Genomic DNA, 144179 nt, shown 5'->3' with positions numbered 1-144179 from the left:
TCAGATCTTCTGCCCATTTTTTAAATCAGGGTGTTTATTTTTTGATACTGAGTTGTTTTGAACTCATTTATTTTTTCTAAAAGTCTTTTAGTGGATTCCTTAGGATTTTCTATATATAAGATCATATCATTAATGAATAGAGATAGTCTTACTTCTTCCTTTCCAGTCTAGATACCACTTATTTCTTTTCCTGACCTAATTGTCCTGGCTAAAACCTCCAAGCAATGTTGAATAGGAATGGTGAGAGTTGACATTTATGTCTTATGATCTTATGGGGAAACTTTCAGCCCTTCATTATTAAGTATAATGTTAGCTATGGGTTTTTCATAGATACCTTTTATCAGGTTGAGGAGGTTTTCTTTTATCTTTGGTTCGTCGAGTGTTTTCATCATGAAGGAATGTTTGGTTTTGTCAAATGCTTTTACTTTTTTTATTGAGATGATCGTGTGGGGTTTTCCCCTTTATTCTACTAACGTGGTGTGTTACGTCGATTGATTTTCATATGTTGAACCAATCTTGCATTTGGGGGATAAATCCCACTTGGTCACGCTGTATCATCCTTTTTTATATGCTGCTGGCTTTGATTTGCTACTATTTTGTTGAGGATTTTGCATCTATTATTTGTAAAGGGTATTGGTCTGTAGTTTTCTTTTTGGAGATGTATTTATCAGGTTTTGGTATCAGGGTGATACTGGCCTCACAGAAGGAGTTAGGAAGTGTTCTCTCCTCTTCTAAGTTTAGAAGAGTTTGTGAAGTATCAGTGTTAATTCTTCTTTAAACATTTCATAGAATTCACCAGTGAAGCTTTCTTGTCCTGGGTTTTTCCTTGTAGAAATTAATTGATTATTAACTCAATGTCTTTATATAGATCTATTCAGATTTTTACATTTCTTTTTGGTCATTTGTGAAACTCTGCATTTTCTTATGTCTCTTTAGACTCTTTTATTCTAGAACAGTGCTCCCGCCTTTTCCCCCCATACATTGATTTTGAAAGATACCAAGTTAATTGTCTTGTAGACTGTTCTGTATTTGTCTGATTGTTTCAAATGGTGTTGTGATGAACAGTATTATTTTACATGTTCTTGTTTCCCTTGGATTTCTTATAACCTGGAAGTTACATCCAGTGGCTTGAGTAGTGTCAGGTTAAACATTTTTCTTGTCAACATTTGATGTTTCAAAAAAATTACATTTTGGCAATCTGATGGATGAAAATGGTATCTCACTGTTAATTACTAGGAAGAGTGGACATATTTTCAGATTTATTGGCCATTTGGGTTTACTATTCTGTGAACTTTTGGTTTTCATTCTTTGCGCATTTTGCTACTGTGTTGATCATCTTTGTCTTGTTGATTTGTAGGCATTTATTATATATTCTAGATGAAGACTACGTCCATATTTTTCATTTAGGTCTTTCATTCACGTGAAATTTATTTTCCGAATGATGTATGTTAGGTAGGTATATTATTTATTTAAACTGATAACCTATTGTACAGATGCAGTGTTTTGAATAGTCAGGGTTTTCAGTGAGTTGAGATGCTACTTTTACTGAATTCCCTTAGATACATGAATCAGTTTCTAGACTTTTCACTATGCTCTACTGATTTATTTTTGTCTAGTCTTATGCAAACACATTTTAATTACTCAGAGGTATCACATGCTTTGTTATCTACAAATATCTTCCTTATTTCTCTATAAAATTATCTTGGGTATTCTTACATATTCATTTTATTTTTGAATTTTATAATCAGCTTGTCAAATTTTATGAAGTATCTTGTAGGATTTAGATTGTCATTATGTTGATCTTATAAGATTCCTTTTGTGAGACTTTATATCCTCAACATCCTGTCTTTCATCTATATTTATACTTATATTTATCTATATTTATGTTGTTATGTTTATGATGTTCAATAAATTTTTATAGTTTTCTTCATAAAAATTTTGACCATTTTGGGGGTCAGATTTATTCCTATGTATTTCAGAGGTTGGGTTTTTTTTTTTCTATTACACTTCCCAGCTGGTTAGTGCTAGTGTATAGTGTATAGAAAGCTATTAATTTTGGCCTGTAAATCATATTCCCAATTGCTTTTAAAAGTGCTATGAGGTCTAAATAGTTTGTCACTTCATTTTTAAGCCTAACTTCTTTTTATGTCTTATTGCATTGGCTAGGATACCTAATACCATATGGAATAGTAGTTGTTAATGATCATCCTTTTCTTTTTCATTTTAATGAAAATGCTTCTAAATTTCCACCATTAAAGCATGCTTGCTGTAGGTTTCTAGTAGATAAGTTTTATCAAGGTTAGGAGTTTCTAATTTTAAAGATTTGTTAAATCATGGCTGTATGGTGTGCTGAGTGTAGTGCCACACTTGAGACCAGGTACCATCTTCATTAGGAAAGAATGCATAAGCATCATGGACTCATGGCCTGCAGAGCATTGGCTTGGGTTGAATTGAACTTTGGGCAGATGTACTCTGCAAATTGAAGCCAGACATCTGTGGAACCTCCTAGAAGTGAAAAAATTCCCAGACGGAGGGCTCTGTATATACCATAAAAGCTCAGTCTCATCACGTAACAGGATCTTGCTTGGGGTAAGAGTGGCACAAGAGGCCGGTCTGGAGGTCCAGTCCCATCAGATGAGATTTCTGCTGAAGACCCTGTTGCTTGCCTGCCTTAGGTTATCAAGCCAAATGGGAACAGAAGAGAGAGAACTGTGGTTTGTTACACCTCCATCAAACTGTAGAACCCTTGAGTCAGGAAATTACCTCATTTTTTTCACTGCCTCAGGAGAGAAAGGCCACTGCTTTGAAGATTATCTTCTTGTCATAGTGGCAATCACCACTTAGGGGTGACTGGCTTCGCGCTTTCCATGACATTCTGTTTGTACTGCCACATGACAGCTTCAGCTCCTGTTATCTGAAGGAAAAGACCTCTTTCTTCTTACACTAGCTTGGAAAAACTGGTGGCTGAAGCCAACTGCCTAACATGTGCTTTCCTCAAAAGAGCCTCTCTGCCTCACACTTTTGGGAAATACCCGGAAAGCATAATGGAATGAAGTATTCTTCAGTCAGGTCATGGCCAAGTGGAAGGAGCTAGGTGTCCACAGACCTGGACTTTAATATTAGCTCTTTTCCTCATTCATTATGTGAACTAGGACAAATCACTTAATTTCTCTGTGCCTCAGTTTCCTATCTGCCAAGTGAGGATGAAAATAGTATCTACCGCAAAAGTCATTGTGATGATTAAAAGAGGTGATATGTATAAAATGCTTAGCAAAGAATCTAACAATATTCAAGGTTCACGAAAATTATCTGTTAGAAAGAATTACTGAATGGAATTGTTGTGAAAAGCCTGAGAGTGAAAGGGAAGAGACACTGTCTTTTATGCTATATCTGTTTCTCTCCAGTGACTTGTAAGCAGACACTAAATTATTTGAACCTAACTAAAGAGAAACAAGATTCTCCAGAGAGGCCTTCAGTAGCACCCTGCTGCTAAAGCAGTCATCTCTTCTTGTAGGAAAGAGTGGGCACATGGAACTGGGCATTTATTGCAAAAGCAGTGGCTTCTTACACATGAAAAGAAGCTCTAGACTCCTCAACACTGCTCAAGATTAGCTGGACTCAGAGACTGACTTGACTTAACCCCTGAATAACTCCAGGATGTTCCTTGTCTTTCAGGGATTTTGTTGGCAAGGGGAAGAGCACAATTCCAGGATTGCTCTAGACCACAGACCCCTCCCACGCACCCTGAACTATGCTAATCTGTTTACTGCTCTGTACGTCAGAGTGCCTTGGTTGTTTAAAGGGGAAACCAGATGGTGTGCCTAATTTGGGCTCTGACATGCTCCTACTTTGGCTAAACCATTTCCCTACTCTGTTGAACAATTTCTTATTTGAAGAAAGAGAATGACACTGTGAGTCATACCTCTTTCATCAGGACTTTGTGAGGAAGAAAATCACCCAATTTAAAAACAACAACAGCAATAATAACAATAGTAGTAGTAATGTTACCATTTAATGAGTACATAGCCTCTGTGAAGGAGAACACTGCTAAGTACTGGGCATGCTTTCTCTCATTCAGTCTTCATAAGAACACTATGAGGTAGCTACTATTAACTTATCTATTTGACATTTAAGAAAACTGAGGCCCAATATACCCTGAGAAAACCATAATTCAAAAAGAGTCATGTACCACAATGTTCATTGCAACTCTATTTACAATAGCCAGGACATGGAAGCAACCTAAGTGTCCATCATCGGATGAATGGATAAAGAAGATGTAGCACATATATACAATGGAATATTACTCAGCCATAAAAAGAAACGAAATTGAGTTATTTGTAGTGAGGTGGATGGACCTAGAGTCTGTCATACAGAGTGAAGTAAGTCAGAAAGAGAAAAACAAATGCCGTATGCTAACACATATATATGGAATCTAAGAAAAAAAAACCTACTCGGACATGATGTATCATTTTAATAAGCTGCTACGTTCCATTTGCTTTAGGATTTTTATATTTTTATTTATAAGTGAGATTAGTTTATAGTTTTCTTTTTCTTTCTTGTCTGTCTGTTCAAGCTGTGAGAGCAGCTCATCTTTTCTATACTATGGAACCATTTATATAAATGGGAGTTGTCTGATTTAAAGGTTTGGGAGGATAAAACTGCTTATCTTTTCAACTTGTTCTATGATTTTTGTCTATGATTTTTTTTCTACTTCTTGGATAAACTTTAGTAATTTGTCTTTTCCTAGAAATTTTCCCATTGAAATATATTAGTTTAGAACAAACAAATAGATACAAAGAGCAGAGCAGCTGTTACCAGAGGGGGAGGTTTTGGGGGGAGGATGAAATGGGTAAAGGGGATCAACTGTATGGTGACAGATGGAAACTGAATTTTTGGTGGTGAGCACACTGTAGGGTATACAAAGTTAAAATATAGTGCTGTAACATGAAACATATAATGTTATAAACCAATGGTACCTCACTAAAAAAAACTTGTTAATAAGATTTTACGTAGTATTCTCTTATTTTTACTATTACCTTGGTTACATATTATTTTAATATTAAAATATTTTGTTTTCTATTTCACCATTTTCTGATTTTATCTTTATCAATCCCTTCCTTCTACTCTCCATGAATTTATTTTACTGTGCTTTTTATAACTTCTGGATTTGAGAGCTTAATTAATCATTTTCCATTTGCTTTTATTTTCTAGTAAGTGAATTTAAGGCCATATGTTTTTCTCTGAATATTGCCTTGACTGCATCCAACGGACTTTGATAGGTACTGCTCTCATCATCATTCAGTTCTAAAGCATTTGTAATATCATTTTAAATTCCTCTTTTATTTAAAAGTTGTTTAGAAGTGTGTTTGTGTTTTTAATTTGCAGACGTATGTTGTGTTGGGTCTGTGTGCTGGGAGTGAGGGGTCTGTGTGCTGGGAGTGAGGGAGTTGGTTATCTTTTTTTTTTTTTGCTGTACGCGGGCCCCTCACTGTTGCGGCCTCTCCCGTTGCGGAGCACAGGCTCCGGACGCCGAGACTCAGCGGCCATGGCTCACGGGCCCAGCCGCTCTGCGGCACGTGGAATCCTCCCAGACCAGGGCACGAACCCGTGTCCCCTGCATTGGCAGGCGGACTCTCAACCACTGTGCCACCAGGGAAGCCCAATTGCTGATTTCTAATTGTTTTTGAGTCCTGCATGGCTGGATTTTTTTTTTTTTACATCTTTATTGGAGTATAATTGCTTTACAATCGTGTGTTAGTTTCTGCTTTATAACAAAGTGAATCAGTTATACATATACATATGTTCCCATATCCCTTCCCTCTTGTGTCTCCCTCCCTCCCACCCCTCTAGGTGGTCACAAAGCACCGAGCTGATCTCCCTGTGCTATGCGGCTGCTTCCCACTAGCTATCTATTTTACGTTTGGTAGTGTATATATGTCCATGCCACTCTCTCACTTTGTCACAGCTTACCCTTCCCCCTCCCCATATCCTCAAGTCCATTCTCTAGTAGGTCTGTGTCTTTATTCCTGTCTTACCCCTAGGTTCTTCATGACATTTTTTTTCTTAGATTCCATATATATGTGTTAGCATACGGTATTTGTCTTTCTCTTTCTGACTTACTTCACTCTGTATGACAGACTCTAGGTCCATCCACCTCACTATAAATAACTCAATTTCATTTCTTTTTATGGCTGAGTAATACTCCATTGTATATATGTGCCACATCTTCTTTATCCATTCATCCGATGATGGACACTTAGGTTGTTTCCATCTCCAGGCTATTGTAAATAGAGCTTCAGTGAGCATTTTGGTACATGACTCTTTTTGAATTACGTTTTTCTCAGGGTATATGCCCAGTAGTGGGATTGCTGGGTCGTATGGTAGTTCTATTTGTAGTTTTTTAAGGAACCTCCATACTGTTCTCCATAGTGGCTGTACGAATTCACATTCCCACCAGCAGTGCAAGAGTGTTCCCTTTTCTCCACACCCTCTCCAGCATTTATTGTTTCTAGGTTTTTTGATGATGGCCATTCTGACTGGTGTGAGATGATATCTCATTGTAGTTTTGATTTGCATTTCTCTAATGATTAATGATGTTGAGCATTATTTCATGTGTTTGTTGGCAGTCTGTATATCTTCTTTGGAGAAATGTCTATTTAGGTCTTCTGCCCATTTTTGGATTGGGTTGTGTGTTTTTTTGTTATTGAGCTGCATGAGCTGCTTGTAAATTTTGGAGATTAATCCTTTGTCAGTTGCTTCATTTGCAAATATTTTCTCCCATTCTGAGGGCTGTCTTTTCATCTTGTTTATGGTTTCCTTTGCTGTGCAAAAGCTTTGAAGTTTCATTAGGTCCCATTTGTTTATTTTTGTTTTTATTTCCATTTCTCTAGGAGGTGGGTCAAAAAGGTTCTTGCTGTGATTTACGTCATAGAGTGTTCTGCCTATGTTTTCCTCTAAGAGTTTGATAGTTTTTGGCCTTACATTTAGGTCTTTAATCCATTTTGAATGGCTGGATTTTGAACCTGTATTCTCAATCAATACAAACTGTAATTGTCCATCCCAGTGTGTGTCTCTGCCTTGTCTCCCAATCTGGAGGCGGTGTGATGTTGACTTTTACATATTCAGCACCACCTAAGAGTGAGCATTTGAGGATATGAGAAATGAGACTGAATGTCAGTTCTGAAAAGTTAGTTGATCCACTGAGAGAGGGACAGCTCCTTTCCTAAAGAGCCTCTTCTACAGGGTAGAGAGAAGATATTTACATTATAAGCCCTCTTTGCCAGGCAGTACACACCTATCATGTTGCCTCATCTAATTCTAGTGGTTTGTAGCTACCCTGAAGAGCCTTGGTTAGTTGGTTATGGGCACATCCCATAGCTCATGGGGCATTGAGGAAGTAGAATCTTCCAAGTCCTGTTCAGGAGAAAAAAAACTATCTATCTGTCCTTGGAGGCTAGGGCTTCTGGTTAATTTTTATTCTACTCAACACCACTATTTTCTTGCTCTTCAAACCCCCTGTATCCATAGCAAAGGAGGTGATTTTATATTACCTTGTAACCTATGATGTTTCTTTGCTATATTTATAACTCTTTCATAGATGTCTTGTCTCCCGACTTATAGTTTCAGCTTCTTAAGAGCAGGGGCTGCATCTTACCTAGCTCCATAAGTAGTTCCTCAAGTACTTTGTAAAGAGCTAAGCAAAACAAATACATCAGTACATTCATGCTGAAAGAATAAATGGGATGAATGGGTAATGACCAGATAGTCTTAGCAAAATAAAACAAAACCAAAACGGAATACATCTTCCTTCTGCTTAACAACCTGATGGGTGTTTCATCTCCCTTTGTACCTTCTCTGTAAGACCACAGTCTCGTTGCCTTGTGACAAAGTTTGTATCTCAGATGTCAGGACGGGGGCATCCTTCAGACTGCTTTTATGGTCTCTTCCTCTTCCCACTGCTACTGCCAATCCCCCACTGCCGCCTGATGTGTACATCCTAAGAATGGTGAGTTTTAATTCGTTTTCCGATGAATAGGGCCGTTTCTTCCCAACTGCACCCTCCAGCACAGTGTTCTGTTTTCACACCCACATCCATTGTTTTTAATGTCCTTGCTTCCAGACAACCCTTAATCGGACTCTTCCGTAGACCGAATCTGACTTTCTTTTTCTTTCTCTCCTCTGTATCATTAATGACAATGAAGGATAAAGAGAGACCTGACATTGCATTGTGCTAACCTGTTTGCCAGATATGCAGTGCACTAGATTAGCTCTTTCTTTTTTTATGATCGATTTTCTACCCATTCAAGCCATTACAAAATGCTTTTGCATTATATGGGCACAAGGTAACCCTGAAACAAAAGAACAGCCTGGCTGGGATTCCAGGGGAGTTGCACCAACCCAGAGCTGTCTTGAAACTCTTATCTTTAAACTGCTGAATTTGATCATCTGTATGGACTGCGTGTGCTTCCAGTGAGGTTCCCATAAGTACTCTGTGACTTCAAAATGGCTGTGGCCATGTGTCCAGGTTGGGACGTGTCTCAAATGGAGACATCTTGCCTCTCTGAGACTGGTCTATGTTTGCTGCAGAAAAATCTTTGCAATTCTTTCCCTGCAGGGAAATCTTTGCAATTCAGGTTGAACTGGGGGCAGGGGTGAGGAGGGAAGGCTTTTTTTTATTTTTAAGCACAAGAATGTTTTAATCTCCTGTTAAGGCTTTTGTGTACTTGTAGTCTTTACTATACCTCTTGGATGTCTCTTTCAAATGAATCATAGATCTTGGACCCCGCAAGGACTTTGAGACTATCTGCTGTAACTCCCTTCCTTCAGCTAGGGGTGCTACTGTGATCCCATTTTACAGGTGAGGCAGCTGAGGCCCACGGAAAATGCCATTCTGTAGTCCCAGACCTCATACTTGACCCAGCCACTGTTTGCACTTCGTCTACTTTGTGATATCCTGTCTTGGTCACTACTTTGATCTAATGATGCTCTCCCGAGAGTCTGAACATGTTGCTACATGCTGGGCACCTAGTGGGGGGAATCCTCACTCTTAGCTCCCATAATTGAGGGCAGATCTTACGCACTTCTGTTTGCCTGTAGAGAATTGGTGTATTTTTAATGGAGTGATACTTTCCCCGAGCCTCCGGAGCTGCATGTGATTCTTTCACGTGCGACCTGCCATTTTCCCCAACCCTTTGATGTCTGTATTAAAATATTCTTTCTGATGATACTTCATAAGGCACATGTAGACATCAGGTGGTTCTCATAATTAATGAGTGATTGCGTATCAGACTCTAGAATCCATGTAAGTAACCCAACCTAATCGGACAGCCTGTTGCACACATATACTATGTAGTTGGATGTTAAAAAGTGTCTGGGGGCATTCCCACATATGTCATTGAGGAAACCAGTTTACTGAGGCCATATTGGTCTTTGGAAACTGATAGAACTGGATTCTAAGCCTCGCTTCGCTATGAAATAGTGACTACTTAACCAGCTGCGTGGCATTGGACACTTACTCTAAGTTTTCCGTGCCTTGATTTCCTTATCTAATGGGATAATAATAGGTTTGTTGAAAGGATTAATTCACATGAAGAATTTAGCCCACACAATGCCTACCACATTGGAAAGATTTAATATATTGTTATCATCATCATCACCATCTCTAACTGCATTTCAGGGTTTTTGTGAGATTATTAAATAAAATTATATAAACTATATAGCAGAGTTTCTTGTCCCTAGTAGTTTCTCAAAAATAGCACCTCTTATGGTTATGGTTATGAGAGTGCTGGGAATATACCATGGAGCTGTCACATTTCTGGAGCATGGCTTATCTGGCCACATAGGGGGTTTATCTTGAGCAAATGGTACTGTTCAGATTTTCTACTGCAAATCCACATGTCCCCACCAGAGAGTAGAGTGAAACACCATGGAATCCTTTAGAAGTAGATCCTCTTTCTGAGTTTTCTCATTAACCCTTTGTCAGTTTTCTAAAAGCAGCACTAAAATGTACTCTCAGAAAATAATTTCTTTTGAGGATAGAATTGTGACAAACAATACTACCAACGTGGCTAACTAACAGATACACGATTTTGCAAGGCAGAATTTGGAGATGTGTTCTGATTACTTGGTCTCAACCTTCCTTTGATTGTAACATCCGCCCGTACACCCTACCTCTTACATAAACACCCAGCCAAACTTATGTATTGGACATTGCAAAGGGTTAGGAGTCAGAAAGATCTTGATTCTCCTCCAGGCTCCAGCATTTGCTAGCTCTGTGACCTTGGCCAAGTCTCTGAATGTCAGTTTCCTTACCTATAAAACTGGTGTAGAAGTAGTTTTCCAACCTCTTGTTCAAAAGCCTTCGTGCTAGATAAGTTTCATAATTCAGTATTTTCTCTTTATTTTAAAACTACTGCCTGGTGTACAACACCCTTAGTGGGATTTGGAACAGAACCCAGGAATCAATCACATTAATATTTCTGCAATGAAACATATGAATATTTACAGGGAGTGCCTCACAGATTTTGTCACTGTATAAGTTTTGTCGGGACACTTATAAAAAACTGGCTTTCAAAGCTTTCAGGAATTTGGAATTCTTGATCATGGACTGAAGAATTGTACCTGACCTCATGAGATTATTCCAAGAGTTACGTGAAACACATTATTTGTATCAGGGGTCCTGCTGCTGACCCTAAATTGAGATTCAGACACATGTGGGTGTGTGAAGACCACCAGATGTCTATTTGCTTGAGACGATTTGAGGAAAGGACAAGGCTCTGTGAGGAGGACTCTGGGAAACCTAAGGCTGTGGTGGTGGAGGAGCACAGGAACAGAGCTGGGAAGTCTGAGCCGGGGTGGTGGGAGCTCTGGAGAAGGGGGTGTTGCTACAGGAAGAAGCTGAAGGCCCTTTTCTCCCATGGGCCTCACTGAGATACAGGGTAGAAGCAACGTGGCTTCAGTGTCCAGGTGACAAAGTGTGGCAGGGAAAAGAAAGGGGGCGTTTCTACCTTTCTGGGTAGACCCATAGATGGCTTCAGCCAAAGCTTCCGGAAGGGAGGGTGGCATCATTCATGGGCTTTTGCTCATCTGCAGCTGTGAGTGCCCAGGAACCCACACCCCACCCCAGCAGGGGCCTCCGTGTTCCCACAGCCAGAGGCTCCCTCCAGCTGCTGGCGAGGGGTGGAGGGGCCGCCCCTGACTGTCTCTCATTAAAAATGTGAGCTCTGCTATTTACAATAGCCCAGAGATGGAAACAACCTAAGTGCCCATCATTGGATGAATGGATAAAGAAAATGTGGCACATATATACAATGGAGTATTACTCAGTCATAAAAAGAAACGAAATTGAGCTATTTGTAATGAGGTAGATGGACCTAGAGTCTGTCATACAGAGTGAAGTAAGTCAGAAAGAGAGAGACAAATACCGTATGCTAACACATATATATGGAATTTAAGAAAAAAAAATGTCATGAAGAACCTAGGCGTAAGACAGGAATAAAGACACAGACCTACTAGAGAACGGACTTGAGGATATGGGGAGGGGGAAGGGTAAGCTGTGACAGGGCGAGAGAGAGGCATGGACATATATACACTACCAAACGTAAGGTAGATAGCTAGTGGGAAGCAGCCGCATAGCACAGGGAGATCAGCTCGGTGCTTTGTGACCACCTAGAGGGGTGGGATAGGGAGAGTGGGAGAGAGGGAGACGCAAGAGGGAAGAGATATGGGAACATATGTATATGTATAACTGATTCACTTTGTTATAAAGCAGAAACTAACACACCATTGTAAAGCAATTATACTCCAATAAAGATGTAAAAAATGTGAGCTCCGTAAGAAGAGGGACGCTTCTGTCAGCGGTCCCCGCTGGATTCCCAGCAGCTGGGCCAGTGCCTGGTGCACAGTATGTACCTAAGAAACATTTGTTCAATTAATTTGCTGGCAGTTGACATTTGTGAGAAGAGAGGGAGTAGAAGAATAGCAGAAAAGAACTGTTCTTGAGGATTCTCAGAAATAACTGGGGAAACAGTAAGGGGGACTGAGCAAGTGGGGGACACGAGTCAGTGCGATGCGAGTTATTAAAGTGTATGTGATCTCATGTGTGATCAAGGTCAGGTATGGTTTGGGGAAACTTGAGACCTAACAGTTAATAAAGGTTCAAAATGTTTTCTGGAGTGTTCTGGGTGTTAGACAGCTAAGCTTCATCTAGACACCAAGGGGCTCTTGGGAAGTTTCTAATTATTAAGAAGACCTTCGGGGTGGGATGAGGATGGAGGTGCAGGGGCTGATTCTGGCAGGTTCTTCCTGAGATTTAGCTGCTCCATTTGCCTGTGGGATGTTAGTTTGGAGGAAGGGAAAGCCAATAGTAATTGGTTGGGGAAAAAAAGAAAAGATTCTCTGTTGTTCCCCACTGTGCCAAGAGGAAGCAAGTTTTACTTGAGTTATTACTATTACGGTAAATTCATTTGTACCCGTGTACATGGGGAAATGCAGGTTACATAGGTCAAATATACAGCATTTCTCATGACATACAGTAGACATTCAATAATGATTTTTTTAACTTTTTATTTTATATTGGAGTATAGTTGGTTAACAGTGTTGTGACAGTCTCAGGTGTATAGCAAAGTGATTCAGTTATACATGTAACTATTCTTTTTCAAATTCTTGTACGCACTGCTGTATTTAAAATGGATAACCAACAAGGACCTACTGTACAGCACAGGGAACTCTGCTCAATATTCTGTAACAGCCTGAATGGGAAAAGAATCTGAATAATGATTTTTAAATGGATGCTTTTCCCCTCTAATCCCCCTCCTCCATCTCTGATTCCTGAGTATGAGGTTCTTGAGGGCAGGAATACAGATATAGTTCTATCTATATGTAGTGCTTCCTGACACATAATAGATGGTACTAAAAAAAAGATTGCTCATTGAATGAATGAGACACGTTGATGATTAGGACATGGATATAGAAATTAATGCCACAGAAATAATTAAAAGAAATGATCTTTTCCCAAACTGGTTACATCCTGTCTGACATGAACACTAGTAATTTACTTAGCAAAACAGTTCTTTGGTAGGAAATGCAAAAGATAACTTCCACCCTAGGTCTGGAATGATCACAAAACTAAATTGGATGGGCTCAAATGAATGAGGTCTTCCTGTTTGTTTTTCTTGTCGTGGCTTTTGACATTTCTTTCCCATAAATCCGAATACGGCACGGAAGGTATAACCAGTCTTTTCCTTCTTATGATTTCGTATATCATAGCTGCTGGCTCACTGAGTTGGCTCGCATTTCCTGAGTAGTCCCTTACCTCATTCTGGCTGATGGTTATTTTTATGAGGCCTTCATGACTTGCTGCTTGCTTAAATTAGTTTATTCATTTGTCTGAAAGCTGACTTTTCAAAAGGCGCCACTCTTGTAAACTTGAATCATTATTCATTCCATAACCTCTCTCACTCATTACCGGGCTAGTTTTTGGTCTCTTCTCTTTCCCCTGATTTATTAGCACGAACCCTTTCTGTTCTCTTTAACCTCTGTTTTAAGTGGTACCTTCCCTCCTTCCTTTGCCACTCTCAATACCATCTAACATCTGAACTGATGAGTTATATTGTTGTTTATGTCCTTCCTTCTTCCTGTGTTTTTGTCACAGCCAATTCTTGGCCTCTTTGATCAACTGTTGCACATAAAACTTCACCTCCGATTTTTTCATTCTGGAACGTGCAATGCCATGCTCTTGACAGTGAGCAAGGGAGGGCTTCTCCACCCGAGCAGTACCCACCACTGCCCCATGCTTTCCCCACTGCACGCACCAACTCTTTTCCTTATACAGCATGTCTTTCGCTTGCTTCATCAATACTGCACACCTCTAGATACCTGGCAGAGTGCTAAGCACTCGATAGATAGCAGTGAACATGGCCTTGCCATCAAGCATTGATCTTATTTATTTCATTTCTGGACAGTCATCTCTTTTGCCCATGACACGAATAAAAGGCAATTTCAAAATCCTTTTTATCTTTTTGAGTGCAGATGTACCCATCCTGATTAATCTCGTGTTTAAAATTAATCTGCATATCTTGAGATATAACATTCACCAACCCCACAGTGTGCTGGAGAGGACTGGCTGGTCCATTCAGAAGTGTCCATGAAATATTCACAGGTGGCCACTGATACTGCACAATGTTTGTCCAGTATTTCTTGCATACACATTTCTGTTCCTTCCTGGATTATCTGTCTTTGTGAGCGTCCAGAGGGCAGGGACTAGGCCTGTTTGACTTGACTTTTGGGAAAACTAGCTCAGAGCCCCATCACTCCATTGCATATAAAATAATGTGTTCAAGAGGTTACTGATTCACTGGATTCAATTAATTTTCTCTTCCTCTGGGCTATTGAAGAAAAGTAGTGACTGTTAAATGAAATGAAATGAATTGAAATAAAACTAATCACAGGTTGTAAATAGTTTAGCTCCAACTGTGAGGCAGCTTTTAAACACGGGCTGCTTATCCTCTGTGTCTTCTGTCCTTAGGGATTTTCATACTCCATTCTCAGCTCAAGCTATGCATCAGATATCGTCATCTCCTCTAGGATGCTTCCTTGGGACCTGCCTCCCTTTCTGTGATGTGGATGGATGGCACCCAGTCATTTTCTAGTTGAGCAGAGTAACTGATAAGCTCTAGCTTATGGAATGGAGCTTGTGAATGGTTCGCACCCAGGGGAGTTTCAGAACACCTAGCCCAGTAGCCGAGTCCTTGAGCCTCTAAACCTTTCTGTAGTTTATTTGCCTTTCTGATTCAGAAACTTCGAAACTATCCTGTCACTATTCCAGGGGAATGTGTGAGGTTTTATTTTGTTTTGTATTTTTGTTTGTTTTTGTTTTTGGCTGTGCTGTGTGCCCTGCGGGATCTTAGTTCCCCAACCAGGGATTGAACCCAGGCCCTCGGCAGTGAAAGCGCAGAGTCCTAACCACTGGACTGCCAGGGAATTCCTTTGTTTTGTTTCTGTGCCTTCCTTTTTTGTGTGGTTTGGCACAGTAGATGTTTTGAAAAACTATTACCCCTTTCCCTAGGAGCCTTGCTTAGAGGAAAATGTATTTGATTATTATTTTTGTTTTTCAGTACAAGCAGATTTTCCCAAAGTTGCAGAAAACATCCAACTTATCTTCAAGTACTGAATTATTTTTAAATGTCATTTTTTAAACAAGAGAACTTGAGTGTTTAAAAATGAAGATGTTATTTAAAAGTAAAGTGGTGTATTGTAGCCAATCAAAATCCCCAGACCAGAAAGTGGCTTTCCAATTTAGCCAGTCTGTTTTAATCCAGGTTATCTCAAGCCTCTGCTAAAATAGCCACGAGATTGCTCCCCAACCGCACTATCACCCCCAGCCTTCTATATCGGGACGCTTAAAGATGCACAGCAGTGAAGACAGATGTTCTTGAGGCAGGGACTGGCCTAGACTCCTAATATGGTCAGGTTGAATTTAACCAGAAAGCTGAGGGTCATCAGCCCTGAGAGGCATTTTAAATTTCTCTCTGACCCAAAGCCCTGTTTTTGTCTTAAGTTTCTTGGAGTTGATGAAAAGTCTTGCTTACGTGTGTGAATGCAGAAGTCTGTCTTTGAAATCGTGGAGTTCTGATGTCTGAGAACCCTGGCCCGCATCGGAACCAAACTTGGCTGTGGGACGGTCTCTTCAGCAGGCTCTTCTTCTTCACCAAAAACGTGCCTTTCTCATCCACCCCCCGCAAACCTACACTGGCTTCTACATTTTCACCTGTGCACTTCATTCCTAAATGCAGATATCTAAAAGAAGCAATACATGGAATGGCTAAGACTGTACTGAGAAGAAGTCAATCGGATTTCCTTTTTCACAGACCCAGGAAGGAAATGGGCAGCAACCTTAGTTCACTGGGCTTCTGGGTGGCTGGGAGAAGTCCCTGAGAGGAAGAATGGAACACAGGAAGGGAAAAAACATACTAAGACTAGTTTATAATTTTGTTTAGGACAGACCTGTCATGTCCATGGATCATGTCTTAAACTCTAGAGAGATGACTCAGATGTCAACATGTGTGTGTGTGTTGTGTGTGTGGGACAGGCTTTTTAAAAAAGTGGAATATAGTAAAAAAAAATAAATAAATTTATTATTTGAGGCTGCTGTTATGGGGAGTCTAGATCATTTAGAGTTTACTAAAAATCTAAGGAATTTGAGGGCTGTGTGGCATAACTAGAACACGATAACTTTCACCATCACCCACCTCCACCAGGCAAATCCAAATAGAGCCTGGGGGGAAGGGTGATAAATCCTCAGCTCCCCACCCCCAATGTAGCTTTGATAAATGTCTGATAATTTCAACTAGAGTAGAGGGAGAGTGATGCTCTGTCTCTCTACCTCCCTCTCGAGAACAGAATGAGGGGGCAGTTTGCTTTTTAAATTACAAAAAGCCGGGTTAAGAGTCTTTCTCGCCTTACATGGGTGGTGAAAATTAAAAAGGGTCAAAGACGATCCCAAGATTAGTGAGAAAGTACACCCTCCTCCCGTTTCCAAAGACGCCCCACGTCTTTCAAAAGAGAACCAGCAAATTACCATGGAAATCTGCCCCAAGCAGCAGTGCTCAAGGAAGAGTCAGAGCCTTTGTTAGCAGGGGTTTGTGTGGGCCGGCACCATAGTGAACACAGTTAAGCCTCACTAATTCCCTGAATGGGGGAAAAGCCAATCTCGACTTGTAAGAAGCTTGAATTTGAAAATATGTTTAGAGAAATGCCATGTTATTATTTCCACAAACGTGCAGTCCAACTGCTGGCTGGGGTCTGTGCTCTGAGCTTCCAAGACTCTTAAGGCCTTGAACAAACAGATAAGGACTGTAATTAGCATACTGGTCATTTGAATGCAAAGTGCAGTCAAAGTGGTGCTTAAAACCTGCGTGTTAGCATACTCCCATAGCAGGCTGTCACTTTCCTATGTTTATAGTATTAATTTGCCTAGCAACCTGCCCCCTTTCCTTTTTGGCAGTAAACTTGAGCCTGGCATGTCAGAATTCGTTAAATTTTCCATATTAGCCGCCGGAATGAATAAGGAGGGGAGGTGGTGAACCACTTGTAAAAAATCAACATGAACATATTTTAAACTTCACTTTTTAACTGACCTTTAAAGTTCATCAGTTAATTCATATTTATTATTTACTGGGTAGGGAATGTATTCGCTTGCTTGAGTCAAAGGGGCGGAGGGGCAAGCTGTTTCGGAGGTCCCTTCCCCAACAAGTGACCTGGTCAAGTGAACACCGGAGAGCATTGAACGTAACCAGTTCCTGGATTATAACAAAATAAGGATTGGTTATGAGGATCGACAGGTGCATACCTAGATGGGACAACGGCACAGGGAGATCTGCATCTATCAACCACGTCTGTGACGGCCAGCCAATCCTGCGTGCACGTATTAACTTTTTTTTTCAATTCTAACTTTATTTTTATTTGTTTATTTTTTGGCCATGTTACGGCATGTGGGATCTTAGTTCCCCAACCACGGATCGAACCCGTGCCCCCTGCAGTGGAAGCATGGAGTCCTAACCGCTGGACCACCAGGGAATTCCCTTAACTTTGTTTTTAAAGTCACACTTGAGACCGCTTGATTTGAAGTGTGACTGAGCTGTATTTGGGAAGGGGGAAAGAGGAGACAAACACTTTGTTATAAAGCAGAAACTAACACGCCATTGTAAGGCAATTATACTCCAATAAAGATGTAAAAAAATAAAAAAAAACAAAGATGAATACAGCTGCAGTTTGATCCGAATATTCAGAGTCTTCATCACTTTGCTCTGCACGTGGAAGAAAAGGGCTGTGTTTTTTTTTTCCAAGTCGAACAAACCATCTGGCAGTTGGGGTGGGGATTGCAGGAAAAAGCTGGGTAAAGCCTGAGGGAGAATCAAACTTAAATGCCTGCCTGCCCTTTGGGAAAATTCCCCAATTCTACTTCCTGGCCCTGAGAGAGATGGCGAGAGGTTACCCACTAACCTAAGGAGGAAAGATAATCCTTAAGTAATGAAATCCTGAATGTAGTGCTTCCCAAACTTTACTGCACATTAGAATCACAGGAGATTAGAGTGTAAGATTTTTAAAAACCCTAATGCCCAGATTCATGCCAAACAATTGAATCAGAATCTCTGGGCGGGGGTAGGCACCAGCATTTTGTGAAGATCACCAGATGATTCCAAGTACAGCAAATTGGGACCCACTACCCTAAAGCTTTCCCACCTTACATGCATTTAATCTATATTTAATCTTCCCAGTTACCCTAAGAAGGAGGTGCTATTAGATCCCCATTTCACAGATGAGAAAATTGAGGTTCAGAAAGGCTCAATAAGTTGCCAGGATCTCAAAGCTGTTAAATAGTGAATCTGGAATTTGAATATCAGCAGATTAATTTCAGAGTCTGCATGTTGAACTTCTATGCAATACTATTTCTCCGGGCTTTTGTCCCCTGGGTCCAGTACCATTCCAACGAATCTGATATATGACAATCCCATGTCCACTCAGTGAGAATTTATTAGGCACCTACTACGTAAATCTCAGTTTTAGGTGTAGTGTGTGACTCTAGGTAGATTCAAGGAAATGTGGCTAACTCCTGGTAATTCACGGGGCCTTCCAGATAGCCATAGGTTGGTTATCGCGTTATTTACGTTAAAGCTTAATCAGCCAAAGGCTACCAGAGACAAGACTGTAGTTGGACAAAGTCAAATGTATTGACCTGATGCATTGAGGAAGTGCATTGCAGAGGAACCATAGGGTGCCACTCTTGAGAAGAGGGAGGAGGGAACATCTTTTGTAGTGTTTGGGTTCCCACTGAAGGATGCTGAGGAGGGTCTAAGGAAGCAGGGATGACTTCTGGATTGGTTGCAGCTTCGGACGCAGGATCAGGAGAAGGAGGGTTGAGTAGGAATTGGGTACTGTCATGAGGCAAGGGTGGCTTAGTAATTGGTATTCCCAGTAATACATGAGAATAGCAAAGCAGGTCTGGGCCATCGCTGGCAAGAAAGTATCAATAGTAGTAGTCACTCAAAGAAGACGGAGGTCATTATGGCATTTTACAACTGCTGTGTAACCTTGGGAGAAAGTGTTTTCTGTTAACTTTGCAGCTGACTTTATTTGTCTGTCCTCCCAGCCTGATTAATGGCAGGACTCTTTTTTCTTAGTCCAAGCTGATTCAACTTTTGACTCTCAGATTTTGGGCTTTTTCAGAGGGGATGGGCCTGAGGGGGAAAAGAAAGTTGACACTCAGATCTACAATGAATAGTTTTGCTACTTTTCAGCTGAGTTGGTAAATTATCTAATGGGAGAGTGCGTGTAAAACTGGTGAATATTGAAAAAGGCTTTTATTTCAGTTATTACTATATCAATGTCAATGTCCAGGGTTTTGACAATGTACTATGGCCGTGTCAAATAAAATAATACAATGTATCAAAATATTGGGGAAAACTCATTGAAGGATACCTGGGAACTCTCTGTACTATTTCTGCAACTTCTTGTGAGCCTTAAACTCTTTCAAAATTGAAAACAGTTCTAGAAGATGTGTAGCAGAACAGGTTTGTGTTGATCATCTTAATAAGACCTCTTTAAAAGTAGTGTGACTTTATCTATTCTCTTCCCCCCAAATAATCCAAAATTGGTTATATCAATGTTCTCTTGTATGTCGCTGAATTTGAAGATGGTACCCAAGAGTGATGTCCGTCAACATCCATGTCTACCAGTTACAGATCCCTGTGGGGTCATAAATATCAGAACCGTTTGTGCATCAACAGAGATGCCATTTGAGTAGGGTCTGGAAATACGTGTTAAATATCACCAGGTAGGGAAAGGAGAGAGAAAGCTATGCTAGGCAAAGGGAAGAGCAGGAGGAAAGGCATAGAGAAGTGTGAAAGTGAAGGCATATCAGGGAAACAGATATTGGTTTGATGGAGCTGACGCTTGGGGTATAAAGGAGGACTGGTGGGAGAAGAACCTGGAAAGATGGGTTGGAGCTGGAATGTAACAGTCTGGATGTGATTCTCTTCTCTCTGAAATCGAGGACTTTGGATTTTCCTTGTAGTATTGTACTTACTACACCTGTCTTGTATCACAGTTACTTGGGTCTGTATTTTTTCTCCCCAGCTAGATCCCAAGTTCCTTGAGGAGATGGTCCAGATTTGGTTCGTCTGTGTAGCATCTGTAGCACCTAGCTGTGTGCTTTGTCCTTAGTAGGTGCTAATAAAATTGTCCTAGGAATGTATAACGTGTCACAAAGGTGCAGTTGATATTCCCTCTCGAGAACATTCAGAGCCCCAAGATAATGTAGAGTGAGGTGTTGACCTCCAGGGAAATGAAAGCATCAGGAAGAAAAGCACACAACCCATCCTCTTCAAGCTCCCTTTGTATCTGGCTTTGGTGACTGGGTACGGCCATGCTTTGCCATCTTTGACATATGCCCTCGATTGGCCCTCAACCATGCCATGATGGTGTCCTTTGAAGAGATGTAATGTACCTTGCCCTAATCTATTTAGCATTCCACTCTCACTTCCCTCTGTTCAGCTTTGCTGGACGCTTGTAGGGATGCCTCACCCCTCCACCACCTGTTCCTTGGGTCTCTGAATTATAGTGAATACAATGGGGTTTAGGTGGGAACCTGCAGATGCTAGGTGAGGAGCTCCTCAAGAAGATTTTCTCCAGGATTTGGCTGACATACCTGACCTGAGGGGATCTCCACCACGCCTGCTGGTGGTTTTTTTTCCCTTTGCCTCCTAAGAGAAATGTTCTATTGCTCACCACTTCAGATGGTTGGATGTGGGGATGGGGTCACTTCTGTTCCTGACAACCTCATTATGTGGTTATCAGGAGCAGACACTGCCCAGGTTGTCACGACAACCAGCAATGATTCAAAGCTTCCCTGAAAGGTCTGTATCTCTGGCAAATAATCAGCCTTTAGCTCTCAGCAGATGCTGAACTGAGCAGCCAATCACAGGTGAGCTGAGAAAGCATGACATCATAGTCCAGCCGGTCCAAAAAAAAAAAAATTAAGATTTGGTTTTCTATTTCTCTCCTTGGTTCTTTGTCCCCTAGATTTTGTCCTCTACTTTCTCATTCTCTCTCTTTTCCCCTAGTAAAATGGAGACAGCAATGAAACCAACTTTCCAAATTCACTCTGCAGTTTGACTTAGGTTCGGGCAGTGCCTGATCGGAGTGTGTGGGGAAGGAACGTATAATGTGATCCACTTAGGAGCAAAACAGAGCATCAGCTCAATTAAATAATATGGTTTGATATGTAGGACCATGGAAGTGGGGCTAATTAAAACCAAGTCAGAGGAGAGGAACTTCCTAATTCTCATATTAATTCATCCACAGCCACTTGCATTTAATTGTCTTCTGCTTTTCTTTCGCTAACTCCCTCGTGGAGGGGAGGAGGGCAGAGGCTGTGGGCTTCTGAAAGCTGGTAGATTCTATAGGGCAGGTCTCTAACGGGCGCTAATTATAGTGAGGGAAGGTGAGGAGTGCCCACCACCACCACCCAGTCCCGAGGTTCCACTATACAGGGAGTATATGTAAATGGGGATTCGTCCAGTCTATTAAGGAGGTGTGTAGCTCTGAAATCTGTTTAAACCGCTCATATTCCATTAGCCATTTGCATTCATACAAGAGTCCAGGGAGACAGGCAGGACAGGTTTCTCAAAGGAGAAATTTAAAGCTGAGGGAAATTCGAATCTTGCCCAAGGTTTCCTAGCCAGAGGCTAGACTACAGTCTGGGTCTCCTGATTCCCTGGCCAGAACTCTGAAGACCCACGAGGACGGTGTTTCCCTAGCCATGGGCTTCCCTCTTTCCCTAGCCTCTGGTTTTAAGGGATGTGGGATGAGACCTTTGCCCTGCAGGATGCCCACCACGTTGCCTCCTTCAGGACAGCTGGAGCCCCTAATGACTGGAGTAGAAGGTGGAAGGGATGGGAAGGAGCCCAGTAGGGCCTGACTACAGTGATGACAATAGGTTAGAGTGAGCAGGCCCAGATGAAAGAGGAGTGGGCACCGCGCGCCCAACCAATGCCTTGTGCGCTAGCTGGCAAGGCAGGTTCTTTTGTATTCAGAGCGGGAGGGAGGATTTTTTTTAAGTTCAGCTGTTGCAGCAAAAGCTGTGAAGACTGAGAGCCACAGAGACCCAGAGTCGACTACTGGGAATCATTTCTGGCTTTGGGACTCGAGGCAGGGGTGGAGAGGGAGCCAGAACATCCAGGCTGCTTTTGCCTGGTGGGTTCCCTTTAGCAGGGATTTGGCTGGAACAGTTTGAAGATATTCGTTTTAGTTTACATCTGTTGCTACAAGCCCCATCTCACTTCTCATGCGACTGAAAGGGCTGACTGGATCGGTGGGAGCCAAAGGAGAAATACAACTGAAGTTGCCATGTAGGGTGGTAGAAGGAACAGAACTGACAGTTGGGAAACCTGATTTCTAGGACCATCTCTCTGAGGCATTGAACAGGCTACTTCCAACCCCAGACCTCCATTCACTCATCTATGAAATGCAGGTCATCATAATTGCCACAGTACACTGTCGTGGTTATTGTGCGGATCAAACGGGGAGAAACAAAACTGGTGTGTAACCTAAGGAGCAGGATACACGTGCCAAGAGGTTATTATGGGGCTTCCCTGGTGGCGCAGTGGTTGAGAGTCCGCCTGCCGATGCAGGGGACGCGGGTTCGTGCCCCGGTCCGGGAAGATCCCACGTGCCGCGGAGCGGCTGGGCCCGTGAGCCATGGCCGCTGAGCCTGCATGTCCGGAGCCTGTGCTCCGCAACGGGAGAGGCCACAACAGTGAGAGGCCCGCGTACCGCAAAAGACAAACAAACACACAAAAAGAGGTTATTATGGTAGTGTTGTTGTATCCTTAAATCAGTGAGCTTGGGGAAGGGAGTTGATGAACACAGATGAAATCTTTAAGACATTTCAGTTTCCCCGCAAGGTCCCATGCAGTTATCCTATATTCCTGGAGAACAAACCCCAGCAGCAGTGAAGGCTGCTGTATGGTATCAAGAATGAAATAGGTTATCACCTTTTCACAGGAAGACTGAAGTCTTTGTGTTGATTCCCGCTCCTAGGTCCTCTTTCTATGATACCACTATGCTTTAACTTGTCAAGCACCTAATAGGATTTTGGCCCTGTGCTAGTTTCTATAATCACCAGGGAGAGAAGAAATACACGCATGAAATGTTTAAATAACCATGTGCGGTGATTGCATAAATAGCTCTGAAGTATAGCTGAGGTATATGGGAGGATTAGAGTGAAATCAAATACCTTTTAATTACAATTTAAATCAATAGCCTAGAAGACTCAAGTTAGATCATTAGCCAGGAAAATCCAGTTATATTTTCTATTTCTTTTTTTTAAGTGTTCTTATTGTTTAAAATAACCCAGAGAAGCGCATTTTACAAATCAGAGATGTAACACTAAGTAAATGACATTCATTTATATCAGTGATTTTTAGATTACGTTTACCACGATGTAAAAATAAAAATCAGTGTGATGGGTTGCGCTTTTTTTAACCCCGAAGTTAATTTAAAAGATATCTGGGGCTTCCCCGGTGGCGCAGTGGTTGAGAGTCCGCCTGCCGATGCAGGGGACACAGGTTCGTGCCCTGATCCGGGAAGATCCCACATGCCGCGGAGCGGCTGGGCCCGTGAGCCATGGCCGCTGAGCCTGCGCGTCCGGAGCCTGTGCTCCGCAACGGGAGAGGCCACAACAGTGAGAGGCCCGCGTACCGCAAAAAAAAAAAGAAAAAAAAAAGATATCTGTAAAATCATTGGAAGCAGAACCATCCTGATTTAAACCTATTAATCAAGGATTTGAGGAGGAGGGTGATGGGAGTTTTTGCATTAGAAGACAGTAACCACACCAAAAAAAAAAAGCCTTTTTAAAATGCCTGATTAAAAAATAAATCAAGCTGGTATACTCAGATTTTTTTTAAAGCAAATATGTATTTTAACAAAATCAGTAATACCACACATCATATTAGAAAGAGCATGGGTTTTATACTCAGATCTAGACACAAATCCCAGCTCTGCAAAATTCATGTAATACTCATGTATACATAAATATATTTTTTAATTAAGGAAAATAAAAAGTAAAATGCAAAGTGATTCTTTAAAAAGTCTTAAGAGTACGTGGTTTACTTAGTCTTTGCCTCCCTCTTTCTTGCTTTGTCGTAGACTTGAAGGGTCATTATTATTCATTTCCCAATTCCCAATATCATCAGAATTTAACATGAATTAGTCCAAAGAGGAATCCCAATCTCCAACTTCCCCAGATGTTGTCTCTGGTGAATCTAGAGGCCTGTTGTGTGACTTTTCCTAAGAGGACCCTGGCAGATGTATTTGTTCACTCTTGGTCTTGAAACTTATTTTGTTGACATTACAGCAAAATGATTGTTGGATATTATGCAGTGTTGAGAAAATTGGATAGAAGTGCACTGGGGAGGGTCATGACCCATCTTGACCATTTAACTATGTGAGGACACATTTATCTTTATAAAAAGAAGTTTGAAAGTGAAGAAGAAAAATCACCAATAATTCTACTTCTTTAACCCAACTATTATAATTTTATGTTCATCTCTAATTTTTTTTTGTGTGTGTAGGCATATTTTACATCATTATAATTCGAATGTACTTATTATTTTGCATTTTTGGTCATTTTTGATGACAGCTTACTGTCTCCTTGCTGGGGTTTATGCTAATTTACATAATCTAGCCAAATCCTAGGGCGGTTGGATTTTGGAGTAGCAAGAGACGACAGTTTTGTGGGGTTTTTGCCATACGCGGGCCTCTCACTGTCGTGGCCTCTCCCGTTGCGGAGCACAGGCTCCGGACGCGCAGGCTCAGCGGCCATGGCTCACGGGCCCAGCCGCTCCGCGCCATGTGGGATCTTCCGGACCGGGGCACGAACCCGTGTCCCTTGCATCGGCAGGCGGACTCTCAATCAGTGCGCCACCAGGGAAGCCCAAGAGACGACATTTGAGGTTAGATTTTAGAAGGCTTTCAACATGGGCAAAAATTTGAACTTTTTCTTAAAGACAAGATATGCCATGGGAGGTTTTAGGGAAAGGATGGACAGAAACAGCCACATCTTAACAATTGTTAATATAACTATATATATGTGTGTGTGTGTATACACACATATATATTGTATTTGAAGTAGATTAATCATTCTCTTTTTGTATAATGCTGTTTTTATTTTTATTTTTTTGGCTGCGTTGGGTCTTTGTTGCTGTGCGTGGGCTTTCTCTGGTTGCGGTGAGCAGAGGCTACTCTTTGTTGCGGTGCGCGGGCTTCTCATTGCGGTGGCTTGTTGCGGAGCACCGGCTCTAGGTACGCGGGCTTCTGTAGTTGTGGCACGTGGGCTCAGTAGTTGTGGCTCGCGGGCTCCAGAGCGCAGGCTCAGTAGTTGTGGCTCACAGGCTTAGTTGCTCTGCAGCATGTGGGATCTTCCCGGACCAGGGCTCGAACCAGTGTCCCCTGCATTGGCAGGTGGATTCTTAATCACTGCGCCACCAGGGAAGCCCCTATAATGCTGTTTTAAAAGTGTGTGTTTCATGTGCAGAAAGGTAATTTTCCTATCTAGATTGCCATCTCTTTGAACCCCATTGCCATACCTGCCTCTCAGTTTACTGTGGTTTCTGGAGACTCCATCGGTGTAAACTGCTTGCCTGACAGGTGGTGTCCCAAATCCAAACCATTTGCCCCCAGTAAAAAGTGCTTGTGTAGCTGGACAGATTTCCTCCCCTGAAAATGTATCTGAAATCCCAGTCTTCCTGCGGGGGCAGTTGAGGAAGATATACTCAATAACCGCCCTCCCCTCCCACTGTCAGGTGCGCCTCTTTCTCGAGGGCCACACCTCTGTCTAGACAACCCTGACAGTGTAGAAGTTTCCATCTCCTTTTCCTTTCCCTCTCCCTGTTCCCTCCCCTTCATTTTTTTTTTCCTTCCCGGCGCTTCCTGCCTGGAAACAAAAGATTGGTCCCCAGTAGCCCACTCAGGGTGATTTTAGTTTTCTGCTCCGGCTCTGATTGGCCTCCGCGCGGTGCAGAGCCCGGGTGACGTCATAGCGGAGCAGGGCGAGGGAGCTGTTGCCGAGCAGGGCTCGACCGCGGGCGTGCAGCTGTGGGCGGCGGACCGTCTGGGGTCTCGCGCGGGGGGCTGCAGCTTTCCCCGGCCCGGAGCGAGTGTGCGGGGCCGGGAGGAGAGCCGGGAGGGTGGGGAGCGGGCCGAGCCCGGGGCTGCGGCTGCGGCCGCGGGGCTGTGGCGCCCCAGCCCCGCCAGCCAGCCCGAGCGCTCGGAGGGAGAGGCAAGGTCTGGACGGGGTGGCTGGACCAGTGGCAGGTAAATCCCGCGATGGGTGGCACCCGGCTCGCTCTGGGGAAGGGGGTGGCGGCTGGGCTCTGCTTTTAGCCGGCCGGGCCGATTTTCTGCCTGCCTGGACCCCCCTCCCGCTGTCGTGGCGCCCCGGCCTCGAGTCCCCTACGTGGCTCCCCCAGAGCCCTGACACCCGGCGCACCGCGTACACGATCTCGGCTTGCGAACGCGGACAAGTGGGTGTGTCGGGGCCATTCCCGGAGGACCAGGGCCCCTTCGGTGGGTCAAGCCCTAGACTTGCTTACTGGGGCCTGGGCCGCTTGAGGCTAAATCCGCCCCCGGAGCTACGTCAGGCTGTAAGTCTTATACCATCTTCCCGCCTCCCTCCCCCAGCCACTGTAGCAGCGACGGCAGCCCCCTACCCTCCCAAGGCGAGGGGGTGTGGCCGCGGCCCCGGCAAGTCCGGGGGAGGGGGAACAGCCCAACCGGAGCAAACAGAAAAAGTGACGATTTTCTTACACGGGCGCCTTTCCCCCCTTTCTTTTATTTTTCTATATTCCCCCTCCCCCTTTTTGGTGGGGTAGGGCAACCAGAGGAGGACTCTTTTCTTCTCCTGTGAGGACTAGAATGATGCAATAATGTCCCTAGAAAACCCGGGGTCCCTCAGTTGGCCTTTGTCTTTGGGGAGCAGGGTCATCAGGTCCACTGCCCCCCTTCCCTGTCCCCGTCAGCTTGCAGGGGGCCTTGCCCTCAGTTTGTGAACTGGCTCTGGCAAGGTTCCTGCCACACTTTCGGAGGGACTGGACCTTTTCGATTCTTGCTCTGGCAGGATTCCTGCCACACTTTCGGAGGGATTGGACCTTTTTGATTTCTCGCTCTGGCAGGTTCTCCTTCCCTCGGTGGTTGTGGAGGGGTGGAGTGTGGGAGCGGTGGGAGGGCGGTGCCTGCAGGGAAGGAGCCAGAGGCTCCACTTGTTCTTTTGGTCCCACCTTCCAGAATCCAGTGCCAGACTCTGGACTTGAGGGTTCTGGGCTGTGGTCTGTAGAAGCGAAGGAGAGAAGGGTGAGTGGCTTGGCTTTGGGAAGCATGAAGGGGGCGGTTGCAGTGCTATTTTTAAAAAATGGTTTTCAGCAGGGAAGCCTTTAGCCATGTTAGTCTCGCTCCCCTCATGGTTTTGCAGACTCAAATCCAGGCCAACTGTATGGCTGTCTGAGGTGTTGGAACAGAAGGAAGTCCATTCCTGTCGGTGACAACACTGTGGCCCTGTTCTGGAATGACCGAGGTGTAAAGGTCAGTGTGGTTTTCACTGGGCCATCTGCAAAATTATAATTGGGCAGGTCTGTCATTTGGTTCTTGAGGCCTTTAATCAGGGACACCTTTGGGCAAAGGGGCTTAATATGGTAATGGGCGATTAACAGGCCAGGGCTTGGAGAGAGCCATGTAAGCCTCCGTTTCTGGATACAAATATCATAGCCTCCTCCCCCCGCGAAAGAGGCAAAATAGCCAGAGACTGGGGGGGGGGAAGCCAACAGCTGCGAATCTCGAGGCCAGGGGGACCTCGTAGGAGAGACCTCACAGAAAAAGGGGGTTTGCCTGTGACAGAGGTACAGGCATGGGGCCACAACACCCTAAGGACATTCCAAGTAGCTGACCATTCCCACAGGTTGCTCTGAGGTCTTTTGGGGGAAGGGAGCAGACAGACGTGACAAGAGACGGAAATGAGGAATAACTTCGGGGATTGGGAGGTGCTGCCCTCATCAGAGACTCTGTTATTATGAGGTCAGAGACTAAGCTACTGTGAAGTCAAAGTGGATAGCCAAGGCCAAAGAAAAAAAAATCAGATCTAGAAATCAGATAGAGTAGGTAGGTAAGGTCAGGGGAGTAGATAGGAGCAAAGCCAAAGAGAGAGAGAAGAAAAAAGCCATCATCTTACCAGGAGCCCAAAGGCCCTGATTTCCCTGGTGAACTGGGGGCAGTTTGGGTGGCTGGGGCACCTGTGGCTCAGTCCAGACTTAGGGGGACAATTGCTCCGTAGTTGGGGAATCAATAGCATTCCCACTGGTGAAACCCAACCTTCAGGAGCCAGTAGCTTTGGTCGAGGGAAGAAGAAGAAACTCCATGAGCAGCAGCCTCTACAAATGGGTCTTCCTCCTGGGTAAGGAGAAGGGAGTGGGGGGCCAGGGCCCCAGAACGGACTGGAGGAGCTTCGAATCTGACCGAGACAGGTAGGTTGACTGCTTTTACCTGGGGTGGTCCAGGGCCAGGTCTGGGGCCCCTGCTTCAGGCATGGGGGTATCTCTGCCTGTGCTCAAAAAGAAAGCCCTCCTTCCCAGGGGCCCCGGGACCCTGTGCAGACCGGGGACGGCGAAAACCACTGCCCTAGAAGGTAAGTGAAGCTGCTGAGGCATCTAGGATGCAGCTTAAGCTTCAGCTGCCCCGTTGTCCCCCAACCTCGCCACCGGCCAGAGGCTAGGCAGTTCCCTCTGCAGGGCCTTGGGGTGAACTCGGCTGCCAGCTCAGTATTACGCGGCTTCTCCGACAGGGGGCGGGAAAGGGCAGGCCGCGGTGCGCCCAGGGCCAGAGACCTCCATTTCAGGTGTGAAACCTGGGCCTCGGATCAAGTGACAGCCATACATTTCAAATCTGATTTAGGGGTACCAGATGAACCCTCGGGTCTGGCAGTCTGCTTCCATTTCCTCCCAGAATGTGTCGCTTCCTCCCGCGCTCCGCGAAGGCGGAGCATTCTGGAAGGCGTTTGCATTTACATCCCTGGTGATTACTGGAGTCACTAATACAGCCTAACCCAGAGTTTAATTGGAAACGTTAAACAATGCGATGGATCCGTGTCTGATTTGCACAGTCGGTCAATTATCTGCAGGTTGGGGCAATCTGCGCTGCACCCAGGGGGATGCGAGGAGGGGCAAGATGGCGTGGTCACAGCTGGGTCTGCGGGCGCGAAGCAAAATGAGGGGAAGCGGAGCTTGAAGACTGGAAAGAGATGAACAGTCTCCTGGTGGGGAATGGAAATCACGGAAAGGCTTGGGCGCCTGATCACTGAGATGGAATAGGACGATGTTGGAGCCCACACAGTGGAGATGGAGGCCAGGGTTTTGCCCTGAGGTGGGAGGGTCCTGGATTTGGAGAAGAAAGATTTTTTAGGGACTAGAGGACCAGGAGCTGGGGTGGAACCAACCTTGGGAGTCCAGAAGCCAGTGTTCTGGTCTGAGTGTTTCTGCCCCTCTCTGGGCCTCAATTTCCTTGTCTTTCAAATGATGGGTTTGGACTAGGTGGTTTCTAAGATGGTGGTGACATTTTAGGAAGTGGGTCCATTTATTCTTGGTAATGAAAAACAGATTCACTAAAGGAGAGCCCCCCCCCCAATTTACCCCTTTTAAATCATACTTTTTGGCGTGCCTCTTATTTGGAGGAAAACTGTACAAAACAAACCCACAACCACTACACACATTTCATCTCTTTCAGCAGGGTGGCCTTACTTTTATTTCATGGGAATGGGAACAGGGAGGAAAAGAGATGCGCAACTGGAGAATCTGCCCCTGTAACCAAGGCCCTGAAAAGCGCCATGGGGCTCTTACACAGATCTTACACCCTGGAGGGGGGCGGACATGCGTTAGTGGCCCTGACTCCCTAACTCAGCCTCAAAACAGAAGGGCTTGGGGTGAGGGTGAAGGAAAGGCCCGGCTTAGGGTCTGTATCCTTTTCCTTCTGTCTTCCTCAACCCCCTCCCTCTCTGAGCCAAGGGGAAGTTTTGGAATTCTGTACTTTCTAGAGACACTACCCCTAACAATCAGCACAATCGCGCCCTCTAGTGACCTCAACGGGGACACCTTTGGCAGAGCTCCGGATACATCCCGTGGCCCAGCTCCAAGGTCAGAGCTTAACCCCCTGTGCAGCTGCTCCTTCCTGTGGAGAAGGGCTCCAGTCCTTCCAACTTTGAAACTCAGGTGGCTGCAACTTCCTGTAGGCCCATCTGGGGCTGGGAGTTGAGAGAGGGAGCCATTTCACCCCCAGTGCCCAGTTTCCTTCTTTGGGCCTGAAAAAGGTTCTGGAACATTCCCAGCTTTCTTCAGTGCTGGGACAGGTAGTCTCTGTGGTGGAGAGAATGGTTGTCCACAGATCCCCTCCCCTACCAAAGAGGTGGCAGCCGTAGTCCCCAGATAGATGCTGGCAGGAAGCCGGAATGTAGCAAGGCTGGGGTGCTGGTAGGCACACGAGGGGTGCACTGATCTCTACCCCAGCCTCCAGTAGGAGGCTAAGCCACAGGTGCATACACGGGCAGTATAAACACAGAGAAGGTACAGACACACGACGTGGCGTAGACATATGACACACAATATAGATTAGATACAGGCTCCCCAAGCACGGGATAGATGGAATACACGTGTAACACACTGCAGACCCACGGCACACATACGCAATACGGTACTGCCATGATGCACACGCACAACACCAATATAGACACGGCTGCACACGCACGACACGGTGCAGGCACGCAAATACACAGACACGCCCGCGCTCCCACCACAGCATACCCCCAGACGGGTGACAGGAGTGCGGCCGCCAGGTGGAGCTCCGTGTCCTGCCCGTTGCTTCTGCATTGGCTCCAGCTGTGCAGCTGGTGGGTTCAAAGCGGGCTGCTGTGGAAGCAATAAGCAGCTGAGGGGAAGTGGAGGTACGTCAAGGAAAGCTCTTGACCTTGCACAGAAACCTGGAGCTGCTTGGTTAGTACTGGCTGGTGCACTAGCACCCCACTCCCCCAGGTCCTCTGGTGCTGCTCCCCACCTGGGGATGCGCGGGGGCCTTCCTGCGGCCCTTCTTCTTGGGCCCTCTCCAAGTCCCGCCCCTCTCTGGAGCTACGGCAGCCCTCCCTCCCTCACCACCCCCCCCACGCCCTTGCAGGATGAGCTCATGCCTTGGGGGCGGGGGTGGCACACCACTCAGCGGTGCAATGGGTAGCATTTGGAAAGGCTGCTTGGAGTGTGCATGTGGGACGCTCGCAGGGGATGCCAGGGCCCTGGGGGGCCAGACGTGCTCTGGAGGCTTGCCAGCAGCAACTTGGCAGACCCGGAGGATGGCATGGTCTTTTTCTTCTAGAAAGGGGAATTGGGAAGAACGGGGCTTTTCCTGGCTCCCTGAGGCTTCAGTTTTACTCTCTCCAGCTTTAGCTACCCATCCATCCATCCACGTCTTTGGATTAGGACGCTCTGTGTTCTGGAATCCCCTAATAGAGCATGTGCGAGCCTGGATCTGACTCTATTGGAAGTTAGCCCATAGGTGCTGCTCTTCTTTGAGGACAAAGTCTATGGAGGAAAGAGGGGGCAAGGAAGGAAGGATTGCAAGGCTTGGGGTCCTATCAAGGGAATCTCAGTCTCCTCCTTGAGAGGCTCAAGTGATTGTGGGGAAAGGCAGGAAAGGGAAGGGTTAAAGGGACCCTGTCTGGGCTTCCCTGGTGGCGCAGCGGTTGAGAGTCCGCCTGCCGATGCAGGGGACACAGGTTCATGCCCCGGTCCAGGAAGATCCCACATGCCGCGGAGCAACTGGTCCCGTGAGCCATGGCCGCTGAGCCTGCGCATCCGGAGCCTGTGGTCCACAACGGGAGAGGCCACAACAGTGAGAGGCCCGCGAACCGCAAAAAAAAAAGGGGGGGACCCTGTCTCCTTTGTGGTTGGACATGGAAACCTCTCTGGGGAAGATAGGGGAAATTGTAAACCCCTAAAAACCCCAGTATGTATTCACCCCGAAAATCTGGGGAAGACTACGGAAGACATCCCTGTGGCAGATATTCGCGGAAGGTAGAGGAAAGTTCCAATTAGGATCAGAGGCTGAGGCCCTCAGCAGCTGTGAGATGAAAGCAAATTAGGGGACCTCAGAGTGCTCCCCCAAGCCTGCCCACCAACCCAGTGAAGGAGGTTGTTGAGAAGGGAAATGGAAATGGCGGTGGAGACTTGGGGGTGAGGGTTTGCCACCATCTCGCAGTTTCCTCCTGTCCACCGGACTGTACCACCTCCTGTAAATATGCAGGTATTTCACGTCTGTCATTTGATTGAGTGCTCTCAGCACTTGTCCAGGGTGACTAGGGCAGGTCTTTTCCACTCACCAGCAAGCAGATGCAGAGTGGTGAAGTGCTAGCAGTTTTCAGCTTGAAACTCCCAGCTCAGTGCCCTTTCCGGACTCTCATGTACCGAGGCTTTTTTTTACACTTCTTGACTCTGATTATCTACCTTCTTAAGGGATTTTCTGTAGTGTGTGTTTGTGTGTGTATGTGTGAGAGTGTGTGTGTGTGTGTGTGTGATATTTGGGGGGTTGCATGGAGTAGTAGCAGGTGGGGAAGGAGGTTCCCGCCCCCCCACAATGCTTCTCTCGGCAGGTTTCCCCCAAGAAAGAGCAGCTGAGTCCTTGCATCTTGAGGCAGCTGGTGTGCCCAGCACTGAGCCCGTCGGAGCTGAAGGCAGCCCGGCCCCTTCTCATGGGCAGCACCCACCTGTGCTGAGGTCCTGCAGCGGTGGCTGTGTGAGGTGAGTAATGGATTCCAGGGCAGGGAGTTAGGGCTCTCCAAATCCAGGTAAATGCCACCTTTCCACCAGAGCTCCCTATGTCAAAGGCCCTGCCTGGGCCTCACCAGCCAGGCCTCGGGGCACAGCCCATACTTTCTGGGGGACTGTGCAGCGGCGCTCGGTCTCTTGGTTCCCCCATCTCTAATATGGGATTGACAACCTTGACCTACATCCTGGAGTGAGCAGGAGAAACAACCTACCAGTCATTGCCAAGTCCTCTGCAAATGTCAAGCTCCATCTAAGAGCTTTCGTGTAACACAGACATGCTTCCCGTCAAGCTGTCATTTCCTTTCCTCTTGCTTTCCTGATATTGAAGTGGCATTTCAGCCACATGCCCCAAATTCACCAATTGGTTCCTGTAATTTCTACTGCCCCATAACCTTAACTTTACCTTCCTATTCAAAGTGTACCCCCATCCCATCCATCCCAGCTTCTGGGCCTGGCAGGCTTAACTTAAACCTTCCAGAACATTCCCTCTGTCTTACCACCCAACCAGGGAGCATTTCCTCCCCCAGCTCTCCAACGACGCCCGAGTCTGTAGCATGTAGCATAGCCCTTGTTTCTCTGCTGCCTTAACTAATTCTTGCATGATTTCTGGAGTCTTCATCTTGGCAGGTAAACTGGACTGTGTAAGGTCTTCAGGAGTAGGGACCAGATTTCACAGGTCTCTAGTCTCTCTCAAGTGTCTGGCAGTTCCCTAACAGCTTTCCCATTTGGGCCTCTCTCTCTTCCTGTCCATTCCTTTCGGGTTTCTTGGCCTGCCTCTCTGATCATCTACCTGTCTCTTTTCCTCTCGGGCAGCCATGATAGCTTCCTCTGTTGTCGTCTCTGTCTGGCCTTCTGTGGCTATATGCTGCTGTCCAGCTATCTGTATCTTACCGTCCCTCTGTCTCCCTGTCTGGTCTTCTGTCTTTTTGTCAGTTGCTGAGACATCTCTCATATTGCCCAAGTCAAAACCAAACAACCAAAATTTAAAGAAAGACCCAACAAGAAAAACAAAGAGACCTAAACAAAAAACAAACAAGGAATATACAATGCAGTTTCCTTTCACACTGAGCCTGTCCTGGGCCTACAGGACAAAGGAAAACTGCGGCTCAGTGGCAGGTGCTTCTGTGATGCCATCTCATGGAGGGGAAGCTCCAGAGTTTTGGCCGTGAAATTGAAGGTATGAAATTACAGCCTTGCCGATATTGATGCATTCAGCTTTCCAGAGATGCTCTGGCAGGGGATCCTCTATAGAGCTTGAGCAACAGAAGGTAACTAGAACTGGCTAAAATAAGCAAGCCCCTGGGTCTCTCCTGGGTGTTCCATGACAGCCACAATAATAACTTGTATTTATTGTCTACTGTTGCCAGCACTGTGCTAGGCATTTTACTTGCATGAGACCGTTTGATCCTACAGTAACTCTGCAAGGTAGAAATTTTTTTCTGATCGTTGCTGTTTTTGTTTCTGATTATAAAAGTGATACTAGTTCGAGGTAGGTATTTTTATCATCCCTGTTTTACCCATGAGGAGATGGAGGTTGAGAGGGGCTAAGGTGCTTGCGTGTAACTGGACACATGTAGTGACTTTGGGAGGAAAGACACTTCTGGAGGGTTTCTCAGCATCCCAGATAATTTTGGTACCCTCCGGCGCTCACACACACACTCTCTCACAAGCACATACTCATACCCTTGTACGTTCACACGATCATATTTACCTCCTTGACTCACACTCACTGTTCACACTGGACACATTCATAGTGATGATCACTCTTACCCCCTCGCCCTCACACACCATCATATTTCTGAACACACTATATACAGGTACATTCATACTGACACACACTGATACACAGTCACGTCTCTATATTCACAGTTCCGTACTGACACACGCCCACACTTATCATACACCCACCCTCACGTTCTCACACACTCTTTACGTTCCTTCTTATGTTCTCACACTCTCCCAGTCATACCTACACACTCACTTCCACTCAGATGATGCAGTCACCCTTAACGCTCCCTCAAATTCCTACACAATTACACACACTCCGTACACAGACATAGGTTGACTTTCCCCTGCCTGTTTCTCACATGGTCATACACACGCTCAATTTCATACACTCCAACACATTTGCACTGACACCACTATTTCCTCCTCACAGTTACATGTTTACACAGCTCGTAAGTCACGAACACACACGTGTGCCTACATGTTCATATGTTCACATTTATACTTGCTCACACCATAAACACAATCTCACCCATTTAAACTCTTCTATCTTTGTACAGTCCGAATTACACCCTTCCACTCATATATTCAGCACTGATACCGTCACTCTAACCGTGTCCCATTCACACGTAATCACACTTACCCATGGCAACACTCATTTCGACACAGATTCACAATAGTACTAGTAATGACCCATGCTGTCACGTACACACCCATGTAATACTTTCCCAAACTCTTACACATACCCCCGCACTGATACTATCACATTCACACACTTTCTCACTTCACACACACACGCACACACACATTGTAACACACGCAATTACAGGCAGTAGTTCGTAGTCACAGCTGTCACTTTTTTTCCCCCCTATTTGCCACTAGTTCTCTTCTCACCTCTGGCTAAAAGGAAGAGTGTTGCTCTCAGCCAGGTGCCAATGGGACTGGATCTTTCTAGCAGAAAGGAGTGAGATTTATGTCTAGGATTAAAAGTAGCTGCTCAAACCCTCAGGTCAAGTTTTACATCCTTTCACCATAGTTTCCTTTTGCAGAAATCACCTCTAATAGGCAGAACCTTAGCCACTCCTTTCCAGAGAGGTTAGGGTTTCAACGGTTTGTTTATCTTTTGGAAGTTTACGGGTTAACTTGCCACCTCATTTCTCTCCCAAGGGCAGGGGGAGGTGAAGCATGCCTTTCTTTATGCACTCATAATGGTTTCCTATGTGAAAGTGTGTCTTTGGTTTAATGTTTATGATCTGGAATTGCCTGCTGATTAGACACGTGGAAAGGGCAGTCCTACTTCCAGCAGGTACCTCTCATCCAGCCAGGTCTGCCCTTCCCCTGTTAACCCTGGACCATGGTATTCAAGAAAGAAAGAGAAAGAAAAGGCCAATGAGCTAGCTGGATGATAAAACATATTCCTATTGTGAGTGTGCACGAGCACATATAGACCCCACTGGAATTTCAACAGCTGTTACTAACAAGTTAACAGAGGAGATCTCTCAGTAGGCGTGGGTAAAGACAAGCTGAAGAAACTTCCTTGCACTCCAGACAGACTGTAGATTTCCCTGCAGAGGGTGAAAAAAAAAAACCCAGGAGTGAACCAATAGATCAGGAGCCTGGTGCCAGGGCCATGTGCCACCCTAGGCCACAAGAGCACCTTGTAGGAGTCTCCGTAGTCCATGGCTGCCCCTGCTGGAGTCTCCCTGGAGTAAAAACACTTCAAAATATAACCAAGCCGCCATTGGACATGGGTTCCAGCACACCATGGGGAAGAGCCTATACTCTGGGATACCACTTCTCCAGCCCACCCCATGTACACCCATCATTAGATCGAGAACTTCTTTGATAGCTGAGACCACACCACCTTACTTAGCTTGGATGCTCAGTGCCTAACACAACGCCGGGCCCAGGGCAGCTACTTGAGAAACTCGATTAAGAAACTAAACGGGGTGGGTGGGCAGCAACATGTGGTCAGGACAGATCCAGTGCCTCTCTCCCTCAATTCCAGGATTCCAATGGCATTACCAGCTCACATTGAGGACCTTCTGTGGGCCACACACAGTACAAGGCCCAGAGGGAAATTCAAATGGGCGAGAGGCACAAACTCTGCCCCTGAGGTAATTTCATTTGAATGGGAAAGATGAATCACCATGAAACCATAGTACAAGGCAGCAGTCTTGAAGTTTGGGGTCAGCGGAATCCTCATCATGTCATTCCGTGGTCTTCAGGCTCCAAAAGGCCTTGAGGGCCCATGAGTGGTTGGAAACAGCAGTCAGGATTTAGGGAGGACACTTCCCAAAGCCAACTGCCTCATAGACATCTTGCTTAGCACAGGAAAGATGGCTCATCTTTCTAGAAGATTGTGTAACAAAGTGCTTTGTCACTGGGCATCAGGCAGAGGAATAAAAGTGAGCTTTTAGACCTTAATGGAAATATTGTACTTAATTAAGATTTAGCCACCACTTCCACCAGGAGACAGCTTTAGGGAAATAGCTCGGCAAATTTACATTTGATCATTTCTGCCGATAAGCTGAGACTCACCGAAAGCAATTTATAAAACTGACAGTACTGGCTGAATTTTAGGAGGGACAAAATGCACCTCCCTGAATTCACTTGAATACAATGAGGAGCGCTAAGTAAGGAGACCCACCCCTTGCGTGTATATGGTATTTTATACTTCTCAAAATATTTAATAACCCCTTCATCCGTTATGATAGAAGCATTAGGAGCATCAACTCTGGAATCAGCTGGACCAGCATTTGAATCCCAATCTGGCCACTTCCTAGCCATGTAACCTTGTTTGAGTCAATTACTTATCCTCAAGTCTCAGTTTCCTCATCTGTAAAATGGGCACGACGCTAATACCTCATTGAGTTGTTATGGGGATGAATTGAGATACTGTATGAAAGCGTTTAGCACTATGTCTGGACTATAGTCAGTGCTCAACAAAAATGGTAGATCTTATTATTATCCTTACCGCAGCCCTTGGAAGGAGGTGCTCTCAAAGGGGCAGAACCCTGAGGTAACGGAGAAACAGTATGGCTCCTTGCTGCCAAAGACCCGATTTTCACAGGACTGGTTGCGTGCTTTCCTTTAAGTCTTTATTTCTGCTTAACCAGGGGCTAGGGGTCAGTGCTCATTTCCACTTAAGAAGATGAGTGAAAAATAAAGTGAACCCATGCGGGTTTCCTCATTTCCTGTGTCATTTTCAGACATGCTTATTTGACCACTGTAGCAATGTTTCATGTTCATGTCAATGTTCCCTCTAGTCCTACAGCTTTTCCCTTGAAATCCTGAGGCCCTCGGTAATGTCCCCTTCATATGCTGGCACAGAAACCTGGGAGAGGAGGAATGGAAAAGACTTCTGATGCTGGTGGAGCCAGAGGTCTGGTCTCTAACCACAGGCACTCCTCTGCCCTTGATTCTCATGCTGAAATCTCTGTGTCCTGGGCAGGGGGTCTGCTCATTTCCAGGCTTTGGTCCCAGACAGCAGAGTGGAGGCACGGTTCACTCACTTCAGAGCCCTAAGAGCATTTGTGTCCATGCAAAAGCTGTGAGTAACTGAGAACTCAGCATATCACATAAAACTGTAATGTGATTGAGGAAGCATAAATAAGAGCATGGGCTTTGGAGTCACACAGACATGGGATTGTATAGTTTTGTTTTTCTTTTCCATTATGGTTTATTACAGGATATTGAATATAGTCCCCTGTGCTATACAATAGGACCTTGTTGTTTATCCATTCTGTATATAATAGTTTGCATCTGCTAATCCCAACCTCTCAGTCCTCACTCCCGCCCCCTCCCCCGGCAACTACAAGTCTGTTCTCTAGGTCTGTGAGTCTGTTTCCGTTTGGTGGATAGGTTCATTTCTGTCATATTTTATTAGTAGATTCTACATATAAGAGGTATCATATGGTATTTGTCTTTGAGATTGTCTAGTCTTACTCTGTGACCTTGGCGAGTGAACTGATGTCTCTGAATGTCAGTTTCACCTGTAAACTGGAAATAATAATACAAGTGGTTTTGCAAGTTACGTGAACTTGTACATGAGTAACTTTGAGCAGAGTGCCTGGAACATAATCAAATCTCAATGAATGGTGGTGATTTTTTTTTTATGGCCTGTGAAGTCTGTGGCAGTAATTGTAAACACATTCTGTGGGGTGAAAAGTCTTAAATTACTTCAAAGCATTTCCCACATGTGGATCATTTGATCCTCACAACCTCTTGGTGAGGTAGTCACCTTTTGCCTGTGAGGAAATAGATTCAGAGCGACCAAGGGATGTACTCAAGGTCATGAAGCTCATTAGCGGTGCTGGGCTGAGAAGGTACTAGTCTAGGCTGAATATTTGCATCCTTGTTTGGCAAAGTCTTTGGGGCGACACTTGGCAAATATGAGCTGTTTGAACTGAGCATGATCCTTCCTGTGGAAAGATGTCTAAATGCTACTAGCTACAGTTTAGCTGCTCGCCAGACCACACGGTGTTTCTCTCTGTGTCTTGTGTGATGCCCAACATGTTGCAAAAGTGCAATAAATGTGACATCATAAGAGTACCCTTTGCAACAAGGCTGAGTGATATATGGTCACGGTGGTACCGTTTACCACCAAAAGGAAAATCTTTCTTGAGGCCTGCCGTGTGGTTTTGTTCATGCTGCTCAAGGAGTACCAAATGTCCAGAGCCTGGAGACTCTTGAAACATTCTGAAACACATCAGCAGACCTCTGGTGCCACTTGGCCATTTCTCTTCTGACCTGAAAATGGCAAGGCGTCAATTTTAGTGAACTCTAGGGAAAGGATGGGAGGACAAAAAGATAAGAACATTTTTGACCTCTCTGTGACATTTGCCTCGTAGCCATATTCATCTTGAAATACATGTCTCTTGGCTTCCATGATGTCATAGAGCCAGTTCCTCTACTTGCAGCATATCTCTCGAGGATCCCTGGGTCCTCTTCCAGCCCCAAAATGTTGGTGTTCCCCCGAGGTCTTTCCTCCTCTCTCATTCTATACTCTTCCTGGGCAATTGCACCTACTCGCATGTTGATGGTCTCCAAATTAATATTTTCAGCCCACGTGTCCTGCTCTCCACTGAACCGTTCCATAATGCCAAATACACGTGTTAGAACTGCTGCTACGTTTATATTTGTCTTAATTTTGCTTTCTCTATCGAGAGGAATAGATATAGCTAGGGAGAGATTTTTTTCCCACCACATGTGAATTGATGTTTTCCTTCAGCTTTTTATTATTTGCTATGTAATAAAGACAGGGTGCTTAGATATTTGTTTTGCTTCCTACTAGATATTCCTAGTTTAATTTTTACCGAGATCTCCATTGTGTCACTGTGTTTGTTCTCTCTTCTTTGTATATGGACTTATACAGAAGTTACATATTCGAGGACCATTTGCAGATACTTAGTCTTTGTAGAATGTTTATGTTTGTTGGTAGAGTCTTTAGAAAAATTTAGAAAAATTTTCTATAAAACTGATAAGGGCCGTCCTATTGGCCCAAACCAGAATAACGTGTTATTATTCTCTTGGGAATATGATTATTACTGGTGGTCCACTGGCTGCTCATTTAAGGGGCCTCCCTCATAATCATATTTGTTATCAGCATACCAACTTCATTAGCTTTTTTTTTAACATCTTTTTTGGGGTATAATTGCTTTACGATGGTGTGTTAGTTTCTGCTTTATAACAAAGTGAATCAGTTATACATATACATATGTTCCCATATGTCTTCCCTCTTGCGTCTCCCTCCCTCCCCCCCTCCCTATCCCACCCCTCCAGGCTGTCACAAAGCACCGAGCCAATATCCCTGTGCCATGCGGCTGCTTCCCACTAGCTATCTACCTTACGTTTGGTAGTGTGTATATGTCCATGCCTCTCTCTCGTTTTGTCACAGCTCACCCTTCCCCCTCCCCATATCCTCAAGTCCATTCTCTAGTAGGTCTGTGTCTTTATTCCTGTCTTACCCCTAGGTTCTTCATCACATTTTTTCTTAAATTCCATATATATATGTTAGCATACGGTATTTGTCTTTTTCTTTCTGACTTACTTCACTCTGTATGACAGACTCTAGGTCTATCCACCTCATTACAAATAGCTCAATTTCGTTTCTTTTTATGGCTGAGTAATACTCCATTGTATATATGTGCCACATCTTCTTTATCCATTCATCCGATGACGGGCACTTAGGTTGTTTCCATCTCCAGGCTATTGTAAATAGAGCTGCAGTGAACATTTTGGTACATGACTCTTTTTGAATTTTGGTTTTCTCAGGGTATATGCCCAGTAGTGGGATTGCTGGGTCATATGGTAGTTCTATTTGTAGTTTTTTAAGGAACCTCTATACTGTTCTCCATAGTGGCTGAACCAATTCACATTCCCACCAGCAGTGCAAGAGTGTTCCCTTTTCTCCACACCCTCTCCAGCATTTACTGTTTCTAGATTTTTTGCTGATGGCCATTCTGACTGGCGTGAGATGATATCTCATCTCCCGCATAATCATATTTGTTATCAGCATACCAACTTCATTAGCTTTTTTTTATTAATCACCATTCTAAGCTAGTTGTTTACTCTCGTTTCCAAAAAGACCAGAAACTGAGGCACGGTTCTGTCTGGAATCCTGAACAAAAACTAAAGGCTACACTAGGGATGTAACGAACAGCATGGTGACTGTAGTTAATAATACTGTGTTGTATACTTGAAATTTGCTAAGAGAGTGGATCTTAAGTGTTTTCGACATATCAGAAAGCAAAACAAAGCAAAACAGTGATGGATGTATTAATTAACGTGATTGTATTTCACGTTCCACAATTGTATGTTAATTGGTATATGTATACTATTTCACATTGTATACATATACCAAACCATTAATCACACTGTATACCTTAAATATGTACATTTTATATTTGTCAGTTATCCTTCAGTAAAGCTGGAAAAACCCCTAAAGGATAAAAAAAAAATCAGTCCTCCCACATTCCTCTGGGCCTCTTGGGATAGAAATATATTTCTACCCAGATTTCCATGTGGGGTGCTGAGACCCGTTAATCATACCAGGTCTAGCATCCCTGCCATATTTGGCCAATGTCCAAAATAGAGACCCCTCTTGAAACCTCTCTTTTCCTGTCTTTCTATTCCCATACTGCCTGTGCTTCCTCTCCCGTGGCTCGTTTTCTGAGAGTTGTCTCTTTTCAAAATTATTCCCATGTTTCTACCTGGAACATCCCACTCCATGGGAAAAAAATTCCCCAAGTCTTCTTCAACCTGCTGTATCTGCTACACTGTCACCCGAATAATAGTTCTGAAATGCAAAGCTAATCATGCCATTCCACTGGTTGAGATCTCTTTATCTAGACAGGAAGAGTCCAAACCCCAAAGAAAGGCATACGAGATCCTTCTTAATTTGATCTCCACTGGTCTTATTTTTCGCATCCCTCTTCTTTGCTCCGTCACACCAAGTTACCTGTAGGTTCTCTAATACACTACATTGTCTCTGCTCTCCTCTCGGCCTTAGCACGTGTTGTTCCTTGTGCCTGAAACGTGACCTCCCCGCGGTTTGGTTATTTGTTCTTCCTAATTCAGCTCCAGTGTACTTCCTCTGTGAAGCATCCTTCTTCAGGCTGCTGGGAGCCCCTCTCTTGCCCTTCAGTAGCAACCCGTTGTCATCTTTGGCCTGAGTTGTCACGGCCAACACCCATTATACTTTGTCTCCTTGAGGGTGGGGACTGTAACTTGTTCATCTCTTGCCCTAGACCCTGGTGAGTTCCTCCTTACCCTTCAATACCTTGCTCAAGTGTAATGCCCTCTGATGCCTCCGGGGAGTATTAGCTTCCCTTCCTACCCTGGCCTTCCAAAGCATCCCCTGCCTTCCTGGGCACATACTAGACACCGTGTAAATGCTGAATGAAAGAGTGAATTTATTTATGAAGATTCAGTGATTATCTGAAGATCACAGAACAATCCAGGAGTGGGGCTAGAATTAGCCATTCTTCTTTGGTTGGAGACAATTCTTTGGGGTTTATAAAAAGACCTAACCAGAAATCAACTCCAAAAATTAAAATTGCAGAGCAAGATGCAACTTAGTTCTTAAATGTAGCATGAAAGGAAGTAGTTTCTTTTTCCAAGTGTTATGTTCTTAATACACTTCCCCAAAAGAAGTCTGTTCTGCCCATATATGACTTCAGTTCTGGAAAATGCTTTGTGTCACCCTTACTGATCCCTTCCATAGTTCACCAGAAGCCAGTGTTCTGGCCTTTGAAAGTCTCATACGTGTTACTTTCTTCCAGAGGTTTAAGATCTGTTCTTTTTCTTACATAGCACCAGCATCACTTAGTTCAGCAGAAACAGAGGCCTAAGGCTAAGAAACGTAATCTAGCATGCTTGGAGTATTTGTTTGCTGGGATATACTGTTGAATAATGTATTACACCAACCTAGTGCTTTCCTACTCATCCTTCAATGCCCTGCTGAAGTACTATATCTCTGATCTCTTTGAGAACCTCAGTTACCTTTCTGCTGTGTCCTTCCAAAGCATTCTGTGCCCACCTGGGTGCATCCGTTGTATTCCCTATTGCAGGTATGCCTGTCTACCATCCTCATTTAACTGTGAGCTCTTTGAAGACAGGGACTGGTCTTCATTCACCTCTCTTTGTATACCCCCTGTACCTGACACAGTACCTGGTACATACGAATGTTGGTGGCATGGAGATGAAAGGCAGGACAGTGACGTTCTTTGGAACATCCACATCAAACACTTTCCTTATATGGGGAGGAATGATTATTGGCACTGATTTCTCATCCGATAGGATAGCAGTCAGTGAAGGAGAGTCTTCCCTTCTTCTTCAGTCCCTCGTTTTGTAGCACCCTTCAATTTGTAATACACGTGCCCTGGTTCTGTAGTTATATTTTTATCTGTGTATTTAATATACATTTTATATACAGTATGCAGCCAGAGATGAAACCCACTGCTCAAGTCTATAATGTCCCTCAGAGCTGGGCGTTTATTTATCTCTTTACTCGCAGCGCCTTACCGTTAAAGGGGAGTAGGTCTCTGCTTTGGTCTTAGGATTCTTTGAAATGAAAGTCAGCCAACAAGCCACAAGAAGAAGGCATGTAACTGGTTTCTTTTCCTATAAAAAGCAATGTTAGGCTGACCTAAGATCTTCTCTTTTCCTCTCTTTATACAGCTGTGCATGAAGACCCTCATATAGACCCTCATTATAGACCCTCATAGTTAAGCTGGCCAGAAGAGTGTAGGGCATGTCTAGGAGACCTGCAGAAGGCCACCAAACCTGCTGGTGGTTGGCTGCCATGATTGTGAGTGCAGGGAATGTGTTGGGCTCAATCTTTTTTTTTTTTTTTTTTTTTGCCACACTGCACGGCTCGTAGGATCTTAGTTCCCTGACCAGGGATTGAACCCCGGGCCCTCTGCAGTGAGAGCACAGAGTCTTAACCACTGGACCACCAGGGAATTACCCTAGGCTCAATCTTAAAGGAGAACGAACACTCTGAGATGACCATTGCTTGATACAGAATTATAATGGAGTTATATATATTTATTATAAACACCCAACTTTCCTTCCCTTTTTCTTCCCCCAAATGTTTGTCAAGATGTGTTCTAGGCCACAGTCCCACCTCCACAGGAGTCATTGGGAACTCAGGCCTGCTGACTCGCGTTCCTTGCAACAAACCCTACTTCTGCTTTATCTGCAATTTTCCTACCGGGCTATCATGTCCTTCCTTTGAAGTGGGGGCTGGACCCTGTGCTCTCAGCCTGGAGGCTTCTCCAGGCTCCAGAAAGACTTAGGTACCTGGCAGCCTTCTCTTTGTGTGTGTGGGTGAGCACTGGGGCAGCATAGCTGATCGAGTGCTGGAGGAGGGATCTGCTGCATGTCATGAGCCACGTCTTATAGAAGTGGACAGTAGCAGCTGAGTAACGGGCAGCAAGGAGAATGACTCACTGGGTGGATCTGACAGCTTGTAAGTGAAGAACTTACCTGGTACAGGAAAGCCATAGGGAAGCCAGCATGCTCGACTGTGAGGTCATCCTTCGGGCTTCTGGTTTCTAGAGGCATTTCATTGGGTGGATTACGATCTTTTCTTAGACCCATGGACAGTCTTTTTTTAAGACAAAAATAATCCTCTTTGGCGGCAGTAAGAGGTGGGGGTAGGAGATGGGGAATTCCTGCAGCTAAGGCTATGGCCAGCTGGATGTTTATCCCCTACCATTTGTGAAGTGGGATAGATGGACATTGGGCCTGGTCACGTCCCGTTCTTCCTTCAGCATTTGAGGGAAGCCCTTTGTTTTTAATAGATAGTATTTCCTCATCCTTAACCATAGCCCCCAGATAAGATGCTGAGACACATGCTCAGCTCTTTTGTAAACTTAGGTTAAGGGGCAAAAGCTTGAAGAAGAGCTGCTGCATTTTGCACCAGCTCAAATTCTTTGACCTCCAGTTCTGGCAGGATGTCTTTTATTTGCGGGGAGCGGGTAGCATATGAGCTTTGCTACAATGATCTAAATTCCTAGTTTAGAAATATGTAATGCTAAGATCTCAGTTGACCCCATGTAACTCTTCTCTTCAAATATTCAATGGGCACCTTCCCCATAGAAGGCCGATTTGGGTGTAGAACATTGAGAATAGAGCAAGTTCCTAGGACGATAAGCCATAAGGCGCATGTTTGAAAACGATGTCCAGACATCTCTCTGGTATACAAAAAGCCCTAGCAACTTTGGGAATTGAATTTTTAGGCTTGAGTTTGAGGGAATTTGTGGCTCTTTTGCCGGAGTGGATCAGGGAAGGGTATAATTATCACCCATGCATAGTAACAGCGAGCAGCTAGAACCCCAGAGACTCGAGATGTTGGTTTACCATATCCTGTTCACTTGGGCTGCTAGTCTGCAACTAATTTTTTCCATCTGACTGCTTCCAAGGATACTACATTCTCTTTTGAGAACTAGGAAATGTTCTATTACTAGGTTTTGCTTCCCTTTTCTTTTTTCCACACGTTTATTTGAGGCATCTTTTATTTTCTTTAACGCTTACAAAAATTTCTACCTCTGTTCTTTATGCATCTTATTTTCTCTTCTTAGAAGCATCAGTGTTGGAAATGAAAAGCTGAAACCTGTGATAATGCATCAGTTTGCAAATACAAACACAGGTCAGGTGATTATTAGCATTTTCCTGGCATTGGCTCACGCAGCATACACAATACATTTAGAAGCTTAAGAAGTCATTCGAATAGGAACTATTTGCCCCCTATAATATATGCAGTGTATGAGGTCTGGATGCTGGGGTATACCTATCGATTACCTTATTTGCAAGCTATTATTGAAATTTGCAACTACAATATGCTGGCTTATTGGATTTCATTACTGTGAAGTTCCTGCTACAAACAGTGGAAGCCACTCATAACAGAGAACAGGACTACAGCGGAACCGACCTCATTTGCTCGCGTGTGTGAGAGAGAGCATGAACGTATTCTGTGTGACCATGCCTTGTATGTGTGTCAGTAGTGAGCTATCTCTTGCAGGATCTAAGATTGAAATGAGGCGGCTGTAAAAAGAGCTAGTGCCTCCCTTACTTGTCCGGCTGCTTTTGCAAATCTGCCTAACAAGTAGCTCAGCAACTCCTGATCAAATGATCTTTGAAATGGCTTCCCTCCATCACACGCTGTAATGGTATCTCCCAGGCCAGGCTTTCTGAAACAGCACACCCCTGTCTCTGATAGCAGAGTTCCCTTGGTGAGTGCCCCAGAACAGACAAGCCCCAAAACAAGGCCATCTAAGAATTGGTCCTACCGGCCAACGAATCCTCTTGGAGTTCTGTCAGTAAATCTCCTAGCCTTGGGTCTTTGGATGAGACAAGCAGTTGAAATCGGTAAGTACCAGCCTGAAGTGGGTTGAAATGAAAAAGCTAGAACTGTCATATGAATATTCGGGGAGGATGAAAGTGCACATATGAAGAGAGAGAATGTGTGTGTGTTTGTGGGTTTACTTGAATCCATATTGTAATGGTGTCATGGGAGGGGAATTGAGGAGAGTTCGAGATTCTGGTCTCAGTTCTTTCAATTATTTTGTGACCCTGGGGAAGTCGCTTAACCTCTATGCCTTGTTAATTCCTCACATGGAAGATGGGGATGGTGCTCCCTTCTTCACATGTTGGTGTCCGGCTCAGATAAGAGCAAGAGCTCAAATAAGCTCCTGGACATTATGAAGTCATATAGTAAAAAATGAGGTGTCGGTAATCCGAGGGTAGCTGGCGTCTACGTGATGCCCAATTGCTTGGCAGTTAGACTAGTGCCAAAATTTCCAAACGCCTTCTTAGCTCAGACCTGCTTGGAGTAGGCATATAGGCTTATTCAACACCATGAAAAACTTACTCAGAGCTTCAACAAAGGCATAGAACTTACAGAGTTCCATTTCATTCCCTCACATGTGTATTTAATGCCTCCTGGGAACAAGGCACTGTACTAGGCAGTTTGAAAGCATTATAGTTATGACTGAGGGGTTCTTACCCTCAAGGAGCTTATGATCTAGTGAGGGGAATGACATGTTTCATGACTGTGTGCAATTTGAGACAAGATGGTGGCAATGCTAAGTTGGGCCCATCTGGCTGACTATTGTTAGGGGTCGGGCTCTCCTCCACCTTGTCTGGGAATGGGAGTGTGGGTTTAGGGCTGCTGAGGGACCCAGACCTGGCTCATTCTCCTCCCTATAAAATGAGCCCTTTCTCTCTTCTTTGGCATCTTAGCATATTATGGGAAATAATGTCTGAAAAGTTGCTAGAAATCTTCAGATACAAGTTGCTGTAAAAACGTAAAGCAAGGTATAAACATTCTTTCAAATGATAATACATTGTCCCCTTTGTAGAAGGCTAGATGATTTGTTTCTTTTTTTCTTTTTCTTTTTTTGGCAATTGAAAACAGTTCACTACATCTTCTTACACTGTCAGTCATAAGTGTCTGGCTGGTTGGTTCAGTTGCTAAGAATGTGTCCAAGATAAAGTGGGTTTAGTATCAGCATAGGATAGTTAGCAAAGCATCATTTGTTTCCCCATCACAGTTTATCCCAGGAAGCTCAGCTAGCCATCTTGAAAATGTCTGCTTCTGTTTACAAGGAAGCCCAAGAAAGAGCCAGCAAGTCACTCTTGGATCCTTTTTCCCACCACCAAAGTATAATTCAGTGTATACGTCATTCTTATAGTAAAAGCAGTAACCTCATCGTGAAATACGAAGAACAGTCCAGTGTTGATATCATTGTCTAAGGAGACATTGGCTGACTTTAAATCTATGTTTACTTAATAGCTCCAAGTCTGGAAGCTGTCATTTAAAGTTCACTCTTTCTTGATCTATAGAGCTAATTCTTGTTAAAAAGATTTACCCAATTCTAGAAATTTGAAACGCTCTCATGTTCTGTTAATGTCTAAACATAGTGAGAGTTCTTTGACCTGTTTACTACATTTTTGAGATCCTAAAATCAGTCTTATTTCATGTGTGCTCTTGTCAGTTTAGCTGTCATCTCATCAGCTCTAGGTGTCTTGCAGCCAACCCTGTTCTTTATGTAGGTATCTCAGAAACATTAGGAAGTTCACCCTGGAAATTTCCCCTGGGCTATATCTCATTCCTGTGTTAGATCCTCTAGTTTGATATGACAGGGAGATAAGCGATATTGATGTGCTCACCAATTTATAGTAATGGCGTTGTGTGGTTGGTGGTCTGGGAGCTTTACCTCTGGGTTTATTAGGTCATGGCTGTGCATCTGCCGGCCTGGGCTTTTGTTTTTGAAAGGAGACCATTATTAGTTTGTCTCTCATTGGGAAAATATGCAAATAAACAGTTATTTAGATTTTTGAAAGCAGACAGAATAATACAGACATATGGGCTGTCTCTGATGGTACCAGATCTGACGAAAATATTTAGTGCAGTTGCTAATGGCTTAATAGATGATCTTTGCAAGTTGTAGGGCCAGTATTTCTGGAGTCTCACCCTTCACACACCTGGGTAGAGCATCTGTGGCAAATGGGCACAATTGGCATTTTTGACTGTATCCAGTTCAACACATATGCCATGATATGAATTTTGGCCACATTAGCTAGAGTATACTTGAGCACCTGTCTTTCCCCTTGACTCCTGGAACATGCAGGCTGGCGGCTTTCTTTTGTAACCTACTGAACATTCTCTGAGGGTTTAGTTTGTCACCACATTAAGAGAATACATTTTGGAAGAATGAGAGAATAATGACAATTATTTATATAATGCCTAATCATTTCATCTAAAGTTGCCATGCACCTTGATAAAAGTTTTCCTCTGAAGTACTTTGCAGCAAATCTCTGTGTCAAAAGGCAACTCAGTGAAGGTGTGTGTGTGTGTGTGTATGCACCTGTGTGTGCGTGCCTGCCCTTGCGCTTGGGGGGTGAAAGTGGGGAGTAGAGAAGAGAGCGAGAGAAAAGGGAGATAAGGAGGGGAGGAAATAGAGAATTAATCTTTCTTAGTACTCTGAAAGAGGGGTGTTCTGGCTTCTTGGTTATCATGAGACAAGAGGCTCATTTCTTACCGCTGATGAATTTCAATTGTAATTACAGAGCATCGGTAAGCCATATTCAGTCCCAAGGGCTGGACAAAAAGTACACTGTCCACAAAAGCCATTTGAATTCTCTCTGAAAAACCTAGTAGCCAAGTCTGAAAGCAATTTGTGAACAGATACAAACTGTTGCTGGTTGTCCATTCAGATTCCTCCTCAGTGCTAAGAGCCACATTCTAAAAGTGCAATGAAATGGCCTGTGGCTGGATCCAGCGTGACCTGCACTTGCAAGTTTCTGCTGTGTTGCAGAAGCGAACGACAACAGTTAAACTTTAAAGATCAACAGTTTTTCGATTGGGTTCCTGGAGAATAATGGCACTTTTGTACAATTCTTGAAATAGAGCCTACAGCCGCCCCAAACAAAATAGTCTCTTTCATGATCTTGGAAATAATGACCTCATAGGCAGATTGAACCAGCAGTCCATTAATAGTATCCTTTGTAGAAAGCTGTCTCAGGGGAGGGACGTGGCTTAGTAAATCGGCATTGTTTACAAACATAACAGAATAGAATCCCCCTTTTTCTCCTACGTTTGTGGAATAGTCGGAGACACCTCCCACTTGGGAAGCAAATACATTAACAGCAAGGCTTCCTTACAGGGCCCTACCCTTTCTCCATCGGTCACCGAAAAGTGTGCTTTGAGGCACTTGCTTTGAAGGTGAGTTAGAGATAACAAGAGTCTCCAGCCCTATTCCTTTGTCACCAGCTCAGAATTATCTGGAATCGTGAGAAGAAGATGAAGATTGGTTTTGCCTTGTAAAGAGTCATGAAGAACTGACGTAATAGCAGGATAATCTGAGCAAAAGCAAATCTGAAATGTCTAGGTAAACGGCGTGATTATTTGCTTCATGTTCCTATTGTGGAAGTAGATAAAGATTCTTCAATTTCATTAACATCTCTGTAAAAGAGGTTTATTCCAGCCCCTCTTATAATCCCCTGATAAGTTGAATGGAATTAAACCAATTCCAGTTTGCTGGGCAGTAGAAAGGTGGGCCATCTAAGCTGGGTCCCTTGCAGAATGCCTGTGATACGGACCGCAGCAAGTGTGTGGTATTCAAATTCTGGGCAGGGATTTCTAGTCTACTATAGGAGAGTATAGTGTGAATTTTATATCCCAAGTAGCCCTTGTTTCCCGACCTGAAAAGAAACAGGGCATCTACCTTTTGAGTCTCCACCCAGAGAGAATATTTAGGAAGAAAAAAGGCCACTGTTACCCACACCTGATTATCCAGAACAAAGGAGACTAGTATTTTGGATTACGGAGGTGCACTAGAACCCTGACTGGCTCAGACTCCTGTTTGCCTTATTGTGTAAGGTCAACTTTGTATATCATGTTAAAGAGGGTATGTATGTTTCTCTGACTTCTGTCATCTCAAGTTAACTAACATGTCCTCAGAAAATAGGTATCATCCAGAATGTGGTGGCTTTCTCTTCCTGAGACACATTTTTCACTATTTTCTAGGTATTACCTAGAATCCTCAGTTCTTTTGCAATAACCTTCAGACTTCATTATTTTTACCAACCTAGATTCTGTATGTTGAGCTTTAGTTAATAATCACCACATATTCAGGCATTATTTTTGAACCCAGAAAAGTAAAACAGACAAAGCACACACAGAGAAAAAATTAGTGCTTTTGGGCTTCCCTGGTGGCGCAGTGGTTGAGGGTCCACCTGCCGATGCAGGGGACACGGGTTCGTGCCCCGGTCCGGGAAGATCCCACATGCCAAGGAGCAGCTGGGCCCGTGAGCCATGGCCGCTGAGCCTGCGCGTCCGGAGCCTGTGCTCCGCAGCGGGAGAGGCCACAACAGTGAGAGGCCCGCGTACCACACACACGAAAGAAATATATAGTGCTTTTATTCTGGTGGCAAATTCTTTGTAGTGGCTAAATTAAAACCAAGAACCCGTCTGATACAGAATACCACTGGTGAAGTCAGTCTTAAACTCACTTTTCTTCTGGAGAAAGAATGAATTTAGAAGGACCAAAATCAAAATGTGAAAGGGAATGTAGACCCATTAGCACTGATTTCATATATTTACCAGCAGTATCTATGAATATAATTGATCCTTGACAGCACAGTTAGGTTTTCATTTTACCTTGTGCTGTAGTTTCACCCATATAGGAAAATATGAGACTTAATCAAACTGGTGGTGACAAAACATTTACTACTGATAATTTCACTGTCATGATTCCTGAAAAAAAAATACAGATTTGGTCTTAATTAAGATAATGCAAGGCATGACACTTAGGCAAAGGAAAAGAGATCTCTTGTCCAAACCAAGGTCAAACCAATCATTGTTAGTTGGCAGTCACCTGTGCAGATGGGGAAACTTAATTGACACTCAGCTATTTTTGAATACGTACAGGCTCTATATATTTGAGAAAATTTAAAACAGTAAAAATTTCCACATAACATAATGTAACTTAGAATTCATTACTGAAAGTAATAAACACATTGTAACCACTGAAGGGCTGAAAAGAGTTAAGGTAGCTTATTTCTCACTGTAGCAGGTAACGAGGAGACCCCTGTTTTTGTGGTTGTTGTACTTAGGTTGGTTAATAGTAAATGTTACTGGAATAAAGTGATATGCCAAGTTGTGTATGGAGAGCTCATACACTCCTAAATTAGTGCCAGTTAATACTTGATGGAATTACAGAGATTTTGTTGCAGTGGGATTTGATTTTCCTTGTATTCGAACTGGAGATTCACTTGGAAGGTACCCTTTTTCTTTTATATTGAAGTATAGTTGATTTGCACAATGTGTTCATCTCTGCTATACAGCAGAGTGATTCAGTGATACGTATATATACGTTCTCTTTCATACTCTTTATCCATGATGGGTTATCACAGGCTATTGAATATAGTTCCCTGTGCTCTACAGTAGGACCTTGTTGTTTATCCACTCCATGTACAATAGTTGGCATCTGCTGATCCCCAACTCCCACTCCATCCCTCCCTCCCTTGCCCTGTCTCCCCTAGAAGGTACTCTTCATGCGTGACATGCATGGCAAGTGTCAGGGCCCTAATGCAAGGATTGAATGAGAATGGGAAGACAGCTGGAAGCAGAAACATTTCCTTGTGGAGTCTGTGCTTTTCTAGTTCACTTAACCCTCCAGTGGCATGAAACCTGAATGTATTGAACCCTCAGCACAAGATACTAAAGAAGAATGAAATTAAGAGCAGATAAGTTGTTAAAACGAGACTGGTTCTTACCACCCTGTTACCCCTGTCAACTCCCTTGTTCCCTGTTCCAGGACATAAAATATGACAAGGAGGAAGGTTATGGTGTCTCCTCACGAAGCAGTCCTCTCCTTGGAACTCCTCTTTGCTCATGGTGGCACTGGGCTCTGCTTTATCTTCTGCCTGCTCCTCGCAGATGGGGCATTTCTTCCCCTAGCAGTCCCCCCCAACTCTGCTGAAACTACCAGGTTTACTAGATTGTTTCTCAGTTCTTTCTCATAAAACAGTAGGGTGTGTTTTGTTGATCAGGTGTACACAGGTAAGAATCAGGCGCCAAAGGCATCCCAGTGTCAAAGCAACTAACAGATGACTGTTGTGGGCCATTATGTATCAACAGCCAGGCCTGTGTCAATTCCAGACTCCAGGGAAGTTGTGCTACCTGACCACAATCATGAGGATAGAATTTTTAAAGAAGAAAGATTGGAAACTGTTCATTAAAAGACTGAGTGGACAGCAGAAAATAGAGTGTCACCGGGGGAAAAGCAAGGGACCTTAGGTGTTTGTGTCTACATATTGAAAAGCCATTCATTATTGCCTTCGCTTTCCTCTTTGGGAAATGGCATCGTTGGGTTTTAGGCAGGCAGCTCCCTTCCCTCTAGAAAAGAAACCCCTCAAAATGGTCAGTGCCAAACCTGAGATGACGTGAGATGAATGCTTTTGTTTCTAAGATGTTAGACTCCCCGGATTTACCACTTTGTCTTTTAGACCTCCCTTAACTCCTGTTTTCTCCTCCTCGTCTTTAGGAGCTGTGCAATCAGTTGTAACTGAAAATGTCTGACGGTCTGGATAATGAAGAGAAACCCCCAGCTCCCCCACTGAGGATGAATAGTAACAACCGGGATTCTTCGGCACTCAACCACAGCTCCAAACCACTTCCCATGGCCCCTGAAGAGAAGAATAAGAAAGCCAGGCTTCGCTCTATCTTCCCAGGAGGAGGGGATAAAAGTAAAGTATCAGTGACCGGGCATTGAAAAGGGGCTAGTTTATTCTTTCATTGTCACTTTCTTTCTCGAGTAGTCATTTCTTGAGCGTGGGCTGTTCAGGGCCTGCCTGACCTTTACACCTACACCTTCGGAGGTTGCATTTTGTCAGAGGATGATGTTTGATTGACTTACTGTGGGTTTACAGAAAATACACTTATGCTGTGTTTGCCTTTCACATAGCCTCGAATTCATAGTGGTAAGCCAAGGGAAATCATAGCAACAGTACTGTCTTAAATATATGAATAGTGACTTTCTTTCTGATAACTTACAGGAGAATTTATAGTAAATCCCTTCCTAACTGCAAGTAGCCCTTATTGGGAATTTGAGTATAGGTGGATTTACTTCTGTATACCTTTTTGACAGCCATGAAAATTTTGAATTGAGTATACGGAAGTCAGTCCAAGTGCCCCGTTATTGTCTCTCTGACTATAGCACAAGGTGGGAAGAAACTTCTGAGCTATTTGTTTCCTCTCCCATTCTTCTGACAGTCACCCCCTACACAATCAGCCCTTTTTGCACCGAGTATCCCAACAATATACTATCATTTATCCTTGTGTTGTTCATAATACCATTTGGTCCTTAAATGTCATACGCTGACACTTTGTAACATTGGGAGATATAAAATCTCTAGTAAGTAATTGTCAGGTTGCATTAATTAGCATAAAGCTTAAACATGGCTTCTATAAACGTGACTATTGCGGCGGAAGAGCGTAAAGCCAAGTACAAGGACTCTGGCACCAGAGAGGGTTGCTAAAGGGTAAGAGGGGTGATGTCTCTTGAAGAGAAAAGGGACGCTCTTGATCTTCTCAAAGGTAAAACAGATAGCTTTGTAGGTCGTTTATATGGTATTAAAGAATTCGTACCGTAAGGAAAGCTGAAACTCTTATTAGGGCCAGTATCACCTCTTGTAGACCTGTGTCACTTAAGAGATGCTTTATCCCTCGTGACCCAAGGATGGAAAAGATGGAAATGACGTTAAACCTCTGGATTGAAGACAAGCAAAGGAATAAGAAAACACTTTCCATGCAAGGGACCTGCCATCATGCAAGAAGAATTTTCGAAGACATGTTTTCAGATACCGAAGTGGGTCCCGAGAAAAAGTATTGCCAGGAGCAAGGGTTGAGAAATGTATGGTGCACCATGACCCGGAGACCAAGTCACCTGATCCTGCAGCTCCCGTGTTGTATCTGCCACAACTGTAGAAAGCGACTGAAGGGGGGATTATGTACCTGCACGAGTCTTTGGTGCTGTCGAGACCGCCATGCTTTGGAAGCCCTTGAACAATCCCATCTGCCCTTTTGAAGAACACGAGCCAGCTGATTCTGACATGAGGTCAGCCAAAACAGAGAGGCTGGTGTTTCTGTTTTGTGCTAATACTTCAGGTGACCTCATAGTGAAACCATTACCACTCTACAGAAAACTAGGCCCATGTCTTCTCAGAGGAGAATCCGAGCTAAGTTGCCAGTATACTGGCGTGCAAAGAGAAAAGCCTGGGTGACTCCCTCTCTCCTTAGGAATTGTTTGAACAGTGCTTTCTTGCGGAAGCTCAAGACTACTTACAAGAAAAAAAGTCTTGAATTCAAAGCCCTACTGATTCTTCACTGTCCTCTTGGTGCCGCAGATGCATTTGCCAATGTGCATCCTGGTGTTAAGGTTGTCTTTAGAACCAGTTGCTTGTTTCAGGTCCTGGAGCCCTTAGATCGGTGTTTGATCCAGCCATTCAGGAAGACTTAGGCCAAACTAATGTATAACTTTGTGGTTCAGAATCTCACAAAGGTTCATCTGTCTGAAGATCCTAGTGCATGGGATTCCTACACCATCACCAATGCTGTATTCGTCATAAAATAGGCATTAGATAGTTTAACAGAGCCTGTCATTCATGTGATCGGGGAGAAGATGTGGCTAGAGATGGTGAAATATCTTTCAGTGATTTCTCCTGAAGACAAAAAGTCTTTGGATGAAACAGAACCTGTAGGTGAGGGTGAACATTTGGCACAGGAGCCGTCATTGGCCGAAGTTGAATCTGAACTGGTTGATGCTGGTTCACGTGATGTGCTGGGCTGGAGGATGACTCAGGAAGCTCCTGGGACTGCAGAGGTGATTATCATAAGTGATGATAAAGATAATTAGGAAGCTACGGCACTGCAGACAAATACAGTTACAAGCAACAGGAGAAAAATTTTAAGAACAAGATGAAATCCTCCCCAAGAAAGTAATGGAAAAATGGGTACCTTTACATGTCAAATCTTACGTGTTCAAAGCTTGAGTGATTTGGCAGAACTCAGTAAAGAGGTGACATTACGCCTTGCAAAAGAAATCACATTGGACAGAAACCATCTTCGGCAGAACTTAAATCATCAGATGGTACCGTTTAATACCATTGCTGGACAGCTGATAAGCTGCCATCGTACAAAACTTGAACGATTTAACTGAACTCCGTAAAGAGGTGGAGTCTTTCTACAACACCATGTTCGGAAGAAAGCAACCTCAGAGGAGCCTAAATCATCGAGTCTTGCCATTTAAGTATCTGTGTCAGACAGCAGATAAGCTGCCTTCAGACAAACTTAAATGGTTTCATTTGAGCTCTATACAGAAGTGCCAAGCTGTCTTCAGAAAAGACTTGAGAAGACAGCATCTTCAGAAGAGCCAAAGTCATTAAGTCATGCCACTTAACTTCACTTGCTTGGTAGGGCTAAAGCCCCAAGTAAGTTGTTATAATCTCAGGACTGGACTTTGATGAAGACTCTGAGAGCACGAAGATCCATGATTTGGACTGACAGTCCACCTCTGTTCATTGCTTCACTGTCACCCCCATTTTCCACTGCCGTAATGAGTGATACATCCTCATCACCTCTGGAAACCGTCTCAAGATCTAAATGGAAACTCTACAGAGCCTATCACGTTTACTAATTTAAGCTATGTAAACTCTCGTTATTCTTTTTATGTAATGTACTGTTATTGTTTTACTGTGCAAAAAAATATTTATGAGGGCGTTCAAAAGTTTACGTGACCTCAGTTCCCCTGCCCTTTATTTCACCTCCTAAAATTATAACTTCCTCAGCTGAACTCTCCTACCTAGGTGGGGGGGTCATTCAGGAACTTGATCTTCATAGGTAAAGAAGGGTTACGATTTCTGTGTTTCTACCTCTTGGTGATTACTTGGATTATACCACAGTCAGTCTTGAATGAATGGAAAGAGCACTGGACTTACTTGGGTTCTGGAAACCTGCTTTCAAGTCCAGCTCTGCCACTGATTATTGTGACTTTGTGCTAATCACTTAGTTTTTTTGATCCTCAGTTTCATCACCTGTTAAATGAAAATAATAAGACCTGGCCTCCCTAGCAAAATATTTTTGCTAATCAAATGTAATTCTAAATGTCAGAGTGCTATTAAAAGTGAAATTAAAAAGTGCTAAATAATTGTGAGGTGTTATTACATCTGTATCATTCTGGAACTTACAAACAAACAACTAAAAAACTAGGTTTCAGAATCCTTTTTTCTTTTTTTTAAGTAACTTTGTCCCTAACTAGAATTTATATGTCAGTTACAGAAAATTTTAAAAAGAAAGTTAAGGGCTTCCCTGGTGGCGCAGTGGTTGAGAGTCCGCCTGCCGATGCAGGGGACACGGGTTCGTGCCCCGGTCCGGGAAGATCCCACATGCCGCGGAGCAGCTGGGCCCGTGAGCCATGGCCGCTGGGCCTGCGCGTCCGGAGCCTGTGCTCCGCAACGGGAGAGGCCACGACAGTGAGAGGCCCGCGTACCACAAAAAAAAAAAAAAAAAAGTTAAAATTACCCATAATTTCACAAGCCAGGGATAACTAACTGGGTTGGTGTTTTTCCGCCCAGTTCTTCTTCTCATCATAGAGAAATTGTTCATCAATGATTAAAAACTTGGAAAATAAAGACAAGAGTATAGAACCAGTAAAAATCACCCATATTCACAAATCTCAGAAACAATGTTAATATTTTACTGGCTTCATTTCCAGCCTTTTTTTAATGGCTATATATACATATACTTTTTTATATAGTTAAAAATCATAACGTATACAGTTTTATATCCTGCTTTTTCACTCAACATTTTATCGTGAACACTTCCCTATATTTTAAAAAAGCTTTCATAAATATAAGTTTTGACGGTATATAACATTTCATCATATAGTAGCATCGTGGTTTACTTAACCATTTATTTTGTTCATTATTTGGGATCCTATCCAAATTTTTGTCATAAATAATGTCACATTGTCTATTTCCTTAGTTAAATGAAAATACTTGCTTTGGTGACAGCAGAGGTTTTTGTTTGTTTTAAGGGGTCTCTTTAATAGCTACATTTCATTGACCAAATGGAACTTCAAGAGACAGGTAGAAGAAAAACAAGTAGTAAAAGTAATTTCCAGATGGAGGACCTGTCTTGGTTGGAGGCCTTTCCAGGAGCTGAATCTTGGTGTTAGAGCAAAGTAAGAGGGACAGTTTGCCACGAAATTATGATGCTTCACCTTACAAAAGTTTTCAGGATTTAGACCAGGAAAAGGACATCCTGAACAAGTGGCTTGATGTTCCTTTATGGACCCTGTGAAGTGTGAGACTGATCAGGTTTCTCTTTTGTTGGCCACTAGAAAGCGTGGAGCCAGATGTATGGCCCCTGCCTAGCACTTGTAACGGGCCTCTATGGTATGTATGCACTTTGTATAGCTTTCTTCCAGGCTCCGTTTTATGTGCCTATCTTTGTTCTATTTTTTTTTTCCTTTCACTATATCGACTTCGGATTTCTGCTGCTATCATACTGTATTTTGTGTATTCTTGTAAGCCGTCTTATATCTATTTTGGAACAAGGTGGGGAATGAATACATGGATGGGTAAATAAATACATGAAAAAATACATGAATAAATAAAACAATAAGACAAAGGCAATGAGGCAAATGAATCAGCCAGGACTCTGAAAATGGCGTAGTACCTCTAAAAATAATCAATGTTAAGGACTGGAAGCTTGGAAGAACATGTGGGAAAGAAGCAGGTGAGGCTGCCTTTGGAGGTGACGTGTCCTATGTGACGTCTGTTGTCTTCTGAAGCGTGCTTATGCGTCTTTGTCTTGTGCTGTACTAGAGCATTAGGTGTGCTTCAGGGGGCATGCAATGCTGTATGAAGGGCTGTGTCTTTAGTGAGCACAGTTCATGTGCATTTTGTTTGTGGGAAATCGAGAGATTTGGGAGCTGGTGAGCCTGCAAATGGAAGTGAAGGCCCCCCTTCCTGGAGGCGTACGAGGGGATAGTTGGCTAAATCAACTCAAGACGAATAGGAAGTGATCTGTCATTTACCCATTAGTTCCTACGTGCCAAGCTGTGTGACGGGCACTTTATGTGTATTGAATCTTTACATCCTTACAACTACTCTGTATTAACCCCTTTTTACAGATGAGGCCATTTAAGCTCAAAGCGTTTAAGTAGACAGCCTCTAGGGTCACATAGCAAATGATAGACGCCAGAAATCTCCCAGGTGTCTCTGACTCCAAACCCTATGCTTGTGCTACTCTGTCACACTGCCTTGAAACAAGACAAAGGGATAGGTGGTAAACTATGTTCCTAGCATCCAAAAGCCAGCAGTGGCTTTCATTTTCCCTTAAGAAGATGGCAGTGCACTTTGAAACATATCCGAATTTCAGAAGAGGGGACTTTTTATTGCCACTCAGAAAGAAAGAAAACGTTTTTTCATGTCTTTTTGGAAAGAAATGATGGCAAGAAAATATTCTTGACAAGAGAGATGTGGTTAGATTCTCATTTGGTATGTGTACTTTATTGGCTTACATGTTGCTTACTTTAGAAGCTTGAGGTTCTAAACTGAGTGTGTTCATATATGTGAAAAAGTTCTTTTTTTTTTAAATTTTACTGAAGAAAAAGTTCTTAAAGTGCCGTATAGTTTTGTTATTGTATTGCATACACATTATTGTGATAACTCCTAGAGTATGTTATCTTCTATATACACTACACAGCAGGAAGCATTACTGTGCAACAATTATATTAAAGAAGACTCAGTTATCCTTTATGGTCTTGTTACTCAAATGTTTCGGTCAATACACGTTATTAACTTTCATCTAATTAATGCACAATAAAAAATACTTAGTGTGATAACTAGACTGAACAGTACGCAGTCTTTCTTCGGTGATGCTGAAGACCCTTCGGGATCTTGCAGTAGCTCAAGGTTATTTTCCTTGCACTAACTATGAGTGGGAGTCTCAATTAATTGAGGGTTCTGTTAGCAGAAAGTCAGATGTCAGAGACCACTACATCCTGAATGGTGTTTACATTCCTCTTGGTTCTTCAAATGTAGACCATACAGCTCAGCAAAGAGTGCTCTTTGGAGGTCACTGCCTTGCCCTTTGGGGAGCGAAAGGGCACGGCATCTTGCTTGTCCTCCATGGTCAGTGCTCTGCCCCGGAGAAGAGCCCCCTGTACTACTCCTTTACTCCTAGAAGTCCTCTGTGTTTGAAATGGGAAGAAGGTGGGGTAAGGATGCACTCTATCTACTAGGACCCGTGTTTCTACTTCAAGGCCCGTAAACAGGGAAACTGGGCACAAATATGGTGGCCCAGTAGAACCAGCAGACAAATTCAAGAAAAGTATGGAATGTGGGATTAGGAGATAAATAGATGAAAGGAGAGAAGCAATGGGGAGAAATAGATTGAGAGAGGAAGTAGTGTATGAGAAGGAGATTAGGAGATGGAGAAGGTACAGGAAATGGATGAGAAGAGAGGAAGACAAGAGAGATGTATCAAACATTAAGATGAAGGGTTGCAAAGAGAGTGAATTGGACACCAGCTAAGGGATATGAAGTTGCTTTCCTCAAAACAAATGAGGCCTCCTCCACCCCTTTCAAACGTATTTTTGCCCTATATCATTATCCACATGATCAGAAGTGTCCAGTTGAGGACATGGCCTCATATTTGCCTTTTGTTTTCCAACATTTTCCATTGAAATTGTTGCATGTGTGAATTGGGTGTAAATGAGAGTTGGAACCGGTGTGTGTTGCCTGGAAGAAGATAGGTAAGAGTCAAGTTCATAATGATTTGCCAGAATGATCACTTTTGCTGAAAGTTTTTGAAGATGATACCACTGAAGGTGATGGCTGTCTGCTTGTATGTGAGTGGGAGTCACTAAAAGGGCTCACATGGGACCATCATTTCCTTTTCCCTGTCATCCTCATGGAACACCCAACCTCTGAATTGGGCTTGTAGCTACTCTTGCGGAATTGGGTACCACTTTGTGTTTTTATCTATACATTAAAGACTGCTGGTTTATGGAGAGCATATATTGTTTTTCATAGCCACTGAAGACCTGACAGGAGGAAATGGGCTTACTGTTCCACCAGAGGGAATGGAACTAGCCATAAAGAAATTCCAGATATGCCGATTAAATATTATGAATTACCAAGGGTGAAATTTTCTAGGTTCTTTATGGGGGGGGTGTCTCATGACTTTAGCAGGTTCTACCTGAAGGCAGGTGAAGGAACCTTCCACCATGGGCCTTCCCAACTATATACTTCTGGCATTTGCTAATATAATGAGAGACGTAAGAGCAGTGAATGTTTAAGATAGCCCAGTTTAATCTCCTTTCTTGGTAGTTATATTTGCAAGGACATCATTCATAGCATGGAAGAGCTGGGTTTAAGAAGTGACAGATTACTTAATTCTCCAGCAAACACAGTCACCCTGCTAATACGTATATTCCTAGTGAGATGATGTGTTTGATGGTAGTTGTAGGGGTGTTACCAGCGTTCAATGTACTTTCATATCAATCACCTTCTTCAAACCTCCTGTGATGGGGGCAAGGTTTATCCATTTTGCAGAGGAAGGCAGAAGTTTAGAGAGGTTAACTGACCTCCACAAACTTGCCCCACTACTAATTACAAAGCAAGGCTGGCCTAGAATTTAGATCCCCGACTCCTGGTCCAGTGACGGTTGACTATTATACCACTTGCCATAAAATGAGAGTCACCTAACTTGTTTTGAAAATAGGTTTTGGCCAATGGAATATGCAGAAATGGAATTTTTATGGAAGCAGGTGAAACTTAGGTGAATCTAACCCATTTTCTCATTCAGCAGTTAACAACAGTAGTCATGCCTTTTTATAAGTTACTCCTCCTGAGGGCCTAACTTGCTAGCAGAAAGTAACAGCCTTTGTAAAAAAAGAAAATAGTTAAGTTTTTCCCCTGATTCCTGTGTTATCTTTTTTTGCCTTTAAAATCTTTTTCTATTACAAAAGTAATATCTGATATTGTTATAATTAAAATAAAGAACTATATTAAAATAGAAGACAAGAGTCACCTCTCATCCCTCCCTTTAGGTTCATTCGTAATCCAGTATTTAAGGATTTGGGCCCTTTTCCTCATTTACTCAACATCGGTTTCCTTTTCTGCTCAGAATCGGTATGTATTTTGCCCAAGATGCTAGGTTTAAGCAGAAATATATCTGTTATGTAGAACCTCTTTTAAATCTTTTACCAACCTTGCACTATCAATTTCTTTAAATTCTTAGAGCCAAGAATAAAATCTATTTTTATGCCTAACTTTCCATTGTAGTTACCACATAGTACTTTCAAGTATTTCCAATGGGAAAAATAAATTTTGAAGGTCCACAAAATGTCATTCTTTCTACAAAATAAAAAAAAATAGAGGAAAACTAGATAATCTCTCCCCTCTGTAAGGGAAAATATGCACTTCCTGAATTCAGGAGGTGAGGACTTCCTGTGGGTCCCCTCTCATAATATGTCCTCAAACAGGATATTTGTTTATAGAGCAGGAGTGCCAGAAACTAGAACTGTCCTTGCAGAAGTCAGTCCCCCGGAACTGTTTGCCCTCACAATGAACACTCGCCTTTTTGACACCACCTGCAGGGCTGCTGTTGCCATAGAAAGAACTGTTTCGGGATACTTATTCTTACCCGAATTATAAGACCTCAGACATTTTCCTGGCTGGGGGCTGGGTAGGCAGGTAGTTATGGAACGGTGTGCTCAGTGACCCACAAAGCAGAGGATGGAGCAAAATGGCATTTTTTAACTTAAAAACACCAACTCCAGTACTTAATTTACTTTCCTGGTAGTTAAGTAGACACTAAGGCATTTTAATTCTTGAAAGACCACAAGGGTAACGTTTTGTAAACGATCTTTGTGAGGCACTGCCTCTTAGTAAATTGGAGAAATTATCGAACCACTGAATGCGCCTCTCGCCCAGCTAAAGAGTGACCAAGTCACTAAGGATCGTCTATTGGGAAAAGTAAAGGTTGTCACCCATAGGAGATGAATGGCCCTTTAAAAGTACTTCTGTATCCTTCCAACATGGCGTTCCCAGAGCAAAGCCCAGGAATATTGAGGTGAAAAACAAGTATTTTAGTATGAAGGATCTCTAACCCTGACACCCTCACTGCCCCTGCCAGAAATGACCCCATGTCGGCGCAAGTTGTTTGGCCTCAGGAACACATGACACTGAGTACAGATCGCACCTGGGTAGGGGGAGCGCCACAAAGCGGGGAGAGGAGGGAGCACTTCTAGTGTCAAGCTAGGGGTTGTAGGACAAGCGACCCTCCTAGGAGAGCTCCAACTCCAGCAACTCCAGTATGAGCCTCCTAGCAAAATGTTTTTTTAGACCTCCTTTGTCTCAAAGGAACTTTCTGGAAGATCACAGGATAGAGACATGTGCAACCAGCCAATGCCTAAGTCTGAGTTGCGTGCGGACTTTGAGCCCAGATCTAGTTTATTAGCTATCGCGATTTAAAAATGAGATAGAACAGCATTGGATGTTAATGTCGGCTTACCTGGAGCATCTTTTGTAGTTCACTTATATGCTTTACTCAGAAAAGATTTGTGCCTGCTTTTTATGTGCCTAGCTCTGCACTGTGTGTCGTGGGACGGGGAATACTACATATACGATAAGATTCCCTGTCCTCAGGTAATTTTCAATCTAGGTGCAGAAATCACACATGCAGTTTATGCAGGAAATGCCCAGTAGGTGATCCTACGAGGCAACAGATGCAGTGGCAGATAGGTCCTCCCATTCCATCCCCACCATTCATTTTCTTCCTCAGTCTGTGTGAAACAGCGACCATTTTGAAGCCTGCCCCTACCATCCCACGTGTCCCTAGCAGCACAAAGCTACCTGGCTTCTCTTCCAGAAGACGCCTTTTCTATCATATCATCCACCTGCTCAAAGCCTTTCCCAGCATATTCGTTATCACTGTCTCCAATTTCATCTTCCTGATTTCCAAGACTACACCCTACCCATTTACCCTTCTGTCTTCTCGCTTCCTCGTCAATGTGCCGTATCCATTTCAGCGTCCAAGCTTTGCCTCTCCCGATTTTCCTGCTTGCGATGCCTTACCTTTCCTGCCTACCCATTACCTTTCCTGCCTACCCATTCTTTAAGACCCATCTCCCAAATCCTGCCTCCTCTCCAGTAAGCCCTCACTCTCCGCCACAGTTTTCTGATCTTCTTTTATTTTGACCTGCTACAGCATTTATACTCTATTTTTCCCAACTTAGCACTGAATTTTCGTTGGTCTGGTAGTATCAGTTGTTGCTGCTTGTTTGCTAAGTTTATTTCCCCAATGAGATCACAAACTTAGAATATTACTTTAGTTCCTAATGAGTCACGCAACACAATCTGTCACTACACTGATCCACAGTTCCATGTATACTGGTTAACGGACCTACTGACTGGTTCAGAGGAAAAGGAAGCTGGGGCAGTAGCAAGAGAGAGTTGTTCCTCAGAGCCAGGGCTGTGAAATGCTTGCTGTTTAGAACTCGCCAGCCTAAGTGCTTTTTCCTTTGGAAAAATTGTTTCTGCATTTAAAAAACATGTTTTATATAATATTTTGGTTTTCTCTTTCTGTATTTATATGGCTTTCAATGTCACTTTTTTTTATTATGCCGTACACCGTAACTTTGCGTGCTTTCCATTGCTTTTTAAAAAATAATTATTGTTCTGTTCTTTTAGGCTAAATTTACGTAGGAAAGCATTTCTCTATGTCTGTGCCCTGTTATTCTTTTTCTTTTCCTGCATGCTCTGTTTTGAAGGAGCTAGAAAGTGTTCTAAAAAATAATTCTGGACGTGACATCCAATGAGAAGGCCCAACAAAACTTCCAGGAATTTTAGGGGAAGATGACAAGTGGAACTCCTACAACAAGGAAGACTCAGGTGACAGATTTCTAAAATGCTTTCAGAAGGCAGACATAGCACCATCCTGGGATTTCATCCAGGGGAGAATTGGTTGCTTTGCTGTACCTCGAACCCTGCACAACTGTGTTGCCAATATATGCTTTTGGCCCCAAAGTGTCACCAGGCAAGAGATATACCTGAATGAGTACAGAGGCATCCCTAGTGCGGGGAAAACAGCAACAACGCCATCACCGCCAATTGCAACTATAACAACTACTCTAAAACATACCCTCCCACCCCCCAGCCTTCTTGGGGAACCTGGATCAATGTCTCCTTATCCATGAACACATAATGGCAAATAGGCATGACCTGTTTCCATATATTGGGTCTCATTTCATATAATGAAGGTCATTCATTCATCCATTCATTTGTTCATTTGCTTATTCATTAAATATCTATTGAATCAAGTACTATGCTAGATAGATGTTGGGGTACAGAGGTGAATAAGTCCCAGTTCCTGCCTTTAAGGAACTGATGGCCTAATGAGGGACGCAGACAAGTCAGTCAATGAGTAGAGATCAGCGTGGTAACTGCAGTAGAGAAGTGAGCACTGAGATGGGGCGTCTATTGAAGACTGAGGGAAGGGAGCAGTTAGGGAAGGCTTCCTGGAGGAGGTGACCACTCAACTGAGGTGAGTCTTAATGAAGGAATAGAGCCAGCTAATAAAAGTTGGGTGGCATCCCAGAAACAAGGAGCAGCATTATGAAGGCAGTAGGCGTGACACACTATTAGTTGACGTTCTATGACTGTAACTACAGGTTGTTCAGCATAGCTAGTGCATAGAGTGCTGGTGGGAGAGGCATGGAAGACAGAGCTGTGGAAGGATTTGGGGATCGGGTTCTGGAGGGCTTATATGTGCAATGCTAAGCGCTTTGAATATGATTCTGAAGGCGATGTGGAAACATTGAAGCAGGGGAGTAATAATCAGATTTGTGTCTCACAGTATCACTCTAGCCACAGGAGAAGAATGAATGTGGGTGGGGGGTGGGCGATGAAAGAAGACAAGTCAGGCTATGGGATTCAGGTAGGTGAGAAATGACAGTGGCCTGGCCTAAGGGCCAGTGTTGTAAGAATAAAAGAGGGCAATGCAGAGGGAACATTTATGAGGAAGAACTAATAGAACTAGGCAACTTATCAGACGGTGACAAGAGAAACTAGAGGAGGGTGAGGTAGGGAACACAAGAGGAGTTGTAGTTTCTTATTTTACATGGGGAAAGGCAGTAGAGAATTCACTTTCTTTTGAAAATATTTCGAGTGAGGGGCCTATGAGGCATCCAAATAGAGGTGTTCAGTCAGGGGACAGCAGAGAGGTCAGGGCTGGGGATCCATCTGGGGAGTCACGGAAGTAGATAGTGATTGAAACCGTACAAGTAGATGAGGTGACCAAAGGGAGAGGTGTGTTGATGAGAAGAGATGAGGACCTAGGACAGCTCCTGGGGAATACTATTTAAATTGTCTACAAGAGACCCAGAAATGTAGGAATAGACTCCAGGAAAGAATTGTGTGAGAGATGGTGGGGAGAAGTTAGTTTCATGAAGTGCACGGTCAGCAATGTCAGTTTTGACTGAGAGGTCAATGGTTGTAAGGACTGGAAAATGGCCGTCTTCAGGGAGGAGATCAATTTGGGACCTCAGAGACTCATTGCCGTGGTTTGAAGAGTGAGGGTTAAGGGAGTCTAGATTGCCTTTTCAAGAAGTTTAAGCTAGAGAAGGAAAATTCGAGAGACTATAACAACTAATGAAAGCTGTGTGATGGCAGGAGGTTTCAATTTTTAAGGACTAAAGAAATCTCAGCATGTTTTTTTAAAGCCAAATAGAAAGTGTTAGTAGAGAGGGAGAGATTGAAGATATAAGAAGAAATAGGAGGTAATTGATAGAGTGAGACCCCTGGAGAAGTGAGAGGGACAGGGATCTAGAGCACCAGTGAGGTCATAAACCTCAGGTAGGAGAGGACACTGTTTCCGGTAAGATGTGAAGGGAGATGTTACTGATGGAGATAAATTCATAGGAGCGGGACAGGAAGTGAAGTCAAAGGAGTTCCAAACTGATGGCCTCCGTTTTTCTCAGTGAAGTAGAAGGAATTTCTTACGCTGAAAGTAAGGGAGGAGAGGATGAAGCAGAAGTTTGAGCGAAGTTGTGAAATTCTAGAATATTCGCTAAGAGCAGTGGGAAAGGAAGTTGGCCAGGGTCAAGAAGGATACTGCTCAGTGCCATTGATGACCCAATTCTGTCCGTGACCTTTATAGTAAGCACCAATCTGCATGGCTGTGTGATTCTTTTTCCCCCAACAACTTTTACCAGCCTCCGTATGGAAATGGAGATTTCACAGTTGGATTCTGTCAGGGTAAGGTTTTGTGGGAGAATTGCAAGAGGGGGTCACAGGAGCACAGTTCCCAGGGCACTGGCTTAAGAGAAGTTTAAATGATGGACCACAGAGTCTAGGCGAGGAGGAAGCTGAGAAATTGGCTAAAAATGGAAGGATCCTGGGATTGGAGGTTTTGTTGACATCAAAGAACAAGTCAAATAGGAATAAGGTCATGAAAGAGTGAGAAGGCTAGCAGGATGGGAGGCTGGGCCCAGAGAATGAGATAACAGGGTTATTTCAGAGAGTATTTCAGAGAAAGGGTCATTCTGGATAATGAAGAGGCCTGGGGTAGCTGTGGTTCTCCACTCTGTCTGCACATCATCTATGGCGCTTAAAAAAATCATTTGCCCAGGTCTCATCCTCAGAAATCCTGATATAGTAGGTTCTGAGTGGGCCCAAGGTGTTGGGAGTTTTATGAAACTCTACAGGTTATTCTGATGAGCAGCCCTGGTTGAGAACCACTGGTTTAATGGTGACCATGGGAGTGGATTGAAGAAGTGGAAAGGAGATGAAGTTCATTAGAGCTGAGGGAGGTCAAGGAGTTAAAAGGAGAGGGTGTGTATGAAAGAGGTGTCCATTTGTATATTACGTTTCACAGAGAGATGGCAGCACTGAGTGTTGGGAAGAATACTGCGAGCCAAAGTCCTCAGTGGCTGTGACGACTTGGCCAGGAGAACTAAATGGCAGTAACCTAAAGGAGGGGGCTTTGTAGGAAAGTGCAGAAGTACTGATCTCAAACAAACAATATGGAATAAAAATGAGGAAACTCTGCCCTTCTCCATTCCCCTGGACCTAAAGACTTGGAATGGGGAAGAACCGTCATCGTCCATCAGGATTATCTGAGGAAGTGATACCTTCGTTGGATAGTAGGGTTTAAAATTATTTTTCTCAACCCCAGCTGCTTAATGGAAATACCGGAGGGCATTTAAAAATTAAAGGTGCTGAGGTCTACCCCAGACTAAATCTGAATCTCTGGGGGCAGGGCTCTGAAATCTCTCTCTCTCGCTTACTTTTTTGAAGTTTCCCACATGAGGGTGATGCACAGTGAAGTCTGAGAACCTAAGGCAAGAAGTCAACAGTGCATTTAATGAAGAGGTTGAAGTAAAGATGTAGGGGGATTTTAATGGAGTAAGCCCTAGTCACTAGAGAAATGCAGAACATTGGGGTCGGGGTGTACAGGAGGTGACAGATGACTTCTCTTTCTTTAAAATGTAGTGGGGGGGCTTCCCTGGTGGCGCAGTGGTTGAGAGTCCGCCTGCCGATGCAGGGGACACGGGTTCGTGTCCCGGTCCGGGAAGATCCCACATGCCGCGGAGCGGCTGGGCCCGTGAGCCATGGCCGCTGAGCCTGCGCGTCCGGAGCCTGTGCTCCGCAACGGGAGAGGCCACAGCAGTGAGAGGCCCGCGTACTGCAAAAAAAAAAAAAAAAAAAAAAAAAAAAAGGACTAATGGGCGCAGATGTGGGGCGTTGAGAAGTAAGACTTCCCAGGCCTCCGTGTAGCATGCGTAAAAGCTTGGCAGTTGAGGGAGCATAAAATGGGTATGGAACAGCGGGGGTCATAGCAAGAATAGACAGTAGAGAGGTACGCTGGGGGCGGATTAAGCAGGCCCTTGGCTAGCACGCTAAGGAGCATGAACTCTGAACTTCTGGGTAATGGGGAGCCATTGAAGGATCTTACAGGGAGGAATGCGGGCAGATATATATATTTCAATAGATTACTCCGGCCACAGAGTAATGAATTGCAGGGGGCAAAATTGGAGGTAGTAAGACCAGGTGAAAAATGCCGGTGCCTTGGACTAAGATGATGCTTTGTGGAGATGAAAGGAAGAAGATGCATCCAAAGTGAGTTTGGGAAATAGAACGTGATGACTGATTAAGGTAGAATTAAAGTAGGAGTCAAAGAAGCTCCCAAATTTATGATTTGGGCAGTTGGGCCAGGGCTGAAATAACCAAAAGCCAGAGCAAGCATGTGCCTAAGGCCCAGCACGTCGGGGCACCCAAAATGTGAAAACATTTTGATTTGAGATCTAGAGTCGTTTTTTAAAAGACTTAAGTTAATCATCATAGGAACATCAGAACTGTTGGGGCTTCCTTCCCTTTTTATGCTGTAGTATTGCTTTTATTTGAGAGAGGAGGTCGTAATCTTTTCATTGCTTAGAGCCTCCCAAAGAGGAGGAGTCCAAGGCCTTAATCCTTCTCTGATCTGGGTGGTGAGTGCTTTATCATTTCACAGAGAACATGGACACTGAAGGAGGAGCGAGTTTGAGCTTCCTGCCTCTGTTACGCTTTGTCCTGCGTGAAGAGAATGGCATAATTAGGCCGGTAAGGGACTGGCAACCAGATGGCCTTAGGGAGACCCCATTAGGCTGATTCACATAGCTCAGCTGAAGTGGAGTGTTTACATCTAAGTCAACAGGCTTCAATTGTGCAGCCATTGCTAATGGAGAAGTAGGGAGAACCTGTTTGCTGGCAAGAGAGGTCATGGATGCAAGTTGATACAATGATTAGAGATGGAGACTAAGCTAGGGGTTCTTAACCTAGAGCCCAGGGGAATTTTGAACCTCTGAAGTTATATGCAAAATTGTGTATATGTGTGTATAGTGCAATTTTATAGACAGAAGTACCACAGCTTTCTTCAGATTTTTCAGAGTGATCTTTGACACCAAAAAGGCCACCAACCACCAGAGTACATTTACTATGAAGTGAATAAAGCTGCTTATTCAGAGTTTCTCACTTGCCTGGGACTCTCCGAGGCTCTAGAAGAAGCCCTAGCAATTTTGTATTGTTTTTACCTAAAGGGAGCGTTCCTCTCAAATTACATAAAGTCTTTGGTCCCACAAAATCCGTATCTACCCCTGCCAACCGCAGATTAGGGAATTACCCAACATGAGTTAGTATCTGGGAGTGAATGCCATCCAAGAGAAATGAATGCCAAAGACTGCACCAGGAAAGGCAGAAGAAAGGATGCCCATCAAATGAAGAATGGTCACTGAGGGAGGAGGAGAATCAGACCACATTGTCAAGGAAGTATAAAGAGCGGCGGTTAGCCATGTCCAACATGGATGGGAGATCAGGAAAGAGGAAAATAAGAAAACGATTACAGAAGTGGCTGGGACGTCTTCAGTGAAGTGGCAAGAACAGAAAGCTGATTGTTCTGTTTGCCTTTCTGGATAAGTAAAAGTGGTAGGTGAACAAGTATAAATGGTAGCTACAGTCCAGAAACATGCAGGGGAAGTAGAAGTACCTACCCAAAACTCTAATGTTCAGTTAAAATGATAGGCAATAAAGTAGGCTCACTGTAAATGTGGAATCCATGCTGAACTGAAGTTAGGTGGCACATATATACCTTTCAAAATGAGTCCTAAATGTGTTCCATGGCCAGGCAAAGACTTTGAGTGACCCTTGTCCCCCCCCAACCCCAACCTTTCTTTCTTAATCCTGTATCTTAATCCTCTTACTACTTGAATTTCCATATTTCTGTCCCATATCTCTGTCCTCTGGCTGGCGGATATGGAACAGTGAGAGAGAGTAGAAAGTGAAAAGAAGCCATACGAATGACATTTGAACATGAAATGTTTTGAATTTAAAATTTGTCCTGGGTAACCCCCCAAACCAGTGATCCATTACGGTTAGTTAAATGTTGTCTGAAATTGAGGCCAAGGAAACATCTATTTGAACCAGAATGTTCTAAATTTGCCACCCTGGCAACTCTAAAGTTGATTGGTTTCAATGGGGCAAAACTGGTTTATGCTGACTTACGCAGTATTAGGGTGAGTATTATTTTTTTGACTATGAAATGCAGCCATATCAGAGATACATGCTCAAAGTTGCTGCTCTATTATGGAAGCTAGGAAATGCCATTTTACAATGCTTCCATAATAACTTCCTCCTGTGATCTCTTTTGAGATAGACTAATTTCATTACAGTTCCCAACTTAATTTCTTCAGTGATTATACCTTTAAAAGCTTTTGATTTATTAACTATTGATGTATTTCTTCATAATTGTGTCACTATGAATAATCTGTTACTTGAGAACAATGATTTCGAATGGCTACTATGACAAAATTTATAGGGACATGGAAAAATAGCTACGAACTAAAATGACGAAACCAAGGAATTGGTTTGAGGTTTCTAAGAACTCAATAAAATTAATTCAGTAAAAAGCAACAATTTGTGTTTTGGTTTTTACTAGCAAAGTTATTGCTTTGCAGTAGTATTCTCATTGAAAGAAGACCAAGAACCTATTAAGCTACTCTTCATAATGTAAACGTGTAAATTAAAGTTCTAGTTACTTGATATTTAGCTATGGTTTAAAATAGAAACAATTCACAACACTTTATAGATAGCTTAAGCACTTTTCTATTCTTTCTTTCTAATAGTAAGGCTTAGCTTGACTTGAGTCTAATGAATTTCTTCTATAGTATGTGGAATTTGATCCAACAAGACCAGTTAAACACAATATACCTAGATACCTGCCGATTACATCATTAGACTGGTAAAGGACATAAATCAGTTTGACTGCAAGTTTTGTTTGAATTGGATTTGGAAATTTGTAAATTATTTGGACATAGCATTTTGTCAAACTCTCAGCCATTTATTTAAATAAAATTATAAATTCTGGAGTTAAATATTGTTATAATTGTGTTGGACTCAATTGTCTTTCAACTTTGTAATTATTTTGATGAACCTAATTGTACAACTTATGGATGCCAAAACTGTATCCCAAATAAATACATGTTAACATTTTGCCTTTAGCCAATAAGAAGAAAGAGAAAGAACGCCCAGAGATCTCTCTTCCTTCAGACTTTGAACATACGATTCATGTGGGGTTTGATGCAGTCACCGGGGAATTCACTGTAAGTAAGCTCCTTATTTTTTTTTTTTTTTGTAAGGCATGAAAAGATTCCTTTGTGAAAATAGGTTTGAAGGAAGAATTGCCACGTCCCAAAATGTCAGACTTGATGTCTTTGGTGATTTCAAGGAAGATGGACTTTGCCTAGACAATCACAGATGGAACTAGAGAGTGGCAAGAGTATTGGCAAAATTATTTTGTCCATCTTAACAGAAACGTCTGATCGCGGTTAGCCTTCAACGTGATTGAAAATGCTGATTTACCATGGCACAGGAGATGTAGTCCAGATAGACTCAGCTTGAGTCTGTGCTTTAGCACTTGAAGTGAATCAGAGAACCATTGACTCAACTTGGCCAGTGAAGATAGTCTATCTGAATAATTCAGGCTTTACAATGGAACCTGGATTACCCAGATAAGTTAACCACACTAACCAAAAATCTCTGTAAAATTGACCTTTTCTTCTCTTTGATTTCAAGAACATAGCTTATTTTTAGGCTTATTTACAGGTATATTTTGTAGACATTCAAAACAACAGACCCCATGTTTCAGGAAGAAATATTGATGGTTGTATCATATGCTTTAGTGGTTATATGCTTACTTTATATTTGTATATATGTATATATATATACATATATACAAATATAATATATATACATAATGCACAATAAATACCAGTAAGAATTCTCCAGAAAGACTGTAGCTATAGATCCAGTCTTTCTTTGGATATTTTTAGTGCTCAAATAGCACACGATCTCAGATCTATGATATTTTATACCTTTTTTTTTTTAAAGATCTGGCATCTTTCTTTTAGATGGATGAAGGAAAAGATGTGGCTAGAAACATGTCCTCAGGAAGATTAACTACTTTTTTATACTAGTAAGGACCTCAATCAAAATGTGCATTCTGAGATAATGAGTAATTTTGAATGCATTCTGGAAAAAAAGTCTTTGATAGAACCATTACCGTTAATTCTTGGATTCTTAAACCAGAGAGAAATTTAGGTATTAAATAATTAAATTTCCTATTTCATACATGATGGTTAGTGAGTAGACTGTGTCATAAGATTAAATTTTTAAAAAGAAGGAACAAATTAATTTGATTTGGAGAATCAAACCATGTTTCTGAACTGACAAATTACCTTCTTTTTTCAATTCCGGAAGTAAGCAGTGTGAGAATGAAATGGAAACTGACTAAACATCTTAGCCTTGTAAAGTGATGTGAGCTGATTGTATGTTCTCAGTAGCAAGCAGAAGAGAACGTTAAGAAGTGCTGACATTGATAAAGTTGAGATACTGGTTTAGCCAATTTCATCATTGGAGTCAGAGATATTATTCAAATGGCCTTGAGTTTGAGCCCAGCCTCTGTTCTTTGCTGTATTTGAGAATATTCTGTTAGCTACACTTAGAAAATATAACCTCACTGTCACCACTACCACCACCATCATCACCACCCAAAACAAAAAATATTTATATATATTTTTATAATCTGAACAAGTTTAGATTTTTAAAAAATCATAAACAAAGAGATGACTATTTTTTCTGATGTTTGAAACAGTAAAAGCACTGAATCATTATAAGTTTTATCTTAAAAATCTTCCCTTTTTTATTTTAAGAACTGTCTTTCCTGTTTTGACCTTTTTGTTTTCCATGTGCTTTTCTTCTGTTTAATCTTTTCTTGTTTTATTGTTGTCATTCCATATTTCTCTGTTCTTTTATTCTTCCTTTTTGTTTTCTGATGTGAAAATTTTCCCCTCCACTATTCTCATGTGATACTCTGGTTCCTTTCCAATTTTTAAATTTTTTCCACTCTTTCCTACTTGCTTGACATCTTCTGATAGAATTTCTCTATCTTTAGCTTTTCCTTTGTTCTTTATGGGTTCTGAATGGAAATGAAGGAAAGTGAATCACCATCATCTTGCTGACTGGAGACCATCCATTTTCACTTTGCTGTCAGTTAGAACCCCAAGAATCAACCAGAGAGGGGTGGGGTGGGATGTGTGATGGGCAATCTTTCCAATTGTGAAAAACATTTTGATGCAACTGAACCAAACCAAACAAGAACCTTTCCCCTCCTCCTCAAAACCTAATATAAAATAAAGTGTTTGGATGCAATTGTTAGAAATCCACTGAATATATAGATGAGACGCAGGCTAAATTTGGAAATCTGATGTACTTTATTGTCGCTGTGATAATCTTTCATAACTATTTGTCCCCACGTTGTTTTTTAAAGATACCAAATTCTGCCTTTTTTTAAACTATCTTAACCTATGATTTATATTTACTAACTTTAAAAATACCAAATGATAATAAGCTTTTAAAAGTCATTTTATTGATAGGATTTAGAATGGGATCTTAATCGCCCCAGTACCACTAATTGGTTGTGTGTGTGTGTGTGTGTGTGTGTGTGTGTGTATGCGTGTGTTCACGTGGAGGGGGAGGGACATATTACTAAATTTGATCATTACAGTTGTTGAGGTTGAATTTTGAGCAATTTGTTGAACTGTCGAGCCCAGTTGTCTCACAAGGGCCTGTTATTTGGAATATTTGGACACTGGTTTGGTGTATTGCTTGGTGTTTACCCTTTGGCTAATTGGCCCATGCAACCTTGTACACTTGGTCACACACTTGGACCCTGAGGTTAAAATTAGGTTGGGAGGTGAGATTTGGGGTATGAAACTACTCTAAGTCCTTACCCTTTATATTACCATTTTTGTCCCAAATACTTCAGAACTCCCCCTTCCAGACCTCTAGACCTGTGACGGTCGCTTCAAGTCAATCAGAGGGAAAAATGGTATGAGTGATATACATTATCATTTCTTATGATAAGATAAATGCTTGGCCTGTTGTATCATGCTGCCATTCTCCTGGGCTACACTGGACAATCCCCAGCTTGACGTACATCTAGCTGTTATTACATACATGGTCAGGCTTCTGATGCTCACACTTCTAGGTCTCCATTAGCTATCTGACTTTTGGGGTTTGTACCTCAATTTGGAGTAATGAGTTATGGCTTTCTGATTACATGCCTTCATGGCATACATTCAAATTGAAGTGTCAGGTTTCATTGATGAACTGGTTTATCTCAACTTAAAAAAAGAAAACAATTATGTCAGCAGTGTAGTCACGTGGTAAGTATAGTTGTCTGGAGGATCTTTTGCAACTGACAGCAGTTTTTCCTGCTGTCTAGTGATCACAAGACTATTATCACAAAAGTTTAGAAGTGCCATGAGTATGTATAATAACTGCAAATATTCTAATAATTATGGTAACGATCATGCCAGTGATGTCTGCTCTGGTGGTTATGTGCAATGCCTACCTGGTTTTGTAACACTTAATAACTCCTTTGGCCATTACAGTATTAACCAAACGCTATTAATTGCACTTAGAATCAGAACTGGGATCATGCATGGGCTCCTGAGTTCAAATTTTTGGCTTAAGGCTTTAGCATCAAATTGCGTGATGAATGCATGTAAAAGTGTCCTTTCACTGTGCTTGGAGTAACCCCAAATGCCAGGAATCAAAGACCTGTAACCCAAATCAAATCAGTTGGGTAAAAGCATGTTTCTGTAGCATTGGAAATATCATCTTTATTTAGACAAAGCTGTTACCTTATATCTGATCTTATTTTGTGGGAAGTGGGACTTTAGAACTGCGGCATTAAAATGGAGATTATTCAGAATATGGTTTGAAACGAAATGGTTTCCCTTTCCCTGGCCTAAATGTCTAAGAAATTCAAACATAGAGTCTGGCTGTGTGGGAAATCCTTAATCTAGTTTTCTCTAAGCCAGCCACGACTTTAGCTCCAAAATACAGAAGAATCACCTTAATGAGAACAGGTTGAATTCAGCATCACCATATACCTCTTCTTTGAATTTTAGCCATACAGACACTTCCAATGTGAAATTGAAAATGGTTCACCAGAATTGGGAACTGAAATTTGTAAGTTCATCACGTGGCCATTGGCTACCTGTGATCACCCAGTCGTAAAAACAACTTACAAATTGTCGTTGAAGCTTTTCATGATGCCATCCTTCTTCCCTCCAAATTCATGTTTCTGCCTTTTAGTAATTTCTCCAGTCATTTAATGGTAATCCTTATTATTGCATATTTATGGAGGAAGCATCTGGCCAAAAGTGGAACTATGCATCCAAACTTTGGAACATCGTTGTTTTCTCTGTTTTCTTAAATCTGTTGTCCTGTAGCCTGTCCTGCCCCTGATTTAGTTAATACCTCCCTATTTTCATAACCGCCCCACTTTAGAAGGGATTAACCCCTCCCCATTCAGACCCATTGGTTTCATCTCCTCCCACCTTCTAAGTTGTCCCACATTCTGTTTTAACTTTCTTTTCTTTCTTTATTTACGTCCATTACAGCCAGATCTCTATGGCTCACAGATGTGCCCAGGGAAGCTCCCAGAGGTGCGTCACAGGCCCAAAAGAAGCTTGCATCAAAGTGCTTCTTTGAGATGTCATAGCACTGCAGCAGCAGGTTCATGTGTGTGCAGTAGAGTTGTTGCTTGGCTTATCTCACTTTTTTGTTGTCATTCCCAAACTCTGGAGGCCCACGTCACACATTGTTTTGCCGAGACTTCATAGGACAAAGCCACGTAAATTGTGTCTAGATGCACTTCAGGAAGAGTGTGTCTGTTTCTCGCTCCAAGTTCTCTTGGAGGTTGGTTAATTATGAAATGGGGACATCTGTAGGCCGAACGTGTAGGAAAGAGTGCTGAACGCTCAATACAAAGCTAACCTCTCTGTGTAATTTTTGCAATTCTCCTTGGTTAGATTGCCAAACACTCCCTCCTCTCTGCTCTAAATGCTTCAGATTATTGCAAATTTTCAGAAGGCTTTGGCATGGTTGCCACTGTCCCCAGGTTCTATGTGGCCAATGAACGAAGTGGGGAGGAGGGGATGGGGGGAGGAGAGGAGAAAGCTGCAGGGAAAATGTTACTATTTAGCACCCCTGTGGTTATTGCTCGTCCATGATTCTATTTTTGTCTCCTCTCAATCCCCCTTTATATTAAAGCTCTAGACCCCCCAAAAAATTACATTTGATAACCACAGAGGACGAACTGACCAGGGGTGAGGCTTTACTTTTATTCTAAAAGATATTCTGATTACAACATGCCCAGAAACAGCTTCTGTTATTCCAGTCATATAAAATCTATTGATCTGCACTATACTATGCTGTGCACAAATTTAGAGAAGTCTTGCTATGTCTGCCCTGAGTCGCCAGAAAAAATAAGCTAAGCCGTAAACATCATTTCATGGATGAGCAGAGTTAATATGGAGGTGATTTTCATGCGCTTTTTTTTTTCTATCACAGTCATACTCCCACCCACCCTTTTTAAGTTGGATCTTAGTTTTACCTATGTGTTTTAATTAGAGAAGAGAATGATTGCATTATTAAGTTACTAACTTTAAATCTAGAGTGTAACTTCAGTTTCCCAAGTGTAATCCTACAGGTAGCATGGGCTTCTTGGTGAAGAACTTTACTGGAACATGAAAATGCAGCTGCCGAATGTTCTGAGCTTCCATTCTTTCCCTTTGGTTGTCCACAGGGAATTCCTGAGCAATGGGCACGATTACTCCAAACCTCCAACATAACAAAACTGGAACAGAAGAAGAACCCCCAAGCCGTTCTAGACGTTCTCAAATTCTATGATTCCAAAGAAACAGTCAACAACCAGAAGTACATGAGCTTTACGTCCGGAGGTAAGAGTAAATCTAGGATATCAAAAAGTGAAGAAGTGGGACTTCCCTGGCGGTCCAGTGGTTAGGACTCTGCGCTTCCATGGCAGGGGGCCCGGGTTTGATCCCTGGTCGGGAACCAAGATCCCAAAAGCTGTGCGGGGCAGCCAAAAAGAAAAGGGAAGAAGTAATTCCAATCTCAGAACCTCAGGATTAGAACGGAATGCCTGGAGGGTATTCGAAGCCAGTTCAAGTTCCTTTCTTGAATGACTTCAACATAAATCAACCAAAAGATGAGTTGCAAGTTGAAGTTGATGTTAGGAGATTTCCAGTACTTGGGTGATTTTATAACTCAAATAAGGAAATTGTTCAGTGAAGCAGTAGTTGTCAGTTTGAATCAGCAATCACGATTGTCGTTTTGTCTCTTCACTGGCATGAAGACACTGAGTCACTTAGGATCAGGCCTTGTCATGCGTTTAGGAAGTCAGAGGTGTCTGGATCAAACCCTGGTCTCTTGAAATTTATTTTATCCCTTAGATTCACTGAATTGCATGCACCATGGTGACACAGCACAAATTTTGTGGTTGCTGGGTTATTTTGATCTGACCGCAAAATCAGACTTAAAAAAAGAAATCATGTCTTGGTATTTATAAGAGATTGACATGGCCACATTCCTGCCATATCTCGACTTCATTTGCTAGCCTGTAGACCCAGCTTTTGTTTGAAGGTTTGATGTCCAAATTTGCACTGTAAGCAACTGAAAAAATATACCAAGCAATTATTTTGCATTGTGAAAATGATGATCTGGGTTTTGTCTCTAAAACAATTTATTATTTTACATCTAAAGAAAGAAGAGGGGGCTTCCCTGGTGGCGCAGTGGTTGAGAGTCCGCCTGCCGATGCAGGGGACGCGGGTTCGTGCCCCGGTCCGGGAAGATCCCACATGCCGCGGAGCAGCTGGGCCCGTGAGCCATGGCCGCTGAGCCTGCGCGTCTGGAGCCTGTGCTCCACAACGGGCGAGCCCACAACAGTGAGAGGCCCGCGTACCAGAAAAAAAAAAAAAAAGAAAGAAAGAAGAGAATAGTATCATTAGTGCTCCAGCTATAAAGAGCCTCTACCTCTTGGCATTGGTTTTAGTACAGGGCACATTTTCAGAATTTGTTCTTTATTCCACGTTGCCACTGCTTTTTTTTTTTTTTTTTTTTCTCGGTATGTGGGCCTCTCACTGTTGTGGCCTCTCCCGTTGCGGAGCACAGGCTCCGGACGCGCAGGCTCAGCGGCCATGGCTCACGGGCCCAGCCGCTCCACGGCATGTGGGATCCTCCCGGACCGGGACACGAACCCGTGTCCCCTGCATCGGCAGGCGGACTCTCAACCACTGCGCCACCAGGGAAGCCCTGCCACTGCTTTTTAACCCTTTTGTTTTTATGTGTCAAATTCTCTCAGTTTATAAAGATGAAATCCTGAAAAAACTATGTTAGAACTCGACAGTATCTGAGTTATTGCTCTATTCTGAAACTCACCATGTTTTCTTTATGCTCTCGTGTTGAGGCTAATAGCCTAGGAGGGGAAGGAAGGGTGGAAGGGTGGAAGGGAGGAAGGGAAATGAGGGAGGGAGGAGGAGAGGGAAGGAGGAAGTCGAGGAGAAATTCTGGATATAGACGTGTAAAATCATACCAGTCAGGAGTAGGTTATCTCAACACTCCTCAGTATAGATGACATTCACTGGAGGCCTTCATTAAGATCTATAAGATGGGGTGGCGAGAATATGGTGATGATGTAAGGGTGTGAGCTATTTTAAGAAAAACTAGTCATTTGTCGTAGTATCTATTTAATACTGCATCAGAAAATTTCCTTCTGGTCAAACACATGCAGTTTTTTTAAGCATGGTCTCTAAATGAGGCAGTCTTTATGAAACAAAGGTAATATCTTTATCTTCACTTTTCAGATAAAAGCGCACATGGATATATAGCAGCCCATCCTTCGGTAAGTGAAAAATTGAAAACAGTTTTGTATGATCCGTGTTTCCAGTGGTCCAACAGAATACAATTGTGCAGATCCTGTTTTTAGATACACATAGAATCCTTTAAAAATATTTTAAAGGTGTAATTTAGATACATAAAATTCACCCGTTTTTAAGTGTACAGTTTGATGAGTTTTAGTAAATTTATACACCTGTGCTACCATCACCACAATCTAGTTTTAGAACACTTTCATCACCCCAGTAAGATCTCCCAGGTCTGCCTAGAGTTAACCCCCATCCACCGCACCCTAGCCCTAGGCTATCACTAATCTGCTTTTATAGATTTGTCTTTCTGGACATTTCAAATGTAAATGAAATAATACAGTATATGTCCTTTGGGGATTGGCTTTTCTCTCAGCATAATGCTCTTAGGATTCATCCAAGTTGTTGTATTGTATCAATAGTTTGTTCCTTTTTATTGCTAAGTAGTATTCCATGGTATGGCTATACTGCTATTTAACAATTTACCCATTGAAGGGTTTCTAGACTGTTTACAGTTTGGGGCGTTTATAAATAAAGCTACTATGAAAATTCATGCATAAGTCTTTACATAGACAAATGTTTCTATTTCTTTTACATATAGAATCTTGAAAATAATCATCATAATGATAGAAACTTCTCTTGACTGAACAAATGTGCCAGGCACTAGGCTAATAATACTTTGTATTCACTTAACCATTCCTACAACCCAATTAGGCAAGTCTTATCATTGTCTCCATTTTACAGATGAGGTTCAGAGAGGTGAAATAACTTGTCTAAGGTCATACCACTACATCTTTCGGTGTCACCTGTTCCAACAAAGTGAGACTTTGCCCAAAGTCACATAGATAGTTTTATCAGAGAAGAGACTAGAAAATAAGCAACCTAGCTCAAGGGCCTTGGAAGTGCTCTAGTATCTGAAAGAATACCCTTACACAGAAAACAGTCTTAGACAAGGCTTCCCTTTACATGATTTTCATTCTGATATCCTGATAGAAATTATCTCCTGCCTCATTTGCTTCCTTTGGAGTGAAATAATTAGCATTAGTGAAAGTTTCCTCGCCGCTTATTCAGAGTCACGGATGGTCAAGCTGATTCTTCCTTTTATAGAGGACAAATGCTGGCCTGCTTGATGTCACCCTGGGCAGCCAGTGTGACAGCAATAAATCATTGCTGGTAAAAACTAAAGGCTCTGAGATAATACGGCAGTGCCTCAAAAATTTAGAAGAGAATTACCACATGATCCAGCAGTTGCACTTCTGGATATATACCCAGAAGAACTGAAAGCAGGGTCTTGAACAGATATTTGAACACCCATATTCATAGCAGCGTTACTCATAGTAACCAGAAGGTGGAAGCAACCCAAGTGTCCATCAACAGATGAACGAATAAACAAAAGTGGTATATCCATACAATGGAATATTATTCAGACCTAAAAAGGAAGGAAATCCTTACATAGGCTACAACATGGCTGAGCCTTTAAGACATTATGCTAAGTGAAATAATCCAGTCACAAAAAGACAAATACCGTATGATCCTACCTGTATGAGGTATCTAGAGTAGTCAATATCATAGACACAGAAAGTGATTGCTGGGTGAGGTGGAAACGGGGTGTTGTTGTTTAATGGGTACAAAGTTTTAGTTTTGCAAGATGGAAAGAATTCTGGAGATGGGCAGCAGGGATGAATGCACAGCAATATGAATATACGTAACACTCCTGGACTAGACACTTCCAAATGGTTAAGATGGTAAACTTTATGTTATGTCCATTTTACCACAACTAAAAAGAAAACTTACAAGAGTAAAGGCTCTGGGCGTAGGTGTTTAGTCTTATTCCTCCACTTACAAGCTGAGCCACTTTCAGAAAGTGGCTCAGCTTCTGTGACCCTCTCTTTCCTCAGCCTTTAACTGGGAATAATAACAGTACCTACCTCCTAAAACTTGTGTGAATATTGAGTATGCTAATGCATATAATATACTTAGTACATTACCTAGCACGTACTGTGTGTTTATTAAATGTAAGCTACTATTGCTACCATTTGTAGATGGCAACAAAGACGAAAACTCATTCTCTCCATGCGTGAGACTTGTCTGAGGCCATGGTACTGGTGCCTTGTTCAGAATTCTCAGAACAGAGCCGAACGTAGCCCTTCTTTTCTCACTGGTCATTGCCCTCCTTTTGCTTCTTTGCCATGACAGCTTCCTGGGCCTCACTGAAAACAGCACGTGAAGGGAGATAATAGCAAACTGGGAAAGACAAAAATACCAACCTTCCATGAGCAACACATACCTTACCTCCCTTGATTTAATTACTGTCATTATTGTGCGATACTAGATAAGTATCTTGACAAAGAAATCATTGTTATCTTTTCAGGTAGTCGGTTATTTTAAACACCAACCTGCTAGGATAGTCTGTATGTTGGTTTTCATTTTTGTAAACAGCTTATAGCTCCCAGGATATTGGCCTTCTGTTTTTAGCTTGCTTCAGAGTAAGTAAGCTTGCTTTTGTTTTTAGCTTGCTTCAGAGTAAGTAAGACCTTGCAAGGTCTTACTTACAGAATTAAAACTAAATCTACATAATGTTCAAAATATTCCATCAGATCAGAAAAAGGAAACTCATGAACTCACTGGAGATAAAACAACTGGGTATTCACTTATTGAACATGTATTTATCAAGTGCCTCCTTATAAGCACTAGGAAATTTGGAGCTCAGTCTGGTAAGGGAAGAGAAGTATGAACATAAAGAAGCACAGTACCATATGGATCATGTTACATACCATAAAATATGTCCATGTGCTCTGAGGATTCAAAGGAAGGAGCTTACTTTTAGCTGGGGAGGGAAGAGGAAGCAGGCCCTCGTCTTCAAGGGCTTAATTAAGCTCAGTGCCTAGTACAAAATAGGCACTTGGTACGTATTTGTTGAATTAGAAAATGCGTCATAGAAAAGGCGGAATTTGAACTAGATCTTGAAGGTCAGATGCGATTTGGATCTGTGAAGATAAGGAAGGGCATTCTAAGCAAAGGGAAGGCATGATAAAGGGCAGGGTAGTGAAAAGAGCAAGGGGACAAGGGGGTATGGGTTTGAATGAAGACTGAGATGCAGGAAAAGGAATCATAGGAGTTAAGCCTTGAAAGTTAAGTTGGAGCCAAATCATAGAAGCCCTTCAATGGTATTCTAAGGAATCTGGCCTATGTAAGTGTACAGTGGGAAGCCCTTGAAGTTTTGTGGGGCAGGAGAGTTAGGTGAATAAAGTTTATGCTTTAGAAGAGTGATCTGATCGCAAATGTCCAGAGTAAATTAAGGACAGAAGGTAAGACTGGATGCAGGGAGACTGACTGGGGAAATATCTCAAGCATCCAAGGCCAGAGGTGATGAGGGCCTACGTGAGGTAGTGGCAGTGGGAATGGAGATTAGATTTAAATTCCAAAGATGTTTAGGTTATTGATTAGATGTTGGAGGAAAGGTTGAGGTCAGAGATGATTGCAGGCTTTGGATGCTATGTGGGTGGCCAAAAATATGAGGGTATTATCTTTCGGGAGATGCATATTTCTGGGAGAAGATGCTGAGTTTCCTATTGGACAGTTTGAGTTCGAAGGTTTAGCAAGACTTCCAGATGGAGATAATTGATTAGGCTACTTGAGTAAGGCTGGGTTTCTATTGATTGAATGAACTGAATTTAGACCCTTAAGGTCAGGTTGGGTCACTTCTTTGGGGCTCAGTAACTTGGGGAATTGCATCTTGTGTTCTCCTTATGTTTCTAGGGGGAGATTGCACTTCACACTGCTTGTGCTTTTGTTGCATTAGAAACACTCCCAGTAGACCTAGCTATCCTACAGGATGTGATATAATGGGATTGACTACCCCTTCTCGACATAGCCTGAACTACTCACAAGTTTTCGCATCTTCTAGTAGCCTGGGTGGGAATCAAAATAGAAACAATGTTATATTCACTAAATGTGTTAAACTAATGGCAATATAATTAATAATGAATTCAGCAATGCCTCTCATAGTCATACGAATCTGCTTCACTGCCCACTCATGATAGCTTCTTTGGTGTTAGTGTTATTAAACGCTAAATACTGTTCAGGGATCTACTCTTCAATTTGAGGCTACTTTGAAATTCATGTATATTTATTGTACTATTGAGAGTGAAGTAATGCATTGAGAATCCTGAGCTAGTATTTTGAGTGGAAGGTAACAGCAATAATATGAATATGCCGTGATTTGTGCCTAGAGAAACTGGGTGTACGTGTGACAGATGACACTTTTTTTATTTACAGTACTGGCTTATTTTGTTCATCTACATTAGTGCTTTTTAAAAATTTCAGTATGCATTAGAATTGGCTGGATAGCCTGTTAAAATGCAGATTCTAGGGCTCCATTCCCAGAGTAGAATGGAGCCCTGAAATCTGTACTGTAAACAGGCAACCAAGAGGGGCTCTCAGGCCACACTTAGCATTATCTAAAGTCTCCAAAGTCCTTACTTCTTCTTTCTTCGACCTTTAACAATTAAGCTCAAAGAAAGGAGAGTTTCCTAAGGTAGTTCCACTAGCTGGTGTATTCTCTAGAGCAGGGTTTACAACTTAGAGTCCATGAATGGGCTTCAGAAGACACATGAACTCTTGAAATTATATGTAAAAATATGTGTCTACCTGTATTTTTCTGGGGAGATAGGCCAAACCCTTTAGAATTGGAAATGAGTCCAAGACCCAATCAGGTTAAGAATAACCTGCCTAGATAGGCCAAACCCTTTAGAATTGGAAATGAGTCCAAGACCCAATCAGGTTAAGAATAACCTGCCTAGCTCGACTGAACGTGTGGCATAATGACTGTCAAAAATACTTAATTTCAGAAAGACAAAAAATTCCTTACTTGATATCCATCTGTCTCTATTTTTACAAGTTTAGACATACTAGACATAGTAATCCTCAGCCCGGAAGGAAGAGTGTAGCAACATTATAACTTTGACTCCCCCAAAGGCCATCAAAAAAAGCTGTTAATCAAGGAAAGCTAAGTTTATTATACTTAACAGGAGCAAGAAAGAGCACTGCCAGTGTCTTAGAAACGGGATGTCAAGGGAGAATATCTATAGGGTTTTGGAACACGGCTATGTGATTTTGAAGCAGGTCTCGCAAGACAAGAAAAGAGTTAGGATTGTGCAGTGTTTCTGATAAAGTAACTTTGGATTGGGGAATACAGCAAAGTGAGGGTCTTGAATAGAGTTTTGGTGAGCAAGCTGTTGTTATTCTTAATAAGTAAATTACTTCAGTTGGTTCAGTCTTATCTTCCAAGAACAAGTATTTCTTAAAGTGAGAAGCTAAGCTATTTTTGCTTGTTCTCAGTATTGTGTAACATAAGAACAGGAAAATATGCTCCATCTTGATATTGTTTAACACAGGGAAAAGAAAGTATGCCCAGCCCCAGTGTTATTTACACAGGGATGGAAAATCTGTGGAAAAAATACACAGGAGCAAGAAATTATGTTCATTTCAATTCTTAGTACCAAGGCCTGGTATCTATGTGTAATGCTGGGTAGTTAATGCTCCCTGGCCCAACCAACATCCAAAACATAATGTCCACTGAAGGTCACACATTCTTTCCAACCAACCAACATGGCAGCATAGTGTTTGGTCCCAGATAAACAGACATGTATCTTCTTCCTGCCCTGTAAACCCTCAAAGGATGAAAATCTTTAGGTTTTCGAATAGTCCCTTAGTCCATCCTTAGAGACTGGAATGTCCCCCATATGAAATTAGGGTAGTGAGGATAGTAATGAATGTTAAGAATCAGTCCGTGAAATTTTGCAGGTGGATCTTCTCTAGTAAATTAGCGAGAACTGAAATGTGCAAGGCTACCTCTTGGCCAGTAGGCACTGGTTGGTCTTTGTACCAGTCTAAGGGTTGGGCCACTTTTAGATCCTCATAGGCTGTATATACACTCTCACTTATGGAGGACATGTGATGCATTGTATCAAATATATCAAGTATATTAAAGGGCCTCTATACCCCACTTTTTATTTTTGCTATAAAATTTTAAAAGTAATTTTTAAAATGTTAATTTTGAGATTATTTGATCATAAGTAGCACTTAATTTATGGTTAGGTGTAATTTCTTAGAAATCATTGTGAATACTCAAGAATTGTTGCTAAATAGAACAGCCTAACCTATAATTTGTTTTTTAATATAATGAAATTTCTATAAATACTAAATTTAAATAACTAATTAATTAAGTTGACATATATTATACTTAACAGACATTTAATTAGACATTAACTGACAAATTTTATCATTTTCTTGTGGCATTTTGGAGCCGATGATTTATTTCTGAGTTCAAATATTTTCTTAGGCACACGTACAGCTTATTATTCCTAGGCATGGTTCATATTGCCTGATGAATAAAATAGCATTGTTTGCCATATAGAAACGAGTCAATTTATATGCAGGTTCTGCCCATCTACCAAGGAACAGTGATTAGTTGCATTCTGGATTCCAGCTGGCATAAGATGGAGTAGAAGTTTCTGGAACAAAATAATATCAAAGCAAATACCATTAATCCAAAGGCAACTTCTCCCTGTGCCCTGAGGTGCCCTGAAGAATTAGTCTTTCGCAAAAAGAAACTGATTTTTTATCTAGAAATATAACGTCATTAATATATGTTGCTATCCACGCAGCCACAACCCAATGTAATAGCCCAGCTGTTTTGGCTAAATTAAGAATAAATATGCTGTACACCTGAAACTAACACGACATTGTTAGTCAACTATACTCCAATATAAACTAAAAATTAAAAAAAATAGAAAAACAATATCAAGTAAGCATATAAACTTCAATCTATAAACCACTCAGCGTATATATCAGGCAATCAAATATTCTTTCAAATTTATAAATTCTAAGTTGTCTTGTCACAGTATATAAATCTTGCTGGCTCCAATAAGATATATGGTTATACCTATTACACCACCATAGGTTTATACATGATTATAGAAAATCCACAGTGAATTTAAATCACAGACTGAGGTCCTTTGATGTAACAGTCTATTAGTAGGCTGTCTGCATCTGCCTCAGGAACTTTGTCCTCGAGGAATGAAAATTCTTTCTAGTCTCCAAAGAAGATGTACAGATTGCCAACAAACACATAAAAGAATGCTCAATATCACTAATCATTAGAGAAGCGCAAATCAAAACTGAAATGAGTATCACCTCACACCAGTCAGAATGGCCATCGTCAAAAAATCTACAAACAATAAATGCTGGAGAGGGTGTGGAGAAAAGGGAACCCTCTTGCACTGTTGGTGGGAATGTAAATTGATACAGCCACTATGGAGAACAGTATGGAGGTTCCTTAAAAAACTAAAAATAGAACTACTATATGACCCAGCAATCCCACTACTGGGCATATACCCTGAGAAAAACATAATTCAAAAAGAGTCATGTACCAAAATGTTCATTGCAGCTCTATTTACAATAGCCAGGACCTGGAAGCAACCTAAGTGTCCATCAACAGATGAATGGATAAAGAAGATGTGGCACATATATACAATGGAATGTTACTCAGCCATAAAAAGAAACGAAATTGAGTTATTTGTAGTGAGGTGGATGGACCTAGAGTCTGTCATACAGAGTGAAGTAAGTCAGAGAGAGAAAAACAAAGACCATATGCTAACACACATATAAGGAATCTAAGAAAAAAAATGGTTCTGAAGAACCTAGGGGCAGGACAGGAATAAAGATGCAGATGTAGAGAATGGACTTGAGGACACAGGGAGGGAGAAGGGTAAGCTGGGACGAAGTGAGAGAGTGGCATGGACATATATACACTACCAAATGTGAAATAGATAGCTAGTGGGAAGCAGCCGCATAGCACAGGGAGATCAGCTCAGTGCTTTGTGTCCACCTAGAGGGGTGGGATAGGGAGGGTGGGAGGGAGGGAGATGCAAGAGGGAAGAGATATGGGGCTATATGTATATGCATAGCCGATTCACTTTGTTAGAAAGCAGAAACTAACACACCATTGTAAAGCAATTATACACCAATAAAGATGTGAAAGAAAGAAAGAAAGAGAGAGAGAGAGAGAGAAAGAAAGAAAGAAAATTCTTTTTAGGCTTAGCCTGAGCCAGTGTACTCAAAGGCATAAACAAAAAATAAACAAGTACACACACACATGCACACACACACAACGGAAACTCAAAAACCATCTATAATAGTGCTGTCCAACAGAAATGTAATAAAAGCCATATGTGTAATTTTAAATTTTCTGACTTTCATTTTTAAAAGTAAAAAGAAATAGGTGAAATTAATTTTAATAATATATTTTATTTAACCCAACATATTAAAATATTTTTATTTCAACATACACTCCATATAAAAAGCAATAAGGAAATATTTTATATTTTTTTCTTATTGTGTATTCAGTATCTGGTATGTATTTTTCACTTACACCTTACATCTCAACTCAGACTAGCCACATTTTAAGTGTTGAATAGCCATCATACTGAACAACAAAGACCTATATCATAGTTCAGTGACTTTTAAACTTAAGCAAGCATCAGGATCATTTGGAAGGCTTGTTATCGCACAGATTGCTGGGTCCCACCCCCAGAATTTGATTCATAGGTCTGGATAGAGTCCAAGAATTTGCATTTCTAACAAATTCCTTGATAATGCTAATGATGCTGGTCTGGGGACCACACTTTGAGTACCATGGCCATAGTTATGTCAAAAGCCACCTTTGGTACCATTTTACCCCTGCATTAATGTGAACGATCAAGAACCAACCCTAGATACTGTGCTTGCTGTCATTATTTTTGGTGTTATTGAAATTTTTCTCATTGCAAATCATCATTTACCTGTTGGTTGAGATTGACAATTATTTATGTAGATGAGGATTCCTTAAATCTTCATGTCTGTTATTCTCTGAGTGCTTCTTTCCAGGAGGCTGAACAGGAAAGAAACATTTATGGGCTTGCTTGTACTTCGTGAATATTTGCAGAGCTGTATTTATGCCATATGTATGCTCTGATCTTTAGGCACAAAATAGCCATTTGCTGGTTGACAGACTGTCAATCAACACATTGACAATCTGCCCGGTACCAATTCAAGGCATTAATAGCAATTAATTTGATTTTTTAAATATATTCATTGATTTCAAAAACACTGAACTTGAAAATGTTCAATGAATAGCTCACTGTTTTTGAGCTCAGTGGAAAATAAAAGGAATTTTTAAAATTTCACAGTGCTTAAATCCTGACCTGAATTTATCTCTGAATGCGGGCAGGTTCTGGCCACCAAATTGTAGATGGTTCTGCGCATTTATAAAAGATGAACTTCCTTCCTATCCCTACGTGCTTAGATATTTTATCTCCCTTTTCTCACTTCTGAAGAAAAACAATGAGGAGTTAAGATCTGGTCTTTAAACTTTGTTTTTACCGTAAGAGTACAAAAACAGCATCAGAGCCTCCTTTGGCTCCCCCTGTGTCTGAAGAAGAAGATGAAGAAGAGGAAGAAGAAGAAGACGACAATGAGCCGCCACCAGTCATTGCACCAAGACCAGAGCATACAAAATCAGTAAGTCCCAAGTGACCGTGTTTCCAAATGATTCAACAGATGTCCTTTGGCATAGTCCTAGAGTCAGAATCTAGTTAATCACCTAGTATCTGTTGAGCATCTATGTTCCCGGAACTAGAGTATAAGATAAAAATTTCACTGGGGTTGCTGTTTGAGGATGCAGATTAGCACATGACAATTAGAGAATAATACCAAGCAATATACAAAGAAGTGCTAAATTTTAAAACTGCTGCAGAAGTTAAGAAAGAGAACAAAAGCCATGGGAATCTGGTAGGAAGAATTGCATACGCAGAGGCACCAAGACCACAATTAGCACAGCATGTTTGGGGACCTCAAAAGACTAGCTCCTGAGAGCTTTCAAGGGCAGTATACTTGAAGCAACTTAAAGATCTTTTTTGATAGAAATCACTTGTCTTTAAAAACTCATTAAAGGTTGAGGGGCGGGGTGGAGGGAGGAATGAATAGGTGGAGCACAGAAGATTTTTAGAGCAGAGAAAATACTCTGTGTGATGCCATAATGATGGATGCATGTCATTATACGTTCATCCAAACCCATAGAATGTGTATTAAGAGTGAACCATATGATTGATGGATTGAAAGCGATGAAAAATAGGGTACTTGAATATCATAATCCTATTGGTCCACTCTCTGTGTGGCCAAAAATACAACAGCCCAACTCTACCTTCATTATAGTTTGTTCCTCTAGTTCCTCCTACTTGACTTCTGTAGGTAAATACAGTTTGGTAAGCATCTCTACAGAAATTGATGGCCCTGGAGGCTGCCATCCCATATAAAGGATAATGGGAGACAGAAAAGGCATTTCTGAAAAGAAAGACTCAGAGGGGAAGGCCAAACATAAATTTTGAGAATTAGAAGACAGATATCAGGCATAATCAGACCCTAAAACTTTAGGAAAGTGATTTAATTGTCTAAGGTATTACAACTCTTTAGTTATAGAATTTTCACTAGTATCTGTATTACCCATACCCAATTAGTGATTTTGGATTCAAGGAACATTGAATTTATTAATGATCTACAAAAATGGATACTTCTGAAGTCGTTATTGTAAAGGATACATCTAATAATTATGAAAGTACATGATAATAAATCATTGTGTGTATGTGTAAAAAAAAAAAAAAGAGTGAACCATATGTAAACTATGGACTTTGAGTGATCCTGATGTGTCAATGTAGGTTCATCAATTGTAGCATTATTTTGGTCTTTAATCTGTAACCAGATTTTTTGTCTTTAAGATCTACACTCGTTCCGTGGTTGAATCCATTGCTTCACCAGCAGCACCAAATAAAGAGGTCACACCACCTTCTGCTGAGAACGCCAATTCCAGTACTTTGTATAGAAACACAGATCGGCAAAGGAAAAAATCCAAGATGACAGATGAGGAGATCCTAGAGAAGCTAAGTGAGTTGTTTTTTGTTTTGCCATCATTAGTTTCTTCATGAGAGGGTTTCTCCACCTAGAGTGGGGATTGAACCTTTAAAAATTTGAACCTGCTTGCATGAACTCCAGGCTCCCTGACATCACAAGATGAAAAGTTTGAGACTCACTGTGTATTCCAGATCACCCCCTCCCTCATACTCCTAATTGCACAAAAACCAAGCATTTTCACTTGAAAAACATCAAACAAGGTGAAAACTTCACTAAATGAATTAAGTAGTAAGTTTTATTTTAAGATTATACCCCCAAAGGGGATCAGTCTGATGAAAAAGATCTTATGATCATACCCCAGGGGCCCACACCTGATTAATCATGATGGATAGTTCAACCTCAAAACCCAACACAGTCAATCAAAGTGGGTGGCCACGATAAAATTGCCTTTTCTCTTAATTTAGGAACATTGCTATGTGGACAGGGAGGCAGGGCCAGCAAATGCTCACAGCCTCCTTCCTGCAGTGTCATTAGTGTACCCAGTGTACCCAGTGTCATTAGTGTACCCAGGCTTGTGCATACACACTCGCTCCATTTTACAAAACACTCCTCTTCCACTTAGCTTTCTGAGTCAAAGAGATTTAAAAAAAAATCCTCTGTTGAAGAGTCAAAGTTCTGTGAAGCACATTCATTAAACTCATACTACAAAAGCATCTAACAAATCACTAGTTATCTACAGTTCGTGCCTCCAATCTGACTAACTCCTGCTCATCCTTCAAACCTCAGCTCAAAAGACACCTCCTCAGGAAAGCCCTCCTTGTCTCTCTCAGTCTGAGTCAATGGACCTTCTTTTCACTGCCTTTATTGCAGCAAATATCACACTGTACTTGTCTGTCTCCTTCACTAGACTGGGAGCTCTTTAAAGACAGAGATTGTGCCTTCTTTTCCCGTACATCCAGCTCTAATAAAGTGCCTGGTACAGAAAGGCACTTAACGGATGCTTGTTGATTGAATGGGTCAACAAATGAGCAGACAAATGCATCTTTACTGGGTTCCTACTTACGTGTTCTATGCCAGAGTCTTTGGAGGAAACCATAGAAAAACAATTTCCTGATATTAAGAAACTTACAATTTTATTTGGAAGATAAGATTTAATAGTGTGATACAATGAGAGAATAGGAGGCCATCTTGTTTCATGCAACTGTCTGTCTAAAAGAACTCAGGAAAGGAAGAGAGCAGTGCAGGCTATAGGCCACAGGAAGACTCTGCAGAGGTGGTCGTAGGGCCATTTTGCCCTCCAGGGAACATTTGGCAGTATCTGGAGACATGTTTATTGTCACAGCACAGGGAATGCCACTGGCATCTAGTGGATGGAGGCTAAGGATGCTTATAAACACTCTATAATGCAAAGGGTAGCCTCCTTCCTTTCCCCTCTGCGACGAAGAATTATTCAGCCCCAAATGTCAACAGCGCTGATGTTGAGACAGTCTGACACAGAGGTATTTGGAAAGGCAAAGGTTTGGGTTGCAGTTGTCAGCGCTCAGAACTGGAATTGAGGGACCAATTGAGCCAACCGACTTTACTGTACATGATCAAACATGCCTCTAGTGCTAATACCAACTATTTCCTTAATAACAACAGCAATAATTCCCATTTATTAAGTGCCTTCTCTGCTGACCACTTCACATACATTATCAAGTTTAATTTACACAGTAATCCCTTGTGGTAGGTTTTCATAGCCTCATTTTATAGATCAGTGAAAGTAAGCCTCAAAAAGCTGGAGTGACCAGATCACCAAACTAATGAGTGGCAGAGCCAGAGTTGGAATTCATATCTGTTTGCCTTCAAAGCTTATACTATTTCCATTACCCACTTTGCTTCTGCATTTGCCAGCTGTCTATTTGTGTAAAAGGGAAGGATAAAGGAAAGAATTGCCTGGATAATTTCAGTTCAAGTATTCAGACAATTGCCTCCGTTTTTTTCCTTTACTTTACACGACCTGTGAGAATATATCAGATTTTAAAAATCTAGCAGCCTCGCTTTAGTAAAATTGATTATTTGATAACTGGTTCAAGTCTCAGTAGATTTATTATAATGAAAATACATGTATAGCTTTCTTAAGTTCACTGACAGAGAAACAGGCATTATTTTGAGGTGGGGGCAAGATCTTGTTTTGCTTGCAAACTGTAAGGGTTCTGGAGCTGTGGTTTTTATAATTTGTTGTTTATTCTGCCCTACACTGAGCAACATGATGAAGAGGAAAAAGCCATGTTTGATTGATTACATTTTTAATTAAGAATTAAGTCAGTTGTTTTCTCTATTGGAGAATGCTTGGGCCTAGAGAGAATCTTTTTCCCTCCAGCCTGTGGGCCACCTGCAACTCTCAACCCTACCTTGTGCTCACAGATGTCGGCAGGGCACACCTGCCAAGAAATGGAGGAGTGTTTTTCACGAAGCAAATCCAGGCTGAGCTTTACTGCAAAGTCTGCAAAGTCAGTCTTTCCTGCTTCTGCTTCACCATCACCCTCCCTGGGCCCTGTCTCTGCCACTTACTCGCTTATATAACCTTAAGCTAGTTATTGAACCCCTCTGAACCTTCATTTCTTATTGGCCAAATGGGGATGAGAATCGTAACTACATTTTAGGACTCTGTCTACAGGATGGATTTTACGTAGCCCAACCTATGGCTAAGAGGACAGGTATTGGCGTCAGAAAGGCCCAGATTCAAATCGCAAGCCCGTTGCTCCCAGCTGTGTCACTTTAGGCAAGTTATTGTAACTTTTCTGGACCTCTTTTTCCTCATTAAGAAAAATGGGGATAATAATGGTACCAACCTTATAGCATTATGATAATTCAATGAGAATAATGTATGTAAAAACCTCCAGCAACAGCACTTGGTACACAATAGGTGCTCAATAAATGGTAGTTACTATTTTATTACATGAATATTAAAGCCTTATTAAGATAATACAATAGGACAGACTTTGAAGTGAATCATAACTGAGTCTGAGTGAGTCATAGACCCAGACCAGCTGTGTGTCCTTAGACAAGTCACTGAACTCCTCTAAAATTTAGTGTCTTCATCTGAAAAATGGAGACGACTGTACTGGTATAATGGGGATTTTGTGAGGACCAAACGAGGCAAAGTATGTAAGCCACCCAGCACAATAAATAGTTGCTTAGAATTATTATGCTGTGTTTTCCACCATGAGAGCAACCGTATTTTTCACTATAAAAAATTGGGGGGCTTCCCTGGTGGCACAGTGGTTGAGAGTCCGCCTGCCGATGCAGGGGACACGGGTTCGTGCCCCGGTCTGGGAGGGTCCCATATGCCGCGGAGCAGCTGGGCCCGTGAGCCATGGCCTCTGAGCCTGCGCGTCCGGAGCCTGTGCTCCGCAACGGGAGAGGCCACAACAGTGAGAGGCCCGCGTACCGCAAAAAAAAAAAAAAATTGGGGCCTAGGATCTTCAGGGGGACAGAATGTTTGAAACCAGCAATAATCCCAGATGTATGGGCCCTGTACAGAAATCACTGAGGAGGAGGGGCTTGGGGAAGGAGTAAAGGAGCCTGTACTAAGAGGCAAAGGAGAGGGAAAAGGGAGACAGGGAGGTAGGAAAATGGCCTACGGCCCATACCAGGGTGGACCCCACCATAAGCGTGGGGAGGAGGGGAGGGCGGCCTCACCTTCAGTCTCAGGGATCTGATTACTATGACGTGGGCAGCCCAGACCACAGAGCTGTCAGGCTATTCTTCTTCCACACAGATACTGATTGTGGGAGCCAGACCATGGGATCATTAATGGCTGAAATGAACAGATCATCTTTCAGTTTTACACAGACAGATAGCCTGGGTCTGCCTTGTTCATTGTGGTCTGGTCTGAATCTGCTGGAAAATAAAGAAACCCCTACATTTTAGTGAAATTTTTCAAAAGGTGCTGACTGTCAGCAGAATTGTGCAATCACCTCCTCCTCTAGTCCCTCCCCTCCCCCAGCATTCCCCACTCAAAACTCTTTCTCCGAATCCCCCCTCAGATAGAACTAATATTAGTTTAGAGAGTTCTTTTGCTTTTTCTCAGAAATCAAAACCTTCATTATGCCAAACAGACAGTCTTTTAATTCTTGGAGTTCAACTTAGTTTCCTTGACATGTAGGAGAACACACTGATGGGCTTTTCTGTCACTGAAACCACATCATGAAGGCTATTTTCAAATACTAGTTTTTAGTGATTTCGTAAATCCTTGTACTTTAAAATGAATGGTTTGTTTCTCATTTAGGAAATTGCTCTGGTTGGAAGTTGTTCTGGTATTGCCATCATTTTCTCCTTTTGATGTTGAGTTGCTGAATTTTGTCTCTTTATCCCTATTGTGTACCAATGTTTTCTCCTTTCTTTAGTATAATTTATGAACACAAATTAGAATGGCTCTGATGAAAGAGGTCACTGTAAAAGCTTGTTTTGTAATTCGGAATCGTACACAAGGCCTGCCGTTCACTTGCTTAGCATCAGTAGATGGCAGCACACACTCTCCTGTGACCGGTAATGGGCATGAGGACGCCATTTTATTAGGATAGCAGTTAAATTCAGAAGCAGAAGCGCATCAAAATGGTTGTCTTTTGGTAATCCTCATGAAAGGATTTATTCCCAGTTGTTGTTGTTGTTGTTTTTATCCTGCATACCATGGAAATAAAAGTTGAATAATTTACTGCCATAAAGCCTCATTAATAGAGACACAGATGTAGAGAACAGATGTATGGACACCAAGGGGGGAAAGCAAGGCGTGGGAGGTGGCAGGTTGGATGAATTGGGAGATTGGGATTGACATATATACACTAATATGTATAAAATAGATAACTAATAAGAACCTGCTGTATAAAAATAAAATAAAATAAAATAAAAACCTCATTAACTAAAGCCTGCCAATTGGAATTGGTCATAATTCAGAAAGTGGCTTGGGGTGAAGCTTATTTGCTTTTGTTCAGTCTATGGAAAAGAGTTTGCTCAGCAACTTAATAGTATAACTTTCTTAGAAGACTTTAAACTGCTTAATAGAACTGTGGTTTCAAGTGACTTTAAAATCGTCATTTCATTTAAAAATTTTTTAAGTTCCAGGTCCTTACCCATTCACAGCTGGCTTGAAGGAAGGTAGTTCTCAGTGATGTAGAAATCTGTGAGACAATCTGAAAAATGAAATAGCAACTCAGAATTACATTGGTGGTATTCTATAGAGATAGCTCAAGTAAAATACATTCTCTAACCCCTGCCTTAAAATACGGGGCATTTACTAAATGTAATTCCTAATTTTATTTGAGTTTAATTCAATAGACATTTATTGAGTAACCAATGTATTTCACATACAGCATTATATGGGGAAGCACTGAGGATGCAGAGATGAATAAGACATGGCCCCTGTCCTTACGACACAGTCTATAAGGGGATGTCAAATACATAGATATAGATGGATGGTATATTAAGTACAGAGAAGGAGAGCAAGAGCAAAAACAAGAAAAAAAGCAAAAGAGGAGGCAGAAAGAGAGAGAGAGAGAGAGAAGGTACAATGGCAGTACAGAGAAGGGAAATTATTAATTTTATTCCAAAAACATCAGGGAAGCCTTCCTAGAGGAGGCATAACTGAAGCTGAGTTGAAGTGTGAATAAGGACTTGCCAGGAAGAAAACTTAAGAAGGACATTACAGGCAGAGAATAGCATGTAAAGAAAGTATAAAAGTATATGGTTGGGAACATTAACTTATTCAGTGCCACTTGAATATATCAGTAGAATTGGTGGTGGATATGGGGACTGGAGTTTTAAGAGAGGGAGCCAAGTCGCTAAGCCGGATCTGATCATGAGCTACAATTCGTTTGTTATGGTGAGAGCATAAGGTTCTAGTGGGGAAGTGGGGAAGATGAGATGGAGTATGAAGCAAGAGCCAGATACAAAGAACCTTGCATTCCATGCCAAGGAGTTTGAGCTTTACCCTGTAGGTGTTGAGGAAGCATCCAGGACCCCTGAACCAGAGAATCACGTGATCAGGTCCGCACTTAGAGCATCCTGACATAGGTGTGGAGCCTGGACTCGAGTGGGCAGAGGCTGGAAATTCTGAATCCAGCTAGGAGGCTGTCGGAATAGCCCAAACAAAAAATGGTGAGGGCCTAACTAGAACAGTAGTAATGAGGAGACGACAGATTCAAAAAGTATCTAGGAGGTAAACAGATATAGGCCCAGGACTCAGTGGACAACTACGCACATGGGGAGTGAAGGTAAGGGATAAGTCAGGGTGATTCCCAGATCTCTGACTCGGGCTACTGAGTAGACAGATAGTTGTACCATTGACTGAGATTGGGAATACAAGAGGAAAAGAATTACAACGACTCACATATCGTGACTCTTATTTAACCTAACTGAAACATGGACTTCTCTTACAAAAAACAAACAACAACAAACCTAACAACCATGGATGAACAACCCATGAATGAAACATTTTTTTTTCCAGGTATACTGTCTACTGGTAGGTCTGAATGAAGTTGTTCACTAGCCCAGAAAATAGATCATGTCTAAATTAGCACGAAGTATCGTCTGTAGCACACAGTTTAGCTCTTGAATACATATTTGCTTGTTCACATTCATTTAGTCAGCAAATTCAGTGGCAGCCACTGTTCTGGGCACTGAAGTTACAGGGATGAAAAGACAAGCTTCCTGCCCTCAAAAAGAAGCATGTAAGTCTCATTAGAATGATCAGAGAAGAATATTGATATTACACTTAAATAATAAATAGGAATTCATGGGTTTGATAAGAAAGGGAAAGGGGGAGCATGTCCAAAGACCAAAGCCTTGGATAGTGATGGTGTTGCTAGGATATAAAGTCAGAGGGACGGAGAGGAAAGGAATAATATGAGGTTAGACTGGTCAGGTAGGAGCTAGATGCTGCTGGATGGTAAAGGGCCTTCTATGCCAGACTAAGAAATTTGAAATTGATCCTGTAGTAGGGGGAACTTTTGACGATTTATGGATAATGGAGTGAAATCACTCTGAAGTAGGCTGACCTCACATCTCAGTTTATCCAAGACAGTCTTCGTTTATGAGTTACATGGTTACCCTATTCCAAAGGCATTGTGGACAAGGAATTAGAGAAGGCAGAGTTTAGAGGTAGGTAACGACCAGCACAATTGTTTGAACAAGAGATGTTGAGGACCTGAACAATGGCAGTGGCCATGGGTATGAAGAGGAGGGAATGCATAAGAGTGACAATTAGGAGATAGACTCCACAGACCTTCTCTTAATTAGTTCATGTGTATAAATCTTGTTATACTAACTGACTCTACACTTCTTTGAATAGGGGCCATGTTAGTAAGATATAACTTAAAGGTAATGATACTGATTTTTGCTTCGATAAGGAAAGAAGGGAGGGCCAGAAGGATCCAAATAAATGATTCCCTTCCAAGTAGTCCACTTGAGAACTTATTCCCACGATGCTGCCGTGGCACGGAATTTTTCTGTACCTATTTGAGCATTGCATTGGAGAGTCAATGTCACTTCCTTTAGATTTATTCTGAGTGGTGGCAAGTATTGATCCTCTGAGTAGTGGACTGGAAATTTTGAAATTGCAAAAACCAATATTTTTTCCCAGAGCCAAACATGATAAATGAATGGTTTTCTTGTGTGACTTGTAAACTTACTCCACAATGTTTGGAACAACCTATAGAAACAGAAAGTAGGTGAGTGGTTGCCTAGGGATGGGTTGGTAAGCAAAGAGGGGATCCAGAGTGACTGCTAACAGGTACAAGATGTCTTTTTAGGATGATAAAGATGTTCTAAAATGAGATCATGGTAAAATTGAGTAAATTTGCACAACTCTAAAAATTTACTAAAAGCCACTGAATTGTACACTTTGAGTGAACTTTATGGTATGGAAATCATATCTCAGTAAAGCTGTTAAAAATGTTTGGAGTGCTAATAGGGGCCTAGGTTCAGGGATGCATGGAGTTTTTTTAGGATTTTATTTTATAATCATACAAATTTTTATTAAGGTATAGTTGTTTTACAATATTATATTAGTTTCAGGTGTACAGGGATGTAAGTTTTTTTAAAACAGTAAGTCTCATTACTTTATGATTAACCTTTATTCTCTATTAGAGCCATTCCCCATCCCCCATCGCCCTTAGTGCAGTACTGGGTGCATATTAATTGCTCAAGAGATAATTTTCCAGCAAAACTGAATATACTGTAGCACTCGATTTTACTCCAATTCAGAGAAGATAGTGATTTTATTAAATACTATGTACAAGTCCTTAGATGTTTTAATCTCCTAATCTACAGTATCCTTTTATGGGAACTTTTTATAAATGTTGGGTTATGATCAATCCTTCTTGTTTCCCAAACATCATCAATTTTGAGTATAAGCATCTGGGTTATTACTACTAGTTTAATTAATATATTACTGTTTGTTACTTTAATAAAATATATCATTATCCATATAAATTATAGAAATCACATAAGAATATTGCTGTAATATTTTATTTGTCATTGACTCTGGCATCTTAAATTTTAATATTAAATAGAGGAAAATCAATCAATTTAAATCTCTCTCTCTCTCTCTCTCTCTCTCTCTCTCTCTCTTCTCTCCCTCCCCTCAGGAAGCATTGTGAGTGTTGGCGACCCAAAGAAAAAATACACAAGATTTGAAAAAATAGGTCAAGGGTAAGTGATTATTATGTGAACTATCAAAAGATGAGCACCAGAGACATATATTAAAGTGCAATAACAGCTTGAATTTCTGGTAAATTATGCTTCTCATTTTCTAGGTTACATTCATGTTTTGCATTCTTAATATTGGCCTTTCTGGCTGTCACACTGTTCATTAACCTAGGAACATATCCTGCTGGAATCTGCACTATTGTTAGCTTAACAGTGAATTATTTACTGATGCTTTCATCCCATAGAGTTACACGATTCAAACCGATTCGTCTAGAAAAGCAGTAGAGTTATAGAAACCTCTAAGCTTGTATGAAAACCCCCTTTATCCCTGTCCCCCTCCACATCTGTATGGATGTTATGCTTAAGATCCTGTTTCATTCTCAGACTGTAAAGTGACAGAGTGATGGTAAGGAAGGTCCTGATTGAATGATCCAGAGGTGGGCAGAGTTGGCTATCTGAGTAAGGAAGAAATAGATCAATAATCCCTAAATGGGATGGACTGCATCATTTTCACTTAGTATGCTTGTAGGAATAAAGATTCCCAGGCTCCACTGCCAGAGATTTGATTCAGAAGTCTGGAGCGGGGCCCAGGAATCTGAACTTTGGGACAGTTCCTCAGATAATCCTGACCATCAACTAGACCTGGAAACCAGGGGGCTAGATCATTCACCAGAGCTAACGGTGGGAGTCACCAGTTCTACAAGCCAGCTGTAATTAGACATGTTTCTCAAGCCTTCACGTGAAACTAAACAGGAGTGCCTGAGTAGGCAACAGGGTTTGAAACAGGGAAATGTTTTGTTTAAAGAGAAATGAAGCGTTCTAAAGGGGTGTCCTTAAATGGGAAATGAGACAGGATATTTAGGCGTACCAACAACTGTATGTCAGGCACCCCAGAGGTCTCCTGACTGAAACAAGGGGCTGGGAAGAAAGGGATGCAGCTAATATGCCTGCAGAATTGTGCTAGCCCCTCAGCCACTGGAGTCTGTTTTCAGATAAGGGAATGTAGGATTTCTTCAAGCACCTCGCTGCTTTTCCTGGGATTCTTAGCTTCAGAAAAGTATAGACTGTATATAAGCTTGACTGTTTTTGTGATTTTTTATATTTTATTTCGTTTTCCCCCTAGCTTTTTTACTAAAGTTTCTTTTGAAATTGCCAACTTATCTCGGGAAATAAGGGAAAACATTCATTAGACATTTTGGCTAGAGGGTAAGAGGGACACTCTTGGGGACTGTGCCTGGTGGGAATCAAGGTGAGAAGACCCTAAGAAGGAGGCAGAAACTAAGGGAGAAATATATGGCCAAGTGTCTTCTTGCAGTGGAAACCGTAAGTTTGCTGCATTTAAACTTTCTAGGAGGGCAAAATATATACCTGTTTGTGCTCTTGCTTCTTTCTTTGTCACTTGCTGTCACTGGTATTCTCCCGTGCTCATAAAAAAAGGTTTTGTGGTCTCTAGAGGACCCCTAAAACTTAACAAGTCAAATAGTATTTCTGCCCATTGCTCTAGGACAGTGCTGTCCCCTAGAACATTCTGTGATGATAGAGATGTTCTCCATCTGCACTGTCCTATATGATAGCCACTAACATTGTGGCTATGGAGCACTTGAAATGTGTCTAGTGCAAATGAGAGACTGTATTTATTTGAATTAATTTATTTGTTCAGCGCACACTTATTGAACACCAACTATATGCCAGGCACTGTGTTAAACGCGAGAGAAGCAGAGCTCACTAATGATAGTGTGGGCCCTCAAGGAACTTACAATCTATAGTGATGAATGCTTGAAGAGGCTAAATAGGGTACCTTGGGTGACATGCTTACTCAATTCACCCAAGTGCAGGGTAGGGCTGGCTTCTGTAGCCATTATTTCACCTGGAGTTTTCCTCCTTAACTTCTAGTGAACTAGAAGTTCTAGTGAACTGGTTGCTTTACTTAAGTCAGGAAGCCGTGCCTTCTCAAGTCCATGTACAAACCTCAGCTCACTTTCTTTTTGTCCAAAAGGTTAACACCACAAGGCAGGTTAAAAGAACACAGTATTTTGTACTAAGGTGACTTGGAAGGCGAAAGTTACCTTTTAGATTTTAGTTTAATCTAGTTGGACCTTTGATGGAGCTAACAATAGGAAGTGATACACAATCCATAGAGAAGTAGCATTCCAGATCTTTGCTGTCCAATATGGTAGCCATGTGGTTACTGAGCGCTTGAAATGTGGCTAGTCCAAACTGAGGTAAGCTACAAGTATAAAACATGCACCTGATTTCAAAAAGTTACTATGAAATAAACAATGCAAAATATCATATTAATAAATGTTATATTGGTTACATGCTGAAATATTTTACATACATTGTGTTAAATAAAATATATTATTAAAATTAATTTCACCTTTTGAGCTTTTGAAAATAGAGTTTCCCCCAAATATAAAATATGGTTCACATTATATGTCTAATGGACAAACACGGCCCTAGTTGTAGGTTTAAATGGGAGCTATTTATTTATTCATAAAGTGTTTTTATATTCGGAGTTGTCTTTTGGGGAGCGGAAAATGTTATAATTTTGTTTTGATTGCTCATTCTCACTTAGGCCCAACTGAGCCAAAAATATCATTAAATTTAGAAAAGAAAAAAAAGTAAGAGATGGTTTCAAATATCTCCCAGATACTAGGTAATGAAGCGAGACTGATTCCTCCAGGAACAAAGATTAGGCTGCCAAACAACTTGGCATACCAAAGAGATTTCCCCTCCTGGTTGTTATTTATGCTTCTGACCTCTGAAGGTGCAAGAGGAAAGTTCTCTATTTCTGCATACCTTTGTAAAGCCTTTATAATCTACAGTGAAAAATCAAAGGAGAAATCCTGCTTGCCACTGCGGAAAGTTCTCTTTTATATTCCCAGCAAGTTCATCATTTTCAAGAAAGATGAAACCAGCAGAGAGTTCACTCATAGACCCCTTTCAACTTTTAAATAAACCCTTAGAGGGTGGGGAGTCTTTTTGATTTATCCTTTTGTCGCCTTTACTGTCTAGCATAGTGCTGTTGTACTTGGTGGATCCCCCCAAAACAATTTTGTACAGTTTCGATCAACAGTCAGAGTTCATTTGGCCAAACTCAGGGATTTACAGAGCTTCCCCTGTCTGCCTCCCCCATCTCTCTGGATCTGTTTTTGCCTCAATAAATATTTGTTGAACTAATGAAAATGTTTGTCTTTCTAGCTCTCCTTTTCCTCTGTCCTCTGTCTTTTCATGAGTATATACATGTGTATCTTGCTCTTTCTCTCTCTGTTTTTTGCAGTGTGTCTTTAACTGTTTCTCATAATCACTAGATCAGCCTCACCACATCTGATTTTGTTCTCTTTTGGGTATTTGTGTGTGCTGCATGTCTGTCTTTTTCATCCATGTTGGCTTCACCTTCTGCCCATTTTCATACACACACCCAACCAAAATGGTCATAAAATCAAGATGTAATTATGTAGCTTTTTAAGATATAAGCTAGTAACTTAAATCTATTTATTTACTGTAACTCTATCATTTATTTAATTAACGATTTTTTTTTCATTTTTGGTAGATTTTTGTTCTCTGTTCTTAATTTTTAAAGGGATGAGCAAAATATTGTTTTATTTCTTTCTAGACCAGAAAAGAACCCACTTAAATTAATTTTTCTTTTATTTAAATTGCTCTCAATGGATTTTCCCATGAATTATTGACCAAGTTAGATAAACTAGTCTCTACTCTCAATTTATAGAGTTTTTTTTCTTTTCATTGATGGTGACATTCAAACCTATGTCCGTAATCATTTGGAGCTAGGAATAATCAGCCCCAGTATTCCATTTTTAGCTCCCTGGAGCACAGCAGCTTACTCTTGGGAGCTGGATTTGAGAGGAACCTCTCCATTAATCACCCTCATCTACTTGGAAAACAAAATTTTTCCAGCATGGGTTTCTGCCATCCCAGCATTCAGGCCTGGGGCCAGAGAATTGGGCTCCATTTTCCATAAATCAAATTCAGAATTGCATGTCTAATCATTTGAGGCCATAGCTGTGAGTGGAAAGCTAAAAATGAGATTATTTCATCAGGTTTGCTGTGAAAAGTGTTCTGTACGTGGCCACCAAATCTAAATATTTTGAGCAGATGTATGTAAAGTTTTAAAAAAAAACAGAAAGAAAGAAAAAGGGACTGGTACCCCCCAAAATATCATTAACTTGACAATATGAGTTTGTCAGAAATACATCTGGTGGAGACTTAAAGAATTTTCACTCTTTAGGATAGTTATATAAAAGAACTTGTTTAATAAATGAGGTAGGGTGAGACAGCAAAATTAAATATTTATTTTCAGTCAACAGCTATCATTGGCAAACCTGTGTAATTCCTGAGTAAGCAGTAGCTACGTAACAGAGGGCTGAATTCACGAACATTGGCAGCTGTCCGAACATATTTCTCATTAATATATTTGAATTCATTTTAAGGTCTTTCCTTAAATGAGAATGCACTGAACAACAGACTCTTTTTCTCTTTGAGGTTTCCATTTGTTTTCTCTTCAACATTATAATAAAACAAATATTTTTGAGGAAGCAGCTCAGAGGAAATGGTTTGGATCCAGTTTAACAAATAACGTGTTTCCTTCAGCGAAAGTTTGTTGAGGGCCTACTATGTGTAGTGCAGAGTAGTAGTTAAGAACCAGGTTCTGAACATTTGACGGGGAGAAACGGAAAGTTGTATCGAGAAATAAGCAGGTCTGCCCTACTCCCAAATGTGTGTACCTTTCCCCCATACTTTATCCACACACTATCTTCACTGTCATCTCCCCCATGAATCTCTCTCTCTGGCTACCCCAGCCCTAACTCATCTTTTCTGTGTATGTCCTGAGTCCTACAGCTTTGATCCACACAGGCATGTCTACACCACTTATATCTTAGCTTGTCTAGACATGTAAAATTGCTTGAAACTTTGAAAACCCTGATGGAATAAAGGGAGAATTTGGGGGAAATTTGAAGAGAAAGACAGAGTCCAGATTCTGAAATCAGAAGGCTGTGGGCAAGTTATTTAGTTTCTTTAAGCACCAGTTTTCTGTCATTGTAAGCAGAATTCACATACCTCATAAGGTTGTGAGAAATGAATGAGAGAAGGTATTTAAAGTGCTTTGCACAGTACATGGCACATAGTGAAGGACTCCATAAACGATAAGTTATTTTTAGGGGTAAAAGTCACACCCACAGTTACTATTATTATATAGAGCAAAATACAGTAAGTAATGTAATGTAATTATAAAGAGCTATGGGGTGGCTTCTCTGGTGGCGCAGTGGTTGAGAGTCCGCCTGCCAATGCAGGGGACGCGGGTTCGTGCCCCGGTCCGGGAAGATCCTACATGCCGCGGAGCGGCTGGGCCCGTGAGCCATGGCCGCTGAGCCTGCGTGTCCGGAGCCTGTGCTCCGCGACGGGAGAAGCCGCAGCGGTGAGAGGCCCCGTGTACCGCAAAAAAAAAAAAAAAAAAGAGCTATGGGGACAGATCATTTATAGCCATGGAGGAGATATGATGAAGAACTCTTCAAGGAGGGTGCGTTTGAATAGTGACTTGAGAAGGTGTGGGATTTAACAAATTGGGATTATGGGAAGTTTCCGTTGAAGAAAACCAAACGAAAACTCACTTCAGACTGTAGGTTTCATTCATTTTGATATCCCTAGGGCGTGCAACGATGTCTGGCATAGAGTAAATACTCAGCAAGTATTGGATGAATGAGTATCAAAAAGACCAGAAGAATTAAATCAAGAATTCCAATTCTATAGACAGTCAAAGGTACAGTTTGGCAGGGGAATTAACAGGAAATAATGCTAGAAAGATCAGTTGGGGCTGTGTTATGGAACAAATTGAGAGATACAAGCAATACTGTGGGGTGTTTTATTTGTTTGTTTGTTTGAGTTTAATTCTTTTAAGTAGATAATACTTGGACATGGTATAACATTCAGAAGGTACAGAGGAGTAGACAGTGAAAAGTAAGTGTCCCTCCAACCCTTTTCCCTCAGCCTCCCAGTTACCCTGCACAAAGGAAACTTCCAAAAAGATGTTGTTTCTGGTTTCGTATGTAATATTTTCATAGAATCTCTGCGCACATACGCGGACCTACAAACACACACACATACACACGTGTGCAAGTGTGCTCACACATACCATGTATGCTCAAATATTAGGTGGTGCACTGTGTTTTAACTCACCTAAATATACAAACTATCAGATATATGAATAAATGGTGAATGTCCACTTGTGATGTTTAACTTGTTAATTCACCCTTATTTACATATTTAAAACCACACATTGTATAAATTAGGAGAGATTTTTCTACTCTCACATTTCAAGAGTGGTATAATTCAAAATCTGCCTCTGCATCTGTATTGTTTTTGTAATCCCAGAGCCCCTTTTTGAGTCCCCCAGCAGTTAGCTAAGTACATCATCTGACTTCCCTCTAAGATCTTTGAGATAAAATATTTTTTAACCTACGTATGATTCTGTGCCTGGATATTTTATTCCTAGTTACAATTACCCATTTGTACAACATTCAGATGACTGTTTTCCAAATCTGTCCTGTAGGTGTATATTTAAATCTTCACAACGTAACTTTCTACTATATCACTTTTTAAAGTTTCTGTTACAAATGTTCAGACTTACACAAGAGTACAGAAAATAGTATAGGACCTCCCATATTCTTATGACCCAAATTCAACATTTATCAATGTTTTTAATATAATCACGATGCCGTTATAACGCAAGAGGGAAGAGATATGGGAACATATGTATATGTATAACTGATTCACTTTGTTATAAAGCAGAAACTAACACACCATTGTAAAGCAATTATACTCCAATAAAGATGTAAAAATAAATAAATAAATAAATAAAATATAACGCATATATATAAAAATTTAACCTCTAACACCCAGTCGATAATCAGAGTTGTCCAGTTGTCTAAAAAATGCAGTTTGTATAGTTGCTTTGTTCAAATCAGCATCCAAAAAAGATTCACATATCACATTTGGTTGTGTCTCTTAAGTCTCTGTACTCTAAAGCATCTGCCTTCTTTTACCACTACCACTGACTTACTGAAGAAACTCATCAGCATCTTGTAGAATATACACTTTCTGGATTTGTCTATTAGTTTCATTTGATGCCATTTATCTTGCTCCCATATTTCCTGTATTTCCTATAAGTGGCAGTTAGATCTAGAAGCTTAATTAGGCTGAGGTTCAATTTTTGGCAAGGTTTCTTCATAGGTGGTGGTGCTATATGTTTCATATTATATTGTATCAGGAGGTACAGTGTCTAATTGTCCCATATTTTAGTGATGAGTAGATTGATCAGAAGATTCAGTGGGTGATTGTCCCCTCCCCTGCAAAGTTGTCATCAGCCTTTCATCTAATGATTTCATCTATTGATGATTATTGCCCAGATCAATTATTTCATGAGGGGTTAACAGAATGGCAATTTTCTAATTCTGTCATTCCTTCTACACTTATCAGTTAAAATACTTTTGTATTTTAGGGAGTCTTTGATTACCCTGAAATATAGTTCATACAGGGAAATCAAGATAAATGCTTAATTTTTAAATTGCCCGTTTTCAGTGTAAGATGTTGGTACCCACGCTACTTCCAAAAGTGTCCAATGAAAGGTGTTTTGATTTTTTTTAAGTGGGAGAAGAAGGCATTCTCTTTTATTTAAAAAAATATCTTTATAAACTCATGGGTTTTTATGTTTTCAATTTGTTTCAATTAATCTCATTTATTATTGTTTTTGATGGTCAAACTGTCCCATCTTTGGCTACTGGGAGCCCTTTTCAGTGCATTAATTTGAAAGTGACCTTTAAAAAGCTTGTTTATGATATCTAACACCTGCAGTTATGAGATCATACCTTTAGAAATAATTTATTTACATCATTTCTTTCCAATTCTGACAGATACTCTTTATGAGAGTCCCAAACTAGCATTGATTGAGACTATTTCAACCTAATGTATCTCTCCTAAACTGTACTTTATGGATAAAAATAAATGGATATGGAGAATTACTACATTACATGAGCGATTTTATAAGGATTTGAATACAAGGCAATTCCCTTTTTCTCCTGAGGAAAAAATTGGGGGAGAGCCCCTTACCTTGTATTTGGGTATACGTGGTACATTTCTCCTTGTGTGTGTGTGTGTGCACGCGCGCACGCGCACGTGCACGATGCATGTATTTTTAACACAAATGTTAAAACGTTATATATCTCCTTTTCTATTATGTGCCTATGTCTCAGAGATGGTTCCATGTTCATACCTCATTCTTTTTAACAGAGGCACAGTGTTTTGTTGTTTGGATGTACCATACTTTATTTAATTAGGCCCCCATCGGTAGACATTTAGTTTGTTTCCAGTATTTTGCAGCTATAAACAAGGCTTCAGTGAAGATCCTGACAAGCCGTTTCATACATATGCGAATTTATCATTAGGATAAATTCCTAAAAGTGGAATTGTTACATTAAAGGATATGTGCATTTTTCATTTCCGAGTTGCCCTCCATAGAGGTTTTTCCATTTAACACTCCCACCAGCAGTGTTTGAGGGTGCCTGTTTGTCCACACTCTCGCCAACACAACCGTGTTCAAATATGTGGGATTTTAGTACTATAATAAAAACTGTCCCCACACCGATCTTCAAAGGGGAAGGTGTTTAAGAAAGGAATTCTAACAAGAAATTATGTGTCGAAGCAAAAGGCTATCCTGAAGACTCCATTCGTCAATATAGCCCATGTTTGTATTACGCCGAAGTATCTTTTGTTGCATGTAGTATCTCTTCGTATAGATTAGATCAGCCAAGCAGCTAAATTTGTCAGCAGCTGACAGTGGGAGCATTTCTTGAAATCATTTTCCTCCTATGCATAAAGATATGTATCCGACCAAAGGAATTTTTATCTAACATCTGGGTCTTTGCCAATCGTATCATTATGTAGAATGATGATATGACCAACTCATCAGTAATGGCAAACAAACATTTTTTGGAAGCCCTCAATCCCCATCCCTCTAAATTAATTTTAGTTTTAGCGCTTGAGAAAGTAAATATATCATGTTAGGTATTTTTCAGACTTATCTCTGCTACTCAGTGAGGAGCCCTCTTTTTCTTAACTCTAACATGACGTTCCCATATGGAAGATGAATATTTTTGAAACTTGTTTCTTAAAGGACTTGATGAATAACAGCTTGTTTTGCAAATCTGACAACGTAGTGTACAGCATAGAACTCAGGGATAAGTGCTGAGAATAAAGTGCTCTGACTTGTTTTTCTTTGCTCAAGAAACTGTGGGCAAGAGCAGAAGTGGTGTCTAGAGTGCTTATAGAAGTGATTCTTTGGGTGAGACCACCCACCCCAAAAGTATTTGCTTCCTCATCAGATCTATTTTGGGCCGTACAAGGTAGAACACAGCTATGAGGCACTAAATAGATGTAGTCTGAGCTTCATAATAGGCTTTGTGATGAAGGGGATTGGAAATACATTAGCATTTGTGAAGAACAATGTTTATGGAGCAATGGAAGATGCTCTTTGTTCTACTTAATGCTCTTAAATGCCCTGTGTTGTGTGCTGTCCCTTGTAAAGAAAGATGATGCCACTCAGTCAACCACCATTAGCAGAGTTTGCACTTCAAGTTGTTTTTTCCAGCCATAGTAATGAGCTTGTATTAAGCCCCCCGCCCCCCTTTCCTGTCTAGGCCCTCTTGAAACCAGTGGCACACACTGGGAAACAGCTGCTTAGACTTAATGTTGGAGTGAGTAGTTGAGAGTTAGCTGGCCTTTCCAGGGATTAAGGCCTGTAGATGTGGCCTCATTATCACTGGACTATAATCCACTGAGCTCCCTGACACCACACCCATAATGTGTTACAGCTCTATTTAAAATTAGATGATCATGAACACTCTGGGAAAGGTCATGCCCTAGCTAAAGAACAAAAAATTCCGTTACTATTTATAATCCTAGTAATTAAAAACTGTACCCCCTGGCCCTGGCTACATTCTGCGTACTTAGAAAGGGACTTAGATAACATGATTTTTTGTGCAATTTTATTGTTTTTAATTTAGTGATAGGTTTTTTGTTTTGTTTTGTTTTTTGCGTTACACGGACCTCTCACTGTTGTGGCCTCTCCCGTTGCGGAGCACAGGCTCCGGACGCGCAGGCTCAGCGGCCATGGCTCACGGGCCCAGCCGCTCTGCGGCATGTGGGATCTTCCCGGACCGGGGTACGCACCCACGTGCCCTGCATCGGCAGGCGGACCGTCAACCACTGCGCCACCAGGGAAGCCCGATAGTTTTTAATTGAGTGGCAAATTATAGAAAACACTCTGAATCTTTCCCTTTCTGGCAGAGTTATTGCAAATAGTACTAACGCTGTTCCTCACCATTCCGGAGCCCTAAAGGACATATGTCTCAACAAAACAAGTAAATGTATGGTAGCATTGAAAAATATATCTGTATATTTTTATTTCAAGTGAATTAATACAGTGAGACAGTTTCTACATAGGGGCCTACAAGGAGTAATTGTATCTTAAATACTCGGCAGAAGATAAAGTCCAGTCCTAAGCACTAATTCTGGGTCCACTTCACTCTTGGCCACGTGACCAATCTTAATTGATTCAGAAAACGGAAGAACCATCTTGTATGGTTATGCCAAAAGAATCAGACTTACCGTGCTCAGGGACAAACTAAATGGTTCACAAGGGGGCACATGGACTAAGCGAATAGAAAATTAGAGGCAAGAGAAATATTTTAGGGAGGCGGCTTAGCATAGTACATACAAACGTGGGCTTTGGGAAGTACCACAGTTGCACTTAGCACTTAGCATTGCTGTAAAAATGCTAAAGATCTATAACAGAACATGAAATGGTGGTTAAGAGCATGGGCTCAAAAATATACAGTGGAGAAAAGATAGCCTCTTCAATAAGTGGTGCTGGGAAAACTGGACAGCTACATGTAAAAGTATGAGATTAGAATACTCCCTAACACCGTACACAAAAATAAGCTCAAAATGGATTAAAGACCTAAATGTAAGGCCAGAAACTATCAAACTCTTAGAGGAAAACATAGGCAGAACACTCTATGACATAAATCACAGCAAGATCCTTTTTGACCCACCTCCTAGAGTAATGGAAATAAAAACAAAAATAAACAAATGGGACCTAATGAAACTTCAGAGCTTTTGCACAGCAAAGGAAACCATAAACAAGACCAAAAGACAGCCCGCAGAATGGGAGAAAATATTTGCAAATGAAGCAACTGACAAAGGATTAATCTCCAAAATTTATAAGCAGCTCATGCAGCTCAATAACAAAAAAACAAACAACCCAATCCAAAAATGGGCAGAAGACCTAAATAGACATTTCTCCAAAGAAGATATACAGGTTGCCAACAAACACATGAAAGAATGCTCAACGTCATTAATCATTAGAGAAATGCAAATCAAAACTACAATGAGATATCATCTCACACCGGTCAGAATGGCCACCATCAAAAAATCTAGAAACAATAAATGCTGGAGAGGGTGTGGAGAAAAGGGAACACTCTTGCACTGCTGGTGGGAATGTAAATTGATACAGCCACTATGGAGAACAGTATGGAGGTTCCTTAAAAAACTACAAATAGAACTACCATATGACCCAGCAATCCCACTACTGGGCATATACCCTGAGAAAACCATAATTCAAAAAGAGTCATGTACCAAAATGTTCATTGCAGCTCTATTTACAATAGCCAGGACATGGAAGCAACCTAAGTGTCCATCGACAGATGAGTGGATAAAGAAGATGTGGCACATATATACAATGGAATATTACTCAGCCATAAAAAGAAACGAAATTGAGTTATTTGTGGTGAGGTGGATGGACCTAGAGTCTGTCACACAGAGTGAAGTAAGTCAGAAAGAGAAAAACAAATACCATATGCTAACACATTTATATAGAATCTAAGGGGAAAAAAATGGTCATGAAGAACCTAGGGGCAAGATGGGAATAAAGACACAGACCTACTAGAGAATGGACTTCAGGATATGGGGAGGGGGAAGGGTGAGCTGTGACAAAGCGAGAGAGAGGCATGGACATATATACACTACCAAACGTAAGGTAGATAGCTAGTGGGAAGCAGCCGCATGGCACAGGGAGATCAGCTCGGTGCTTTGTGACCACCTAGAGGGGTGGGATAGGGAGGGTGGGAGGGAGGGAGACGCAAGAGGGAAGAGATATGGGAACATATGTATATGTATAACTGATTCACTTTGTTATAAAGCAGAAACTAACACACCATTGTAAAGCAATTATACTCCAATAAAGATGTTTAAAAAACTTTTTTAATTAAAAAAAATTTTTAAATACAAAAATAAATAAAAAAATGAAAGCTGCAGACGAAAATAAAAAGAGCATGGGCTGTGGAGTCGAACCAATGCTTTTTTTTTTTTTACAGTATATTGGGTTTTTTTTAATTTATTAATTTTATTACTTAAAAGTTCTCCTGTATTTTCTAATTGTACTAGTATATTTTTTTAACATCTTTATTGGAGTATAATTGCTTTACACTGGTGTGTTAGTTTCTGCTGTATAACAAAGTGAATCAGCTATATGTATACATATATTCCCATTTCCCCTCCCTCTTGCGTCTCCCTCCCACCCTCCCTATCCCACCCCTCTAGGTGGTCACAAAGCACGGAGCTGATCTCCCTGTGCTATGCAGCTGCTTCCCACTAGCTATCTATTTCACATTAAACCAATGGATTTTTGAGCTCAGCTGCTGACTCTAACTGTGTAACCTTGGGCAAGCTACTTACCATTTCCCAGTTCCACTTTCCCCATCTGTAAAAGGAAGATAATAGAATTGACCTCACAGGGTTGTATAGGGTGAGCATTAAGTGAGCTCATGGTATTTACATAGAGAAGGCAGAAAGTGAGGCTCAATAAATGATACAACCTTTTCTAGCAGCAGCAGCAGTAGAAGTCAAAGTAGATGTAAAAAATAACCAACCTAAATGTGGATTAAATCCCTGACTGTGATCTCATTAGCACCAGATTTATACTTAGGAACCTTAAACTTGAATAATGCCCTATCCTTCTGGCCCTCTCACTCTTATTCCCATGAGGCTCTCCTCGGACCCCGTTGAGCCCTCTAGTCCTGTTGCCCTTTCCTTTTTCTCCCAGACCATGAGCTTCTTCCTAGCCCCACTGGCCTGCCCTTCTTCCCCTCCTCTAATCTAGCAATATTTCTATGCTGAAATCAGAGTGATTTATCTAAATTATAAGTCCTACCATGTTGCTGCTTTGGCAACTACTCATGATCATGGCTTGACATTGGCTCTGAGCAGGAAACATCAAAACCTGATGAAGATTACTGATAATTAAACTGACTTGTCTTGGGAGGAAAAGGGAGAAATAGTGAATTGTTTTGTTTCTTTCTGGACCCTTTCGGCTAGATGCCAGTGTTTCCATTTGAATAGTAAGTGCTTGGCCAGGTCAGGGAGAAACTGTTGATAAAGCATGTAATGTGATGCCAGCAGTATGCATCACACTGTAATTGCTGATGAGGCCCAACGTTGAGCAATCTGTTGGTTTAACATTCTTGAATCATAGTTCACTGACTACGGTTGAATTGAATTGAATACTTGAATTCCTAGGTTCACCAAAAGATCTCTTGCTCAAAGGAGGTTTTTGGGCTTCCCTGGTGGCGCAGTGGTTGGGGGTCCGCCTGCCGATGCAGGGGACATGGGTTCGCGCCCTGGTCTGGGAGGATCCCACGTGCCGCGGAGCGGTTGGGCCCGTGGGCCATGGCCGCTGGGCCTGCGCGTCCGGAGCCTGTGCTCCGCAATGGGAGAGGCCGCGGCAGTGAGAGGCCCGCGTACTGCAAAAGAAAAAAAAAAAAGAGAAAAAAAAAAAGTTAGGAGGTTTTTGTTACTTACTAGCTGTGTCCTCTTGGGCGTACCCCCCAGCTCTCTGTGCTTCAGGTTTTCCATCTGTAGTGAGGAGATTAAACTGGATGATCTCTATATTCCCTTGAGTCCTGATAAGGCATGATTTCTTTATACCATCTGAAGGACTGAGGTTTGGAATAAACAAAATCCCCATCATAAACAAATGTTCTCCCTATAGTAATTTGGCTTCAGCATAACTACAATGAAGGACTTCCCTGGTGGCGCAGTGGTTAAGCATCCACCTGCCAGTGCAGGGGACACGGGTTCGAGCCCTGGTCCAGGAAGATCCCACATGCCGCAGAGCAACTAGGCCCGTGCACCACAACTACTGAGCCCACGTGCCACAACTGCTGAAGCCCGAGCGCCTAGAGCCCGTGCTCCGCAATGAGAGAAGCCACCGCAATGAGCAGCCCGCGGTGAAGGATAAAAGGGATCAATGTAATTAAATGGCATAAAAATCAAATTGACAGTCTTGACCATTTTAGCCCACCATCCCCAATACACCAGAGAATTCGTTTTAACTGCCATCTTTGTTTGATTTCTGCCATCCTTACTGCCTAAAGTGCTGCATGATACTGACTTTTTTCTATTAAAGTGACTGACAGATTTTATAAAGATACCCATTGAGGTACTTCAACATACCCCAGCTGTAGCAAAACTTGTCTTTTGGGAATTACTGTGGCATCTTGTTGGCTCAAAGACTGTTTCTTTGGGAGTACACACTACTGTGCATCACCTATTATAAGGAGAGTACTTCCCAACTTCCCCACTAAGGATTCCTTCAATTATTTGTCTTTGTGAACTCCATATTGTGAATAATAATAACTATTAAACTATATTTTATTATAGTTTACTTCCCATACTTTATTAAGCAAAAAAACAAAAACAAAAAACATATAACTGCTACTTAAAGAATTTGACCAGCATGAGATATGTATTGTAATCACAAGTTGATATAATTCTAGCTAAAAGGAAATATATGTGATATTTTAATTAGCTTCATCTCAGGTAAATATCAAATTTCTGTTATGAATTTGAAACACCAAGATATCTTGGAAACCGCCAGATACTTAAAAAGATTTATAGTGACCCACAGATTGCAATTTGGGAACTTAATGAATATATTAGGTAGCAATTAACCTAATAATAATGATAAGTATTATTATTGTTATTATTTGTTAGGCAATTACTATATGCCAGAACTGGTTTTAAACACTGTACACATTTAATCCTCCTTTAATCCTGAGCCACAGAGAGGTTAAATTATTTACCCAGGATCACACAACTAGGAATTGGGTGGAGGATTTGAACCCAGGGAGGTTTGAGTAGATGGGGATGAAGCCTACTTCCTTAAGCCCTCAGCGGCCAAAACGTGCTTTAGTAGGTGAATAAGAGAATGAGAGAGATTCACATTTATACCAGTTGAATCTTAAATTGCTGAAATATGGACAGGCATCAGAACTGGGGTGCAAAGAAGTGCTAGGAGTGCTGACACTAAGTTCTACTCTGTGGATTCGTACCTGAGTTTGTGCATTTGTGTTGAGGATTCTACGTAGGCTGGAAGTTGGGCCAATCAATAACTTATTGGTCAGAGCAGTGAATTCCAAATGCCTAACAACATGTTTGGTGTGGGGATAGGCGGTACGAAGTGGGCTAGGGGAGGATATCACCATTATAAGACTGGGAACAAGAGTTGGGGGGAAGGGGGAAATGGTTCCCACCCAACAAGGGCATATATGCAATAAGGTGGAGGAAGGGGAAGTGAGGAGAAAAGCTCGTTTTTGAGTCAATAACCTACGTTCTAGAGTTTCAGGGTCTTTAAACTCCTGTGGAGTGGGGATTTGTGGCAATTCTATACCACAGAATGCCATAAAACCCTGGCTATTGGGATTCCAGGGTTAGTACTCTAACAATTTTAAGACAATGAAATGCTGAGGGAGGTGGGGAGTAAAAAACCAAGGATTTGAAAGGTAAAGCTCTGGAGATGCTAAAGACTAATCCCCCTTGTACTCTAAGTCAATCGCAATTTTAGCTCCTAGGCCAGTGGAAATGGACTTGGGGGTGGGGGGCAGAGGGCTTGAATAAGGGGAAGGCCACTTGGGCAGGAATTTAGAGCTTCCCTCCCTAGCTTTAACTTGAACAGCTCCCATTTTATATTGAGGGTGTCTGCGTGCGGCTTCATTTGATAAAGACATTCCATACTTAAAGAAAAAGGCAAAACCACTTTTCTAACGGGGGGGAAAAGGGCGGAGGAGCTCCAAAAAGTGTTCAAATAGGTCAGCTTTGGCCTTTGTCCTTTTTGAAAATAGGGGCAGACACTAGCAAGGATATTTTGGCTGGGAGATTGGGAAGGGCCAACTAACGACTCAGTAAATGTCATCCTTTACTGTGAAACCAATAACAGCAGTGGCAGCAACAAATGATAATATTGCCATCTCCCCCCCCACCTTTAGGAGTTTGGGATTGACATATACACACTACTGTATATAAAATAGATAATCAACAAGGACCTACTGTAGAGCACAGGGAACTCTACTCAATATCCTGGAATAACCTATATGGGAAAAGAATCTGAAAAAGAATAGATACATGTATATGTATAACTGAATCACTTTGCTGTACGCCTGAAACTCACAGAACATTGTAAGTCAACTGTACTTCAACATAAAATTAAAAAAAATTTTAAATAGCAGTTACCCTATTAAGTATCAGCTCTGATCTGGGCACAAGGCTAAATGCTTATATAGATTGTGCCCTTCGATTCTCTGTAGCCCAATGAGATAGGTGCTCATTTTGCAGATGCCATCCATTTTTTTGCCTCTGAAGGAATTGTGCAAGTTGGCTACAGATATAGGAATAAACCAAGTAAAGGCATTTTTGAATCATTCTGCAAATAGATTTAAGTAGTTGCTCAGGGCTTATGCAGCTGAAATACACACCAGGTTGAGGTGATCTATTCCTTTGAACCCAGGCAATTCTGAATTCAGAAGGACAAATCACAAACTGGCCTCTGAAATCAGGAATGTCTGATAGCTTATCTGTAGATTTAAGTAGAAGAAATGTTTCCTTCGCAGAAAGGAACGGTTTTATTTCAATTACATGTTTGCTTGCAAAGACTTTCATTAGTTTGTTCATTGAACAAATACTTCTTGAGCACCAAATATGTGCTCTGAACCCAGAATCTCAAACATAAAATTGAGACTGATTTGTTTAATATAAGCCTCAATCCTAAGGAATGTCTGAAATTACCAAATTTAGGTAGCATCTGTTAATTAAGTGTGATTTTTCACTCTCGTTCCAATAGATATTTAAATACCCATACCGAGTGAGGAGGACAGTAGAGTTCTTAGATTCTAGACCGTGGAATAAAAGAACCTTACAAATGAAGTAGCCCCTTTCCTGTATTTTATAGGTCAGAGAGTCAGATGGACTTGGATTTTAAACTATATAACCTTGGGCAGATTACTTAACCTCTTTGAGCCTCAGGTTCCTCATGTGTAACATGGGGGTAAAAGCACTTGCCTTACAGAAACATGGTAAGGATTGCATAAGATTAAGTTCTGGGGCTTCCCTGGTGGCACAGTGGTTGAGAGTCCGCCTGCCGATGCAGGGGACACGGGTTCGTGCCCCGGTCCGGGAAGATCCCACATGCCGCGGAGTGGCTGGGCCTGTGGGCCATGGCCGCTGAGCCTGCGCGTCCAGAGCGGGAGAGGCCACAGCAGTGAGAGGCCCGCGTATGGAAAAAAAAAAAAAAGAAGATTAAGTTCTTAGTGTAGTACCTGACACGCACAACACGCTCAACACACATTTACTGTTACTGTGATCACTATATTCCAAGTGAGGGGACTGAAACCCAGAAAGGGGAAGTGACTACCTCAAGATCATATAGCTTGTTGATATTAGGGCAAACATTAGAACTCAGATCTCCGTTAGCCGTCAAATATTCTTTCTACTACGCCACCCATTTTATTCCCTAGGAGCAGGTAATGTAAACTTCCTAGGCCTGTGAGAAGTAGTTTGGCCAATCCAGGGAGAAGGGAGAAGAATAACAAGGAAATGGGTGACATAAGGAAAGACCTCCTGGACTCAGAAAACAAAACAGCAAGGGAGATAAATAAAAAGCAAAGGAGAAACAGCAATTACCAGAAAGTTTAGATCTTAACTGTAGCAGCATTACAATGCCTGCTGAATCATAGAACTGATCTCTATCCTAATTCCTTTATTCACCACAAATGTTTCAATGCAATTGACTAGGCTTTTCCTTTTTCATGGGGATGGGGTAGGGAGGTGGTTCAGAATGCATGTGTGTTTCACAGGAAGTTACTGTGAATTCAGCTTTACTAGACAATTTCTATTTTCAAAGCAAGGGAACCCCGTAATTGAAGTTAGAATAGAAGCATGAGTACTACTAAGACTTAAGGAATGATAGATTTTAAGACAATAGTGGGCTGGAGTGAAACCTAAGCATAGAAGCTGTTGCGAAATTTAACAAAAAGAACAAAATGGCTCAACAATAAAGCCACATTGTTATTGCTTTGTATAGCTACAGTGCAGGTAAGTGCAGTAAGTACCTGTACTGGGAGTGATTCATTTGTTAGACAAAGATATTCTTAAGAATTAGAAATATATGAAAAAAGCCACTCTGTCCATATGTTAAAAACAAAGATTAATTTACAGTTGCCTAAGCAAAAGATGATATAATCTTTCCTAAGGTATTTAATCAAGGACTGCAGGGTTGGTTGTGCAACGTCCAAGGAGTGTTCAAAATATTCCAGGAGTTTCCTGAAAGGAACAAGGCCATTTTGCTCAATTTATGACTGCCTAGTTCCGTGGCACACAGGAAATCTGATTGGAGCTCCTGGCCCACCAAAAGAGATACATCATGATAGTTTGGGGAGCAATTACTATACAAAGTGGCTGTTCCTTTTGTACTTCATCCTTCATCTTGAGTTTTCTGATTTCCCTCTCCTGGAAATGATTACATGTAATTCCAAATCAAATATATTGATAACACTTTGATTGCTATTCATTTGATCATTTTCACCTTCACAGGGCATCAGGTACTGTTTATACAGCGCTAGACATCGCCACAGGACAAGAGGTAAGTGTTAACATTCAATTCTGACTTCTACTTTCCTTTATTCATATTGATCAGAATTCCTCTTCGACGGCATCTGTGCCTGAAAAAACGGGTAGCACTGAGTTGACATATGTTTACTTCACTGGCGTCCAGAGTATCTGAAGTGAATGACGAATTCATGATTGACCAAAGAAAAGGAGCGTGGGTTTGTGGCATCGAGGAAGAGCTTAGTAAAATAAAGAATCTGTATGCCTGACACTGTTTCCAAAAAATATGGATGTTCGTGTTTAGTCAGATGATGGTAATTCATTCTTGCATTTTAATCATTATTCAGGTGGCCATAAAGCAGATGAACCTTCAACAGCAACCCAAAAAGGAATTAATTATTAATGAAATTCTGGTCATGAGGGAAAATAAGAACCCCAATATTGTTAATTATTTAGATAGGTAAGTGTTTTCTCTCATCATGTACTTGTTTTCTTTATGGGATATCATTTCCTTGGCCAATTATTTTTATTTAGGATCTATTCATTTAGCATCCATTCTACAAATAGTTCTCGAATGCTACAGAATATTGAGTATCAGATCTATTGCTAAACTTGCACCCAGTTATCTGTGTCCACGCATTAAACATTTGAAGACACATTTTATGGTCTTGCTTCTAAACATGAGCAGTTCGTGTAATTTCCTTTTGAGAATTGCGACCCCCTATTGCCAGGAAGTAGGCTATTGCATATAGGAGAGAGCTGTGGTGTTTGAAACGTTTCATCAAGTGTTTGTTTGGAGTCAGTGCAGTCTCTGGCTATCTAAGTAAAGGAGGCAGACTACAATGGCCCTGCTTTCATGGGTGTTTTGTGATGAATTGACAGTGAGGTCTAGGGAATTGAGACTTTAATCTCAAACCTTTTTCCTAGACCGGGTAATTAATGTCTCTTTCATCAGCGGTATTAGCAGTGGGTTATTAATAGGCATTTAAAGACAGCACTAACTCTTCAGTTGTGGTTTAACATCTGTCTCATTCAGTTTCAATAAGTGTTTGTTTAGCACCACTGTGCTGTGTACTCTGAGGGGATACAAAGGAAACAAGACCAGGTCTACAACCTCAGTGAGTTTAAGATCTTGCGTTCTGTGTTTTGTGCCAAGTAGACCAGTGAGTGGTACAGAAGGAGGCAAAAGGGGGGCAAAACGAAGGAGGGTCAGGTTTTATAGTCGAAATCAGGGTTTCATAAAGTGTCATTTAGGGACCATCTGCAGCAGAGTGACTTCACTCTACTTTTGTAATTTTGTAAAAACCGCATTTCTAAAAAATGCAGATTTCTAGGCTGTTCTCCAACACTAATGAGATATTTCATTTTTATGAAATGAGAATTTTAATGAGAAATTTCCTTTTGAACAAACTTCCCAGGTGAATCTTACGGGCACTGCAGTTTGAGCACCACTGAATAGAAAGGCTTGCTTCATACTGATGTTAAGCTGGGGGCAGGGTAGAATTGTCGGGGTCATTCCATTCACTGTAATTTCTCTCTCTTGCTGAGCAGGGGAAGAGAGAGACCTGATCGTACTGCTAAAGTGCCTTCAGATGATCCCAGGGGTTTGAATTTGCCCACATTGCTCTGGTGACCTGCCTCTCCATATTTGATCACTTGGGCTGTGTCCCTCAATAACTACTTAAAGATAACGGGCATGTCATAACTGACTTCTATCAGAACAGAGACCTCAGCCCAGTAAATCCATTGCCAACATGAGTCTCTTTGATTCTCTTTGATTCAGCCACTACCTGAAAAGATTTCTGTAATTAATTGAGTAGAATCAAAAATAATGCTGAGATCTGAATAAATTATCCTGTAAAACTGTATGCCATGGGTCAGTTCAGTCCAAGAAATCAACACTGTGGCTTGAGTTATCCAAAAGGGCTATTCACTGATCCTGTTCATTGAAACTAGCTTTTTACAATGGAAGGATTGACAGTAGTCAGTCACCAGAGGCCTCCTTGCTCTTTTCCTTCCTTCCATGGTGCACTTTTATCTGATGATCCTTTGATTTCCATGCATATTCTCTTCTAATGTTAAGGAAGTGTCTCATACGCGTTATTGATATTTTCCTCTTGTTATGTAATGTGCCCGAAAGCAGAGACTAACTGCACGTTCCCTTCTTAATGGAAATATAGAAGGGTCTCCACTTCCTTAGGCCTGAGTCAACGTCTTTTTCTTCTCTCGTTGTAGCTACTTAGTGGGTGATGAACTATGGGTAGTCATGGAATACTTGGCTGGTGGCTCTTTGACTGATGTGGTCACAGAGACCTGTATGGATGAAGGACAGATAGCAGCCGTCTGCAGAGAGGTAAGAAAATAGAACATTTCTCTGGTTGATGAGAACACCAAGATTGACAGTTTTTTATCCTTGATTATTCAGAATGTTTGTAACATCAAAGTAGCAATAGTACATCTTTTGTACTAAAAAACAATTGAAGAGCTTAACTCCAATTTAAATCCTAACCCTCCCTCCCCAGCCCCTTTGTTTATTTTAGTTGCTTTGCTGTGGATCTTTTTGAGTTCTATTATGCCATTCGCGAGGTACCATATCTAAGCCTGCATGCTGGAGTCTTGGTGAATATGGAAAACAGTAACGTTGGCATGGAACTTCTTTCTGACTGGGGGGAATTTTTACATGACAGTTATTTTGCCTTGCACGTGCAATGTAATCCATGTATAATATAGACCACATTATAATCCAATCCTTTTCTAGAAGGCAGTTTAAACAAGGTCCTCCCTCAGTCCAGAAAGTAGTTGCTTTCACAGTACAATCTTCACCTCCCGTGGAGCCCTCCAGTGAGTCTGAGCGTCTGCCTCTTTTCCAATCACAGTGGCATATCCCTATTTTCAAGCTAAACGAAGGATATTTTATTATATTCATTTTTTCAATATTAAAAAAAAAACACTCCTCATTGGAGTCTCATCTTGGGTGTTACCCTCTACCCCATTCGTTGAGGTTTTCTATAGACACAGGGAGGAACTCTGACCCACTGAAACTTGAAAATCAATGATAGTAAAACAAAACCAAATACTTCCAGCTGGTCTTTTGTTGTTTTTTTATTTTAAATTGTTCACTTAAATTTCCTCCTTCCCAGTATGCACACATATCCAACAAACACATATATTTCCTATTCATGCGATTAATCAAACTTAAAATATTCAGGGGATTCTTCCACCTTTAGCCTGTGGTTTCCGTCTTTTAGTATTACAATGCAAAGCCATTTCCAAACAAGTACCTATAGTTACTTCAGAGCCTAGAAGTGGTTCCCAAACCTGACGGTCGGTCCATCAGAAATAGCTTGGGGCACTTGTTTTAAATGCAGATTCCAGGGTTCCACTCCAGACCTACTACATGAAATCACACCACAGATGCAGATGCTTACTGTATCTGTAAACGACCGAGCTGAATCCACATCCTCCAGATAAGTAAGTCAAAGTATGATTATAGTCATTGGATCATGTGGCTGTATTAATGATTTAGTGCTACTTATCACACCATCACTCTTCATGTCCAAGTCTGATTCGGGAGCTTTCACATGTATAACGCTAAGTTGCATCACTGATGTAAATGGTAACATGATTTCAAAATGGCATTGAAAACCTTTAGTAATTTATTTCACCCAACAACATAAAATTATGCCCTTGCCCAAAATTTATCTAGAAATGAAGCACATCTAAACAAATTTTTGTGATATAATTAGAACTTTTTTTTCCTGATTCAATAGTGCCTCCAAGCTTTGGATTTCTTGCACTCAAACCAAGTGATCCACAGAGACATAAAGAGTGACAATATTCTCCTTGGGATGGATGGCTCTGTTAAATTGAGTAGGTATTATGGTTCAGACGGCATTTGAGAGAGTGTCAGGGGATTTCTACTCTTTTACTGTCTATCTTGAGAAGAAAAGGGCTATTAAAAGTGATGGGTTTGAAGGCATTTAGAGCCCAGTTTGAGGTAAAGAATTTTTCTAATGTTATGTTCCTGTAGATCGTGACCAGATTTAGGGGGTTCGATAGTTCAGAATTTCTAATGGCTTCCATCTGCTGGATGACAAATACCTAATTAGAAAACGAAAAGATTCCGTAAGTTAGAGGGAACAGTGTGGGGAGGGAACCAGATTGAGGTCTAGTAAAAATGACATCACATCAGTCGGTTATTTCAGACCCGTTTGAAATCTGGACCAGCTGAGAGGTCAGGTAACAGAAGGATATGAGCCAGGCAGTTGTAGCAGCTCAAAGTCTAACTAAAGGAAAGTATGGCCATATCTGAAAGTGACCTCTTGTAAAAGAAAAATAATTTGAGCTGATTTTAACTGACTTTTCTTCTCTGCAGCTGATTTTGGGTTCTGTGCCCAGATCACCCCTGAGCAGAGTAAACGAAGCACTATGGTGGGAACTCCCTATTGGATGGCACCTGAGGTGGTGACTCGAAAAGCTTATGGTCCAAAAGTTGATATCTGGTCTCTGGGGATTATGGCGATTGAAATGGTAGAAGGTGAACCCCCTTACCTTAATGAAAATCCACTCAGGGTAAGTCGAAAGAAAACTCAAGTACTTCATCCCCAGGAAAGGGAAAAAGCCAAATGTCATTTCTTGTCTCCACTAAAAGTGGCCAGAATGGGGTCTTTCATGGGACAAGTGACCTAGAAGCTTCAAGTTATAATTTTCAAAATTACTAGGAGTTATTTCCTGTTTCTCTTAAGATGTCTCAACAGTTATTTCAAATGCTTCGATATCGCTATTTCTAATGCCAGGGGTCTTTAAAATTCTTTAGTATAGCTTTCTGCTGTTAAAAAAATGTAGCTTTTTTTTCTTTTAAAGCAAGATGTGGGAAGAAAACAGTATTTTTATCACACGCCATGGTTAAATGATCTATCTAGGAAACACTTACTTTATAATTACTTTAACAAAGTAAATAAACACATTTCCAGAACAGCTATAATGTTTAAAATTAGATTTTGTTTCATTATCAGTAATGATTTATTGAGCAACAGCAGCGTGGTGGGTAGTGAATGGAACACAAGATAGACACAGCCTGGTGACATCACAAACTTTATTAGACTGTCAAGTAGAAAATGAATAGAAATCGTTTGTGTTGGGTAACGCAGTTTGCTACTGCAGAATCAGAGGTTGCTCAGTACAGAAGGGAGCCAGTAGCTGTTTTGTTGAATAAAGCCTGAAGGTGAGCCAGAAGCTATGTTATATACCCAATATATGAAGGGCATCACACTATTGAGAAAAGGAAATATGCACTGATTCAAATTCTGATCTCAAAACCCGTGCAGACTGCCAGTGCCGAAGGCATCCTGCATACTCTTCGCTTCATTACCACTAAGCGTCTAAAATTGAATTTTACCCTTAGTATATACAAAAACCATTAGTAAATGGTTAAGTATTTACACGTTAAGCTTATAAGGTCCATATTCAAGCGAAATATATGTGGCTTTCTGTACATGTAAAGAAACCTACAGACTAATTATCTAGTTATTTTGCAGTTGAACATTTTGTAATTGGGAGCTGCATTCCCCATGTATGGAGAGGGGGACAGCCTCCTCTTCGCCCCCTTCTAATTTCTCTCTGGTACTTGGCCTCTTGTCCTAGTCCCGGCACTGATTAGAAAATAACAGATAGGAGTGAATGCCCTAATGAATGCTATGGGCTATTGCTCTGGTCTCATGAAACAATCTGGAGGTACGATGCGGCTGAGTGGAAAAAGAAGGGGCATTTTCCCACCATTTGTGGGTCAGCCCTCCGTGAATTGAATCAAGCCCACCCCTGACCTATGGACCAGCGCATCAGGGTAATTACATGGGCTTGTCCTTATTGTTTAACCACCTTTGCCCATTAAGAAGTAGCAGTGAAAGAACACATCAGGTCTCTTGTTTCCATGGATTTCCTCCTCTAAGTCTTTGGAGTTTGGAGGCACTAAACGGATTATGGCTATTTTGCTTTCTGCCTTCTAATGAGTAATTTACAACCTGCAAAATTTAAGGATTAAATCAATGGCTCTGTAAAGCAAGTGGTCTCAGTAATGCATTTATTACCTTCTTCGTTCCCCAATTACAGTTGATCGCTCTTCAGCTAGGCTGTTGATCGTTAGAAAAAAGGAAACAAGTTTTAATCTTTATGGGCATCTTCTAGCCTAGGATTAGAGCTAATAATTAACAGCTTGTCTCTTAGGATCCACAGCCTTGTATCTAAATAAGTACTTGTAGATTAACAAGCCACCAGGTTCAGGAAGCCTACATTAAGGCTGTAACACAAAGATTCGTCAGAAAGACCACCCGGTTGAATTCCACTGACAAAGATTTCCTCTCCATGTGTGATCCACCTCCAATGACTCAGTCACCAAGTCCGTATGGTGCCGGCCCTCTATCTGTCTGCCAGGCGCCACAAGGACCTTTTAAGTTTTGATTTTAGATATGTTGTCCTCACGTTCTCTTAAATAAAAGCCAGTGTTCCCGGCTATATGCCCTGATTTGGAATTTGAAAAATGTAGTCACTGAAACCCTGGAGAGATTGGACAGAAAAAGATATACCATGACCCTGTTGGAAGCCTGTGTTTTCTTGGATCCTGGTGACCAGGCCATGTGTGGGGAAATTGAAAATCGCAGAACTTTGGGAGAGGTATAAAAGAGAACTGGCTTAGCCCTTCTTTCTTTAAGATCCTTCCAAGACCACCACTCATCCACCTCTTTGGGCTTTGAGGAGGAAAAAAAGGAAGGAAGTGGAAGGGAGACAGAGTGGTAGAGTGAAGGCTAGCATGTTGGTATGAAAAGCATTTGGCCCACAGAGTCAGGCAAAACTGGGTGGGTCTCGGCTCCACAACCTGCCATCTCTGTGACCTTCAGCAAGTCATTCAAAACCTTTATAAGCCTGTTTCCTGTGTGTAAAATGGGGACAATATCTCTCCTGCAGAGTTAGTGTGAAAATTAAATGAAATAATGCATGTAAACACCTAGCACAGTGTGCAGCTCATTGTAAGGAGAATGGGGGAGGGGATTTATATATCAATGGAAAAGTGAGAAAAGAGATCCTTCGAATACTTTTTACCCATTCATGAAGGGAGATCGGATTCCCCACTTCCCCCAAGAACTTCCCTTCCACACTGACTATGCTCACATCCCTTCGAGCAGTGGAGAGTCCTCCACAGTTTAGTATAAATGACCATGAACAGGTAACACTGAGCAGCAGAGGTTAAAGGTAAAATCTGGGGCTGTACATTCGAAGGCTGTTTGCATTTCACTGTGGCTTTTTTTGTGTCTTTGTTGCGTCCATTGGAACTGAGCAAACCCTCTTGAAATATTGCCTGTTAACATACCACTGATGCAAGGAATTAGCGACTCCCCCCTCCCCCCAGTTATAAAGCGGTTGGGATTTTTTTTGATGCAAATTGCTCTGTACTAATTGACCTAATTTGCTCATAAAATGCCTTTTAAAGGTCAGAGAGTTATTAACTGTGCCGATGTTATGAGGTTGATACCCTTCCAGAGACAGAGAAGAGACAAGTTCCTCACTGCCTGAAGTCTTTGCACTCAACGTAATTGGCCTTGGATGCCTCGTTCTGTGACCCACGGACATTTTTAGTGACGCCTCCAATAATAAAGTGCCTTGTTCTTTTTGTTTGCCAAAGTGACTGGAGTTAAAATCGAACTTTCCCTGTGGATATGCAAATCAAACGTTGGTACACTGCTCATCTCCCCAACTTTTGTGTTACTTTGAAGTTATCTTTTTATAAACCTGTGATTATAATGACCTGATTCTAAATAAGGAGGCACAATCATTTCCATAAAACAAATCTTTGGTTTGTTGTTGTTTTTATTCCTCAGCACTGAGAGAGTGTCTCTTTATTAACTTCGCATTCCACATAATGGGGCTGTTCTTGTCAATGGCTTTTGAGGGATTCTGGTGTTTGTGAAACGTCTCAGTGACATCCAGTTGAGGTCCCTCCTGGACCCTGTGGATGAAGCCCTTTTTCTGTGTAATTTTCCAGACCTTTATCCTAGTTGAGATGAACTTTAAGTGTTCTTTTTCTACCCTTGCTTTAAGCATCTGTGAAACCGTATCAAACACGGGATCTTTGGAAGACAGTTATCGGTATCAGGAAGAGATTATCTGAAGGCTTAAAATAGTATTTAGGATAGTATGTGAACCGCCTATCCTGTACTAGCGGTCCTCCTCCTTGGTTACATGTTGGAATCATCTGTGGAGCTTCAAGAACAAATGACGTCAAGTTCCCACACCGAGGCCTAGAGCAGATACAAAGCTCTGTGGCAAGCCCTTTGTAGAACCCTGTCTATATTGAAAAACAGTTCTTCATCAGCCCGCTTTGAGCATGCTTGCTCAACCAGAAAAGAGCATGCTATCATTCTGCCTACATTTCTCCTTTCCATCTAAAAAAAGTATCATGGGTCACTTTGTTGAAATCCTGACACACCCTGGCATTCTTTGATTTACCATTCCAGCAACGCTGTCAAAAAAGAAATGACATTAGTTCAGTATATACCTCTATAATATGCCCATTTTCTTATTCAATTTCGCTTCTCCTGCAAACAGAGTCCATCATGACAATGTGCTAGCTGTTGTGTACATAACACATATTGGTGATAAGAAAGCCTTCAGTCTGGCTACTCATGATCAGGAGTGCCTAAACTGTATGGCCAGAGAGAAGGGAGGGCAGAAGTGTAAATTCAGACCTGTTGTCTACGTTAAGAGGCTCCCTACTCCCCCTATCCCCGCACTTGAAGCACTACACACGTTAGTTTCTTCTTTTTTATTATAGAACCTGGGAAATTCTGGTTAGCTTGTATGTCTAGAGAAGAGAGTTAAGCAGAAGAAGAGAATCTCTAGCAACTAAAAAGCAGCAGCTAAGGGCCAAAGTGCTGGAACCTGTGTTGTGGATCGGAATGTCTGGGTTTGATGGCGGGTGCTCATTTGGAATTAAAGTCAGACATAAACTTCCTGAGCGCCAGAGAAGCAAGCATACTTTGCTAGCACTCAGTCAATATTGTTTTGAATGTATTTCAGGAAGAGCTGGGAGCATTCCCTTCTTTTTCCGTAAGCCACTATGGAGCAGCAAGGTTTATTGATGGTTTGTTGACACTTCTACTTTGAGGGCAAACCTATGCCTGAAAGGAGGGGTGAGTTGGGATAACTGCAACTAAAATAATTATAGAATAGTAACAGGGTTTCTTTTTAATCGGAAAAAAATATTGCCTGTCAAAAGATAGACAGCTCTTAAGAATCATTGGTTGTCAGGAATTTAGCATAGGAAAATGGGACCTAGCCATAGGAAAGCTGCAAGTCTCATTTAGATTGTACTTCAGAAGCAGACAGTTCAAACTGGTGAGTTATGACCCAGAAGACAGCCAAAGGAGAAATTGATTCCACAGCAAACGAAAATCTGAGACTCTGACCAGGCAAAGAGGAGGCAAAGAAAGATGACAAATGTGGTGACCACGGACCTGCTGTTGGCCATGACTGATATTCCCTTATCCTACTGTTTATTATCTTATCACTCCTCAGTGTCCTTAAAGCACGGCTTGGGAATAAGCCAAGGATGCATATGCCCATTGCCCTAATAGGTACCAGACCTATGACTAAGTAGTTAAGTCCGTTGAAATCAAAGTTCATTCTAAATGGACAGATCACAGAGTGTGATGATGGACATTTGGCCCCTCAAATGCCCACTCACAAGTTTATCCTATGGCTTTTTAAATCTGTGTTTTTGCCAGTGAAAAATGACTTCACCAAGAAAATTAGGGTTAGCTCGATAATTAAGATAATTTCTGACCTTTGTCATCATTTTGAAATATACCTTTTCCAACCTGGTTGCAACATCACTTTAGAAGACCCTTTGCATTCTGATAAAAGGATACTCTGAGGTGTCCTGTATAAGCCTCTCGGCAGAGAAAGTTAACTTGATTAAGGCAGTCTTAGCTCTGTAGCTGCAAGAGCCAACATTCTAACAGTATCACCAAAAACAGGCTGACCTTTTTGCTGTAACTTTCTTCCTCTCTCCCTCCTTCCCCACCTCCCTTCCTCCCTTCCTTCCTTCGTCCCTCTCAACCTCTCTTCCTCCCTCTTTCTTCCTTCCTTCCTTTCTTTTTCTTTTCTTTTCTTTGCTTTCCTCCTTCCTCCTTCCTTCTTTTTTGTTTTTTCTTTTTTTATAGATTTCTTTCATTATTTAGTTTTTGGCTGTGTCGGGTCTTCATTGCTGAGTGCAAGCTTTCTCTAGTTGCAGCAAGCGGGGGCTACTCTTTTTTCTTCATATTAAACTTTTTATTAAAACTGAGTCTTTACAATATATTTAAAATGACATGTGCCACAGGCTACTCTTCATTGCGGTGTGCGGGCTTCTCACTGCGGTGGCTTCTCTTGTTGCAGAGCACGGGCTCTAGGCGTGTGAGCTTCAGTAGTTGCAGCACACGGGCTCAGTAGTTGTGGCTCGCGGGCTCTAGAGCACAGGCTCAGTAGTTGTGGCACACGGGCTTAGTTGCTCCATGGCATGTGGCATCTTCCTGGACCAGGACTTGAACCCATGTCCTCTGCATTGACAGGCGGATTCTTAACCACTGCGCCACCAGGGAAGTCCCCTTCCTTCTTTTTTAAAGCATTGCCCCACTACTTAGATGGCAAAATCCATCAGCACTTTTCATCTCTGTGTGGCCAGTGAATGTGACGGGACCAGACAAGGAACTATCTAGTGTCTCAGCCAACGGTATGCATCATGTGAGTCAAAGAGTGAATTCTATTCCCAGGTCTGCCAGTCAGGAGCCCCCTGACCTTGTATAGATTACTTCTTGCTGGGCCTCCATTTCCTTATCATTTCAAACAAGTGGAATTCGACAAGATTATTGGTTACCAATGGACTCCACGAATTCCATGGACTCCTAGAATTCCATGGAGATCCTTGGGGCCCAGGGGGGAGGTCATGTGGCTCTCGAGTCCACCAGAATAGTTCCTCTTTAACTTGTTTTCTGTATCGAGCTTCCACATGACATTTAGTTAAATAAAAGGGGAAACTCCTGGGTCTCTTACTCTGATTCTGTATTCTTAGGCTGTAGATAGGCCAGGGTTTGAGTACGCGTCGTCTGTAGGAGCGCTTCCAGAGTTGTGACCTTCAGAAAGCTGCTTGGATACATCTCTGTCATCATCTCGTGACTAAGTCTGTATTCCATAGAGTGGAAAAATCCCCCCTTCCCTACCAAGAAAGACACTTGATCATGGTGCAAAGCATGCTGCATGTGGGACTGGGCAAGCCCACTCTGACAGGAATCTTGGGGAGAAGCCAGGGAAGAGCAAAAGAGTGATAAAGCTGTCGCAGGGACCCATGATCCACACTCTGTGGTATATTGGGAAGAATAGCATGTTACGGTGTACAGAGCTGTTCAGCTGATGAACTGCATATAAAACAGAAGTTGAAACCAATGTATGTGAGCAGTAATGTATGTTTCACAGATCATATCACAGTCCAGCTGGATTTTGATCCTAATATGGTAATTTGGAAAAGCTCCAGAGAATCAGGGACTTAGCCCCTTCCTGCTCCAATATTCTGAAATGGGATAGGAACAAACGTATTACGGTAAACGGTATCTTGGAACTAGAAACTAGGTGTGGGTTGAAGAGAAAATGGGAGGTGAGGAGGTCAACATACCAAATATAGATGATGTTTTGAGAAGTTTTATGTGAGAAGGACCGGAGAAATGGGGTAGTAGCAGAATGGATCCTAGGATCGGGTCCCCTTGACCTTCCTGATTTGTTGAGCCTTTATCTTCATTTCTCTTCCTCTTCACTCCACTCACCACCTTCTCTCCCCATGGTACTTTGGCCCCAGTCCTTGTCCTGTATTTTCCTGCTCCCTCTGCTTCTTACAGCTTTTTTTTCCCTCTACCTCCTGCTCCATTTTGCTTTCCTGCTTTTCCATCTCTCTGCCCACCCCTCCCCCACTTCCAAACCCGCTGTGGTTCTCAACCTTGGGTGTTGCTTGGGCTGCCCAGGGTGACTTCCTGAGCACACGTAGCCTGCTCCACGTTTCCTGACAAGCACTATTAATCCCGAGAGATTAGAATGAGCGTGTACATTATCAGACTCATCTGGTCTTTATTTTCTGGCAGTGGCCAGTTTTTTTTTGTTTTTTTAAAAATAAATTTATTTATTTTTTGGCCGTGTTGGGTCTGCTTTGCTGTGCGCGGGCTTTCTCTAGTTGCAGCCAGCAGGGGCTGCTCTTCGTTGTGGTGCGTGGGCTTCTCATTGTTGTGGCTTCTCTTGTTGCAGAACACGGGCTCTAGGCGCATGAGCTTCAGTAGTTGTAGCACGTGGGCTCAGTAGTTGTGGCTCACGGGCTTCAGTAGTTCTCGCGGGCTCTAGAGCACAGGCTCAGTAGTTGTGGCACGTGGGCTCAGTAGTTGTGGCTCGCAGGCTCTAGAGCACAGGCTCAGTAATTGTGGCACACGGGCTTAGTTGCTCCGTGGCATGTGGGATCTTCCCGGGCCAGGGCTCGAACCCATGTCCCCTGCATTGGCAGGCAGATTCTTTTTTTTTTTTTTAACATCTTTATTGGGGTATAATTACTTTACAATGGTGTGTTAGTTTCTGCTTTATAACAAAGTGAATCAGTTATACATATACATATGTTCCCATATCTCTTCCCTCTTGCGTCTCCCTCCCTCCCACCCTCCCTATCCCACCCCTCCAGGCTGTCACAAAGCACCGAGCCAATATCCCTGTGCCATGCAGCTGCTTCCCACTAGCTATCTACCTTACTACGTTTGTTAGTGTGTATATGTATGTCCATGACTCTCTCTCGCCCCATCACAGCTCACCCTTCCCCCTCCCCATAACCTCAAGTCCGTTCTCTAGGAGGTCTGCGTCTTTATTCCTGCCTTACCCCTAGGTTCTTCATGACATTTTTTTTCCTTAAATTCCATATATATGTGTTAGCATACTGTATTTGTCTCTTTCTTTCTGACTTACTTCACTGTGTATGACAGACTCTAGGTCTATCCACCTCATTACAAATAGCTCAATTTCGTTTCTTTTTATGGCTGAGTAATATTCCATTGTATATATGTGCCACATCTTCTTTATCCATTCATCCGATGATGGGCACTTAGGTTGTTTCCATCTCCGGGCTATTGTAAATAGAGCTGCGATGAACATTTTGGTACATGACTCTTTTTGAATTTCGGTTTTCTCAGGGTATATGCCCAGTAGTGGGATTGCTGGGTCATATGGTAGTTCTATTTGTAGTTTTTTAAGGAACCTCCATACTGTTCTCCATAGTGGCTGAACCAATTCACATTCCCACCAGCAGTGCAAGAGGGTTCCCTTTTCTCCACACCCTCTCCAGCATTTATTGTTTCTAGATTTTTTGATGATGGCCATTCTGACTGGTGTGAGATGATATCTCATTGTAGTTTTGATTTGCATTTCCCTAATGATTAATGATGTTGAGCATTCTTTCATGTGTTTGTTGGCAGTCTGTATATCTTCTTTGGAGAAATGTCTATTTAGGTCTTCTGCCCATTTTTGGATTGGGTTGTTTGTTTTTTTGTTGTTGAGCTGCATGAGCTGCTTGTAAATTTTGGAGATTAATCCTTTGTCGGTTGCTTCATTTGCAAATATTTTCTCCCATTCTGAGGGTTGTCTTTTGGTCTTGTTTATGGTTTCCTTTGCTGTGCCAAAGCTTTGAAGTTTCATTAGGTCCCATTTGTTTATTTTTGTTTTTATTTCCATTACTCTAGGGGGTGGGTCAGAAAGAATCTTGCTGTGATTTATGTCATAGAGTGTTCTGCCTATGTTTTCCTCTAATAGTTTGATAGTTTCTGGCCTTATATTTAGGTCTTTAATCCATTTTGAGCTTATTTTTGTGTATGGTGTTAGGGAGTGTTCTAATTTCATTCTTTTACATGTACCTGTCCAGTTTTCCCAGCACCACTTATTGAAGAGGCTGTCCTTTTTCCACTGTACATTCGGCAGGCAGATTCTTAACCACTGCACCACCAGGGAAGCACAGTGGCCAGTTTCTTACACTTGAAAGGAGCAGTCTAAAGCTAAGCCAAGACCTAATCAGTCAGAGGTACCTAATTACCTTTACCATCAAGCTATAAGGGAATAGATCTGTAATAGGCTCAGCAACAGCAGCGGAGCTCCCTACGCCTGTGAAGAATTTGGTGACAGATGAGAGCTACTATGCAAGACAAGTAGGGAACTAAGTTAGACCACAGTGCTTATTCAGTTATCACACTGAACCGTTGGGTTGAATAAGTCAAAATAGGGACTACGGGCTTCCCTGGTGGCGCAGTGGTTGAGGGTCCGCCTGCCGATGCAGGGGACACGGGTTCGTGCCCCGGTCTGGGAAGATCCCACATGCCGCGGAGCGGCTGGGCCCGTGAGCCATGGCCGCTGAGCCTGCGCGTCCGGAGCCTGTGCTCCGCAACGGGAGGGGCCGCAGCAGTGAGAGGCCCGCGTACCGCAAAAAAAAAAAAAAAAAAAAATAGGGACTACAATCGTAGCTATAATATAGCAATTTCCTTTTTTGTAGATTTGGCCCCATTTACTCTCTTCTTAGAAAGAAATGTCAGGGCTTTTCATGAAATCCATAAACACATCAGAGGCAGTAATACACTCTGGCCTTTAACCTCTGAAATCCCAGGTCATGAGTAAACTAAGTCTTAAGATGTCAAGTCACTCATTGCCAAATCTCTCCCATAAAACACTCAAAGGTAGTTGAAAATTCCAAAATAAGAAAGGAACCAGGACAGCAGTAGGTTACAGGCAACAACCAGAGGACACACTGCTTATGAACTCCCAACATATATACAGACACTGGTGAATACAATATGAAGCCTAACTGGGCACCTGCCTTTTGTTCCCCATTTTGAAGTAAGTGGGAAAACAGTTGACATCCAGGGGGTCCATTTCCTCTGGTAGAGGTAGAGATAGAGTTGTGCATGCTCAGTGTGCCTCATCTCTTGAAGAGACCTTGTCTGCCTCTGCTTACGAGAATTCCTACCTCAGAGGCTGGGAACACTGTGAGGTGAGGCTGCGCAGTGGTCAGGAGTGTGGACTCTGGGCTCACAGTCCTTGGATTCAGATATTGACTCCCTCATTGCTAGTTGTGTGATGTTGGGCAAATTATTATATTAACCCTACCTCCCTCAGTTTCTTCATTTGTCAGTTGGGGATCATAATCAAGTATAACTCAGGGGGTCGTTGTATGAATCAAGTGAGCTAATAGTAATCATTCAATAAATGCTAGCTAATAATATTTCCCATGAAAACCGTATTTATACAGATATTAAGGTATAGATGAATAGCCCTTTGTCTTATAGTTACATTGTTTGTTTTTTAATTTATTTATTTTATTTATTTTTATTTTTGGCTGCACGCAGGCTTTCTCTAGTTGCAGTGAGCGGGGGCTACTCTTCGTTGTGGTGCGCGGCCTTCTCACTGCCGTGGCTTCTCTTGTTGCGGAGCACGGGCTCTAGGCGCGTGGGCTTCAGTAGTTGTGGCATGTGGGCTCAGTAGTTGTGGCTTGCGGGCTCTAGAGCGCAGACTCAGTAGCCGTGGTGCACGGCCTTATCTGCGGCATGTGGGATCTTCCCAGACCAGGGCTCAAACCCGTGTACCCTGCATTGGCAGGCAGATGCTTAACCACTGCGCCACCAGGGAAGCCCCAACATTGTTTGTTAAATAGATTTTTACGGACCAGGCTGAGAGCCTGTTCACCATGTATAACACGATTTCCATGGGAAAATGTGTTTTGAGTCCCAAATATTCAACTTAGAAAGAAATGTTCACACCACACCCTCTCCTCTTTGTAAAGGGAGTCTTTATAACAGTGCTGGGACCTCTCAGGGTTACTAACACATTTCCGTTTAAGTCTCCTGGTTTGTCTTCTAATGTCTTAACCTAAACTTTATAAACTGTTAAGATGAACTGAAGTCACAAACTGAAGTTTTTTAATTAAATGGTTAGTCCAGTTGCAAAACCGCCTAATGAAAATTTATTGGGTACATATGGATTGTTTTGGGACTTCTTTGGAGAAATGTGGTAACTTCGAAGATGACCACTTTGATCTTTTTTAACCGAGGAAATTGACAATAAGGTAAATTGAATTATTCCTCCAACTGGGTAAAGTCGTTTTCTCTGAGTACTAAGGTAAATTTAGTCGCACATCAGGGGCCGCAGAAAACTGCAAAGTTTGTGTGTTATTGCCAAGTGATACAGAGTTATTAAAAATTCCGGAACACCAGAAACTTCTAGGTAATGTGTGTATCACAAAGAAGAAAGACACCATTTTCTGGCCAAAGGTTGTCTGTCTAACATTATAAATAAGGTCACAGGGCCTATGTTGCCTCACCTTAAGAATTAAACAGACCTCGTTTAATGATGTAGCTGAAGAAAAATCAAGAGCTCCTTCTCTGTTCACGATCAGTCAGAGAAGACTAAGTTGCTATGTTTCAAGTTCCAGAGAGGACGTATTGTCTCCGCTTCCTCTGTGGGTTTGCCCACAGCAGTTTACCATGTTGTGGACCTCTTTCTCCAGCTTTCCCTCTCTTTGATGTCATCCCCTTACCTACATTGCTCATGTAGCTTTCTTCCTTCTCCCACACTGAGGAGCTGGGTAGTCAGAAGTTCCCACAGTCCAAGCCTGTTCAACTCAGAAAGGGTGTTTTTGTCATTCTCTGTATATCTTCTTCTATGTTTACTAGTTCACTTTAGGTTCTCAGTTTTAATACTTTGTAAAGTCTGTCATATTCCCAGCTCAATTCGATTTATTTATACATTTTGGCTCTCATTTCATTTAGCAACAAAAACATTTATTGAGCACCTATTTTGAGCCAGTTGCCATAAAATCCAGAGATGATTGTGATACAATTCCTACCTTTACAGTCTAGGAAGACAGACCAGTGAACAAGTAACAAGTATTCACCCTACAGTGTGAAAACAGACATATAAACAAAGGGCTGTAGTAGCTTAAAGGAGGGAAGGACTAACTCTATCTGCATGGTGACCACCATCCCAGTTTGCTTGGCATTGAGGGACATAGGACCTTCAGCAGTAAAACCCAGGACAGTCCCCAGAAAATCGAGGTGGTTATTCACCATATCCATCTGGGAGCAATGGAGAAGACTTTAAAAAGGAGATGCCATTTGAAATAGAAATTTTAAGGCAAGTAGAAGTTTACTAGGCAGTTAAGGGAGCGGCATTTCAGGCAGATATAAAAGAGCATTTCTTACTATGGGAATGATGAACTAATTGGCATGAATAGTATGTGAGCTTTGGCCAATGTGTGTACGTATGGGGAGTTGGGGGAAGCAGGGCTCTAGGGTGAGAAGAGAACAGATGAGGACTAGAAAGGGAGGCGGGACCAAATCATGGAGGACCTTCTATGCCATGCAAAGGAATCTTTACTACGTATGCCATGCAAAGGAATCTTTACTACGTCCTGTGTTTTCAAACAACTATACTGATCCCTTGGTTCAAATTAAACCTTGCTGGAAGCATGCATAAATAAAGAAAAAAGAAGTACTTCTCTGATGGAAACACATATGGGTGGGTGCAGGGTCCTAGAATCCCTACATCCATCTCCCTCTCCCACCTCTTTTCCCACTTAGCTGCTCTTGAGGGGAATTTTGGAGAGTCCAGTTTGAAAACCACATCTGTGGACCATAGGGAGCCACCAGAAATTGTGTTAGAGCAGAAAAATGGATGCCACGATGAGATTAAAGATGAGATAGGTTGTTAAGGAAGATGGACTGAAGAATAAAAAGGCTTGAGTAAGAAAAAACCTATTGGGAGGCTATCGTAACAGTCTGAGGGAAGCCCAACCTTTAGCAGAGACAGTGGGAGTAGAGGAAAGTGCATGGGTATGAATGACATTTCTAAAGGTTGCATGAACAGAAGCTACTAGACTGACTAGAGTGAAGGCTGGGGGAGGGGAAGGTTTCCAGCTGAGGAAGGAGGAGAAGTCAGGTATGAATCTGGGTTTCTTACTCAAGGAGCAACCAACTGTAAAGGAAATCTCTAGTCTAATTTCTTTTTTTATTGAGGTATAGTTGATGTACGATATTATATAAGTTTCAGTTGTACAACATAGTGATTCACGGTTTTTAACGTTTGTACTCCATTTATAGTTATTATAAAGGGTTGGCTATAGTCCCCGTGCTGTACAATATAGCCTTGTTGCTTATTTACTTTATACATAGTAGTTTGTACCTCTTAACTCCCTACCCCTATCTTGCCCCTTCCCCTTCCCTCTCCTTACTGGTAGCCACTAGTATGTTCTCTGTGTCTGTGAGTCTGTTTCTGTTTTGTTATATACATTCATTTGTTTTATTTTTGAGATCCCACATGTAAGTGATATCATATGGTATCTGTCTTTTTCTGATTTGCTGGGTATTATGCTAAGTGAAATAAGTCTAGTCTAATTTCTCAGCCAGCCCATTTTCTTTGAGTTTTCACTAACTCAGATAAAACCACAATGTGATAAACTCGTGCCTAGACTGATTTTCCTTGATCTTTCTTCAGCTAAGACTTGACTTTGCTAGGAAAATGCTTTTTGCTGTGATTGTTGTGTTGCCTACAACTGTTTTTGTCTCTCATTAGCAGGGCAGTCAGTAGCAATTTTCTTTTTTGCAAAGATAGGACCCAGCTTACACACAAGTTCATTTTTAAGTTAACTATTTGGAACTCAGAGTGCATTTTCCCATAGAAACGGCATTATGCATAGTGAGTACGTTCCCAGGCCAGTCCACAAAGGCCAATTTAGCCATAATATAACTAAAAGTGTGGATCTTTGCAATAGAAATTAGTTGGAAATAATACTGTTGCAATTAAAACGAAAACAATAGTTGGAAAAGAAATCGTCTGGGTTTTTGTTTCCCTTAAGGGGTAGTACTTGATGAAAAGCAGGTTTAATCCTAGGAGGACAAAGAGAAATAGATGAAGATTGTTGTGTAAATTGGATGGTACAGCTCTTTAGATTTTATTTTGTAAAGAATTTTGGAGGGTTTTTAAGAATAATAAAAGCAGTCGCGTTGATTGTAGAAAATTTGGAAAATTGAGAAATATGTTTTAAAAAGTTGTCACTAATAATCCTACCACCCAGAGAGAACCACTGTTAACATGTTGGGGTGTTTCCTGTCAACCTTTTTCTTAGTACGTGGATTGAAGAGAGGTGAGAAGGACTTGGGTAGAGATGTGTATGTACTTGTGAGGGGCGAGATTATATGGAGTAGAATGTATTGAGCTAAGAATGGTGAAAAGAAAAAGAGAGAAAATGAAACAGTATGGCATGTGCACAGACTTAGGGAGAGTGGAAAGGGAAAAAAGAGATGTGTTTGTTTAGGACTGGGTTTGGCTACAGGGCAGAAAAAAGCCAGCAAAGGACGCAGAGTTTGGCAGAATTGTGGCCAGCTGAAATAAGAGAGTTTTAGGAGGAGTTAGCAAATGTAATTTGCAGTAACCAATTTTCTTTTGATGCAGGAACAAAAATGGTTTGTGAGGACAGGTGCCTCAGGCATCAATCATTAAGCCCATTGCTTAATTGGGTGGAGTAAACCAGTTCTCAAAGTGTGGTCCTGAAACCAGCAGCTTCAGTATCACCTGGGAACTTGTTAGAATGCAAATTCTCAGGCCCCTCTGCAGATTTACTGAATCAGAAACCCTGGGGGGTGACCCAGGAAATCTGTGTTTTAACAAGCCCTCTAGGTGATTCTGGTGCCCGCTATAAGTTGACAGCCACTGGATTAAACGGTCCTTTCTAACCCTTTCTAAAGTACATCTCTGGAGGTTTCTGGAAAGGAGGAGAGATGTCCTCACCAGCTGATGAAAACTGGCCTGAGAAAGGAGTTTGATAGAAATATTTATTTATTTTAATTTTTTTTTTTTTTTTTTTTGCGGTACGTGGGCCTCTCACTGCTGTGGCCTCTCCCGTTGCAGAGCACAGGCTCCGGATGCGCAGGCTCAGCGGCCATGGCTCACCGGCCCAGCCGCTCTGCGGCATGTGGGATCTTCCCGGACCGGGGCACGAACCCGTGTCCCCTGCATCGTCAGGCGGACTCTCAACCACTGCGCCACCAGGGAAGCCCTGATAGAAATATTTTTGATAATAATATTAGGAGCCACGGTGGAAAAGGGGGCTGATAATTTGCTGCGAAGTTCAAGCAAGTTCAAGAGGGAGCATGTCTTCATGATAGTTAGGAGTCTGGTCACATAGGCAAACATAACCCTGGTGGTAATACCTGCAGGAAAACTCCTATTTAGCCATCAAGACCCTGTTCAAATGCCAAGCTCCTCTGTGAAGCTTTCTCTGACCTCTGGTGTAAATTGTTTCATCCTTACATTGACTTAGCACTTTCTGTGTTTCTCTATTAGCTCTTGTCTCACTATATGGTAGCTATCTATAAGTCTCTCTGTTTCACTAAATTGTGTCATCTTTGAAAGTAGGGCATTCTGTTATTCATCTTTGGATCTCCAGTGTTTAATACCTGATACATACTCAGTGCTCTAGAATAGTTTGCTTAGAGGAGGCATGAGGAACGGCCAGCTTTTTATGGCTGCGGAGCCTTTGAAATACGGGTTTACTTTTGTGAATTAACCATGGTTCTGGGTCCAGCTCTCAGCCTGGAAGGCCAGGGCCCTTGATTCTGTCAGCACACCATGAGTTGATATCTCTCAGTGGTGGCCTTCCACAGCAAAGATCTCAGAGATATATTAGCAACTTATTATTTTACAGTAGGATACAGGATTATTAATGTCAACTTTTCTTATATTTTCTCTTATTATAGGTAGACTTTCATGGGGAACCTAATTAAAATCTATAGGGACACATCTGCCACAGGATAAAAGTACCCGAGTCCTCGGGCCCCAAGGGTTACTTCTCATCCAGGCACTGCCATCTTCTGATTCTCTGTACTTCTCTGATTGCATAATGTAGTCTGTTCATCCCTGGTCGGCTCACAAATATTCTCCAATCAAGATAAACAGTCAGTAAATTACAATCACCTTGGCAACTGTGCCTTCCAGAGGTTATACTTAGGTCGACACGATTGGATGTGTGTGTGTGTTTCCTCAACTCTTTAGTCACAGATTCCTTGGTTTCATTTCCTAGGTGGTTAATCACACGTTCATTATATATGGATTTTTTTCTGGCTTAACTCTCATAGGACAGCCTTATAACCTTATTTCCAAGCTTTTGGGGGTGGGGCACCTCACTGTCACGTCCGTTACTGCCAAGAGTAACCATTTCTAAATGTTACAGAAACTTCGCAGTATATGTCAGTGTCATTCTCTAAAATGGAATTTTTAAGACCCAGGATATAAACCAGAAGAAACTGGATTTGTGTCTTGTATGCCAGCTCGTGATCCTAACATATATACGCTGAATAGATTTTTCTAATGTTTTTTTTTCCATAGGCATTATATCTGATAGCCACTAATGGAACCCCAGAGCTCCAGAATCCTGAGAGACTGTCTGCTGTATTCCGTGACTTTTTAAATCGCTGTCTTGAGATGGATGTGGATAGGCGAGGATCTGCCAAGGAGCTCTTACAGGTGACAGTGAAACAGGACAGTTACAAAGAGAGAGTCATTATATTGAGCTTTTCCATGTCAATGTGTGACAGTAAGAGAGAGCTATCAAAAGAGGTCTAGCTCGAGTTAGGCTCTAACCATTTGATTTGAGACCACAGGCACATAAGTATAGGCATGCATCTGTTACGTGATTGATTGGCACGTTGCCTTTCTTCTGAGAACTTGGGAGTTCAATCTGTAACTCTCTTTTATTCTTCCTGGAGTCTTATTTTGCAAGGGAAATAACAATGTGAACCTCTGGTGTTGCTGTTTTGTTCTAAACTTTGCTTGTGCCCCTGGATGTTGTACGCAGGTGCTCTTGGCCGGAGGTAATTGTCTACATAACTATGCAATTATTTCCATGGCATCTGCTACTCTAATGCTTTACTGGTCAAAGCCCCTTTGCTTGTGATGCCAAATGGCAGGCACCTGCTTGCCTGGGTGAGTACCATCCAGTGGTGAGTGCCTCTGTAACCATTTGTCCTTTTCATGGCTCTCAGGGATTAGTATACATGATGGTAACTAGTACCTACCTTATACCAAATTCTTTACAAACGTTATCTCACTTAATTCTTACAACTCTCTAGGATAGGTGTTATTATCCCCGTTGCAATTGTAGAAATTAGAACTCACACAGCTATTGAGTGGCAGAACGTGGATTTGAGCCCTGAATTGTCTGACTTTCTTCCACACAAACCAATTTAGAGGGAAAAAATGCATTTATATTGATAAAGCAATGCATGCCCAGGATTACACATATAGCTTCACTGCTGGGGACTGACTGTTCCTTGGGGAACAAGATAAAGATCTGTAATTGCCAAGAAAAGTGATTGCTTGTTCTCCCTGACTTTGAACACATAATCCAGTTAAACAAAAGGCATAACTCTTGGTCATGCAGAGTGTTATTAACCATAGAGTCAGTCTGTTTTAGGCCAAACAACAAACAGTTCCTGTTGCTTCTGAACTCCCTCCAGAGACAGCCACACCCACGCGAAAATATCCCATCCCAACCCAAATCATATCTGGGATACACCAATTTGGAGGAATTGGGGAAGCTACCCCTTGTCTTCTCTGCTACCTGTGAGCGTTTCACAGGCTGTCATGGGGCCCGAAAATGTCAGATCTGAAATAGCCCTTTATTAATCCTCCCATTAATACAGCCTCAAATTATAGATGAAAAACTGGAACTTTTGAATGCTTCTTTTCCACATCTTTTCACCCCTCCCACCATCCGACATACACATCCTGGTACACACTCCTATCATGTCTTCTTCCAAGGATGAGTGAAGATACAGGTTCTCTGAAGGTAGCTATACAGTTATGTAGGTAATTGAATCAATTATCTAGTTAATTCCTTCCCCAACAATACTTTTATCTGAAGCAGTCAGATTTCTGATGCAAAATGATATTTTGAGAAAACTGAAGACTTTGTTTGTTGCATCTTCTCGTTTTACACATATAGGCTGTAATCTGTATATCACCTTAAGTCCATATAACTCCATTCTCTGACTCTAGCCCATTTTAGAGGTTAGAAAGGAGAGAGATACATGGCATTCACACCACTGGAAGGCTTGAGAGAAGACAGAAGTAAGTGGATTTTTATGGAGCAACTCCCTATTTGCAGGGCTTAAGTGCAGTGGGTGATACAAATCTGTTAAAGGCATGATTCCTACTCTTCAGAAGTTCACAGTCTCCTTAGGAACATGAAAAAAATGCAAGATTGTTTAGCGACTCAGTCAACCCGAGGCCGTTTAAACAGTAAATGTCACGGTTGATTAGAGACGTACTTCTATGGGCTATGGCATTCAGAAAATGTCTGCAAAAAGGAAAGAGTTCGGCTGGGCCTTGAAAGACAGATCAGTTTTAGATAGTTTGAGGGGAAAGGGGGAAGGAATTTCAGATGGAAGGATTATCGCATGACCAAAGGCATGTAGGCAGGGTTCAAGGGAACAGAAACTAGACGGTGTAGCTGAAGTAAAGAGTTCCAGTAAGGAAAGCCGCAGGAGACAGGACGTAGAGAGCCTTGAACACCAGGCTAAAGGGTAGGGGCTGTAGGCAGTGGGGAAACACTGAAGATATCTGAGGGACACACCTGATGAAAGGTTTGTTCAGGAAGATGAATCTTGTGGTATGCAAGAAGAATTAGCAATAGAAAAAATGGAGGCAGGAAGATAGGGGGGTTATTGTTATAATTTAGGATTAAGTTGATTAGGCCTAGGGAAAGCAAGAGATAATTGTAAAAGGCATTGAAAAGGAAGCACTTGGTAACTGATTGCATGTAGAACATAAGGGAGAGGAACACAAAAGTGAGCTACCTCAGAATATCAAACCAGTGGTAGAGTTCAGCAAAAGCAGAAGTGATAGAGGATAATACTACAGTGGCTAACACTGATTGGCTTCAATGTAGCTTACGAGGAACTGTCACTTACCTCATTTAACCATTGTGATAAGCAAAGGAGAGGATTGAACCTAGGTGCTCTGACTCCAAAGCCCCTGTAACTTACATCACACAAGAGTACCGTTTGGTAGATTTGAACATACATTTTTAAATGTTGAGTTCAAGGTGGCAGAAGGACATTCAAAAGGAAATATCCAGCAGGCAATTGGAGAAATAGGACCAGAATTCGGGAAAGACATCAGGTGACACAGTGGACATTTGGGAGTCATGTCCATAAAGCTTGATGAGAGGTTGGAACCATGAAAAGGAATGAGCTCTCCAAGGAATTAAATTAGAAAAAGAAGATGATGAGAGTCAAGTTCTGGGAGGTGGGAAGAGGAAGTGAAATCAGGGAGGAAGATAGAAAGGGAGGGAGTAGTCAGTGAGCATGTGTGTGGAAGAGAATCGAGACAGTAGAATGTCACAGGCCCCCAAAGAGAACATCTCAAAGAAGAAAGGGATATTCACTTGTTTGAAGCACTGCAGAGGGGCCAAAAAAGAAATGGTGGAGACACACTATTGGGTTTAGCAGTTAGCGGGCCATTGATTTCAGGGTCAAGGTCTTGAGTGGTCAACAGAATACACTTTTTTAAGGATGACGGCTGCTCCAGATAAATTCATCGATTTAAGAAAATCAGAAAGTTAGACTTGCAAACACAGCGAGATTTTACAAGACCGCTACTCTGAATTTCTAGCTCTGCCAGTCAGCTTCTAGAAGATTTCATGACACCGAAGACCAAAAACATCTGAAGGACAAAAGCTGGCACTATTTTTTAAATGATGTTTAATTGGATCCACAAAATACATCTTAATGAAAAAAAAAGACTCCTTGAAAGTGTAAAGTAATATACTTGTTGGAGGAAAGAATTCTAGTAATTCCTCTTTTTTTTTTTTTTCCTTTTGCAGCATCCATTTTTAAAATTAGCCAAGCCTCTCTCCAGCCTGACTCCTCTGATTATCGCTGCAAAGGAAGCGATTAAGAACAGCAGCCGCTAGGACTGCAAGCCTTACCCCACACCATCTCCTTCATGAGTAAGACTGAAATAAAACTCCACTGCAGGAAAGATGGAAGAAAAGACAGTTGAATGGGGTGGGGATTCTTTAACTTTCAAATGAATAGAAACTTCTTATAAGCCTTTTTCCTACTCCCTCAGATTATGTAATTTATTTGTAAGCCTGAATCGCAGCCCAAACAGGGCAGCAATGTCGAAGTGGCCATCAAGTGGTCACTTCTACCGTGAAGCGAAAGAGCCAGTAGTGAATCCCCTCATTTTGTGCATTCACTTTGAAGAAAAAAGATTTCTCAAAGATGCACACTCCCTCTTCATAGTGTTGTGTTTGTTTTTAAGTTAGAGAGTAGTCCCTCTTGCATTCGAACCTCCTTCAAAACTCCTTACCCAATGTGATGTTTTTCACTTGCATTGTCATTAGATGTCCAGAAAAAAAAAAAGATGTCAAAACGTTTTTTGTAAAAAAAAGAAAGTAAAAAACAAAAACAAACAAAAAAAACAAAAACAAAAAAAATAACAAAAAAAAATAACCCAGAGCAAGTACTGTGTGAACATGTGGAAGTCCATGCCCTAATAGAGTTGAAATTTTTTTATTCTTCTTCTATAGTGGTGGCTCGGTTTGTGTACCTGTTTTTCTGCATTTGTATTGGAAAAGGTTTCTTTTACGACATTTTCCAAAAGCAGAGAGGAATATGTGTGTTCAGGAAGGGCTTTTAAAAACTCTATGTCTAAAAGTTCAAATGGTGAAATCTTATCACATTTTCATGATGATGCTTAAGAGGTAGTTGATTTATCATTTGTATAAACCAGCTCGTTCATCTTCATGATACCTGAAAAAAGACACACCAAAACTATGGCACTCCCGTTGGGTGAGTCCAGGTCTGAAACCTAGGAACTCCTGATAGGAGAAACCATACTTAAACAAAGA

The 144179-nt window shown here is 41.9% G+C and overlaps 1 protein-coding gene and 1 long non-coding RNA gene across 3 annotated transcripts; both read left to right on the top strand.

The window, feature by feature from the left end:
* The first annotated feature begins 26423 nt into the window (after positions 1-26423).
* LOC132513803 (uncharacterized) lies at positions 26424-29351 on the top strand. Of its 2 annotated transcripts, XR_009538543.1 has the most exons (4): positions 26424-26699; positions 27340-27405; positions 27524-27633; positions 28423-29351. It is a non-coding gene; the product is annotated as an uncharacterized LOC132513803 (long non-coding RNA). The 2 variants fall into 2 exon arrangements; XR_009538542.1 differs by having other exon boundaries at positions 26424-27405.
* Positions 29352-32746: 3395 nt separating this feature from the next.
* PAK3 (p21 (RAC1) activated kinase 3) lies at positions 32747-143237 on the top strand. Its single transcript, XM_060138073.1, has 17 exons — positions 32747-32876; positions 53189-53390; positions 71748-71848; positions 74572-74634; positions 76217-76261; positions 77404-77557; positions 79481-79518; positions 88967-89098; positions 90352-90517; positions 99112-99175; positions 118166-118214; positions 118528-118640; positions 120416-120533; positions 121951-122050; positions 122556-122752; positions 139649-139786; positions 143148-143237. Exons 2-17 carry the CDS (start codon positions 53216-53218, stop codon positions 143235-143237), a joined length of 1743 nt encoding a protein of 580 aa, XP_059994056.1. The 5' UTR covers positions 32747-32876; positions 53189-53215.
* Positions 143238-144179: the final 942 nt, after the last annotated feature.

Source organism: Lagenorhynchus albirostris, chromosome X (genome assembly GCF_949774975.1).
Source record: "Lagenorhynchus albirostris chromosome X, mLagAlb1.1, whole genome shotgun sequence".
Taxonomy (NCBI): domain Eukaryota; kingdom Metazoa; phylum Chordata; class Mammalia; order Artiodactyla; family Delphinidae; genus Lagenorhynchus; species Lagenorhynchus albirostris.
Note: the sequence above shows the minus strand (reverse complement) of the source record. Positions and strands in the feature narration are given on the sequence as shown.

Excerpts from the sequence above, each read along its gene's own strand:
- PAK3 (XM_060138073.1), top strand. The coding sequence starts at position 53,216 with ATGTCTGACGGTCTGGATAATGAAGAGAAACCCCCAGCTCCCCCACTG. Across the intron at positions 76,262-77,403 it reads GCCCAGGGAAGCTCCCAGAG|GGAATTCCTGAGCAATGGGC; the intron begins GTGCGTCACAGG and ends GGTTGTCCACAG. Across the intron at positions 118,641-120,415 it reads ATTGTTAATTATTTAGATAG|CTACTTAGTGGGTGATGAAC; the intron begins GTAAGTGTTTTC and ends CTCTCGTTGTAG.